General features: G+C 42.2%; 1 protein-coding gene and 1 pseudogene across 1 annotated transcript; one reads left to right on the top strand and one right to left on the bottom strand.

The window, feature by feature from the left end:
- Positions 1-15672: 15672 nt before the first annotated feature.
- Kcmf1 (potassium channel modulatory factor 1) lies at positions 15673-107057 on the bottom strand. Its single transcript, XM_042690451.1, has 7 exons — positions 106887-107057; positions 50841-51008; positions 45588-45727; positions 34822-34923; positions 29244-29418; positions 25637-25919; positions 15673-17795 (listed from the first exon to the last, which is right to left on the bottom strand). The coding sequence occupies exons 1-7, from the start codon at positions 106900-106902 to the stop codon at positions 17534-17536; spliced, it is 1146 nt and encodes a 381-aa protein (XP_042546385.1). The 5' UTR covers positions 106903-107057; the 3' UTR covers positions 15673-17533.
- Positions 85302-85853, top strand: LOC122116874 (annotated as a pseudogene).
- Positions 107058-121896: the final 14839 nt, after the last annotated feature.

Here is a 121896-nt window from a genome sequence, read left to right as displayed (position 1 = left end):
GAGACTTTCTTGCCAGGGCTGGCTTTAAACCATGATCTTCAGATCTCAGCCTCCTGAGTAGCTAGGATTACAGGCATGAGCCACTGGCACCTGGCTTGGTTGTGCTTTTTTTAAGGCAACACTAGGGTTTAAACTAAGGACTTACCATGCTTGCTTAGCTAGCTCTCTACCACTGGAGCCCAGCCTACAGTCCAGCTTTTTGCTGGTTAATTGGAAATAAGAATCTCTTGGACTTTTCTGCTGGCTTCAAATTATAATCCTCTTATGTCATATTCCTGAGAAGCTAGATGACAGAAGTAGCTAGGATTACAGGAGTGAACCCCTGGTGCCCAGCAAGAAGTCCTATTGTTTGTTTTGTTTTGTTTTTGATGCTAGGGTTGAAACTCAGAGCTTCATGTTTGTAAGATGGTGCCCTACTACTCGAGCCATGCCTCCAGTCCATCTCTTTTGTTGGCTAATTGGAAATGGAAATGAGATAGCCATGAACCATGTTCCTCCAGATCCCAGCCTCCTAGTTAGCCAGGATTAAAGTCATAAGCCACAGATATCTAATGTGGATGAATGCCTGTCCTGGGTGACATTGTGCTCTGAGGGTCTCCTCGGTGAAATTATTATAGTTATAATAACATATAATAATTATTATATATTAACTATATAACCAGGTGCCAGTGGTTCACGTCTGTAATCCTAGCTACTTAGGAGGCTGAGATCTGAGGATCGAGGTTCAAAGCCAGCCCGTGCAGGAAAAGCCAATAAACCACCAGAAAACTGGAAGTGGCGCTGTGGCTCAAGTGGTAGAGTGCTAGCCTTGAGCTGAGGATCTGAGGGACAGCGCCCAGGCCCAGAGTTCAAGCCCCATGACCAACAAAACAAAACAACAATTATATAATAACTATATAGTTAATCATTATTGCCCCCAGAAGCTTGTAAAGTAATGATACATTAAAATTATTAATTAATCAATCAATTTATTTATTTATTCTAGGGTCTTATTCTCTCACTTTGCTTTTTGCTCAAGGCTGGCCCTCCCATCACTTGAACCACACCTCCACTTCTGTGTTGTTGTTGTTTGCTGGTTAATTGGAAATAAGGGTTTCTTGGAATTATCTGCTTGGGCCAGCTTTGAACTGTGATCCTCAGATTTTAGGCTTTCTTTCTCATTCTTTCTTCCCCCTTTCTTTCTCTCTTTTTTCTTTCTCTCTTCCTTACTTCCTTTCTTCCCTCCCTCCTTCCTTTTCCTTTTCTTTTTTCTTTCCTTCCTTCCCTTTCCTCTCCCTCCCCCAACTTTTCTCTTTTTATTTTCTTCCTTCCTCTCTGCTTACCTTCCCTCCTTACCTTCCTCCCTCCTCTTTCCTTTCCTTCTTCCTTCCTTTTCCTTCCTTCCTTCCTTCATTCCTTTGTTCCTTCCTGCCTGCCTTCCTTCCTTCTTTCCTTCCTTCCTTCCTCCTTCCTTCCTTTTTCCCTACTTTCTTTCAATTACATTCAGAGCCTTGAACTTGCTAGGCAGTTGCTCAACAGCTGATCCACCTCTGTAGCTCATGCTCATGCTGTGGTGATGAATACTTTTTTTTTTTTTTTGGGGGGGTCCAGTTGTGGGGCCTGAACTCTGGGCCTGGGTGCTGTCCCTCAGCTCTTCAGCTCAAGGCTAGCGCTCTACCACTTGAGCCACAGCGCCACTTCCGGCTTTTTTCTTATGTGGTGCTGGGGAATCGAACTCAGGGCCTCATGCATTGCAAGGCAAGCGCTCTACCACTGAGCCACCTTCCCAGCCCGAATACTTTTTTTTTTTGTTGGTTGTGGGGCTTGAACTCTGGGCCTGGGCACTGTCCCTCAGCTCTTCAGCTCAAGGTGAGCACTCTACCACTTGAGCCACAGTGCCACTTCCAGTTTTCTGGTGGTTTATTGGAAATAAGAGTCTCACAGACTTTCCTTGCCTGGGCTGGCTTTGAACCTTGATCCTCAGATCTGAGCCTCCTGGGCACCCGGCTACAATGAAAATGTTTTGAAAGTTGATGTGATGGTTGTGCAACATTGTAAGTTCACTCAATGCCACAGAGTTGCTCACGTTAAATGGTTAATTTTATGTTGTATGAATTTCAACTCAGTAAAAATATAATTGTATAGTTCTTGGATGATGTAATAGAATTTCATGGTAAAATAAATTTGATTATAGGTTTCAAAATGTAAAGTATAACTGTAAAACTCTTAGAAGCATGCATAGGAAAAAATCTTTTCATGACCTGGGGTTAGACAAGAATCTTTAAACATGATGCCCCCAAAAAAGACCCACAAAAGAAAATTTGACTTCATCAGTATTAACATGTAAATTGGGTGTGGCGGTACATCTCTCTGTAATACCTGCATTCAGGAAGATGAGGCAGGAGGATTTCGAGTTTGAGGCCAGCCTGGGCTATATAATGAGAAACTATACAAGAAAATAAATAAATAAAACCTTTTTTTTTTCTACAAATGAAAGTGTTAAGAAAATGAAAAGATTATTGAAAAGAATTCCAGGAAATGGGACCAAAAAAAAAAGAAAAAGAAAACGAGAAGACATTCCAGACACCGGTGCTTACACCTGTAATCCTAGCTCAAGAGGCTGAGATCTGAGGATTGTGGTTTGAAGGCAGCCCAGGCAGGAAAGTCCTTGAGACTCTTATCTCCAACTAACCACCTAAAAACTGGAAGTGGAGCTGTGGCTCAAAGTGGTAGAGCGCTACCCTTGAGCACAAAAACTCAGGGACTGTGTCTAGGCCCTGAGTTCAAGTCTGATGACAGACCTAGAAAAAAAAGGAAAGAAAACAAAAAGACAAATTACCAGTTGGAACTAAGTTGGAACTAAGTATTAATGCATCATATATATGATAAGTACTTGTAATCAGCATCTATAAAAAATTCCACTCGGTCATAAGATAAGCACACTCAGTTAAAATAGGAGCAATAGCCAGGTGTCACTGGTTGCTTAGATATTAGGAAGCTGATATCTAAGAACTGTGGTTGGAAGCTAGCCCCGGCAGAAAAGTCCTTGAGAATCTTACCTCCAATTAACTACCAAAAAGCCTGAAGCAGAGTTGTAGTTCAAGTAGTAGAGTGATTGCCTTGAGCACAAAAGCTCAGGGACATCACCCAGGCCATGAGTTCAAGCCCCAAACTGACACCAACTAAATAATTAAAGCCAAATAAATGCAGGTGGCTTATGCCAATAATTCTAGATTCTGAGATTTTAAGATCCAAGTTCAAAGCCAGCTCAAGGCAAGTTTATCTTCAATCAATCATCAAAAACCAGAAGTGGAGCTGTGGCTCAAAGTGGTAGAGTACTAGCCTTGAGCACAAGAGTGCAGGGACAACACCAAGGCTCAGAGTTCAAGCTCCACAACCAACAAAACAAAACAACAACAACAAAAGTAAAATAGGGGCAAAATAGATATCCTACCAGAGAAAATATACCTAATAAGCATATGAAGGATATCCAACATCATTAGTCAATTTGGGGGGAAAAAAACAAACTAGGAAGAGCCAGGTGCACACTTCCATAATTCTGGCTATGCAGGAGGCTGAGATATGAAGATAAAGGTTCAAAGTAGTCTGGGTAGGATAGTTTATGAGACTCATCTCTAATCAACCAGCAAAAAGCCAGAAGTGGCACCTGGATCAAGTAGTACAGAATCAGCCTGAGCAAAAAACCTCAGGGATATCATTGAGACCCTGAGTCCTGGTCTTTGGCCAGACTTTCATTTATTAATATTTATCATTTAGCCCCATCTGCTCCTCTTGGAACAGGAGCTTGGATTACTGGTATCAACTAGGGGTCTGCATCAAACCCAAAATGTTTAAGTGTTTCATTGGTCCCGTTCTCAATCACCCATGCAAATAGCTATAGATCCCTTTGGGGAAAGGTCAGGAGGAACCTTGCCAAGTACAATTGTTATATGTGAAAGAATCCTTCCTCCTGGAGTTCCTGAACTTTTTTAAGTAGATTCTGGGAATGAAATGGACTCACGTACAAACTGAGCAGAGCAGTGTGACTTGTCTTCAACTTCCAGTATCATCCATCCTGGATTTCACTGGAGGCTTCAATTAGAGTACAACCTTGGTTCTACGGAGTTGGAGAGCTAAATTTGCACCTGGTTGTACCAAACTCAAGTATCTTTACCTATAACTCTTCTGTCATTCTAACTCTGCTTGTTCATTGTGATGCCACTTTGCAGGGAAGGAAAGAAGCTCAGGGAAGGCAAACAGGAAGACAAAATTTTGATCACACAGGCAACAAATGAGAGGTGGTCCTGAAACCAAGCAGTCTGGCCCCAGATACTATGTTTTTACCCAACTATTTTTCCAACTATTGCCTGGGAAATCTTGAATGGTAACTTAAATGGTAACACAAGACTTGCCTTTCAAGGTCTGGGCAAGGGATTGCGTTTCCATTTCATGTTGATTTACTGCCCTCTTGTGGCCATATTCAAAATGTCAGCCTCATTGAGTCCCAAACTGAGCCTTACCTGGTGGGAAACATACCCCCTTCTGGCCTTAGACAGCATTCTGTAAACTGGGAAAGAATCCTTTACTCCCTTGAGCCGTAGCTACATTATTTCCAAAATGACATGACATTAGATTAAATTAACTGATGAAATAAAAATAATCCACCTAGCTTGGGGAACTAAGGGCCTTTGAAGGATGAGGTTCTATCTTTTCTCTTCTTCTTCATGAGTAAGCAGCAGATGGTGGGAACTGATGTTCAACAAGAGCCCACATCTTTTTCAAGACCCTTGAAGGATGCATTTGCTAGATTAGGCGTTTTACTTTTTTAAAAAGGGGTGGTATTTGTTTATTTAATGTGCTTGAACTCAGGACCTGAGCACTATCCCTTAGCCTTTTTTTTGGGTCCAGTCATGGGGCCTGAACTCTGGGCCTGGGTGCTGTCCCTCAGCTCTTCAGCTCAAGGCTAGTGCTCTACCACTTAAGCCACAGCGCCACTTCCGGCTTTTTTCTTTTTGCTTATGTGGTGCTGAGGAATCGAACCCAGGGCCTCAGGCATGCAAGACAAGCGCTCTACCACTGAGCCACCTTCCCAGCCCTCCCTTAGCTTTTTTGCTGAATGCTGGCACTCTATCACTTGACCCACACCTGTATTCCACTTTTGGTGCTCTCTCTCTCTCTCTCTCTCTCTGTGATTAATTGAAGTTAAGAGTGTCACAGACTTACATGCCTGAGTTGGCTTTGAACTGGGATTCTCAGATCTCCACCTCCTAAGTAGCTAGGATTAGACATGAACCACTGGTGCCTGGCTTGATACTGGGTTTGAGCACAGAGCCTTGTGCTCTGAGATACATAGAACAGGAGAGAGGCTGAGAGATCAGAAACTTCTCTGGGCTCACACAGTGACTGGGTGCTTCTCTATGGCCCAGTGTCCTTAGAGCATTGGATGCCACTTCAGGATGGCTGCTTTCCAGTCTTCCAGCACAAAGAGGGCATCTGGGTGCAGGTGGCTCACATCTATAATCCTAGCTACTCTGGAGGCTGAGAAGAGAGGACTGAGGTTTGAAGGCAGCCTATATAGAAAAGGCTGAGAGAGTCCATGTCCAATGAACCAGAAAAATGCCATGCTGGAGGTCGATAGCTCAAGTGGTAGAGCACCAGCCTTGAGAGGGAGAGGCCCTCAGCTCAGTCCTGGTTTAGTCATAAACAAGAAAGAAAGAAAAAAGAGGCGCAACTGGATTATACTACATATAGCACATCTTAGACCATGAACCTATCCAGAAACTTCTCAAGATCTGATACCTCTCCTTCCCAGAAATTAGCCACATTAGCTTCTGAATACAGAAGCCGCAGCTGGAAGATAAGGGTGGTAGGCCTAAGTGAAGTCCACAGGCAAGGGCTTCCATCTTGGAAACTTTGCCGACAGTTTTGAACAATGTTCCAATATAGTAGAAAGATCAGCAGTTGCCTGTCTAGCCCTGTGAAAGACAGCTGGGTGTGCGTAGGCTAGTCCAGTGTTTCTAACTTATCAAGTGGCTTCTTCGATGGCCCTCCCTGGAGATTTTCCCTCATATCCCCAGAGACTTCTGAGTTCTTTCCTAAGTCTGATGTAGTAAAGAGAAGGCAGACATTCTGGAGGGGTGGGAGAGAACACCAGAACAAATCTTGCATTCTCTACAGCTTTTTGTTGTTGTTGTTGGTCATGGGGCTTGAACTCAGAGGCTGGGCATTGTCTCTGAGGTTTTTTTTTGCTTAAGGCTAGTGCTCTACCTCTTTGAGCTCCATTAGCTAATTGGAGATAAGAGTCTCATAGACTTTCCTGCCCGGGCTGGCTTTGAACCGTGATCCCCAGATCTCAGCCTTCTGAGTAGCTAGGATTACAGGTACCCAGCTTACAGTTGTCCTTTTAAAGATACTGTCATCTCAGACATTTGATAGATTTTATCTGACTTGAGTCAGACCTCTTGGGACAGGTTTCTAGCTCTGGCAGCGGCAGACATGGGGTATCTATTTCTTCCGTGCATCTGTGGGATGTGAAGCCACAGCAGCAGTGGTGATGATCAGGCCACGGGGGTGCCACGGCTGCTGTGACCTGTCCAGGTACATATCCATACTTTGGGCAGTAAGTAGACAAGTAAGCAGATCAAAACAAAACAAAGAGAGATCAGAATCTCTCTGTGCCTCTAGTCCTGCAGGGTGACACCAAATAAGGAGGGCCAGACAACAGATGGTACAGGAAGTCATAAGGATAGGAGTGGAGTTAGAATTAGGGGTACAAACCAGGCACCGGTGGCTCACACCTATAATCTTAGCTACTCAAGAGGTTGAGACCTGAGGATCGTGGTTGAAAGCTAGCCTGGGCAGAAACATCTGTGAGACTCTTATCTACAATAAACCACCTGCTCAAGTGTCAGAGAGCCAGCCTTTAGCTGAAGAGCTTAGGGATAGGGACCAGGCCCAGAGTTCAAGACCCACGACTGACAAAAAAAAAAAGAAAAAGAAAAAAAGAATTAGGGGTATATTTAGGGTTAGGGTAGGGAATAGACTTAGGGTTAGATTTAGTGATAGAGTTAATGGTGGGGTTAGAGTTAGGTGTAGGGTAAAGTTAAAGCTAGGGTTAAGGGCCCAGTTAGTGGTTGAGGTAGGGCTAGATGTAGGGTTAAGGTTAGGGGGAGGGTTAGCTTTAGGGCTATAGGGTTGGGAGTAGGGGTTGGATGAATATTAAAGGCAAGAGTTGGGACAGAGTTAGGGTTGAAATGAGGAGGTGGGGTCTAGCCGGCACCATCTTGGCTACATGGTGGATAGGGAATTGGGTGTAACTGGCACCCTTTTGTCTTCAAGGTGGAGGAAGGTGAACTTCCCATGTGATGGGCATGCTTGAATTCCACGAGGCAGGGGCAGGGATTTGGACAATAGGTTACTGTGCTTTGAACTTGGGAGACTCTTGAATTTCCTGTGACCCTGGCCCCCTGCTCCTGCCACTATTTAGGCACAGACCAGCTCAGGTGCCATACGCCATGCCTCGTGTCCTGTATCTCCTGTCACCATGCATCCCATTTCAGCTCTCCATTGGAGTTGATGTGGTTTGTTGTTGTTTTCCTGTTCTTTCTTTGCTTTACTACTCTCATGGCTCAGTTTTCTAACAGTATTAAGTGTATTTGCAGGTCTTTGTGACAAGTCTACCTGCAACCACCAGCTTTCCAATTAAGGCTCCCAGCTCAACCTCTCAAAATGTGGCTCCTCTGTGTCTCCTGATCGAGCTACTATACAATAGGGTTAGGAATAGGTTTAAGTTATGATTAGGGTTAGCTAGAAGTAGGAATTTAAGTAGGGGTAGGTTAGGGTTAGGGTTAGGTTTGGGATCTGGGTTAGGAATAGAGGTAGGGGTTCTTGTTAAGAGGTTAAAGCTTAGGGTAGTGATAAGATTAAGAGATAAAGGGTGACCTGTGGCTCCAGGGTGTCAGGTTTAGGGTTTGGGAAAAGATCAAGGTCAGGGTTATAATGATTAGGTTTGGGGTAGTCTCAGAGTTAAGATTAGACGTAGGTTGGGCATGTGGCTTAGTGATAGAATGTTTGCCTAGAATGCATGAAGCCTGGGTCCAATTCCTCAGTACCACATACACAGAAGCAGAAGGGGGTGGTGGCTCAAGTTGTACAGTGCTAGCCTTGAGCAAAAGAAGCTCAAGGACAGTGCCCAGGCCCTGAGTTCAAACCCCAGGACTGTCACACACACACACACACACACACACACACAGATGTAGAAATATAGAGTTAGGGTATAATTTAAAGTTAAGGTTATGATTAGGTTTAAAGGTAGGGGTAACTAGGAGCCACAATTCCTCTGTCATTATTCCTAGCTGGACAGGAGGCTGAAATCTGAAGATCCAAGTTCAAAGCCAGGAAAGCCCATGACAGTGTTATCTTCAATTGAGCAACAAAAAGTTGGAAGTAAGCCGGATGCTGGTGGCTCACGCCTGTAATCCTAGCTACTCAAGAGGCTGAGATCTGAGGATCTCAGTTCAAAGCCAGCCCGGGCAGGAGAGACCGTGAGACTCCTATCTCCAATAAACCACCAGAAAACCGGAAGTGGCGCTGTAGCTCAAGTGGTAGAGCGCTCGCCTTGAGCTGAAGAGCTGAGGGACAGCGTCCAGGCCCAGAGTTCAAGCCCCACGGGGCCGACAAAAAAAAAAAAAAAAAAAAAGAAAAAGAAAAAAAAAAAGTTGGAAGTAGAAGGGTGGCTCAAGTGGTAACTTGCCAGCTTTTAGTGCAAAAGCTATGCAAGAGCACAAGGCCCCAAATTTAAGCCCCAGTACTGGCATACACACTCACTAAAAGGTAGGGTAACAGTACGGTTAGCGTTTGAGGTATGTTTAGATTTAAGTTTATGGTTAGGTTTAGGTTAAGGGTAGTCTTGGTAGGATTACTATTGACTGCCTCAGTGTCTTGGGTAGCTAGGATTATAATTATGAGCCACCACAAAGGTAAATGTTGTTGTTGTTGTTTGTGAGGCCTGGGCACTCTCCTTCAGCTCTTAAGCTCAAGGCAAGCATTCTACTACTTGAACCACAGTGTCACTTCCAGTGGTTTACTGGAAAGTCTCACAGACTCTCCTGACTGGGCTGGCTTTGAACTGTGATCCTCAGATCTCAGCCTCCTGAATAGCTAAGATTACAGTGCCCAGCTAAAGGTAAGTTTTAATTCCAAGTGTGGTGAGCAAGTATGTGGGCTGCCATCTGACTGGGACTCACACTTTGTAGTGGCAGCTACAAGCTCTTCTACAATGCAACATTTTTGCTAATTTACATACATTAACATTAGTTGGAGCATGGTAGTAGCACAGGCTTAAAATTGCAGCACTCGCTCTTGGCCAACCTTACCACAAAGCAGAGATCATGTCTCATAAAAATGAAGGTTTTGGAGAATGTCTTGTCATGAGAGGCTCTGAGGCAAAATTATATGCATTTAAGACTGGAAGAACAGCTTACATGACTAAGTTTAAGAAGCCACAAAATAGCCCATGCACCCATGGCTCACACCTGCAACCTTGGAGACAGGAGTGGTCAGACATTAAAAGGAGACTGTGGACTGTCTAGCTTAGAGTTGCATGTATCTACTTTATGCCAGCACCTGTATTAAACAGTCCTGATTTCTCATATGTGAGGTCCATTTCTAAACTGTAGCATATAAATGTGGTAGACTTAAGGAGCTCATTCCAGGATCACTTCAGTCATCTGATCTTCTAAGGGTTAACAGGCTTGGTATCTTGAAAACACTGGGCTTGTAAAGAAGAAAAGGTCCCTTTAGGAAATTGTTTCTAAAGAAGTCTTTATTTTTTGTCGGTCATAGGGCTTGAAGTCTGGGCTTGGGCACTATCCCTCAGCGATTCAGCTCAAGGAGAGCACTGTACCACTTAAGCCATAGTGCCAATTCTGGTTTTCTGGTGGTTTATTGGAGATAAGAGTCTCATGGACTTTCCTGCCCTGGCTGGCTTTGAATCAAGATCCTCAGATCTCAGCCTCCTGAGTAGCTGGGATTACAGGCGTGAGCCACTGGCACCCGGCTAAGTCTTTTTTTTTTTTTTTTTTTGCCAGTCATGGGGCCTGAGCTCTGGGCCTGGGCACTGTCCCTCAGCTCTTCAGCTCAAGGCTAGCACTCTACCACTTGAGCCACAGCGCCACTTCTGGCTTTTTCTGCTTATGTGGTGCTGAGGAATTGAACCCAGGGCCTCATGCATGCAAGGCAAGCACTCTACCACTGAGCTACCTTCCCAGCCCCCCGGCTAAGTCTTTTTTTTGGGTCCGGTCATGGGGCCTGAACTCTGGGCCTGGGCGCTTCCCTCAGCTCTTCGGCTCAAGGCTAGCGCTCTACCACTTGAGTCACAGTGCCACTTCCGGCTTTTTTCTTCTTGCTTATGTGGTGCTGAAGAATCGAACCCAGGGCCTCAGGCATGCAAGGCAAGCGCTCTACCACTGAGCCACTTCCCAGCCCCTGGCTAAGTCTTTTAAAGAGGATGTCTGTAAAAATTGCAGGTTGTAGCTGGTCACTGGTGGCTCACGCCTGTAATCCTAGCTACTGAGGAGGCTGAGATCTGAGGATCATGGTTCAAAGCCAGGCCAGGCAGATAACTTTTATCTCCAATAAACTACCAGAAAACCGGAAGTGGCCTGTGGCTCAAGTGGTAGAGTGCTTGCCTTGAGCTGAAGAGCTGAGGGATATCACTCAGGCCCAGAGTTCAAACCCCATGACCGACCAAAAAAAAAAAAAAAAAATTGCAGGTTGTTTAAAACTTAAAGCAAGCTGGGCCCTGGTGACTCATGCCTGTAATCCTTGCTGAGTTACTCAGGAGACTGAGATCTGAGGATCCCAATTCAAAGCCAGCTGGGGCAGAAAGTCCCTGTGAGACTCTTATCTCCAATTAACCACTCAAAAACTCAGAAGTGGTGTTGTGGCTCAAAGTGGTAGTGATACCCTTGAGCAAAAGAGTTCAGGTACAGCACGCAGGTCCTGAGCTCAAACCCATGACTGACGGAAGGAAGGAAGGAAGGAAGGAAGGAAGGGAGGGAGGGAGGGAGGGAGGGAGGGAAGGAAGGGAGGGAGGGAAGAAGGAAGGAACGAAAGAAAGAAAACTCGAAGCAAACCTTTGGGGGACAAAAAGTAGTAATGAATGAGAAAACATGTCCACAGAAGAACATGTACACTGCCTGCTGAGGACAAAAACCAGACCTTGGTAGGTAAAGACCACCACCCAGCCTTGGAAAGCAGCCTGACAGCACACATGGCTCCCAAGACTTTTCCAAACAGGCACACCCAATACTCACCCATGTCTGTGGGTTATCTGTACAATTAACAGTTACAATTGGACAGGCCATGGGTTTTTACTAGCTGCTGTGAAGCCTGACTTTTTTCCTTTTTTGCTGGTTCTGGGGCTTTAACTCAGTAGCTCATGCTCTGGTTCTGCTGTGCTTTATATGAACCACTCTTGCAACAAGGTTATTTTTTTTCTCCAGAGAGAATTTCACAGGCTTTAAACTGTGATCCCTCAGGTCTCTCTCACACTGGAGTAGCTGAGACTGCATTTGTGAGCCTTAGGTGCCTGGCTTCAACTTTTTTTTTTTGGGTCCGGTCATGGGGCCTGAACTCTGGGCCTGGGCGCTGTCCCTCAGCTCTTCAGCTCAAGGCTAGTGCTCTACCACTTGAGCCATAGCACCACTTCTGGTTTTTTTCTTTTTGCTTATGTGGTGCTGAGGAATCGAACCCAGGGCCTCAGGCATGCAAGGCAAGTGCTCTACCACTGAGCCACCTTCCCAGCCCCTGGCTTCAACTTTCTAAAACTTGTGAACTTCCAAGCTTTGTAACTTGAGGAAATTAACCAAGGCACCTACCTTGACAACATGTGGCTTAAAGATAACTTGGATTTAAGTTTTAGGTTTCTCTGGAAGATGTGAATTGTCTTTCAAAATGGAATTTGCTAACCAATCAGAAAAAAGTAGCAAGAAATATTGTCTCCTTTTTAAGTTGGCAGTGGTGGGAATAGAACCCAGGACTTCGTGTTCAGCACCTTATCATAGCAGTCCAGCCTGAACACTACATCTTCAAGTGGTTTACTTCAGGTTCTTTAACTCCCTGAGTGCAGGCATTTATAGAAAAACTACTCAACAAGAGATAGGCTTCAGAAAGAGAAACCACAGTACCAAGAATATTAATCAGAAAGGAACACTGCTTCAACAAGGCTGAAGTTGATGGCTACATGGAATTACGCTATTCTAAAAAAATAAAATCAAGCTGGGTGCTGGTGGCTCACGCTTGTAATCCTAACTACTCAGGAGGCTGAGGTCTGAGGATAATGGTTCAAAGCCATCCTGGGCAGAAAAATCCGTGAGGCTCTTATCTCCAATAAATCACATGAAAACCAGAAGTGGTGCTGTGCCTCAAAGTGGTAGAGCATTAGCCTTGAGTATAATAGCTTAGGGACAGTGCCCAAGTCCTGAGTTCAAGCCCCAAAACCAAAAATAGTAAATAAAAATAAAATCTGCAAAGTGCTGCCCTCCTTATCTTGCATTTTGATAATAACTTCTCCCCATGCTAAATTGTCTTAAAGGCTCCAGCTGAGCTTTAAAAAGAGCAGTCATTACCTTTCACCAGCATTATCAACGTTTGCCTAATTCCAGGAAAAGTTCCTTCCTAACATTTTACTTTACCACACTTGAAGCCAGTGTAACATGGGTCCCAACTGTGCATCCAAGTAACTCACAACACACAACAGATTGGCTGGGGCCTTGAATTCCATTCTCAGTACTGACAAAAGAAGACTAAAAACATACCTCATATATAGCCGATGTGGTTGTGGGGCTTTATAAAACTGATACATGCTGGGTGCCAGTGGCTCATGCCTGTAATCCTACTCAGGAGGCTGAGATCTGAGGATGCGGTTCAAAGCCAGCCTGGCCAGGAACGTCTGTGAGACTCTAAACTCCAATTAACCACCAGAAAATCAAAGTGGTGCTGCGGTAGAACAGCCTTGTGCTGAGGAGCTCAGGGACAGTGCCCGGGCCCAGACTTCAAGGCAAAACAAAAAGCCAACAAAAACACAAAAAAACAAAAAGATATATTTGTTCAAGAATTTCTAGCACTTGCTCTCCTGTCTTACACATAGTTACCTTTCTTATACATACCTGTCACTGGACTGTAGTATCCAAAGTAGATTCCAATCACAGTGGACAATCATGTTCAGTTCCAGGAATCTTATTTAAAAAGCATTTGTTTCTACAGAATACACAAAGTGTATACAAATCCTTTCAGCATTCCGCATTCCCCCCCCCCCCCGCCCCCCCCCCTACTTTTCTTATTCATCTTCGAATAGTACTATGAGGGACTGAAGTTTGTCTAGCCTCAACTACCATAAAGTAAAATATGTGAAGGATGTGGAGCTCTCTTAGGAGGAACTAGAGCTAGGACCCATTGAGAAAACTTCTGGGGTTCCTTGTCACACCCCTAGCCCTTTCTGCTTTCACTTTTTTTTTTTTTTTTGCCAGTCCTGAGGTTTGAACTCAGGGCCTGGGCACTATCCCCGAGCCTCTTTGTGCTCAAGGCTAGCACCTTACCAATTGAGCCACAACTTCACTTCCAGCCTTTTGAAATCTCATGGACTTTCCTGCCTTCGTGGTATCCAATTGTGAACCTCAAATCTCAAGCCTTCTGAGAAGATTACAGATGTGCGCCACCTGTATCTGCTTGGCACTGATTTTTGATTGAGGCCTAGTGGACCAGAAAAGATGTTTGATGAAAATTAGTGTACTACTTAAAATACTATTATATAATACTGAGAGAAAAGTTGAAGAATCGATTTCTGTGCTACTTCTGTTATTTGTAACAAGCAGCAATCCTGAGCTACATTTGGAGACTCCAGAGGCAATATTTCTATTTTACCTCAGTCTAATAGTAAGGGTTCACGGTTCAAAGCTAGTCTGGGCAGAAAAGTCAGTAAGACTCCATCTCACCAGCAAAATGCTGAAATTAGTGGTCTGGTTCAAGTGGTAGTGTGGTCAGCCCCAAGCAAGGAAGTTGAGCTTAAGGCACAGCACCAGTACACAGAAAACAAAAAACTAATCATAAATAAGGGTCCACTATGCTGTTAGCTTCAAACCTGGATTCAAATTCTGAGGAATAAAACTAAACAAAAACCAGGTCCTGGTGTAATCCTAGCTTCTCAGTAGGATGAGCTCTGAAGATTGCCCCAGCAGGAAAAGCCCACCAAAAGTCATAAGTGAAGCTGTGACTCAAGTGGAAGAGTGCTAGCCTTGAGCAAAAAAGCTGCTGGACAGTGCCCAGGCCCTGTTGGTTCAAGCCTTAAGATTGACACAAAAATAAACAAATGAAACTAAACAAAAATAATGCAACCTAAACACAAACCATAAGATTTCACTTTTCTGATTGTGGTCATAAAAGAAAGCACAGCTATTTTTATTTTTTCAGAGTTGGAAAAATCTTAGAAAAGCAAGAATTAGCCAGGTGTTGGTGGCTCATGACTGTAATCCTAGCTACTCAGGAGGCTGAGATGTGAGGATCACACTTCAAAGCCAGCCCAGCAGGAAAGTCCGTGAGACTCCAACTAATCACCAGAAAACCAGAAGCTGTGGCTCAAGTGGTAGAGCACTAACTAGCCTTGAGCTGAAGAGCTTAGAGACAGCACCCAGGCCGAGTTCAAGCCCCATAACTGACCCCCCACCCCCAAAAAAGAAAGAGAAAGATGTGAATTATTTCAAGTTTTAAATTCCATTATTTTCTCTGATCGCCCATGAGATAGTTTTCACATAGTTTATATGGGAATACTTTGGGGTTCAATGTACTTATGTATTCCATTCTATAAACTTCACAAAAGTAGAAATGTACTGAGAAACATCCTCTGTACTTCCTACCTTTTAGTATAAGTGCTTACTTTTCTATAAGTTATGAAAATTAAACTCCTTCCAGAAAACCTTGGGCAGAAACAATTACTTCTAAACAGGAAGTAAAGACAAGCACTATGGAATTTACAAATGTATCTTATAGACACTCAGAAAAGAACACACACAAAAACCTCCGAAGACGTAAGATTTGGTCCTTAGAAATTTTAAAGTGTTGAAATAAACAGTATTTTTCAATTTTGCCTTTTCTCCATTAAAATCTTTGCAAGTTAGTTTTATCCAGTAGTACATCCAACAATATGATGTTGATTCAGAAACTAAAGAAAAAGGACACAAGAATTTGAAGGGCTTAAATATATTTTTATATTGATATTCTGTGTCTTTCTACCCTAAAATAATACATTATTATTGATTACATACAAGATGAGGTGAGGTATTTGTAAAATATTTGATAAAAATAATTAATATACAGTATTCTACATGAGATGGAACCTTATGAACTTCTAAGTCTTCTGAAGTGATAAGTTGATTATCTAGTTTAAATTGTCCTGAACAGACTTTTATAATTGTTCCCTAAAACCATGTTCACAATGGAGGCTCTTACATTTCCCCAAAATTTATGCTGAAAAGGGAAAGTACACAATTGGCAATTTCTGTTTTCCATATCCAAAATAATGCATTCACACAAAATCAAGACCTCCATACTTAGCATAAAAAGAAAAAAAATACTGTATCAGAGATATAAAATCTCTATGGTTAGGCTAATTCACCAACACCAAAGAAATTCAAGTGGTCAACAGTCTTGAAAATGCTTTATTGAAATGTATGATTTGTGTGTAGAAGATGTGTTTGAAAAAACCACAGCTTGAAAACCGGTTTTTGAAAACTTCTCAACAACCAATTAAAAAGAAAGAAAAAGAAAGAAAAAAAAAAAGAAAGAAAAAGAAAAATCTCACTGGACTTAACTTCTAGTATAACTAGAAGCCCAGTGTAAAATTTTCCTTCAAAACATTTTCCATTACAGAAACTAAAGGAAACAAAGCTATTATGTTTGGAAATTGTTGGAGTTTCAGAGAAGAAGCAACAGTTTCTTAGACATAGAGGTGACTTCTTTTTGGTACATTTGGATGAACATGAACTTCACAGTTCTTAGTAGAACACCGGAGAAGTGCTCAAGTCTGTATGCTTGTCAGGTTGAAGAAACAGAGAAACACAGACAGGAAAAGACAAAGATGGTGGGGGAGAGAGAGAGAGAGGAGAAAAGAGGAATGGAACGAGACATGATTAGGTTTGAGTCTAGTTATAAATTTATCAGAAGCTGTGCGCACCTTTTTAAAAAGTCCTAAAATTACATTCCAAAAACTGCCCCCCCAACCCCCAGACCCATTGTCCCTGCCTTGGAGCGATTGTGAACAAAATCTATGCACAAAACTTAAAACAGAAAACAAATAACTCGGCCCCTCCAAACCCCAAAACAAACCCCAAAAGGCTGTACAGTTCTTTCTTTCTTTTTTTTTTTTTACATAGAATTAATAATATAGGCATATAGGTGGCATGATTCAATTAAAAGGCTTTACTTGTTATGCCAGAAAAACCCCAATAAATAAAAGGTGCTAAGGTTAGCATTAAGAATTTGGTTGTAACATCATGACAAAATCTGGGAAGGCAAATCCTCAAAGCTCCCCTGATACTGATCTGTCTCAGCAAACTACAGAGCAAATACATAAATAACACAGAATATGATTGAAAATGTGAAAAATTTAAAAACAGACAACATAATTCATGTTAACTTTGTTGAACAGTAAAATAAATGAAATTCATCTACACCTGAATGAAACATGTTTAACAATCGGAAAAAAATTTTAAACAACCACAAAAAGTAAAAACTTGAAACAAATAGTGAGTAGGATTTGTTTTAAGGGCAGGCACACAGCGCGCCTGCAGCAGATTCCGACAGCTGTTGTGCTGGTGTCTTCTACAGATGAGTTAGGCAGGCTGGCTCCGTACAGGCAAGATGACTAACAGGGCGACAGGACAAAGGCGGAGCGCCACACCTTGCTAGGACCCCCAGATTCCACTGCAGAGCTGGCTTTGTGCACAGGAGGCACACAAAGAAAGGTGATTCAGGCAGACATTATTCAAAAGCTATTTTGTCCCATAACCATTGAATAATGTTTGGGAAAGCTTTGGGCTTTGTTTTTGTTTTTTTTTAAAGTTTTACTCCTTGTATTTAATTTTTAAATAACAAGGTCACTAAAACTCATGCACGCTGCAAAAAACCTCATGCAGTAGTTAAGGTAAACCATCCAAGCAGTTTTTATTCATTAATATTCATAAATACACACAGCAGCTTCATTAGAGATTTCAATTTTCCTCTTCAGTTTGAATGTGGAATATTAGGAGAGCCTTTTGCATGTCAAGGTACAGGAAGCAGAGATCACCCTGCACTGCTACCTACATTTACCTGCTAGAAGTAAAAATTAGTTAAGTGGAAATGATTATCATATATATTTTCTCTCTTCCTTTTGAATGTACACAATGTAACAAGAGTGACAGACCTGAAATTACAATCACCAAACAAACCCAGGATAGTTGTTGTCCACTTTCATTGGCAAATACAGCACAGAGGACATTGTCTGCGAATTGGGAGGTCATCAAAGAGGAGGTGGTGGAGGCTCATTTCCTTTATTACTCTCTTTTAAATTTAGGTTTTCTAAAGCAACATCTAAAGGCATAATATCTACACAGCCCATAGCACCAAAATCTGCCATCTCCCCCCGTTCATCCTCATCTGAGGATGAACTCTCTTCACGCACTAAAGTGGACAGAAGGAGCTCTTGGACGAACAGGCTACGGTCTGCACGCTCACTTTCCATGGACTGGCGCTCTGTTTCAGACATTTTAGGATCATTCAACCTGTGTAAGTTAAAAGAGAAAGAATTCATTGGTAAAAGTCAGTGAGACTAGGGGCACAGTATCTACTGTGCCAGCTCCAGAGGCAGCACTCAGAATGTGGGACACTTCACTGGAACACCTTGCACTCATTACTGTATTATAGTCACATGAATTCCCCACACTTGTAGCTATACCATTGCCCTGAGGTATGACTGTCTCAATTAGGCTCAGTGAGAACATAAAACAAAGCAACAAAAAAAACATTTAGACTTCTACTCCCTCTAGAAAAAAAGGGTTTTGTTTTTTTCTTTCTGTGTCTTACTGGGGCTGGACCTCAGGGCGCCTCACCCACTTTCTTGCTGACACCTATCATTTGCTCACTCCTGCCTTTTTGGTTTATTTAGAGATGGGGGGGGGGGTCTTTGCCTTGGCCTCAGCCTCTGGAGTAGCTAGGATTATAGGTGTGAGCCAGTGGTACTGGTTTAATGTTTTTCTTTTTTTTGAGAAAATATTTCTGATGATTAGGGAAGTAGTTATTTCCTTAGCCAGATTTTCACGTTGGGTTGGGAGAAAAAGTAGCAGCCCCGCTAACAAAACCAAACCTAGGGGGCTGGGAAGGTGGATCAGTGGTAGAGCGCTTGCCTTGCAAACCTGAGGCCCTGGTTCGATTCCTCAGCACCATATAAGCAAAAAGAAAAAAGCCAGAAGTGGCGCTGTGGCTCAAGTGGTAGAGCGCTAGCCTTGAGCTGAAGAGCCGAGGGACAGCGCCCAGGCCCAGAGTTCAGGCCCCACAACCGGACCCAAAAAAAAAACAAACAAAAAAAACCCCAAACCTATACATGGTCAGTAGAATATTCAAGTTTTGAGGGGGGGAGGGGAAATATCTAAAATATCTCTTGACTTTTTTCTTTTTTTTTGTCAGTCGTGGGGCTTGAACTCTGGGCCTGTGCATTGTCCCTCAGCTCTTCAGCTCAAGGCGAGCGCTCTACCACTTGAGCTACAGGGCCACTTCCAGTTTTCTGGTGGTTTATTGGAGATAGGAGTCTCACGGTCTCTCCTGCCCGGGCTGGCTTTGAACCACGATCCTCAGATCTCAGCCTCCTGAGTAGCTAGGATTACAGGCGTGAGCCACCAGCACCCGGCTTCTCTTGACTTTTTTCTATGATTTCCATTTTATTCTTTTTTTTTTTTTTTTTTTTTTGCTGGTTCTGTGCTTGAACTCAGGGCCTAGGCACTGTCCCTGAGCTTTTCTGCTCAAGTCTAATACTCTACTACTTAAGCTACAATGCTACTTCTGGCTTTTTCTGGTGCTTAATTGGATATAAATAGTCTTATGAGCTTTCGTGCCCTGGCTGACAGTGAATTGTGATTCTCAGAGCTCAGCCTTCTGGTAGCTAGGACTATAGGTGTGAGCCACTGGCTCCCAACCTTATGTTACATTGACATAAAGGTATGTCTAGAAACTTAACAGCATGGGCTGGGAATCTGGCTTAGTGGTGCATGCATGAAGTACTGTGCTTGATTCCTCTGTACCACATAAACAGATAAGGCTAGAAGTAGTGCTGAGGCTAAAGTGGTAGAGTGCTAGCCTTGAGCAAAAAGCTCAGGGACAGTGCCCCAGGACTGGCAAAAAAAGAAAACAAACAAAAACCCCCAACCCAACAGCAAAAAAACTGCCATGCTGAGTTGACCTGTGTTCTGGTGAGATATGGGCTAGGCTAGGAAACATGGCTTATCCACAGAACATGGAGAAATGAACAGAATCCTACTTATCACCTGTCACTAACTTGTTAAATTAATTTAACAATGTCAATTCTTGGCCAGGCATAGTGGTTGATGACTATAATCCTAGCTACTCAGGAAGACTGCAGTTCCAGGCCAGCTTGGGAAAAAAGTATAAACGTGAGAACCTTACTCAAAAAATAATTAAAGCATAACGGTTGAGGATATAGCTCAAGTGGGAGAGTACCTGCAAGCACTCAGAAAACACAAGATCCCAAGTTCAAGTCAGTACTGCCACCCCTACACACAAAAAGTCAAGCTCTAAATTTAAAGAAACATTAAAATCATGGAAATTTTGCTTAACTCAGGGCTTGGGCTCTCTCTCAGGACTAAGTGCTCTATCACTTGAGGCACAGCTCTACATCTGGCTTTTTGGTGATTAATTGGAGATAAGAGTCTCACAGACTGCCCTGTCTGGGCTGGCTTCCAATTGAGATCCTCAGAAATCAGCCTCCTGAGTAGCTTGGATTATAGCTATAGCCACCAGCACCTGGTTCAGTAACGGATTTTGCTTTTAGAGACAAAGAAGGAAAGCCACCTAGAGTACAGGGATAAAAAAAAAAACAAAAAACAATTAGAAGATGGGGTTGGGCTGGGCTGGGAAGGTGGTTCAGTGGTAGAGCACTTGCCTTGCATGCCTGAGGCCCTGGGTTCGATTCCTCAGCACCTCATAAGCAAAAAGAAAAAAGCCGGAAGTGGTGCTGTGGCTCAAGTGGTAGAGTGCTAGCCTTGAGCTGAATTGCTGAGGGACCAGCGCTCAGGCCCAGAGTTCAAGGCCCCACGACTGGACCCCCCAAAAAAAAAAAAAAAAAAAAAAAGATGGGGTTGGTAAGAGCCCAGCAGCACATATAGCAGGGACTTCTGAAAACCCACGAGTACTTGAGCTCATTGTTACTGAATTCTGTTGCTTGACTAATTTCAGGCTGAAAGGCCAAGTGTATCCCAAAGCCACATGGATGGCATGTACTGGGCCCTAATCACAGGACCCTAGTCTAAGTGTTTTTGGTATACATTAGCTCTTTGAACAACTGTCAGTTAGGACCTATTAACAACATTTTACAGGACTAGGAGCCTGAAGCAGAGATTGAGTTACTCAAAATCTCACAGGTGTTAAAACTCTAGAGTGAATGATTATTAGATTTGGGGTTTGGAAATGAAAAGCTCTAAATGTAGAAATTAAAGAAAATGTATAACATCCACTAACTATGCAATGAAAGGAAATGACAGATCACATTGACAAATTTAAGAGCACTGGGTGCTGGTGGCCCACGCCTGTAATCCTAGATCTGAGGATTATAGTTCTAAGCCAGCTTGGGCAGAGAAGTCCCTGTAAGACTTTTTTTTTTGGTTGGTCATGGGGCTTGAACTCTGGGCTTGGACACTGTCCCTGCGCTCTTCAGCTCAAGGTGAGTGCTCTACCGCTCACCTTGAGTGGTTATTGCTGGGGCTGGCTTTGAACTGTGATCCTCAGATCTCAGCCTCCAGAGTAGCTAGGATTATAGGTGTGAGCCACCGGTGCTGGGCCCCTGTAAGACTTTTATCTCTAATTAATCACTCAAAAACTGGAAGTGGAGCTGTGGTTCACAGTGGTAAAGCGCTAGCCTTGAGCAAAAGAGCTCAGGGACAGTGCCCAGGCCCTAAGATCAAGCCCCCTCACCAAAAAAAAAAAAATTAAGAAAGTCACTAGAGATTAGTTAATGGACTAGCATTTGGTTAGAAGGCTACACAGTCTCAATGAGAACTACAGAAGGGCAAGGCCAGGCACCAGTGGCATGCATTTGTAATTCTACTACTCAGATCTGAGTTCAAAGCCAGCAAACTCAGGGAAATCTGTGAGAGTCTAATCTCCAATTAACCTCCAAATACCCAGAAGTGGAACTGTGACTAAAGTAGTAGGGTCCCAGCCTTGAATGAAAAAGCTAAAGGGCAAGTGCTGAGGCCTAGAGTACAAGTCCAACATCGGCACAAGAAAACAACTGCTGTGAAAAGGCCAATCAAATCTATTCTATGAAGGTACAGGTTGCATAGATTACTTATATCAGGAGAGCTATAAGCTAACAGGGGGAGGCCTGTGGCTCTTTGGAGAGCATGTGTTTCTGATATTATTGTCTTGATTTTCAGGACATAACCTGGTTCTAGGGCTTCGTTTTCTTTCTTTTTTTTTAAAATAATTTTTTATTGAGGTTAAGTGATTACATAAATTTCACAAATTTCACAGTATTGTGAGATAGTGATACTTAGTTAATACAACTATTCTTCCACCCCAGGTGATAGGTACATTTCTTTCCTTTTGCTTAATGTAAGCTGTCCCTCTTTCCCTCTCATTCCCTCCCTTCTATTGCTGCCCTGGAGTTGCTTAAGTTTGTTTTCATCAATGTCCAGTGTAGCTGATGGGCCCCTCTGTTGTATATTTTCCTGTTTCCCTAATTCTGTGCAGGGCTTAGTTTTCTGATGGGCCAACTCCATGTGATACCTAAAAGGAATTGTTTAGCAAAGATCTTCAAACTGGGGTTAGCAAAACTAGCTGGCCCCACTACCAAACTCTGACTAAAGACAACTGATCACTTTCTACATCAAGTATCTAGGATCTGTCCCTCCACCAAAAAACCCCACAAAAAAACAAAAGCAAAAACAAAACAAAACAAGACAAAAAAAAAAAAAACAAAAAAAAAAACAAAGAAAACTCATAATGTTCCCATTATGAGTTCTCAGGCAAGATGAACAGGAACTGTCTATGGTCAAAGATGAGACCAAAGATAAAGCCCTAATATACTACATACTAATTGCATGATCAGAGATCTTACAAACACTGCTTTCCTTACCTTAAAAAGTATGTTAAAATGTGATATTATGAGGAGATCAACAATGAATAAATCTTATTTTTGTTACTTGGTTTTTCTACTTTCATCAGGAAAAATGAATGAACATGGAAAATTATATATTTGTCAGAATATAGTTTCAGGGTGTATACATATACACACATTATACATGTTAAAATGTATATTTATATATACATTACATATACATATATTTATATTTTTCTTTTTTTAGGGGGGAGTCCTGAGGCTTGAACACAGGGTCTGGGTACTGTTCCTGAGCTTCTCTTTTTTTTTTTTTGGGTCCGGTCATGGGGCCTGAAACTCTGGGCCTGGGCGCTGTCCCTTAGCTCTTCAGCTCAAGGCTAGCACGCTACCACTTGAGCCATAGCACCACTTCCGGCTTTTTCTTTTTGCTTATGTGGTGCTGAGGAATCGAACCCAGGGCCTCAGGCATGTAAGACAAGCGCTCTACCACTGAGCCACCTTCCCAGCCCCATCCTGAGCTTCTTTTGCTCAAGGCTAGCACTCTACCACTTGAGCCACAGCGCAACTTCTGGCCTTTTCTGTTTATGTGGTACTGAGGAATCAAGTGTAGGGCTTCATGTATGCTAAGCAAGCACTCTACCACTAAGCCACATTCCCAGCTCAGAGAACAGTTTTTTTTTTTTTTTTTTTTTTTTGGGGGGGGGGGGGGGGAGGCCTGAACTCTGGGCCTGGGTGCTGTCCCTCAGCTCTTCAGCTCAAGGCTAGCATTCCAACACTTGAGCCACAGTGCCACTTAAGGCCTTTTCTGCTTACGTAGTGCTGAAGAATCGAACCTAGGGCCTCATTCATGCAAGGCAAACACTCTATCACTAAGCCACATTCCCAGCCCAGAGAACAGTTTTTTGAGAAGTGCTGCCTTAGATAAATCAAGTGAGTCCGGATCAAATGGTATAATAAAAGATCTGGACAAATGGCAACTCCTTTGTTAGCTACCAGATAATAAAAATGTAATTAAAAAAAAAGATGTTCAAAATGTAGGACATGGTGATAGATCTTGTAATTCCAGAACTAGGAAAGTGTAGGCAGGAACATAGTGAATTTGAGGCTAGCCTAGGCTACATATCTAGTGAGACCTTATTTTAAAACAACAAGAATACCCTTAACAAAATGGTATGCAAACTGCACGCACAACTTAAGGTGACAAGAAGTCCTTCCAGAAGTTACAACTTGAATCCAAGGACAGCACTCAAGAGGTAGCCCACCTCATGCTCTGGGAGTATAAGGTAAAAAAAAAATACCAGAGCTAGGAGCTGGTGGCTAATGCCTATAATCCTAGCTACTCAGGAGGATCTAGGACTGAGGCTCAAAGCCAGCCTGGGTAAGAAAGTCAGTGAGACTCTTATCTCTAATTCACCACCAGAAAACTGAAGAGGCACTGTGGTTCAAAGTGGTAGAGCATTAGCAGCACTAGCCTTCAGCAAAAAAAAAAAAAAAAAAAAAAGCTCAGGGAAAGCACCCTGCCCCTGAGTTTAAGACCTATGACTGACCCCTACTCCCCACTCCCCCTTCCCCCCCAAATCCCAGATTAAGCCCACTGAGCAGGTCTGGGGTTAAAAAGTGAAAACAGGTCTTTTTCATGCTTCTCACTTGAAACCTTCTCCTTGGATCCAAGACAGAAACTGGCCCCAACATTTCAATAATTCTCTTTTGTGGCAAAACTGCTAGGATACTGATGAGAAATCAATCAAATCACTTGTCTATAACCCAAATCTAACTTTGCAAAATCATGGGCCCTCATATTTTTCATTTCATAGTTTCTTCTAATATCCTAATTTATCATACCCACTACAAAGGTAGATCTGTATACTAATTTTCTTCTTTTTTTTGGGGGGTCCGGTCGTGGGGCCTGAACTCTGGGCCTGGGCGCTGTCCCTCAGCTCTTCAGCTCAAGGCTAGCACTCTACCACTTGAGCCACAGCGCCACTTCCGGCCTTTTTTCTTTTTGCTTATGTGGTGCTGAGGAATCGAACCCAGGGCCTCATGCATGCAAGGCAAGCGCTCTACCACTAAGCCACCTTCCCAGCCCTCTTTATTTTTCTCTTCATATTTTTTTTGTTTTGTTGTTGTTGTTTGTTTTTGGGTCCGGTCGTGAGGCTTGAACTCTGGGCCTGGGCGCTGTCCCTCAGCTCTTCAGCTCAAGGCTAGCACTCTACCACTTGAGCCACAGCACCACTTCCGGCTTTTTTCTTTTTGCTTATATGGTGCTGAGGAATTGAACTCAGGGCCTCAGGCATGCAAGGCAAGTAAGTGCTCTACCACTGAGCCACCTTCCCAGTCCCTCTCTTCATATTCTTTATTTCATTAAAATCCCAAACTGTTCTAAAATTTCTTCCTTCCTTCATTCCTCCCCTCCCTTTTGTGTGTGCGTGAGTGTGCACAAGAACGTGTGTGTGTGTGTGTGTGTGTGTGTGTGTGTGTGTGTGTGTTGCTACTGGGGCTTAAACTCAGCACTTGGGTGTGGTCCTGGGATTTTTTGCTCAAGACTGGAGCTCTACCACTTGAGCACAGCTCAATTTCTGGCTTTTGCTGACTGATAGTAGATAAAGAGGAGAACCACAATCCTCAGATCTGTTTCCTAAGTAGCTAGAATTACAGGAGTGATCCACTGCCAACTGGCTCAAAATACCATGAAAATAGGCAAGACATAAAGGACCTGGAGGCATGGCAACAAGTGGTGGAGCGCCTGCTTACCAAGATGAGGCCCTAAGTTCAGTCTTCTGTTTGCCTATGATGTTTTGGCAGAAAACTGCAGTTTCAGAAGCAGATAAGAACTTTATCCAGTGGGTGGCTTACTGTGTACTGAAAATTATTTATGGAATGGCACATCACTTCTTAAATCCTTTTATGTGCTAATCATAAGAATTTATATATAGTGTTTTCAGAAATTTAAAGAAAATCACCACTGTATTAGAAAATCTTTTGTATCTCTTCATATTTCACAGCTGACTGAAAATCATAAACAACGCTAATTATGATAATAAATACACTCAGTATAACCCATATATATATACTTTATCTAAAATAACTATTTTTCCCACTCAGTGGAATACTGTTTGTAGTTTTAATTGGGGAGTTTTCAGTTGTCATGGTTTGATCAAAGAGCACAAATATATATATATATATAAATAAAAATATAAATATTAAGACTACATAGAGTCAAATAAAACAATATTTCTTCCCCACCCCCCCACCCCAAATCTATTAATAAATGAGTACCTTGTTAAAAGAAACTGGGAATTCTGGAGAGACTGCTGACTGCTTTCTGTATTTGCTGTGTTGGTTGTTGCTGAGGACTGTGTGATTGTAGTGGTGACACTGCTTGTGTTAGTGCGCCGGGTCGCATTGCGAGCGGTCTCCAGTTGTTGTCGTGCTGCCTGGGCATGCTGCCGTTCTAGCTGCAGCTGCATCTGCAGTTGTTGTAACTGAGAAGCGGAAGGGCCAGAAGAATTAAGCTGTCCTCCTGTAGAACGTCTCACTCCTGACAACTGAGATAAAAGCTCTGCCAATGGAAATGAAGACGATTAACACGGAGGCAAATAGAATGCTACAGATCATTCTTTCACTGGGAGAACACCAAAAGCATTGGCAATAGGTAAACAGAGCAATAAACAGTTCAGCTAAGGGCTCAATTCCTGCCTCTAACAGGCAGAAAATTCTGTTTATGAAGAAAGAAAATGCATGAATGCTACCTAATATATAATTATTTCTGCTTAAAGCAAAACTTGAGTATTTTTTTTGGTGGCACTGAGGACTGCTAGACAAGTGCTCTCTATACATGAATCATCCTACCAGTCCTGCGCTCTACTACTTGAGCTACAGCGCCACTTCCGGTTTTCTGGTGGTTTATTGGAGATAAGAGTTTCCTGCCTGGGCTGGCTTTGAACTGCAATCCTCAGATCTCAGCCTCCTGAGTAGCTAGGATTATAGGTGTGAGCCACCAGCGTCTGGCCAGCCCTGCCTTTTGTTGATTATTTTGGAGATGAAATCAGTGAATATTTTCTACCAGGACTTGAACTCAGGACCTCATATTGAGTCACATCTCCAGTTCAGTATTTTGATAGTTAAATAAATGGTGTGGAGTTTTGCAGACTTTTCTGCCCAGACTGGCTTCAAATTGAGACCCTTCAGGTCTCAGTCTCCTGAGTAGCCAGTATTATGCAAGCATGAGCCATCAGTGCCTGGCTCAGGGATTTTTAAAAATCACTTACATATTATAAAAATTTATACTACCTCTTAGCAACACATTGAAGTGGTTGGTTTATAGGTCAAAATCATAATGCAGACTCTCTCAATGTACAGTTTAGTGAAAGCAAGGATCAAGCTTACTGATTATTATAATCCTAGCTCTTAGGATTTCAATATTTATTAAATCAGAGAAAATTATGACAAATCCAAAATTCTGTCTCCTTTTATAACTGTGGCCCTTGCATATCTGCTTCTGTCATGTCTCTCTGGTACCTCTTGTTTCAGAGAACCAGAGTGCTACCAGCATTTCTCAGCAGGGATGGTCCTCAGAGCCTGAAGTATTGACCTTGCAGGCTATTAAGTGGGCTGTTATGATCCAGAGTTGTATTTCTGAGAGTTCACTCATCAAGAGCAATTGAATCTCTTTGTCCTTGTATTCTCATCTAAGAAAGATGCAATCATTGTTATCTCCTGAGTGGAGCATCTTACAGGCTAACTGATGACGTACTTATGTTCCCAGGTCAGCAACAGCTCTGATTCACTATTAAAACTCACTAACAAGCTGATGCTGGTGGCTCACACTTGAAACCCTAGTCATTCAGAAGGTAGAAATCCAGAGTATTGTGGTTTAAAGACAGTTTGGGCAGAAAAGTGTAAGACTTAAGTAAGTTTCCAGCTAACTAGCAAAAAGCTAAGCTGGAGGAATGACTCAAGTGGTAGAGTGATTGAAGGCTTAACAAGCAAGCTGGGCAAATTTAAGGCTCTGAGTTCAAACCCCCAAAAAACAAAAAACAATACATACTACAGCTTATTAATAGGGCTTGTTATTGCTTTCTTGCTCATCCCAGAGGTTTTTACAAAACTCTGTAATGGGACACACACTACGCCCCCCCCCCCAGCCCATTACTAAAATAAACAATTTTTCATTGATAGAAAAAAATGTAGTATTTCATTTATGAATTTTGCTTCTTGGGGACTGTAAAGAGCAGATAAGTCAGACATTTTGGACAAATAAATACATTTACCTTTTTGCAGGAATGGGGCTTGAACTCAGAGCCTCATGATCTAAGTCTCCTTTCTTGCTCATAGCTGACACTCTACCGTTTAAGCTACACCTGAAGCCTGACTTTCTTGCTGGCTAACAGAGTCTTTGGACTTGTCTGCCTGGAATGGCTTCAAATCTTGAACCTCAAGGTCTCAGCCTTCTGATTACAGCTGTGAGCCCACTTGTGCTTAGCAAAGAAATACTCCCTATATTCAGTTTATTCGTCTTGTTTTTATTTTTATTGTCACACTCAAATGTTCAGAGCACATTTGGGACTAAATTTTATATCATTTTTTTTCCTCGCCAATTCTGGAATTTGAACTCAGGGTCTAGGCACTGTCTCTTTTTGTGCTCAAGGGTAGGGCTCCACCACTTAAGCCACAGCACCACTTCTGGCTTTTTCTAAGAAGTTTATTGCAGGTAAGAGCCTCATGGACTTTTTTGCTTGGGCTGGCTTTGTACCATGATACTCAGATCTCAGCTTCCTGAGTAGCTAGGATTACAGGTGTGAGCCACCAGCTCCAGCTTCATATATCATGTTTTAAATAATATTTTATGAGTAAAACTATTCTGAGCATCACAGACACTATTCTCAGGTATTCAGCAAGGTGCATCATGGGTTCCAGATACAAATTCTGAATACATTTCAGAATTTACTTTAAAACTCGTGCACACTTCTAGGGATTATCACTTGTGTTATTAGAGAATCTTAAAAATTCTCAGGCTTCTGAGATGCTATATTTTGACCCAGGTTCTCAGGTTTGTCATACATTAGTCTCAGTAACATGGCTATGAAAAACAGGTCCAAATATATTTTTAAGTACTTAGGGATGGTTCAAATGATAGAGTGTCTTGTTTTTTTTGTTTTTTGTTTTGGGTCCGGTTGTGGGGCCTGAACTCTGGGCCTGGGCGCTGTCCCTCAGCTCTTCAGCTCAAGGCTAGCACTCTACCACTCAAGTCAAAGCGCCACTTCCCGCTTTTTTCTTTTTTGCTTACGTGGTGCTGAGGAATTGAACCCAGGGCCTCAGGCATGCAAGGCAAGCGCTCTACCACTGAGCCACCTTCCTAGCCCTAGAGTGTCTGTTTATCAAGTACAAGGCCCTGGGTTTAATTTCCACTACCACCAAATATTGTGTTCAGATTTTTTCAGCTAATATATGACCCTTCAGTATATGTTCTACAGCAAAACAAGACAAAGAGAGAGAAATTCCTTGTTCATTCCATGTAAAGAGCTCAAGTGTTTATGGTCTTGTCAATGAGCCTTTCTGTGTTCTGTGTTCTGGTGTTGAACCAAGAATGTATGAAGGTTTACTCTGAAGCCTTTTATGATTTTATTGTGCTTCAACAGAGGCCATAAATACAAAATAAAGCTTTCTGTTTTACTTTAATTCTCTACTTAATTAAAATGCAAAACAATATGAACTTCCTTATATGGTCTATTTAAAAATAATTTTGTAATTCTGAAATAATCTAAAATATTTTGTGAAGGAGCATAGGTATGAGAAAAGACTAAAACCACAAATCCATCAAAAACATTTTTAAAAGGCACTTTCTACCCCTGCCAATTCCTTAATGAAGTTGAAACAAACTTACCAGCGATAGGATCCATGGCTTCCCTATTGCTTGGAGAATATGAACTCTGAGAAGAAGAAAGTCCACCAGTAGAACTGCTAGTAAAGTGCATGTTTGATCTACGAGCACGAGGACCTCCTAATCCCCGGCCAGGGTGAAACATTCTACGTACATGTCGAACACCACTCGATTCATCATAATTTTAAGTTAAGAAAATGACCAACTATTTTACAAAGGGAAAAAAAATCATTTGAGCCACTGCTAGATAAGACATTTAGAACTCCTAAACTGTAAGCAGTTTAAAAAAGCCTAAGTAAATTAGAACACAAATTTCCCAACTCTAGCCATGGAGCCTATTAAACCTAAAAAAGTTTCTCCCTCTCTCTCTCTCTGTGTTTGTGTGTTCTCCATGGAATGGGAGAAGTTTCTTTCCAGGCTTCAGAGGAACAATGCCACGTAAGGTCAAAGGGGTTACTGGATACTCAAGGTGAACGTTTTCCCATTCTACCATCTCAGTATTGATTTTCAAATGTTTACAACATGTAAATAATAATAATTGTCAATTTTTATATTTGATACCATAAGAAACTTTCTTAATGTAAAAACCACAAAAATAAATAAAGGAAACCTTTTTTGCCTATAATAAAGAAGGAACAGTTGAATAATTTTAACTCAATAGGTAAGTCTTTTTCATTAGTTTTCTCCTTTATCTTCAAGTTTTACCCTCAATGCTGCTTTGTGTCAGTGGACACATAATTAAGAGGACATTTATTAAGAAATCAGATTTCTGGGATGAAGAATGAACAAATGCAGGACTAGTACACAGTACATACTATATGGAAAATGAATTATGTAACTTGTGGGCAGAGATGAGAAGGGGAAAAAAGAAGGGAGAGATGACATTGTACATAAAGAAATGTACTCATTACCTGACTTAGGAAACAGTAAGCCCTCTGCACAACATCTTGATAACAATAAAATTATATTAAAAAAATCAGATTTCTTGAGGGAAGGGAATGGAACAAAGGAGATAAAATTGGAATACAGAGTAAACATGGGTAGAAATTTAACAGTGGACCCCTCCCCCCAATTAAAAAAAGAAATGAGCTAATTGTCTTTAAAAAAAAAACAAACATATTTCTGGCAGCCTCATCCATCTTAAATAGCTGAATATAGGTCAAACTGATGAAGCTCTTGAGTGGCAAATACCTGTCAAAACTATGAGGACAACCAGAAGACTGATAAATACAGAAACAGGAGTTCTGGAAACATTCCATTTCCCTCAAATACGAAAGGTCAGAAAACGTTTTTCAGTATGTTCTTTGTCCACTGGACATATCTGAGCGGATGTGGTTGCCACCTTCTGACTGTGTCTCCCCGTGAGTCGTGCTGTCTTAGTGACTTAGTCTGCGGCGGTTTACTCTTGTCTGCCTCTCAGAACACATGAGCACTGTGCACACTACACTAGGGGCTAGGCCACAGGATCGGGTGAGGGGAGAGCAGACAAAGTGATCTTGCTTCATTTCAAAGCCCCGTATAAATGCCTTACATCTGTCCAGTGATTGTCAATAAAAGAACATTCAAAAAGAAAAAACAAAATAAAACTATGAGGACAACCTTGTATTTTCCCATAGGAGTGGGGGAAAAGACAGATACTGTTGAAAAAAACTTCTTTCAAAGTAGCAAACAGAGCAGCTCTGTAGTAATTCAGATTGTTTTGCTGGCTTTTCAGTTTGTCAACTGATGTTGAAACTGCTGGTGTCATTAAGGGGCAGGGTAAATGGCTCTACAAGCCCTTCAGGTGCCATGGCAATAAGCATGGTTTTATGGTGGTATTTAGTGTGGAGTGCACTTAAGGAGACATCCATCAAAACACGAACATATAGTTTGGTGCTCAGGTACCCACCCTCCAATAAACAAATTTACTATATGGTAACACTGGGGTACCTACAAAATGAACAGATTTTCGAGATAACTGTCATAGTAGTTTGCTTTCAGAATTTAATGGTAAGAAGTTTTTTTTTTTTGGTCGGTCATGGGGCTTGAACTCTGGGCTTGGGCGCTGTCCCTGCACTCTTCAGCTCAAGGTGAGCGCTCTACCACTTGAGCTACAGTGCCACTTCCGGTTTTCTAGTGGTTTATTGGAGATAAGAGTCTCACAAACTTACTCGCCTGGGCTGGCTTTGAACTGTGATCCTCAGAGCTCAGCCTCCTGAATAGCTGAGATTATAGGTGTGAGCCACCAGCACCTAGCAAGAATTTTTATGTCTTTTTTTCTTACACTTCTCATAATTTAATCATGATGACTAGAGATATTTGTAAAAGTTTTGTGAAAGGGGACATAGATGATAGTATCCTGAATAGGCCCTAGAATTTGCTGAAAAATTCAGGTTATCAGCCTGTTTTTCAATTATTTGCTTAGTTTCTCCATGAAGATGGAATGATGAGTGGACAAGGATAACCCTTCTGGGAATTATTTTTTGTGTGTGTATTCGCCCTAGGGATTGAGCCTGGGTACTGTGCAGGTAGGCTAGTGCTCTATCATTTGAGCCACAGCTCCACTTCTGGCTTTATCTAATATTATAGGTATGAGCCATCAGCGTCCAGCAAAGATTCTTTAATAGATAATGAACTGGTACTTAAAAGTGGTAAGCATTCCTAGGTCATTTGAATGCTTCCATTCTGTTTTCTTTGTAGTTTCTCAGTGTCCCATTCACATAGGGAGGAAGGGATCACTGGTTCCTTCTGTTCACTGACTGCCAGCCTCTGGACTGTCTTAGGTCTCTTTATTACTCAGGTTGGTTCTATTTTTCATCTTTTATCTTCAGTTTCTACTTACCCTCATCTACAAGAGCCACATTTCCAACTAGAAAATTATAAACTGTGAGGGAGGATGGGAGTTGCAGAAAGAGAAAACCGCAAGCTTGTTGGGCATGGTGGTACAGGCCTATAATTCCACCTACTTAGGAGGTGGAGGCAGGAGGATTTTGAGTTTGAGGCCAGAATGGGCAAAAGTAATGTTGAGACCCTGGACTAAAAAAAAAGGATGAGGGCATAGCTCAAGTGGTAGAGAACTTGCCTACTTATGCATAGGCTCTAGTGAACTTCCAGTGCTGGGAAAGATACACTTACACGCCTACCCACCATACACAAATACAAAACACCAACAGGTATAAAGTGGTGTTATGATGGCCAATAGGTAATTAAAGGAATCAGAAGAATGTTGAGCAAAGAGAAAAGTCTTGGTTAACTCTGAAGTGCTTCAATAAAACTGAAACTTTCACAGGAGAACAGAACCTTAAATTTCAAAAAGACAAAATAATAGCCTGTAAGTCTGCAGAAGTACCAAGTCTTCAAAATAACTACTCTAGTAGGTAAGTAATCTCAGGAAACAGAACCAGGAACTATTAAGAGATGGGGGAAAAGACCAAGAAATAAAAGCAGGAAAGAAACTCACTGATGATCTCATCTCCCAACAAGATACAGAAGTAAAACAAGTAAAGCTTCCTTCTATTTAAAAATTCAGTTTTAATTTGGATTAACCTTATTCTCTTTTTCATGAAAACATCTTCTTGAAAGCCTTATAGTTGTTCAAACTGTCTTGAAGTTTTGATTATAATGAACTAAAGATGATGTGGAGGTCACCTGTCAAACACGATTATCATGTTAACAAACCTCATTCATGAAACAGTGGAAAGTACAGTAAAAGGTCCAAGCACGATGAGTCACATCCGTTATCTCAGCTACCTGGAAAGCATAGGTAGAAGGACTGTGGTCTGAAAACAATTTGGGTAAAAAGCACGTGACTATTTGAAACATAACTAAATTAGAAAGGGCTGGAGGTGGGGCTTAAGTGAACTCAATGCCCTGAACTCAAACTCCAGTACTTCCCTCCTTGTCCTAAAACAAGTTTATAAAAAGAGAATTAAGAAATTGCCTCTCAAAACTGAGTCAGTCACTAGTCAGGCACCTGTGGCTCACGCCTATAATCCTAGCTACTCAGGAGGCTAAGATCTGAGGATCACAGTTCAAAGCCAGCCTAGGCAGGAGAGTCTGTGAGACTTACCTCTAATTAACCACCAGAAAACTGGAAATGTGTGCTTGTCTTGAGCTGAAGAGCTGTGGGACAGTAACCAGGCCCAGAGTTCAAGCCCCATGAGACACACACACACACACACACACACACACACACACACACACACACACACACACACACACACACACACACACACACACACACACACACACACACACACACACACACACACACACACACACACACACACACACACACAGTGAGTCACTGGCTGGGTGTTGGTGGCTCATGCTGTAATCCTAGCTACTAAGGTGCTGAGATCTGAAGATCGTGGTTTGAAGCAAGCCTCAGTAGGAAAGTCTATGAGACTCTTATCTCCATTAACCACCAGAAAACTGATGCTGTGGCTCAAAGTGGTAGAGCACTAGCTTTGAGCAAAAAGAGCTCAGGGACAGTGCCCAGGCCCTGAGTTCAAGCCCAACTGACCAAACCAAACCAAACCCAAACAATCAAAATGCTGGGCACGGCAGGCATGCCGGGCACCAGTGGCTCATGCCTGTAATCCTAGCTACTCAGGAGGCTGAAGTCTAAGGATTGTGGTTCAAAGCCAGCCCAGGCCACAAAAGTCCATGAGACTAATCTCCAATAAACCACCAGAAAAACCTAAAGTGACACTGTGACTAAAGCTGTAGAGCGCTCGTCTTGAGCTCAAGAGCTGAAGGACAGCACCCATGCCCAGAGTTCATGACAGACCAAAAAAAAAAAAAAAAAAGCTAGCTCAAGTGGTTCATGCCTATAATCCTAGCTACTCAAGAGCCTAAGATCTGAGGTCCAGGGTTTGAAGCCAGCCCAGGTAGGAAAGTTCATGAGATTCTTATCTCCAATTAAATACCAAAAAAAGGGTGGGAAATGTAGCTTAATGGTAGAGTGCTTGCCTAGCATGCATGAAGCCCTGCATTCCATTCCTCAGTACCACATAAGCAGAAAAAGCTGCAAGTTAGCCTGGGGCTGGTGGCTCTCAGCTATAATCCTAGCTACTCAGGAGGATGAGATCTTAGGATCACGGTTCAAAGCCAGTCCGAGCAGGTTCAAAGCCAGTCCGAGCAAGAAAGTCCGTGAGACTCTTATCTCCAAAAAACCACTAGAAAACCGGAAGTGGCGCTGTGGCTCAAGCAGTAGAGCACTCGCCTTGAGCCCAAGCCCAGAATTCAAGCCCCACGACCGACCAAAAAAAAAAAAAAAAGCTGCAAGTGGCATTGTGGCTCAAGTGGTAGAGTGTTACTCTTGAGCAAAAGCAGCTCAGGGAGAGGGCCCAGGCTCTGAGTCCAAGCCCCAGTACTGGCAAAATAAATACATACATAAATATGTACATAAATACAAATAAAAAAAAACTGGACGTGGAGCTGTTGCTCATGTGGTAATGCTAACCTTGAACACAAAAGCTCAGAGACAGTGTCCAGGTCCTGAGTTCATGTCCTAAAACCAGCACAAAACCAAAAAGCAAGAAACAAAAATGACTAATGCTACCAAGAATTCTTTCCCATGTTGCACTTATAAGGATATTAAATCTCTAGGGGCTCTGTGTTCAAGCGTAAGATGAGCTGCAAAGTCATCTGTGACATGATTAGGATCGCCTCCAGGTAACGCTGCACATATTGGACAAATCTGAAATAAAAGTAAGGAAAGCAGGTTTAATAAATGGATGAGGGTCAGACACTTTTCTGGATCAGAATTCTACTATTACCAAGTTTTAACCAGGCAAAAACATAGTAGTAGATCTTAAACTATTGAAGAGCAGTAGAAACCTAAGCAAGAACTAGTGCAAATTAATGCTCCCACACAACTAAAATACAGTTTTTCAAGGTTACATACAACAGGGAAGGAAATGTACTCATTATCTGATTTATGAAATGGTAACTCCAGTGTGCAATACCTTAATAGAAACAATAAATTAAGATTGTTTTACAAAAATGCTCTGCAATAGATATGGCTAAATCCACTAGAGTGATAAAGAAAGATATAAGCCGTCTGTTATACTTCTCTAAAGCAAGGTATCCTTGCGGGTCAATTTTCAACTAACATTGATGTAGGTGGCTCACAACTGTAATCTAGCTACTGGGAGGCTGAGATCTAGTGTCAGTCTCTGGCCATAAAAGTCTGGTAGACTCCATTTTAGGGAGGGAAGGTGGGGACAACGGTATATACCTGTCATTCTGCCAATGATGGAAGACTAAAGCATATGGATTAAAGTCTAGGTACTTGGACAGAAATTGAGACCCTGTATCAAAAATAACAAGTATAAGCGAAGTGCCAGTGGCTCAAGCCTATAATTCTAGCTACTCAGGAGGCTGAGATCTGAAAATCAAGGTTGAAGTTTGGATTCATCCAAGTCAGACAAATCTGAGTCTTATCTACAATTAACTAGGCAAAAGCCAGAAGTGGAGACATGGTATAGTCCCAGCCATGAGTGAAAAAGCTGAGTAAGAGCATAAGGCCTTGAATTTAGCCCCAGTATTCGTATAAATAGCAGTGCAAAACAGGGCTGGAAGCATGGCTCAGAGGTAGAGCAACTACCTAACAAGTCCAAGGCTCTGATTTCACACCTCAGTTTTACTCTCCACTCCTTAAAATCCTGATTAAAATGCAACTGTACAAACTTATATCCACTGACTGGTAAATTAAGTTCAGTAATGGTTACTACTGTACAAATGTGTTCTCTAAATTCACAAATTCGATTTTGGCAAACAGAATGGGAACTCATTCAAGAAGCTTTATTTCTCAGAAAGATGAGCAGTGTGGTAGGAATTTGTGGCCAGGCCAAGTTCAAGGGAAAAAAAAAACTTGGAAGTTCTTCCTACTGAGCAAGACAAAGAAAATGTAAAAAATAACACAATATGTACAAAGCAGAGTTCAGAGGAGGCCTGATTGGAAAGATCTTTTTTTTTTTTTTTTTTTAGGTCAGTCGTGGAGCTTGAACTCTGGGCTTGGGTGGGTCTCGAGCTTCAGCTCAAGGCGAGTGCTCTACCACTTGAGCTACAGCACCACTTCCAGTTTTTTGGTGGTTAATTGGAGATGAGTCTCATGGACTTTCCTGCATGAGCTAGCTTTGAACCATGATCCTCAGATCTCAGCCTCCTGAGTAGCTGGGATTACAGGTGTGAGCCACTGGTGCCCGGCGGGAAGGTCATTTTTGAAATAGTAGTTTCAACAGAATCACCGAAATGGAAAGGAAGGAGAGGAAGAATGAGAATTTTGGCTGGGCAATGGTGGCTCAGGTCTATAATCCTAGCTACTGAGGAGGCTAAGATCTGAGGGTCATGGCTCGAAACCAGCCTAGACAGGAAAAGTACAAGAGACCTTTTTTTTTTTTTTTTAAAAGGTGTATGCCAGTCCTGCTTGAACTCAGGGCTTGGATGCTGTCTCTCAGTTCCTTTTGCTCAAGGCTTTCATTCTATTATTTGAGCCACAGTGCCACTTCTTGCTTTTTCTGAGTAGTTTGTTGGAGACAGCCTTTTCTGCATGGCCTGGTTTTGAACTGTAATCCTCCGATCTCAGCATCCTAAACAACTAGGATTATAGGTGTGAGCTACCAGCACCCAGCCAAGAGACTCTTACCTCCAATTAACCACCAAAACGCTGGAAATGGAGTGGTGGCTCAAGGGGTAGAGTGCTACTAGCTTTGAGTACAAAAGCTCAAGGACAGTGCCCAGGCCCTGAGTTCAAGTTGTAGGATCAGCACAAGAAAGGGAAGAAAGGGAAGGAAGAAAAGGAAAAACAAAGAAAGGAAGAAAGAAAACCTTAATAGTCAAGATCCTTTTTCTTTTAGAAGATAGTCTAACAGTGGTGGCTAAATCTTGGAGTAGGAAGAATTTCAATTCATCAAGAAAGCCACTAAAAGAAGGCCTGATGCAAAGGGGCTATGACCAAAGGGAATCCCAGGAACATAGTTAATTAAGGATTATGCCCTACTCCATTGGTAAGACAGGGTATGTGAATATCATCTTCCATGTGTAAAATTTAGGCCACCAGCCAACTTTATTGTTTGTTTACAGCAGAGTGGGAGACGAAATACGAAAGATGAGATACGAAAGGTGAGTTACAGAAGGACAATGCTTAGGCTCTGATAAGTTAAAGCCTAAGCAAATACAACTTCTCATCTTCTATGACTAAAGAAGATCCTTGAGAGTCTGACTCATTTGAAATCAGTCTCTCTTGTGCCCAGTCAGCTATCTTTATTTTGTGACTCAGAACTTGAGAAATATCCTCAAGAAAACTGAAAGATGCTCTTGAAAGTTAACACACATGACAGTGTGCTAAAGAACTATAAAGGCCAAAATGGAATGTGCCTGAGTGGTAAATGAAAAAGACAAGACAGGTTCAAGACTTTCTTAAAAGATGTCAAAAGGTTGGTTAAACATTCTTTTCCTCCCTGGTCACAGTATATTATCAATTTTCTCTTTCCTAGAACTTAGGTTTTATAGCCTTTATCACTCCTGTGCTCTGATATTGCCTGGTCATGTTAGATATACTTATTTTACTTCTCCTGTATTTCTGTATTGTTGGCTAGATTGTAAATTTGCTTGGGGCTTGTCTGGACTACAACTCTCCTATTTACATCTCCTGCACAGCCGGGATTACAAGCATGAACCACCATGCCTAGCTTAGACTGGAAACTTTTGGGAGATGCTGGGAAGTATAAATTTCCTTTGTTTTTTAACTGAGAGAGAGAGAGAGAGAAAGAGAGAGAGAGAGAGAGAGAGAGAAAGAGAGAGAGAGAGAGAGAGAGAGAGAGAAACAAAGTTAAAAGAAACAGAAACAAGTTTCAGTTGTAGACAAAACAAGCATATTATTGAGACTCTTCACTTTACAATTGACGTGTACCAAACTATGTTCTGCTGTTTTATTACAGTATCATAAGCCATATATATACAAATATATATATACCATATATATATATATTTTTTGTTTTTGTTTTGCTAGTCCTGGGGCTTGAGCCCAGGTACTGGGCACTGTCCCTGAGCTTCTTTTGCTCAAGGATAGCACCCTACCACTTGAGCCACAGCACCACTTCTGGCTTTTTTTATGTAGTACTGAGGAATTGAACCCAGGGCTTCATGCATGCTAGGCAAGCACTCTACCGCTAAGCCACATTCCCAGACCAAGCCATTTTATCCAAAGAGAAAATAGTACCCAAAGAGATCTTTCTCTAAGATATTTCCTTTAAGCAGGCCTTTGGATAAAGCAGAGACAGAGAGAACTGGAACTGAACCAAGATAGCTGAAGAAGCTTCAGTGCTTTAAGGGCACAGTTAGATATTCTTAGATGAACCTACAATTCTAGCTGAGATCAGAGAACTGAGGCTTGAAGCTAGCCTCTGCAGAAAACTCCCTGATATTCTATCTTCAAAAAAATGCCAGGCTGGGATGTGACTCAAATGGTAGGGGACCAATTGTGAGAAGCACCTTGAACCCTGAATTCAAGCCCTAGTATCAGCCAATTAAAAATATACATACATATGTATATATAATATATCCAATATATGAGAAGCCATCTAAAAAACATATACTGTTAGAAGACAGCATATAAAGCATAAATAAGTGTATTAAAAATGCCCTAATTAGGGGCTGGGAAGGTGGCTCAGTGGTAGAGCGCCTGCCTTGCATGCCTGAGGCCCTGGGTTCGATTCCTCAGCATCACATAAGCAAAAAGAAGAAAGTCAGAAGTGGCGCTGTGGCTCAAGTGGTAGAGTGCTAGCCTTGAGCTGAAGAGCTGAGGGACAGCGCCCAGGCCCAGAGTTCAGGCCCCACGACCGGACCTCCCCCCCGCCAAAAAGTGCCCTAACTAGATATTCTACAAACTAGAGAAGCACTTTTGACATGGGGGTTATAAATTAGAAAATTAAGATTCTCACTATTGTGTATTAACTTCAGTTTGATACTCAAAGTCTTTTAAGGTACATTGCAGAAACTGTGCTAAGAGAGCAGAAATGAAGGTGTTCAGGGAGAAATAAAACAATCTGCCAGCTGGGTGCTGGTGGCTCACGCCTGTAAATCCTAGCTACTCAGGAGGCAGAGATCTGAGGATCGAGGTTCAAAGTCAGCCCTGGGAAGGAAACTCTGTGAGACTCTTATCTCCAATAAACAACTAGAAAACCAGAAGTAGCGTTGTGGCTCAAGCGGTAGAGAGCTGGCCTTGAGCTGAAGAGCTGAGGGATAGCGTCCAAGCCCAGCATTCAAGTCCCACGACCAAAAAAAAAAAAAAAAAAAAAAAAAAAAAGAATCTGCCAATCAGCATCCATAATGACTCAAGATGCTAGTTATTCCTACAGAGCATAAGGAAACTATTCAAGTAGGTGGATTAATCAGTTTGACAACTGGTGTAGAAAATTAAGAGAACCAATTTAAAACCAAGTAGATAATATTGCTACCATGTTTGGGTTACATGAAGTTAACTCAGATGAATTAGTATTTAGAAAGAAGTGGACTAAGATTTCCCTCCCCAACTCCCTCTCCCTCCCCCCTCTTTTAGGTGCCAGTACTGGAGCTTGAAGTCAGGGCCTTGAGCTCTCAGCTTTGTTGCTTCTGGCCGGTGTTTTAGAAGTCGAGCCATGCCTTCCTATTTAAATTCCTACTTTGCTGGCTAATGGAAGATGAAGCTGCATAGACTTTTCTGCATAGGCTGGCTTCAAACAACAATCCTCTAGGACTCAGCCTTCTAGTAGCTATGACATTAGGTGTGAGTCACCACAATCTCAGGGCTTTTTTCCCCCCTCTTCTAAATGTATCTTGCTTTTAAATGCTTATATCCTGATTGTAAGAGGGGGGAAATTACCTATTTGCCTGCTATCTGCTTTTTGTCCCCCTTTATTTTTGGAGGGGAGGGGTACTGAAGTTTGAACCCATAGCTCTGTGCTTGCTAGACAGGCACTCCACTACCAAAACCATGCCCCCAGTTTATGGTATATGGTTTTAGTCCTTCATCCTTTCAAAATTAAGCCTCCTTTTTTGGAGGGAGGGAGGCAACTAGGGTTGTTTTTTTTTTTTTTTTTTTTTTTTGGGGGGGGGGGGGAGGGTCCGGTCGTGGGGCCTGAACTCTGGGCCTAAGCGCTGTCCCTCAGCTCTTCAGCTCAAGGCCAGTGCTCTACCACTTGAGCCACAACGCCACTTCCGGCTTTTTTCTTTTTGCTTATGTGGTACTGAGGAATCGAACCCACCAAGGCCTCATGCATGCAAGGCAAGCGCTCTCCACTGAGCCACCTTCCCAGCCTGCAACTAGGGTTTTTGAACTCAAGATCTTGCACTTGCCAAGTTGGTGATACTGCAACATTATGTGTCCAGCCCCGCTTTCTCTCTCTCTCTCTCTCTCTCTCTCTTAAAAATTTTTTTTTTTGTTGGTTGTGAGGTTTGAACTGTCTGGGTGCTGTCCCTGAGCTTTTTCATTCAAGGCTAGCACTCTACCACTTTCAGCTATAGGTCTACTTCCAGTTTTCTGGTGGTTAATTGGAAGATATGAATCTCACAGACTTCCTACCTAGGCTGGCTTTGAACCATGATTCTCAGACCTCAACCTCCTGAGTAGCCAGGATTATAGGAGTGAGCCATCAGTACCTGGCTTCCCTGGTTATTTTTAGGATAGGGTTTTGTGTCCTGCATCCATCAACTTTAGACTTCTTGTTACTGATGGTTCACAAGTGGGTATCACTGTGTTTGGCTTCCTTCTATGGCAACAAAATCTCTTGGGCTTCATAGAATGGTGATCCTCTTAGTGTCAGCCTCCTAGACACTTAGAGTAAGTGCTTGTATGCTACTGGCACAGCTCAAAACTAAGCCTCTAAAATTAATTTAAATTAATCTTAAGGAGACAGACAAGGGCTGGAGGCATGGCTCAAGTCATAAGAGTGCTTGCCTGGCAATCAGGAGGCCCGAGTTAAAATCTCAGTACTATAAGCAAAAAAAAGCAAGTAACTTTTGTTGGCTCCATTGGGAAAGGAGGCAAAAACAAAACAAAACAAATACAAGTACACGTATATAAAAAATGTATTAGACAGAAAGACAGGTAACAAGATTGTTGGAAAAATTAGTCTTCAATAAACTTTATCAGCTCTCCAAGCACTTACTATGATATTCGTTGTGACATATCCTCTGGATCCTACGGTTCCAAAGGAAACTTGGTTAAGAGTAAGATCCTACTTCCTCTACAGTAATATACGAATTGGTGGTCTAGCAGACAAATGTAGGTAACACTGAGGTAAAGCAAGATAGTGAAGTGGAACTGTGGCTCAAAGAGGCAGAATGCTAGTCTTGAGCACAAAAGCTCAAGGACACAAAAGCCCAAGTCCTGAGTTCAAACCTCATGACCGAGGGAAAAAAAAAAAAAAACAACAATTTGCTACAAGTGGCAAAATACTGTGTGGCAATACTGACATTTTCAGGTAACTAACATATCAGAGTTGATAATATAGTATACACATGTATAGAGAGGCCTGTCTGGCATCCTTCAGCATGGCCACTACTCTGTAAGCATACTGTAGTTTGCTTGGTGAATATTAGTGCTGGATGGACCCAACCCACATAATCAATAAGAAAACTCTATACCTTTACATTAAACATTTTTAGTTGCTGTTTTTCACTTTGAAATGTCTGAGTGTGTTAAGAGTAGGTAAAGAGGCAGATGTGTTAATCATTCAAAGACTAAGGGTTAACTACTCCAGGAAATGAAAATGAGGGTTTTTTTTTTGTTTTTATTTTCATTCCTTTTTGTTCTGTTTGTTCATTTATATGTCTTTAGGAGTGTAAGGGGAGGTGCAGAAATGGAGAGACAAAGGGTAAACAAATATAGCAATAGTACTCACTAGATACTGTTGAAAATGAACTGTACAAGCCAGGTGCTGGTGGCTCATGCCTGTAATCCTAGCTACTCAGGAGGCTGAGATCTAAGGACCGTGCTTCAAAGCCAGCCCTGGCAGGAAAGTCTATGAGACTGTATCTCCAATTAACCACCAGAAAACTGGAAGTGGTGCTGTGGCTCCAAGTGGTAGAGCTCTAGCCTTGAGCGAAAGTGCTCAGGAATAGCGCAGCATCCAGGCTCTGAGTTCAAGCCCACAAAACCCCCTTACAAAAAGAAGAAAAAAAAATCCAACCACTCAATCAAACAAACAAAAAACATGAAAATGAACTATATACAACTTGAAGGTGGGGATGGGAGGAGAAAATGGGGAGAGTGAGAGAAGGGATGACATTGTCCAATAAAGAAATGTACTTTTTACCTGACTTATGTAACTGTAACCCCTTCTGTATAAATCTTTATAACAACAATTAAAAAAAGACACTAAGGTATAAAAGGAAGGAGAAATCCTTGAATTATTCCAGAAAACCAATATGGAAAACTAAAATGGTTACTGCCTTGGGCTGGGAGCCAAAAGCCTGGCAACTTAATGTAAGTAAATAACTAAATACAACTTTTGGGTGGCAGACCACAAAAACATTTGGAAATGGTATTAATTTCCAAATTATATACCAGGTATAGAGGAATGCAACCTGATATTGAATCTTTTTTTTTTTTTTTTGGTCCGGTCGTGGGGCCTGAACTCTGGGCCTGGGCGCTGTCCCTCAGCTCTTCAGCTCAAGGCTAGAGCTCTACCACTTGAGCCATAGCGTCACTTCTGGCTTTTTTCTTTTTGCTTATGTGGTGCTGAGGATTCGAACCCAGGGCCTAAAGCATGCAAGACGAGCGCTCTACCACTGAGCCACCTTCCCAGCCCTGAATCTTTTTTTTTTTTTTTTTTGGATGGTTGCAGGGCTTGGACTCAGGTCCAGGGAACTGTCCTTGAGCCTCTTTGTGCTCCAGCACTAGAGCCACAGCACCACTTCTGTTTTTGAGTTGTTAATTGCCCTGATTGTCTTCAAACTGTAATCCTAAAATCTCAGCCTCCTGAATAGCTAGGATTACAGGTATGAGCCACTGGCTCTTTACTTTCAGGAAAAAGAACAGAACACGAGCTTTTTGGTAATTAACTAGAGATAAGAATCTCATAGGGGCTGGGAAGGTGGCTCAGTGATAGAGTGCTTGCCTTGCATGCATGAGGCCCTGGGTTCGATTCCTCAGCACCACATAAGCAGAAAAAGTCAGAAGTGACACTGTGACTCAAGTGGTAGAGCGTTAGCCTTGAGGTAAAGAGCTGAGGGACAGCACCCAGAGTTCAGGCCCCATGACCGACAAAAAAAAAAAAAAAAAAATCTCATGGACTTTCCTACCTAGACTGGCTTCAAAATGCAATCTTCAGATCTCAGTCTTTTGGGTAGTTAGGATTTATAGGCATGAGTCACCAGTGCTGGATTCTTTTTTTTTAGGGGGGTCAGTAGTGGCAATTGAACTCAGGGCCTGGACACTGTCCCTGAGCTCTATTGCTAAAGGCCAGCACTCTGCTACTTTGAGTCATAGTGCCACATCCAGTTTTCTGGTGGTTAATTGGAGATGAGAGTTTCATGGATTTACCTGCCTGGGCTGCTTTTGAACAGAGATCCTCAGATCTCAGCCTCCTGAGCAGCTAGGATTACAGGCCTGTGCCACCAGCACCCAGCTTCTGATTCTTAATTTAAAAAATTAGTAACTTGATTTTCATTCACTGGAGTTAGCTTTCTAGTGTATCTCTAATTTTGGACATTTAAAACAAGGTACTTGTCTTGCCTAGTTATAGGCCTACTGGTTACATATACTAAGCTTACTGGCTAAAGACTAATCTACAATAAGGGAAACTCATCCCACTCTACTTCTTGCCTTGTTGTATCTAGGTAATAAGGACCCAAACTTAACAGAAACTAAATAAAAGTAAAATAAGTGTAAGTTTTCTACACTATTGGGATGGTGATACAATGAATCAGGCCTCTTTATGTTGTTATTGTAGACTGCACCAAATGGAAGCCAAGTTATTTTACAGAACAAAAGAACAAGAGTACAAGTATAGTGGAACAACAGGCTTCCCTAGAAGAAGGTAAGATCATTCCTGACCTGTAGACAGAAAAATTTGTCTTAAAGACTAATAAAAGTAAATTTACCAATTGTCTGAACTCTAAATCCTTTATGACATTTTAGAAAGCACAAATTGGCAGTGTCCATGGGAACAAAGGTGACATTGCACTATTACAGACAGAAGAGATGTAGCCAAATTAAGTAGAGACTCTGGATTTCACAAGGCCTCTAGTGAAATGCAAACATCTGCCTGTCCTTGAGAGTGCTAGTTTATTTTTCTGGATTTCAGTTAGTCTTCAGTATACTTAATTGTTGATATGTGTGCAACTGTGCCAAAAGTCTCCAAATTCATCACTTTATCAATTATTGCCAATAGGAAAGAGTAAGAGCTGACTCTGGATCTGGTTCTGCCTGATACAGTTACTATACAGATATCTACCTACCTATGCATCCATCTATCTAGCCATTTATATGCATTCCTCCCTACCTCCACCTGTTCTTCCCTACAGAATCACTATCTTGAGTTTCACACCACTCATTTCCTCAGATTTTTTTTTTTTTTTTGGGTTGGTAGTGGGGACTGAATTCTGGGCCTGGGCACTGTCCCTCAGCTCTTCAGCTCAAGGCTGGGTACTACCACTTGAACTATAGCACCACTTCTGGCTTTTTTTCCCTGTTTATGTGGTGCTTAGGAATCGAACCCAGGGCATCACGCATGCAAGGCAAGCACTCTACCACTGAGCCATCTTCCTAGCCCCCTCAGAGATTCTTTTGGGTATATTTATCATTTCTTCTTCTTTTTTTTTTTTTTGACAGTCATGGGGTCTGAGCTTGGGCACTGTCCTGGGCACTGTCCCTGAGCAATTTTTGTTCAAGGCTAGTGCTTTATTACTTTGAGCCACAGCTCCACTTAAGTTTTCTGGTGGTTAATTGGAGTCTCACAGACTTTCCTGCCATGGCTGGCTTTCAACTGTGATCCTCAGATCTGTCTCCTGAGTAGCTAGGATTATAGGCATGAGCCACTGGAGCCTGGCTGACAACCAAAGATTTCTAAGAATTGGTGTGAAAGTTCCTTATAGAAGAAAAACTAGGCATCAAGCAATAGCAAAAGTAGTTTAAAAAGGTCAAGACTTCATGCTGTACTACTCTCAGTAAGAGGGCAATAAAAGCTAGTGTGAACAAGTATCTTATACAATGCAGCATCCTAGAACTGAAAAATGATTTTGTAAAATAATTTTAATTATTATACAAATGACATCAGTATACTAAGCAAGATGTAGATGATAAAGTTACCTAGCTTTGTCAAGGTTAGGAAAAACATACTTTATGACAACATTTTAGATCAAGACTATTCTACATACCACTTCTGTTGATGTTTCTGCATGTTCAGAAGTAACATGTTCTTGAAGAGATGTCTCCGTATAGCCCATTTTTCCACAATAGGGACAAGTAAAAGACTGTGGCTGCTCTACAGAGAAAGCTTCCCCACCATAGTATAAATCTGAAAAATAAAGTGGTATTGTATTGAGAATCAATTTGGTTTCTAAATGTACAAAATAAAATCATAAGGTATAAAAATCTAAAGTAAAAAATGGACCTAAAAATCCGTCAATGTCTCCCTTTGTTAAGTAAGGTCTTAAGTACCTCTCACTACCCCATTCCCCCATTATTTGAAGTATCTTTCAAAGTCCCAATGTTAAAGGCTTAAGTTCAGTTTATGGCATATTGGGAGGTGGTGGAAATTTAAAAAAAGAGTAGGGTCTAGTTGGAAGAAGTTAAAATATTAGGGATGTGTTCTTGAAGAGGATATTGGGACCTTAGCCCATTCCTTCCTCTTCATTTCCCCCACCCTCCCTCTTTTTAAGTTTTGGCAAGAATTTAGTATAGCAGGGTTAAGGGAGAAACAGGAAAGGAGAAACATTTTGTGCTTCTTATGCAGTAAATGGGAGCTAAAGACTCCTCTCTTTATTTTCCAGCTACCATGAGGCAAACAACAACCTTCCTCTGTCATGGATTCCTGCTATAATGTAGTATCCCACCAGAGACTCAAAACAACAGGGTCATACAATCATGGAATGAAAATTAAAAAATTGTCATCTAAAACAATCTGTGTGTGTGTGTGTGTGTGTTTGTGTGTGTTTGTGTGTGTGTGTCTGAAAGAGGCTTGAAATCAGGCTCTGGGAGCTGTTGTTAAGCTTTTTTTTGGTTAAGGCTAGCACTCTACCACGTAAACCATAGCTCAGTTGGAGATAAGAGATACATTCGCATCAAACTGTAATCCTAAGATTTCAGCCTCCTAAGGAATGAGGAACTAAAATTATAGGTGTGAGCCACTGGCACATAGATCCTATCATTTATTTATTTATTCATTCATTTATTTATTTATGTCAGTCGTGGGGCTTGAACTCTGGGCTTGGGCACTGTTCCCTGCCAGCGCCTACCGCTAGAGCCACAGCGCCACTTCCGGTTTTCTGGGGGTATATTGGAGATAAGAGTCTGACAGACTTTCCTGCCCAGGCTGGCTTTGAACTGTGATCCTCAGATCTCAGCCTCCTGAGTAGCTAGGATTACAGGTGTGAGCCACTGGCGCCCGGCTAGTAGATCCTTTTAAATTATTTCAAGTATTTTGTCACACTGTCTGAAAGCTGACAATCTTTAATTTTGAAAATGGTCATTCTACAACTGTATCCAATTTTATTGTAACTTTTTTCCCTCTCTATATACAGTGACATTAATATCAACAGAAAGAATAAAAAAAGGCATTCTCTACACAAGGACACAGTATACAGAGGGAAAGAACGATGACCACAGTCAATATGCCAGCTCCTACATGGAATTACTTGTCTATATACCATACTATTCTTACAGCAGGAAGGATTCCTAGGTATTCAGTTCCAGTGATACAAACTTAAATATGACTATAACACATTACTCAATGGATTATGGTCTGTGTGAAGAATGTTTTTGCCTCATTAACATCTCTCCAGGAATAACCCTATTTTTCTCTATAGGTCACATCAAGAAAAGTCAAAGTACATTTACTATGTTATGCCACTTCACCTCAAAGAATTATTTATTAGCTGGGTGCTGGTGGCTCACTTTTGTAATCCTAGCTACTCAGGAAGCTGAGATCTGAGGATTGGGGTTCAAAGCCAGCCTGGGCAGGAAAGTCTGTGAGACTCTTATCTCCAATAAAGCACTAGAAAACAGGAAATGGCGTTGTGGCTCAAGCCGTAGAGCACTCCCCTTGAGCTGAAGAGCACAGGGACAACGCCCAAGTCCAGAGTTCAAGACCCATGACAAAAAAAAAAAAATCATTTCGGAAATCCATCAACGTTTCTTTCTTTCTTTTTTTTTTTTGGTCAGTTGTGGGGCTTGAACTCTGGGCCTGAGCACTGTCCCTCAGCTCTTCAGCTCAAGCCTAGTGCTCTACCACTTGAGTTACAGCCCAACTTCCGGTTTTCTGGTGGTTTATTGGCGATAAGAGTTTCATGGACTTTCTTGCCCAGGCTGGCTTTGAACCCTGATCCTCAGATCTCAGCCTCCTGAGTAGTTAGTATTACAGGCATGAGCCACCGGTGCCCGGCCCATCAATGTTTCTTTTACTCCTACAAAAAATGTCATTATGAAAGAATCTCACCTAAAAAATTAAGTATTCTTATATTTTTTCTTTTTTCTTTTGCTGATACTGGGGCTCAAACTTAAGGTCAGGGCACTCTCCCTTAGCTTTTCACTCAAGGTTGGTGCTCTACCACTTGAGCCTCTGACTTTTAGGTGGAAATTGGAGATAAGGTTTTCATGGGCTTCCAAGCACCATCTTCAGATTTCAACTTCCTGAGTAGCTAGGATTAAAGAAATGAGCCTCTAGCACTGGTATTTACTTTTTAAACATGAAACTAACCCCAAATTAGGAGTAAAAGATCACTTCTATTAGAAGAGAAAAATAAATGTTAGGTACAGTGGCTCATGTCTGTAATTTTAGCTTCTTAGGAGGCTGAGATCTGAGGAATGCAGTTCAAAACCAGCTTGGGCAGGAAAGTCCCCATGAGACTCTGATCTTCAATTAACCACTAAAAAAACAAAAGTGGAGCTGTGACTCAAAGTGGTAGAGCACTACCCTTGAGCAAAAGGAGTGCCCAGACCCTGAGCTCAAGCTCTACAATTGACAAAAAAAAATTTTTTTAAACTAAAAACAATAAAAATGTTCACTATATGTTTCTTCATATTAATTTCCAGGGATATACACACACACACACACACACACACACACACACACACACACACACACACACACACACACACACACACACACACACACACACACACACACACACACACACACACAGCATTATTATCTGCACAAGATTTGCCAGATAGATTTGGGGTAGTTGAGGATAAAGAACAGGTTTTCTCACTTGATAAAAGGCATTTACCAAAACTGAACAAACCATATACTTTTAAATGTCTTTCTCATAAGATCAGGAAGACAAGAACATTGTGTCTACTTCTGCCACTTCTACTCAGTATTTTATTGAAGGATATAACCAGAGTACATAAGAGGCATCCAGACAGAAAGGAAGAAATAAAACAATCTATGAGTTTGGAATACATAAAATCCTAAGGAATCTACTAAAATCAAATAAACAAGTACAGCATCATTGCAGGATACAAAGTCTACATATAAAAATTTTCTATATATCTGCAATGAATAACCTGAGACTTAAATTTTAAAAAAAGCACTTCACTTACAACAGTAAAGAGAATACTTAGGCATATATTCAATGAGAAGCACAAACTTATACTTTGATAATTACAGAATTCTGTCAAAAGAAACCAAAGAAAATGGAAAAACATTCTGGTTATGGATGATTAGATTTAGTATTTTGATGATTATACAAATCCCTATCAAAACCTTATTGATTCTGTTGTACAAATGGTTGGGAAATCCACACAACTTCATAACTTACCACAAAGCTATAGAAATGAAGATAGTATAGGACTGGTATAAATAAACAGTGACATGCAGATCAACAGAACAAGATTACAAAGATGCCAGGTGCCCACACCTATAATCCTAGCTACTCTGGAGGCTGAGATCTGATGGTCAGCCTGGGCAGGAAAAGTTTGTGAGACTCACTCCAATTAACCATCAAAAAGACAGAAATAGAGCTGCAGCTCAAAATGGTAGACTGCTAGCCTTGAGCTTTTGAAAAAGCTCAGGGACAGCACACAGCCAAGGCCCCAAGTTCAAGCCCCATGACCAGCACGCATGCACACATACACGTGCACGCACACGCGCACACACACACAAACGGACAGTGCACAGCCAAGGCCCCAAATTCAAGCCCCATGACTAGCGCAAACACACACATGGACAGCGCACAGCCAAGGCCCCAAGTTCAAGCCCCATGACCAGCACACACACACACACACACACACACACACACACATACACACACACGGACACACGGACAGCGCACAGCCAAGGCCCCAAGTTCAAGCCCCATGACCCCCCCCCACACACACACACACACACACACACGGACAGCGCACAGCCAAGGTCCAAATTCAAGCCCCACGACCAGCGCACGCGCGCGCGCACACACACACACACACACCCCAAAGATAATTCACTAGGATAGAGCATAGTTATTTAAACCAATGATGCTAAAGCAAATGAATACTCCTATGCAAAAGCTGACCTTCTACCATATATGTTAATTCTGAATGGATAAAAGATCTGTATGCCACATTAAGCAATATTTCTTTTTAAAGACAAGGCACCAAAAGCATGTAACAAAAAAATTGGTTATTATAAAAATGATTTAAAACCTACGAGATAACCAAAAGTAAATTTTTGTAAATTACCCATGTGATACAGAACATGTCTATATCATGAATTATTATAATTCAATAATGCATCTTATATAATTTCAAAAATAGGCAAAGGATCTGGATACTTCTTCAAGGAAAATATACAAGTGAATAAAAACCACACACAAAAAAGATGCTTATGAGAATTAACCATCAGAGAAATGCAAACCAAACCATTGACATACCACTTCACACCTACTAGAAAGGCTATAACCAACTCCCCCCCCCAAAAACAAAAAACAAGTGATGGCTAAGTAAGATGTTATAACATGAAACATTTATAGCTTTTTTTTTCTTTTTTGGTCTGTTTATATAGTATCAAGGAATTTCAATTCACCCAGGGCCTCATACATGCTAGGCAACATTCTGCCAATAAGCCATATTCCTAGCCCAGCTTTTCTAACAGATTAACAATGATGTTTTTACACTACACAATTTGCTTTTTAGTTACCAGAGCAAGAAGTAGTATTATATACTATTAGCAAGAACAGTCTGCTTGATTTGACTCCTTTCCTGAGATACGTTCAAATGTTGCATGAATTTTTATTTCATAGCTTGTAAGTTATGGATTTTTCAGAAGAGGTTTCATAAAACTGAGACAAATACAAGTTCATTCTGATTTTAATAAATTTGGATGTATGCTATACATAGCTGGTTTCAGAACATTTTGTTTGGCTTCTTACACATATATGCACAAAATTCTAAAAGATAATTCATGGAAATTCTCACTGAATACTTACCAAAATCTACCCTTGTTAAAATGCACTGCATTGGGTGGTCAGTTGTATGCCTTGTTGTTGTTGCACCACTTTCATAACAAGATGCACAAAGATCGTAATCGTAGCAAATTAAACACTTATATCTGCGACCTCGAAAATTTCCTTTTAAACATGCATCACAGCTGACACCTATGTTGAAAACATTAAAAAGGAATATATTTAATTAGCAGTTATAAAAGTACACTCTCCATTTCACTTTTATAAACACTTAGGGTTGATTTAATTCCATATATCCTTTCCAAAATCACTAGAAACAACACAATGAAGTAACTATTTCCAGCAGTATGGTGGATTTATATACCTCACAAAAATAGCTTTAAGCTGGGTACTGATGATCATTCCTGTAATTCAAGCTACTCAGAAGGCTGAAAGCTGAAGACTATGGTTCAAAGCTAGCCTGGGCAGACAAGTCCCTGAAATTTCAATTAACCAGCAAAAAGCCCAGCCCAGCCATGAAGGCATGCCTCAAGTGGTAGGGTCTTTGCCTTGAGCAAAAAAGCAAAGAGGCACCAAGACCCTGAGTTAAGGCCCCTGTACTGGCACAAAAACAATAAAAACAGCTTTAAGGCTGGCTGCTGGTCTTTTGTGCCTGTAATCCTATGCTAGGTCGAAGAGGCTGATATCTGGATTGCAGTTTGAGGCCAGTCCGGGCAGACAAATCTTTTCCTTTAAGGGATTACAAAAATGTGCTCTAGGGCTGGGAAGGTGGCTCAGTGGTAGAGCGCTTGCCTTGCATGCATGAGGCCCTGGGTTCGATTCCTCAGCACCACATAAGCAAAAAGAAAAAAGCTGGAAGTGGCGCTGTGGCTCAAGCGTTAGAGCGCTGGCCTTGAGCTGAAGAGCTGAGGGACAGCACCCAGGCCCAGAGTTCAGGCCCCATGACCAGACCCCCCCCACCCCCCCAAAAAAAAGGTGCTCTAGTGAAATTCCCAACCTGTATTTGGAGGGCAAGGGTAGGTGGGGGCAGGGGAAAAAAATCCAAAAAGCCATAACCACAGAGCAGCTTTCTTATAGGTTTGTAGTCCAAATTCTACAAAATGGTTCCAAAAGCCAGGGTGAACAATGTAGTTTAATGTGCTCTTAAATTAGTATTACCTAAGAGGACTAAACTTCTAAGGAATAAATATACTTTAAATAAAAATCATGACAGCAGAATTGAGGCTGTCAATAGTTCATACCAGAAATGTGTATCATATACAAATTTGTTATTTCTTTTTTTTTTTTTGGTCCGGTCGTGGGGCCTGAACTCTGGGCCTGGACGCTGTCCCTCAGCTTTTCAGCTCAAGGCTACCGCTCTACCACTTGAGCCACGGCGCCACTTCCGGTTTTTTCTTTTTTGCTTATGTGGTGCTGAGGAATCGAACCCAGGGACTCATGCATGCAAGGCAAGCGCTCTACCACTGAGCCACCTTCCCAGCCCACCAAATTTGTTATTTCTTCTTAGACAGGGTCTCTATGTAGATCAGGATAGCCTCTAATTCAAGATTCTCCTGCTTTAGCTACCTGATTCTGGGATTACAAGTTTAAGGCCATGCATCACACTTCATCTGACTCCCTGTAACAATTCTTGTTATGTAAAAACAAAACAAAACCCCCTAAATTTAAAACTCAACAGGCAAGCAAGCTAAATAGAAAAGGCCATGTATTTACATGTGACATGCTTATTTATGCAGAAAACTCATGTACAACTAGAATCAGAATTGTGTATTAAGTAAGGGTGCTAGATACAAAAACTAATTTAATAAAATACTTATTTCCTTGAAAATATATCAAGCCAGGAGCTGGTGGTTCATGCATATAATCCTAGCTACTTAGGAAGCTTGAGATCTGAGGATCAAAGTTTGAAGTTAGCCTGGGCAGGAATGTCCTCTTATATCTTATTAAACACCAAAAAAAGCAGAAGCAGAGCTGTGTGTGGCCCAAGTGGTACAGTGTGATCCTTGAGTACAAAAGTTCAGGGACAGTGCTTGGGCTCTGAGTTCAAGCCCCAAAAATGGTACAAAAAAAACAAAAAAACACACAACAGAACAAATTTTAAAAAATGTATCAACTGAGCATAATCTCATTTGAGCATAATCAACTGAGCATAATCTCAGAAGGCTGAGGCAGGAAGAACTTGAGTTGGAGGCTACCTTAGGCTATCTAGGGGAAAAAAAAAACAACTAGAGCAAAAATAATTTATGATTTAAGCTACATCAGTCAAACTGAGAGAAAGTAAAATACTGGTTTACCAAGGGACAAGGAAAGGTGGGAATTGGTTAATTGTGTAGGGTTTCAGTTTGTGATGATACCCATTGTAGATAGTTAGTAATGGTTAATAACAATGTAAGTGTACTTAATGCCATAGATTTGTAAATGCAAGACGTAAAAACAATGAATTTTACACCAGAAAAAATAAGCCAGTTTCATCAGGTGCTGGTGGCTCACACTTGTAATACTAAGTTCTCAGGAAGCTGAGATGTAAGGATTATGGTTCTAAACTATTCCAGACAGGAAAATCCATCATGAGACTCTCTCTAATTAACTACCAAAAAGAAGTGGAGGGGCTGGGAAGGTGGCTCAGTGGTAGAGCGCTTGCCTTGCATGTACGAGGCCCTGGGTTCGATTGCTCAGCACCACATAAACAAAAAGAAAAAAGCCGGAAGTGGCGCTGTGGCTCAAGTGGTAGAGCGGTAGCCTTGAGCTGAAGAGCTGAGGGACAGCGCACAGGCTCAGAGTTCAGGCCCCACGACCGGACCCCCCCCCCCCCCCCCCCCCCGCCAAAAAAAAAGATAGAAGTGGAGATGTGACTCAAGTAGTAGAGCACTAGCTTTCAGCAAAAAAGCTCAGGGACAGTGCCAAGCCCCTGAGTTCAAGCTGCAGGACATACCAAAAACAAAACAAAAGCCAGTTGCAACAGCATTAAAAAAATGACTATGACTAAAATGCCTATGAAATCCTTTATGAAGCAAATAAAAAGTATTTTCAAAGAAGGCATTAAAGGACTTAAAATATAGAAACATTAGGTTCATAAACAGGACAGTTCATAATAAAACTAATTTCTCTCCAAATTCATTTGTGGATTTAACATAATTTTAATCAACATCAACAAAGAATCTTTTTATGACATGGTAAGTTGAGCAAACTTTTAGGCAAGCTGCAAAAAGCCAAGATCAGTCAAGAGACTTCTAAAGAAAAGTAAGATGGAAGGATGGACTTGAGCATATCAAAAAAACTACAGAAATAAATACAGGAAAGGAGGGAGCACAGTGTAAACTGTCATAGTCTGTACAAGAAAAATAGTATTGGATCTCTTCCCTATACTCTATATACAAAAATCAATTTCACATGGTTTAAAGAAAAATGCAAAAGGAAAATAAAAAACAATTGATAACAGAATACAGTTTAGGATGGTATTTTATATGCTCAGAACAGGAAATAAAAGCTGGGCACTGGGTGGCTCATGCCTGAAATCATGGCTATTCAGGTGGCTGAAATCTGAGGATCATGGTTTGAAGCCAGCCCAGACAAGAAAGTCCGTGAAACTCTTATCTCCAATAAACTACCAGAAAACCGCTCAAGTGGTAGAGTGCTTGCCCAGGAGCAGAGTACAAGCTCCACAACTGACAAAACAAACAAACAAACAAACAAAAACCCAGGAAATAATTTCTCAAATCAATCTCTCTCTCAAACATGCATATAGCATACAATCCAAGCCATAGAGATAACTTAAAACACTCTAAAATTAAGACTTTCAGTTGAGTGATGGTGGCTAGTACCTATTAATCCCAGTTATTCAGGAGGATCCTGGTTTGAAGGCAGCCTATGCAGACAAAATCTGGAGTCTCATATTTCCAATTAACTGGCATACAGCCAGAACTTAAGGCATGGTATAAGTGGTAGAGCCAATGACCTTGAGCAAAAAAAGATAAGCTCTGAGTTCAAGCTCCAGTACTGGCAAGTGTTTGCAGAGGACTTTTTATCTTTTAACATTTGAGTGATAAAAAGACAAGACCCATAACTGGTGTTATGCATGACATACATTATAAATTTTATATTCAGAAAAAAATTTATATTCAGAACAGCTCAATATTTCTGATCTATCAATAGCAAAATGGCCTATATACAGTAGAAAAATGGACAAACTGTCAATGAGCACTACAAAGAACAAACACAATTGTATGAAAAGATGCTCAGATTACTTATCAAAGAGGTACAAATAAAAACATGAGCTATATTTTTATATCTGGCAAAAAGTTACATATCAAGTTCTAGTAAAGAAAAAAAAGGGGGGCTACTTCGATCATACTGATGGAAATGTACATCCCAGAACTATGTTGAGCAACCTCAACATGTCGAATTCCTATGATATCACAATTTCATTTTTAAGTATATTCCTTGGGTAGGTTTTTGTCCACGCATACATGTAATATGTTTCGGAAATACTTGAGCAAGAAGATGAATATTCCAAAGCAGTATTTCAAAATAGTTTGCAGCCATGCCAATACTTTTAAGCCTAAGATCAAAAATACTGAAAGGGAATAAATATCTACTTAACATGACTGAATACCATAATCTTGACAAGTGTGGTGTGAGCTCAGAGGCCAAAAAGGTAAATCTACCTCTGAACACTTAACTTCTTGTGTATGGCCTGACAGATTTTCCACTCAAAATTATATTTTTTTCTAGAACTTCTATCATATACAGCAGAGTAACAAAATTTGCTCCTTTAATGTCAACTACAGGAAATTTAAAGTTCTTATTACAGAAAACAAGTTAGCTCCTTTTTTTAGGTTTAACAGTGTTGCTCCCTGGTACCAGGAGACTCAGGAAAACTTCAAACAGAAGAGTGGCATAAGCAAAACTGTCAATACCTGGTAAGGACAGATTGCTTCTGATGAAATATTACTAAATTATGAAATATTAGTAAATTAAGATATTGAGAATTAAATTCCTGGGCTGGGAATGAGGATGAACCTGGGCTACATGGTTCTAGGTCAGCCTCTACTCTACACAATAAATTAAAACAACAAAACAAACAACTCAACCAGTAGCTTCAACAAATATCCACTAGAATATGCCATATTATAAGATGGTGGAGGCTTACTTGTGGTTTTTTTTTTTTGGTCAGTTGTGGGGCTTGAACTCTGGGCCTGGGCACTGTCCCTCAGCTCTTCAGCTCATTGCTACCACTCTACCACTTGAGCCACAGCACCACTTCCGGCTTTCTGGTGGTTAATTGGAGGTAAGAGTCTCACAGATTTTCCTGCCCAGGCTGGCTTTGACCTGCAATCCTCAGATCTCAGCCTTCTGAGTAGCTAGGATTACAGGCATGAGCCACCAACACCCAGATACTTGTGATTTTTGTATGATCAAGTTCATCTAGCCAGATAAATAAAACTTTAGCAAAGTGTTTAACACCAATTTTGACACTGGTAAAACTTGACGGAGTGTGCCTAACATCTCTACCTAAAAATTTAACTCTGAACACATTATATACTCAGCATTTACCATCTATTTAGTAGTTTTTTTTTTTTTTTTTTTTGGGTCCGGTTGTGGGGCCTGAACTCTGGGTCTGGGCGCTGTCCCTCAGCTCTTCAGCTCAAGGCTAGCACTCTACCACTTGAGCCACAGCGCCACTCCGGCTTTTTTCTTTTTGCTTATGTGGTGCTGAGGAATTGAACCCAGGGCCTTAGGCATGCAAGGCAAGCGCTCTACCACTGAGCCATCTTCCCAGCCCCCTATTTAGTAGTTTTGAAAAACAGAATACGTAAAAGCTAGAACAAAAATCAGAAGGCAAGGAAGGATCCCCTCTTGTAGGAATAAATTTTTTTTAAGCCACTGAAATAGTATGTAAGAAGTCTTTCTTTTTTTTCTTTTCTTTTGTTCTTTTATTTTTGGGTCTGGTTGTGGGGCCTGAACTCTGGGCCTGGGCACTGTCCCTCAGCTCTTCAGCTCAAGGCTAACGCTCTACCACTTGGAGCCACAGCACCACTTCCGGCTTTTTTCTTTTTGCATGCAAGGCAAGTTCTCTACCACTGAGCCACCTTCCCAGCCTTCTTTTTTTTTTAAGGAAAGAATGTGGTTTCTCAATTTTGTCTACAGTTTTCTGAAGGGGAAACTCCAAGCTAATAATATCATTATTATCTTTTCAAGAACCATGCACCTCAACAACAAATCTGACTTTCTTAAAGTGTATGCAGGCTAGGTGCCGGTACCTCAGATCTGTAATTGTAGCTACTCAAGAGGCTGAGAGATGAGAGTATTGTTTTTGAAGCCAGCTGGGGCAGGAAAGTCCATAAAACGCTTACCTCCAATTAACCATAAAAAGTGGAAGTGGAGCAATGGCTCAAGTTGTAGAGTGCTAGCCTTGAGCACAAAAGCATAGGGACAGCCCTTAGTACCTGAGTTCAAGCCCCAGGACCAGGAAAAAAAAGTTGCACTATGAACTTAATATTGAGAACTGAACAGAAAAATGATATATACAGTGCTACTAAAAATAACTACAAGTAAAGATAACTCCCCCCAAAGACACTCTTTGCATTTAGATGGTTGAATAACTGTGCAGTCCTTTAAAGAGGACTTCAGATGTACTATAACAACTTAGTAAATAGCAGAAGCAGTCAGATTTTTTGGTTTAAAGAAGATTGTCAAGGGGGCTGGGAAGGTGGCTCAGTGGTAGAGTGCCTGCTTTGCATGCATGAGGCTCTGGGTTCGATTCCTCAGCACCACATAAGCAGGAAAAGCTGGAAGTGGGCACTGTGGCTCAAAGTGGTAGAGTGCTAGCCTTGAGCTAAAGAGCTGAGGGACCGTGCCCAGACCCAGAGTTCAGGCCCCCACAACCCACAACAACAACAACAACAACAAAAAGAAGATAGTCAAGCCAGGAACTGGTGGCTCAGGCCTGTAATCCTAGCTACTCAAGACTGGATCTAGGGATTGAAGTTTGAAGCTAGCTCTGGCAGGAAATTTCTGCTCACAAGACTCTTATCTCCAGTTAAGCACCAAAAGAAGTGGAGCTGTGGTTCAAGTTGTAGAGTGCTAGCCTTAACTAATTAAACAAACAAAAAATGTTCAAGGACAGTACCAGGCCCTGAGTTGAAGCTAACTAGGGGGAACAAAAGCCAAACAATATTTCCAATTGCTGGCATAAAAAATTTAAAACATGTTTTATGATACTTCATAGCTGGGAGCCTAAATCAGGAGTAGAAAGCTCCTCTCCCCTCTTCTATGTAAAATAATTATTTAGGAAATTAAAGCAATCATGCCTTGCAACAATGAAAGGTGAGATGTTTGATTATTTTTGTAGTTGTATTGGTGTTTGAACTTAGGGCTTAGTAAGCACTCATTTATCCTCCATTTTTCTTTTTTCTCCTACTCTGCTCCTCATCCTCCTGCACAGGCACATAGTTAGAATCATGTTTTTTGTACACAGACACACATACACACACACACACACACACACACACACACACACACACACACACAAGTTCATGACTATGTTTGTCTCTTAGGTCTAGCTTCCACATACAGCTTGCTCCCAACCATTTCTGCTTTTTCTATTCATTAGACACTGGGGCCATCCTCAAACCTCTACACTCCTATTTTCCATCTATTCAGCAGCTGGATACAGACATGTACAATCACCCCAGCCCAATGTAAGCCTCTTAAAGTTAAATTAAAAGAGCACTCTGGTTATTTTTAGAATTAGTAAAACACATACATAATCTATGCTATACATTTAAGAAACTCAACTAGAGAAAATGGGGAACAGGGACCTACAGAAGTATCCTGGACTTAGGAATAAATGATGTTAAATGAGGTAAGCCACACTTAGAGACAAACAGCTCATGTTTTTTCTCATATGCAGAATCTAGATCTAAAATATATGATAAATTATGAAAGACTAGGAATTCACACACAGTAAGACCAAAGGGTACTCCTAGGGGAGAAACAACACAAAGATGCAATGCCTATGTGCCTTTGATCATATAAAACAGTATTTATTGAAATGAACTCCAGGAAATTGAAGCAAGAGGGATTTTTTTTCTTTTTTTGTCTTGTTGGTTTTTCTGTCTCTGGGGAGGGGTAAGAGGAGGCACAATAATGGAGGGACATAGGATGAACAAATGAAGCAGTTGCACTTGGTAGAAACTATGTTGAAAATGAATTATATAACTTGTGGGTGGGATGGGAGGGAAAAAGTGGGAGAGAACAAAGGAAGGGGTAACACTGTCTAAAAAAGAAATGTACTCATTACCTGACTTATGAAACAGTAACCCCCTCTGTATATCACTTTTTTTTTTTGCCTGTTGTGGGGCCTGAACTCTGGGCCGGCACTGTCCCTCAGCTCTTCACCTCAAGGCTAGTGCTCTACCACTTGAGCCAAACATAGCTCCACTTCCGGCCTTTTCTGCTTATATAGTGCTGAGGAATCGAACCCAAGGCCTCATGCATGCAAGGCAAGCACTCTACCACTGAGCCACCTTCCCAGTCCCTGTATATCACCTTTATAAAAAAAGAAAAAGACTGTAGCCAGGTCACTGACAAGTGATTCACATTGTAATTATAGCTACTCAGGAGACAGAGATCTGAGCATCTTGCCAGCCCAAACAGAAAAGTCTATGATACTCTCATCTCCAATTAACCACATTAAAAAAAAAAAAAAAAAAAAAGGCTCATGTGCAAGAGCATTACCTTGAGTTAAAAAGACAGCAACCCTTTGGGGCTGGGAAGGAGGCTCAGTGGTAGAGTGCTTGCCTTGCATATATAAGGCCCTGGGTTCGATTCCTCTATGCCACATAAGCAGAAAAAGCTGGAAGTGGCACTGTGGCTCAAGTGGTAGGGCGCTAGCCTTGAGCTGAAGAGCTGAGGGATAGCTCCCGGGCCGAGTTCAGGCCCCATGACTGACAAAAAACAAAAAAACAAAAGACAGCAACCCAGGCAGTGCAAGCCCCAATACCAACACAAACACACACACACACACACACACACACACACACACACACACACACACACACACACACACACACACACCTATAAATGTGCACAACTAACTGGTTTCATACCTATAATTCTAGCTACTTGGAAGGCCTACATTTTAAGACCAACCTGAGCAATAAAGTTCCTGAGATCCTTTCTCAATTGGAGAGCTGGATGGAGCAGCATGTACCAATCATCCTACCTAGATTGGAAGACTGACATAGGTGGATCTTACACAGGCACATGCCCAAACAGAAATTAAGGCTTTTATCTCAAACCAAACCAAACCAAGCCAAACCAAACAAGCAGCAATATCAACAGTAAGAGCATCTTTCAAGCAAAGCTGAAGACTGAGTTCAAAACTACAGTACTGACCCCAGCCCACAAGCAAGCAAACAAACCAACCTGTAGCTAAAGGAGTTCAGAAGCAGATAAATGACATCAGAACATACAGCTGGGAAGAGAAGCAAGGAACCTTTCTAAGTAGAATAGGGAAAACCTCAAACTTTCCAATATGTACTCTTCAGTTTTCCTGCTTGATACTGACACCTTCACAGAAAATCAAACCAACTATTCTCTACTAGGAATTAGCTTTCTACATCTTCTTCTCTTTTTTTTTTTTTTTTTTTTTTTTGCCAGTCCTGGGGATTGAACTTAGGGCCTAGGCACTTCCCCTGAGCTGCTTTTTTTGCTCAAGGCTAGTACTCTTCCATTTGAGCCACAGTGTCACTTCTGGCTTTTTCTATGTGGTACTGAGGAATCGAACCCAAGGCTTCATGCATGCTAGCCAAGCACTCTATCACTAAGTCACATTCCCAGCCCCCATGTTCTTTCTTTTTTACGACAGGGTTTTGAAATAGTTATGTAACCTTGAGTTTTGAAGCCCTCCTGCCTCAGCCTTCTGAGTCCTGGGATTATCACCATGCCCAATTCCACACAGGATTGATTTTTTTTTTTTGGGTCCAGTCATGGGGCCTGAACTCTGGGTCTGGGTGCTGTCCCTCAGCTCTTCAGCTCAAGGCTAGCACTCTACCACTTGAGCCACAGCGCCACTTCCGGCTTTTTTCTTTTTGTTTATATGGTGCTGAGGAATCGAACCCAGGGCCTCATGCATGCAAGGCAAGCGCTCTACCACTGAGCCATCTTCCCAGCCCCAGGATTGATTTTTTTGTGCCACAACTAGGGCTTGAACTCAGGGCCAGAGTGCTCTCCCTTAGCCCAAATCAACTTGAGAGTCCATGATACTAAGCCACAGATTTCTGCCTCCCCCCTCCTGGGGGATGGGGGTGGAGGCGGGGGTTCAGAAGGTGCTGAAATGCTCAAGCCTCCTAGTTAGTTACCTTACCAACTATGGGTTCTCCACCAAGCTCACGGTCACTCTGCAAGAACCATTAAGGCTGCTTTAGTCTGCACCCCAAATTCTTCCACTCTGAATCAGTCTATCTTTTCTTTCTTTTGTACTAGTACTGAGGATCTTGAACTCAGGACCCGGTGCTATTCCTTAGCTTTTTCTTTCAAGGATGCCACACCTCCCCCACTTCTAGCTTTTTGGTGGTTAACTAAAGATAAGTTCCACAAGCCAGGCACCGGTGGCTCACACCTGTAATCCTAGCTACTCAGGAGCCTGAGATCTGAGGATCACAATTCAAAGCCAGCCCAGGCAGGAAAGTCTGTGAGACTTTTATCTCCAATAAACCACCAGAAAACTGGAAGTGGTGCTGTGGCTCAAGTGGTAGAGCGCTTGCCTTGAGCTGTAGAGCTGAGACAGTGCCCAGGCCAGTTCAAGCCTCACAACCAACCAAAAAAAAAAAGATTAGTTATACAGACTTTTCCTGCCTTCACTGGCTGCCAGCTGCGATCCTCAGATCTCACCCTCCTAGTAGTTAGGATTACTGGTGTGAGCCAGAAGCACCAGGGTGGAATTAAGCCTTGTGATATATGACAATAAAGAGTGGAGCTGGGAAGGTGGCTCAGTGGTAGAGCTCTTGCCTTGCATGCATGAGTCCCTGGGTTCGATTCCTCAGCACCACATAAGCAAAAAGAAAAAAGCCGGATAGAGCGCTAGCCTTGGGCTGAAGAGCTGAGGGACAGCGCACCCAGGCCCAGAGTTCAGGCCCCACGACCGGACCAAAAAAAAAAAAAAGAGTACCCATGCATCCTTTCCTAATTTATTTAGTATTATATATGTTAAGATACAAAAGTGAGCAAAAACATTTGCTAGAGGAAGGTGGAGGTATAGTTGTAAAGTTTGTACTTAGCATGTATGAGACCCTGGACTTGAGAGCAGTGCATAAAAGTCTCTGCTACACAGATTACACACCAGTGGTATTACCTGTGGTGGTGAGCCCAAATACGTACACTTATTATATTCATCAAAAAAAGCCACTAGGTAGGTGGAAGGTATAAGAATATACATGATCAAACCCAGTGTCAATCTGTCCAACAAAATGGAGGAAAAGAAGGATTTTATACTATATTTAAGAAGTTTCTAAAGAACTTTGTCAAAGTTCATAGAGGGAGTCCATTTAGAAATAACTGACTGCTTGGTTTTAAACCACTCATAGACATTATTATTTGTTCATAAAAAAGGCACTCCATACTGGGCGCTGGTGGCTCATGCCTGTAATACTATCTACTCAGGAGGCTGAGATCTGAGGATCACAGTTCAAAGCCAGCCCAGGCAGGAAAGGCTGTGGGACTCTTACCTCCAATAAACCACCAGAAAACTGGAAGTGGTATTGTGGCTCAAATGGTAGAGTGCTACCCTAGAGCTGAAGAACTCAGGCATAGTGCTCAGACCCAGAGTTCAAGCCCAATGACTAATAGCCCCCACTCCCCTCCTCCCCCACAAAAAAGGGCACTCCTGGTCTGCAAACAGAAATCTATCATTTGACAACGGCCTTCATTATCAGTAAGCTTAGGAATAGTCTTTCAGAATCTCCTACCTGGTAATGGTCAAGTTTTTATATTACTTAATTAACTATTATACCCAGCAATGATCAGAACAATTTTCCAACTCATAAAGCAAAGGAAGAAATCAGGCATGGTGATATATGCTTTCGTAATCCCTATTAAACATTTGGTAGGCTGAGGCAGGAGGCTTGGGAGGGTAAGGCCAGCCTTTGCAATACAGTGAAACATTGTTTCACTGAAGTTCATAAAGAACCAACAAATCAAAGAGAAAAAGAAAAACAGGAAGGAAGAAGTATTAAAGGAGGGCCTGGGACAGGGTAAGGACTTAGCAAATACTTCCTGAATGAATAAAATGAATGAAAAGAGCTGATTTCCCAGAGTAATCATGTAAAAGAACATAACAGAGAAGAGAAAAAGGAATAAATATGTATCCAGAATAATTTTTTCTGGTCCTGAGGCTTGAACACAAGGCCGAAGTACTACCTCTGACCTTCATTTGCTGAAGGCTGGTTCTACCACTCGAGCAATAGCACTACTTCCAGCTTTTTCTGAGTAGTTTATTGGAGATAAGAAGCTCCCAGACTTTCCTGCCTGGGCTAGTCTGAACTGTGATCCTCAGATCTCAGCCTCCTGAGTAGCTAGAATTACAGGTATGAGCCATGAGTGCCTGGCATTTTCATATACATATACAATCCATTCAGTTGTTTTAAACAATGCATGTAGAGAGAAACAAACTACTGTGTTCTGAAGATGCCCCTCTCCCTTATCTGTTGGGTCAAAGCAGAGAGAGCTTGGTTTAGGCTCTAAGCCACACCAAAAGACAATTTTTATTGTAATTGATGATTACGTGAGCATTTTGCAGAGACTTCTAAAGAAGAGTACTACTGAAAAATATATTAAATTTCAAATGTTTAGAGGGAGCCTGCAAAAATCATTTAGAATATCTTTAGTGAGCAATGATACTTCAATTAGTGTTTACTGGCTTTGATGCCCTAGATAAGATTTGGTTACTGAACCTTTGTTTTTCAATGGATGAATAATCTAAGGCACACAGGGACTAAGCACTTGCTTCAAAGCATAGGATAATTAGTAGTGATTAAGATGAGTGGAATCGAAGCACTGAAGCAGGTGCTTACAAACACTGCTTTCTTATCAAAGGATGAAAACCAATTACATACAGTTATCCACACCTAACTCAGTTCTTAGACTATTTTGTCAGTGCTTAGACTATTTCTATTTCTCAACTCTGAAACTCCATGTTCTTTTACTGGTAGGTGTTTTAAACCTTGCAATCTCCTTTATCTAAAACATTATAAAAAAAAACCTAGAAATAAGTCTGGTGTTGGGCTGGGAAGGTGGCTCAGTGGTAGAGCGCTTGCCTTGCATGCATGAGGCCCTGGGTTCAATTCGTCAGCACCACATAAGCAAAAAAAAATAAGTCTGGTGTCATAATCCATAGCACTGTGGAGTAACAATCAATTTGATTCTCAAACAAACATTTTACTTTTTAGCTTTTGCCTTTTCAAACATGTAAGATACAGACGATATGATACCATGCATATAAACTATAAAACAGTAATAAATGTTATGGACATATACATATGTGGAAAATGTAGTGAAATGTGAGTAGGAAATACACAATACTAGCAGAAAAATACTGGTGGAAAATGGGGAAAAATAAGGGAAGGGGTGACACTGGTCAAGAAGCATTCTATTCATAACAACTTATGGAATTGTAATCTCTTTGTACAACTACAACATCATCACCATCATCATCAATTATGCCAGCTGGGAAATAAAAAGAGACAAAAGAAAATTAAATGAAATCAAGAAGTGGTACAAAGTACTACTAGCACTAACCAAGTGCTCAAGTGGTAGAGCCCTGCATTCCATATCCAGCACAGCATAACAAAACTAAACAAACAAACAAAAAAAGCACAATGAATCTATTTGAAACTAAAACCAGTTTCTTTCTATATGTTAAAAATGCTTGAGGCTGGGAATGTGGCTTAGTAGTGGGGTGCTTGCTAGCATGCATGAAGCCCTAGGATCAATTCCTCAGTACCACCATAAACAGAAAAAGCTGGAAGTGGGGCTGTGACTCCAGTGGTAGAGTGCTACTTAGAGCAAAAGAAGCTCAGGAAGAGTGCCCAGGCCCCTAGTTCAAGCCCAGGACTAGTGGGCGCAGGGAGGGAGAACTTAAAATGTTTTATTAAAAGTGCCACAAATTTGCCATCTCATTTCATCGTAAAGGAGGGTGTAAAATGAGTGGTTTTGCACTGCTGGGGATCACATTAAAGACCTAGTACATGCTAGGAAGCAAGATAGTTTTGAGTAACAGGATGATTAGTTTTTGTTGTTGTTGGTGTCAGCTATGGGGCTTGAACTCTGGGCCTGAGCTCTGTAGCTCAAGGCTAGAGCTTTACCACTTGAGCCACAGCACCACTTCCGGTTTTCTGGTGGTTTATTAGCATTTCAAGGCCTTTCCTGCCCTGCTGGCTTTGAAACTCGATCCTCAGATCTCAGCCTTCTGAGTAGTTAGGATTACAGGTGTGAGCCACTGGCGCCCAGCTAGTTTTATACTGAGGTATAAAAAGGTAAAATATTTAATCTAGAAATGTATGAATTAAACATACCCTCCTCTTCCTTGTCCCCAGAATTGAATTGTCTTATGCTGGTTAATTTCTGTATGAACTGATTTTTCAGCTAAGTGCTTCTTAGCTCCTCTCCCATGGTATACGATCAAGACATACTAAACAACACTTTACAAGTGATGTTAAGACTGTATGACTGGTTCTAATATGGCCTAGAGGCTTCTTGGAAAGCTTTCCATTGTATTTGCCAATAATGAACATAGAACAGATGACTTCTGGCCCAGAGAAACAGGCCACATGTATTTGGGAGAGAATGTCACTTCAAACAGCTAAATCTTCCTCCTACCTGAATTGGAACTTCTTGACTTATTAGTTAAATATTTTCAAACTGATTTTCTACAACCTTTTCTTCTGGGAGTAGGGGAAGGAGAAGACAGGCAGCAGTGGCTCACACTTATAATCCTAATCAGGAGGATGATATGGGAGGATAGAGATTTGAAGTCAGCCTGAGCAAGTAAATCTGAAAGACTGACTATATGGGAGGTATATATGATAGGATTGTAGTCCAAAGCTGGCCCATGGGCAAAATGCCCAAGACTTTACCTTAAAAACAAAACAAAAAAGCCGAAAAGAGATGATGAGCATGGCTCAAGTAGTAGAACACTTACTTGCCTAACAAGGATGAGGCATGGGGTTCAGACCCCAGTATTCAATCAAAGAGGGAGAGGGGGATAACAACAACTACATAATAATCTACATTATAGAACTATAATAAGCATATCAATATCATTTCTCTTCCTAAGGTCATTTGAAGTAAATAATGTACTTATTAGTACTGTTATTAAAATAATGTAAATACTGTACTGTATTAGTACTGTTTCTCAGCTCTAAGACCATCCTTCTATAGTCTGCTGGATTGCCTTTATCCCCCTTGGGCATTTCCTAGGGCCATTTAAGAAGATATATAAGAAGAATATAAGAAGATATTCTCAGTTGTAACCCCTGGGAATAAAAGGGACAACTGTCACTAATTTTGTAGCAACAGAGCTGCTAAAGCATCCTCTTGGCTCATTCAAATATGTCAATAATGTCATGGTTAAGAAATCATGGTTTAGCCAGGTACTGGTGGCTCATGCCTATCATCCTACTCAGGAGGGTGAGATCATGGTTCAAAGCCATGAAAGACAAGTCCATGAAACTCTTATCTCCAATTAATGAGCCAAAAGCCAGAAGGGGAGGTATGGAGGAGGCTCAAGTGGCAGAGCACCAACCTTAAGCAAAAAGCTAAGGGAAAGTGTCCTGGCCCTGAGTTCAAGCCTTAGTGTACATGTGTGTGTACACACACACACACACACACACACACACACACACACACACAGGCTAATATCTAGAAACAGTGATAGCCTAGTAGCTATGGGCACATCAGGCAAGTATCAACTCCTGTGTTTAAATGACACCTCATTAGGAGAAATGAATGATCAAAGAGGTTGTGACAGAGCAAGTACTTGAGCTTGTATGTTTGTATGTATATATGTATGTATGATACAGAGGTGATCCAGAAAGAAGGATGGGTACATGCCAAAGGGACATGAAAGAAATATTTAAGTTTCCATTGTTAAATGGGAATGATCTAAACACCACAATGTATAAGAGAAGCAGGAGATTTTTTAGCCCATTGAATAAGAATTCATGAGTACAGCATACTAATAAAAATGAAAAGGAAATCAGGGAGAATGAAACATTAAAAAAAAAAAACCCAAAACATTCCTTGTAGTAGATATAACTTTAGATTACAAGTCCTGGGTGAGAATGTGACTTTGTGGTAGAGTGCTTGCCTAGCATGCATGAAGCCCTGGGTTTGAACAGAAAAGGCCAGAAGTGGTACTGTGGTATAAGTGGTAGAGTGCTAGCCTTGAGCAAAAAGAAACTCAGGAACAGTGCCCAGGCCCTGAATTCAAGCCCAGAACTGACAAAAATAAATAAATAAATAAAAATAAAAGTAAATAATAGCAGCAAATATTTGGAAGTTGGAAAGCAGAATTAAATAACTAAACTAGGAAAATGGGAAAAGCATAATCTTAGTTATGGCAAAGGAAAACAGATAAGAAACAATTTATAGCTATCACATATCACTAGAACTATAGTAAACTGCTCAATGACAAATGATAGGTAAAAGCTTTTTGAGAGAATTAGATAAGTAAATTAGAAATCATACTCCAATTTAGAAGTATATTCATGCTAAGCACCATGGCTCATATTTGTAATCCTAGCTACTTAGGAGGCTGAGGGTTGCAGTTCAAAGCCAGTCTCCAGGCAGGAAAGTCCATGAGACTCCTTTTTTTCTTGTTAGTCCTAGGACTTGAACTCTGGGAGCACTGTCTGTGGGCTTCTTGAGACCTAGCACCACTTTGGTTTTTTCTAAGTAGTTTACTGGAGATAAGAGTCTCATGGACTTTCCTGCCTGGACTGGCTTCCAATTATCCTCAGTCCTTAGCCTCCTGAGTAGCTAGGACTATTTGTGTGAGCCGCCCCTACCCAGTTCATGAGATTCTTATCTCCAATTAATCACTAAAAAGCTAGCAGTAGAGCTATGGCTCAAGTAGTAGAGCCTTAGCCATGAGCAAAAAAGCTCAGTGCCCAGGCTCTGATTTCAAGCCCTAGGACTGGCCCACACTAAAGAGGGAAAAAGAAAAGAAAAAAAAAGAAGGAAATTCACTAAGGATCATAAAAAGTTGGTTTCTGACTGAAGTGCATATTGCAATAAAAATAGTGGGATCGGGTAACAGGAAAGGTTTACAGGGAGGAAAGGGAAGGAGAGTGAGAGGAAGAAAGGGAAGGGACGACAACAGAAAAGGAAGGAGCAGACAAAGGAAATAAAACATGAGAGAGGAAAAACTGGAATACCAGTCTAGGAACTTCAATATTCTAAAAGTGAGAAAATAATCAACAGAATAATTCAAGAAATGTTCCCAGAAGAGAGAATCTGAATTGTCAGGCTGACATTGCACACAAACACAAGGGACATTAAGGCATCTATACTAATCACACTCCAGAAAACAAACACAAAAAGAGGATAGCCTACTAGCTTTCAGGAAGAGAGGTAGGGGAAAAGAACAAAGCTCTTCCTCCCCACCACCTATCAAGAACCTTGGCCAGGTTGGGAACAGTGGCATACATATATATCTATAATCCCAGCATGGAGGAAGCTGAGGAAAAAGAATCCTAAATTCAAGGCCATAGAGCTGCATAGGGAGACACCACCACCCCTCCCCCCAAAAAAAGTCTGTTTTCAATAGGATAGTGAACTGTAGAAGGTTATACACTAATGTTATCAATGTTAAAAAAAAAAATCCAAATTAAAGTTCTATACCAAAGAGTTATTTATTACAGTAGATGTAGTTAATTACATATATAAATATAGAACTGAAATTGTTTTAAGAACAGGGAATGAGACTGGAGAGAGTGATAGAGGGATTGCGATTGGACAGCATATAGTGGATATGTGTGGAAACGTTCCAAAGAGACCAGCCTTGTACTAAAATGTGCTAATTTAAAAACAAGAAAGTTAGTATGCAAGTATGAGGGCAGTAAAATATTTTCAGATGTATAATCTGAAGAAAAATCACTTTCTTCAGAAACTACAGAACCATGTGTACAGTTTGAATATAAGATGTTCCCCACAGGTTCAAATTTTCAAATGCTCTAACTGATGGCACTATTTTGGGAGGCCCTAGAAAGGTTAAGAGCCGGGCACTGGTGGCTCACGCCTGTAATCCTAGCTACTCAGGAGGCTGAGATCTGAGGATCGCAGTTCAAAGCCAGCCCGGGCAGGAGAGACCGTGAGACTCCTATCTCCAATAAACCACCAGAAAACCGGAAGTGGCACTGTGGCTCAAGTGGCAGAGTGCTTGCCTTGAGCTGAAGAGCTGAGGGCAGCGCCCAGGCCCAGAGTTCAAGCCCCATGACTGACCAAAAAAAAAAAAAAAAGAAAGGTTAAGAGATGGGACCTAAATGGAAGAGGTTACTGGGGGCATGCTTTTGAAAGTTATACTGGGTCCCCCAGTCTGCTTCTGTTTTCTATCTATTTAGGAAGATTCTCTGCCACAGGCTATTGCCACTATAATACATGGCCACCAAGAACATGGGAGCAAAACCACAGACTAAATCTTCTGAAATTAGCTAAACAATCTTTCCTCCTTTAAGTTGAGCCTCTTTGTGCTTGATACTGAGGCTAGTACTCTACCACTTGAGCCACAGTGCCATTTCTGGTTTTTGAGTGGTTAATTGGAGATAAGAATCTCATAGGGATGTTCTGTTCTGGCTGGCTTCAAACCACCACCTTCAGATCTGAGCCTCCTGAGTAGCTAGCATTATAGCTATTGGTGCCTGGTGGCTCACTATTCCTTTTATAAAGAGATTTAAAAAATAATAATAATAAGGGGAGATGGATATTGAACCAATAAATTTATTCTGAAGGAGAAACAATCAAAACCACTAGGAAGATGGTGAAAATGCCATCCCAGGCTTGAAGCTGATAAAGGCTGGAGATGTGACACTCAAAAGTCTGACCAAGATCCTGAATTTTACTAAGGAGTAAAATTTTTTAAAAAACAAACAAACATAAAACAAAAACAAAAACAAAGCATGAATTCACAGCTTGGTTTTCACAAAGTGAACACACACTAAATAACCAATGTTCTGGACCAAGAACATTACCAGAACCCTAAAGGTCTACCCTACATTTCTTTCTACTGACTACTCCAAGTTACTATCCTTAGCATCTTACATTATTTTAGCCCGCTTTACATATAAGTGAATTTATGCATTAAAAATACCTATCAATACTTGTAGTGTTTTCACAATCATATGCACAGAACAGTATAGAAGTTGAGATGTGTTCCCAGATGAGATCCCCAGCTCAGTCTGAATAAAGTAATACTTGTCTTCTTGTTTCAGCTTTCATAATACACACTTTTCATATTACACATGTATTTTTCATGGTCTAGTTAGTGTTATGTTTTTCACTATTTCTGTTATTTTACTAGTCTTTAATGAGGCCCCTAAGAGTAATGCTGAAGTACTGTCTAGTGTCCCTAATATCTCCAAGACAAGCTTAGTTTGGGCATGAGTTATAGTGTTATTGGTCAAGAGTTAAATGTTAATAATCTGACAATGTATTAAAGAATCTTTTAACAAAACCATACATAAAACGATATAATATACTGAGTCAAACCACATAATATTGTACATTTTCTTTTTCCTTTTTTTTTGTTGGTCATGGGGCTTGAATTCTGGACCTGAATGCTGTCCCTCAGCTCTTTAGCTCAAGGCTAGCGCTCTACCACTTGAGCCACAGCGCCACTTCTGGTTTTCTGGTGGTTTATTGGAGATGAGTCTCACGGACTTTCCTGTCTGGGCTGGCTTTGAACCGTGATCCTCAGATCTCAGCCTCCTGTGTAGCTAGGATTACAGGCATGAGCCACTGGCACCTGGTTACATTTTCTTTTTAATCTGAAAACAGAAAGGAGTTCAGGGAGCAGCTTAGATCCAGCTTCTTATCCCCACTTGGCTAGTCTTGGTTATATGCTGACTCTGTCCTCTAACACAGAGTATTGGCTAAGGATTCTGTTCATGCTAAGGAAATGTCCTACTCTGACCTGAGAGCTGGGGGTGGGGCATGGTGAGGAGCCATCTCTGAATAGCTCCTTGTGGAAATCCACCCTGGCCCAAGGACAGTCCAGCCAGATCTCCCTCCTTCTCTAGTGGGCTCCCTAAGCTTCCAAGGTTCCCTTGTGAACTTGCCTAATCACTTTTCCAAAGAGACTCTTGGGAATTCCCTAGGGATGTGAAAGGTAGATCTCTCAGTTTCCTTCTCCCAAAAGGTTTAGCTAATGTTACAATTGCCCTTTTTTCCTACAGTAGAGCTCAGTTTCCCAAATGAGTAACACTTAGCTTAACTGGGAAGACATGTATTGGGTGTAAACTATAGGAGATTCAAAAGGATGAGTAAGCTGGGCGCCAGTGGCTCACACCTGTAATCCTAGCTACTTAGGAGGCTGAGATCTGAGGATTGTGGTTCAAAGCCGGCTGGGACACGAAAGTCCGTTAGACTCTTATCTCCAATAAACCACACAGAAAACTGTAAGTGGCACTGTGGATCAAGTAGTTGAGTGCTTGCCTTGACCTGAAGAGCTGAGGAACAATGCCCAAGCCCAGAGTTCAAGCCCCACGACCGACAAAAAAAAAAAAGATGAGCAAGACAAAGTCCTACTTGTGATTATAAAATAAAAGGGAAAGAGAACAGCTTACACTTAACAAAAGGAAAGAAATGCAAACATCACCTGGTATGGAATAATTGTATTGTCAAAGCTCATAGAGTTCACAAGCTTTATAGACCATGATAATGACAATTTGCCTTGTGAAGGTTAAAATGTGTTTGTGACTTTTAAGTATCACTATTTCACAATGTGAAATTTAAGTAATCACCTAATAATCTCAATTAAAAAAAAAAAAAAAAGGAAAGTGAGAGAAGGGATGGGGTTAGGAGCAATGGGTGGCAATGCTATCAGACACCTTGTATTCATACACTGTTTTGTAGAATGGGAACTTCTTTGTATAACTACTTAAAAAAAAGAGAGGGCTGGGAAGTTGGCTCAGTGGTAGAGCGCTTGCCTTGCATGCCTGAGGCCCTGGGTTCAATTCCTCAGCACCACATAAGCAAAAAGAAAAAAGCCGGAAGTGGCGCTGTGGCTCAAGTGGTAGAGCGCTAGCCTTGAGCTGAAGAGCTGAGGGACAGCGCCCAGGCCCAGAGTTCAAGCCCCACAACCGGACCCCCCCAAAAAAAAAGAGAGAAAAAAGGGTGCCTCTGCCTCTGCCTTCTCCTTCCCAGGTCATACCACCTCTTCTCACTGATAGGCCTTCACCTTGGTTCAAGCCACCTTCATCTTTTGCCCAAGGCAATTTCTCAACTTACTTATTCTAATTGTGGGGCTTTATACTTGAAGTCTCTGCTCTGATGTCACTTCCTCTGAAAGGCCTTCCTGATCTTCCTTTCGAAAATACCCACACAGACCACTTCTGTACAGTATTTGTTGCTACCCAAGCTGTTTCATCTCCCCACTCCACCAAGAAGTTCTATAATGAGAACTGTATGTTATCTTTCATTATTCTAGTCTAGCTTTAGTCACAGTAGTTACAGTATCTGTTAGGTGAATGAATTTTGTTTCTATTAGATGCCAAATCCTAGGCTATAGAGACTTCCAATTTTTGTCGTCTCACTCTTTCTCTGCACAGTCAAATCTGTGGAAGTTTCCTTAATTCTCAGGTTCATTTGGGGCCCAACTCAATACAATCTGGGCTCTACCTTCTCCTTTGAAACTGTTCAGTAACTACCATAATCTTTCCTACTCCAAGGGCTAAGGAGTATTTCTCATTTGCTATCTTCTTGATCTTTCTCAAGCATATCATCTTTCTGGAAAGCCATCTTCCTAAGTTTCAATACCAACTTCTCTTCTCTAAGCTGTTAGTCTCCTGGTTTCTTCAATGTTAAGTATGACCAATTTCCTTCCCAATCTACATGTTCTCATCAGCTCTGAGAAATCAACTAGCCCAAATCACAAGCTCCCATGTTTAACTCCTCCTGACATCTTAATATGTACCTCAATTCCAATGAGCTACATACTGAAGTCACTTCTCTTTTTCCTGTTACCCACTTATGTTCAAAGCATGCTTCTCTGTCCTATACACCGATGAATAGCACAAGCCAGAAATCAGTTTTCTGAAACTCTCCCTTCTTCCACAAACCTGATCCCTGACAAATTAATAAATATCTCCCTTAAAGCTAGCTATAGCAATTATCTTTGTGTGTGTGCCAGTTCTAGGACTTCAACTCAGGGCCTAGGTGCTGTTCTTGACCTTTTTCGTTCCGTCAAGGTCAGCACCGTACCAACTGAGCCACAGCTCCCCTTCTGGCTTTTGGGCAGTTTATTGGAGAGTAAGAGTCTCATGGAGTTTCCTGCCTGGTCTGGCTTTCAACCAGGATCCTCAGATTGCAGCCTAATGAGTAGTTAGGATTACAGATGTGAGACACTGTCACCAGCTACCAATTGTCTTATTTTATAACTAACCTGTCCCCCTCCTGTCTTCTTCCCTGCAAATCCATGCTTCAGAGCATTTTCCTTGTAAAAGATAAAAATCAGATCATTTCACTCTTTGGCTCAAAATTCCTTAAAAACTCATTCCCTACTGATTACCTTGTTTTCTTGACAAAGTCCATCTTCTGCCATCAGCTGCCTTTTCTCTCCAGGAATACTGCACTTACTTCTATATCAGAGGTTTAGTAATTCAACAGCTATCTTATTTTTGGGGGTGGGGTGGGGGAGAGTTACATTAATTTACCAAACTGAGGAGGTTTCCCTATGTGTTCTCTCCATCATACCTTGTAAGTTTATTATAATTCTTAGCACATTGTACTATCCATCTCATCTTAGAAGGCAGAAACTCTCCAATGCCACCATTTCTCCAGAGTATTCAATATATGCTTTGTAAATTAATGAAAGCAAGGGTCAGCAAATCATAACCTGTGAGTCAAATCACACATGTCATTTGTTTTTCTGCAGTCTATAGCTAAGAATATTTTTTATATTTTTAAATGACTAGGAAAGTTATTTTTAAGGGGGAAGTAGTACTGGAATTTAAGATTTCATGTTTGCTATGCAGGTGCTTTGCTACTGAGTCAATCTCTAGCTCTTTTGTACCGGGGTTATTTTTGAGATAGGGTCTCACTTCCTGCCAGAGTTATGTGTCTGGACCATGATTTGCCTGTTTTAGACTTCTTGTCATAGCTGGATGGCAAATGTGGATGACCATGCTTAGCTATCAGTTGACAAAGGGTCTTACACACTTTTCTGTCTAGATTGACCTTCAATCACATTTCTATTTTTTTTTGTTGTTGTTGTCAGTCAAGGGGTCTGAACTCTGGGCCTGGGCGCTGTCCCTCAGCTCTTCAGCTCAAGGCTAGCGCTCAACCACGTGAGCCACAGTGCCACTTCTGGCTTTTTCTGCTTATGTGGTGCTGAGGAGTCGAACCCAGGACCTTATGCATGCAAGGCAAGCACTCTACCACTGAGCCACCCTCCCAGCCCCTCAATCACATTTCTAAGCCAGCTGGGCAGAAAAGTTCCTGAGACTCTTATCTCCAATAAACTACTCAGAAAACACTGGAAGTAGTGCTATGGTTCAAAGTGGTAAAGTGCTAGCTGTGAGCCTGAGAAGCCGAGGGACAGTACCAAAGCCCTGAAGCCCCAAGACCATAAAAACAAACAAAAAAACCAAACAACCAAACCTAAGATCTGAATAAATAAGTAAAATATATGGATAGAGTGTCACTCAGTGATAGAGCATTTACCTAATATTCCCAAGGTAGCCATAACATTAGTATTTAGTGGCACTTGAAAACCGTATGAAATTTAAACTTCAGTGTTTATAAAGATTTACAAGCTCACAGCCATACCTCTCCTTGTTTATACACAGTTTTATGGCTGCTTTTACATAACAACAGAGTAGAATACTTGCGACCAAACCCTATGAACCATAAAGCCATGTTTGCTAACTGGCCCTATACATAAAAATGTTTGCTGACTTTTGGGTTAAATATACATTAACCTGGGCTTTGGTTTCTGATAGAACTTGGTTCAAAATTCTGGTTTTAATAGGGAGAGAGGATGTAAAAGAGTAATAATTTAAAAAAAAAAAAGCAGCTTGGTACTGGTAGAAAAACATGCCTGAACATCAATGGAATAGATGGGAAGATCCAGACACTGTCTACGTAAAGCCATCTGATATTTGACAAGGAAGTCCAATGTGTATGTTGGAAAAAGGCCTTTTCAATAAATAGTGTTGGGAAAACTGGACATTCATATGTAGAATACAGAAATTGGCCTGTCTGTCCGTAGTACCAACTCAAAATGGATCAAAGATCTCAATGTCAGGCCTAAAAACACTACAGGAAGGAATAAAAGAAACATTAGGATACATTGGCATGGGCAAGAACTTTCTAGACTCAGTAACTGGACAGAGAATCAATAAATGGGATTATCTCAAACTTAAAAGTCTCTCCACAGCTAAGGACATACTTACAACCTAAAAAGGCAGCCTGCAGAATGGGAGAAGATCTTCACCAACTACACATCCAACAAAGGCCTAATATCCAGAGTAACAAGTTTAAGAGTAGTTCAAGAAATGACCCCCTCCCCAATCAATAACTCAATTAATAAATGGGCTAAGGAGCTAAATAGACTTCTCAAAAGAAGCAGCAAGATTGGCCAATAGACCCATAAGGAAATGCTCAACGTCCCTGAATATAAAGGAAATGTAAATCAAAACAGTGAGATCCTATCTTACTCTAGTACAATTAGCTAGCTTCAAAAACACCAATAACAAATGCTAGTAGGGGTGGGGGGAAGGGAAGAGGAGAGTGAACTATTACACCCTTGCTGAGAATGTAAACTAGTACAACCCCTCTGGAAGGTGGTTTGGAGATTTCTCAAAAAATTAAACAGAGAACTACTCTATGATCCAGAAATACCACTCTTGGGCATCTACTCAGAATATCACAAATCAGGATATGGAAAAGGCACGTGCATGTCCATATTCACTGATGTACTATTCACAACAGCCAAGATATGGAAACAACCCAGAAACCCTACAACAGATGAGATCGAAAAAATGTAACTGGGCCCTGGTGGCTCACACCTATAATCCTAGCTACTCAGTAGGCTGAGATATGAGGATCCAAGGTCGAAGTCAGCCCAGGCAGGAAAGTCCATGAAACTCTTCTCTCCAACTAACCACCAGAAAATTGGAAGTGGCCCTGTGCTCAAAGTGGTAGAGCATTAGCCTTGAAAAAAGAGTTTAGGCTGTATTGCAAAGGTCATAGAACTCATACATGTTAGCGACGGGAAGGGGAAACAAAGGAGGAGGCTACAATGCTTGATAAGAAATGTACTCATTATCTTGCCCATGTAATTGTAACCCCTCTGTACAGTATTTTCACAATAAAAAAAAAAAAAAGAACTCATACATGTTATAGACCATGATAGACAATTTGCTCCATGAAAGTTAGAATGTGTTTGTGACTTTAACTAAGCATCACTATCCTACAATACTGTGAAATTTAGGAAATTATGTAACCACTTAATCACAATAAAAAATTTGAGAAAAAAGAAAAAAGAGTTTAGGGACAGTGCTTAGACCCTGAGTTCAAGCCCCATGATCAAAAAAAACAAAAACAAGAAAATGTGGTACATATATGCAATGGAATTTTACTCAGACAGAATATTATACCATTTGCAGGGAAAGGATGGGCCTAGAAAAATTATGTTAAGTCATGCTCAGAAAGACAAATGGCACAGGATTTCATTCACGTGGAAGTCAGATCTAAAATGTGAACATACACAACAAGATATATAGGTCATTATGCATATTTACACAAGCAAACTGTCTTAAAGGATGGTATACTTCCTCTGAGAAACTAATGAATTGTTTAACAAAATGAATGCTAGGAAGCAGAAACATCTTAGAAGGGGAAGGAAATGTGGGAGGGCACACAAATAGAGGGAGGAAAGGTGAATAAATGCATTTATTATATTCAGTATACCTTACGACAAAACTGAACTACATAATTTGAGGGTAGACATGGGAGGTGAAAAACTGAGAGAGAACAATGGAAGGGATGGCTGATAAAAATGCATTATACTGTGATGGCTCACGTTTATAATCCTAGCTACTCAGCAGGCTGAGATTGAGGACTGCAGTTTGAAGCCAGTCTGGGTAAAAGTCTGAAACTCTTATCTCCAATTAACCACCAAAAAGCTGGAAGTGAAGCCATAACTTAAGTTATAGAGCACTAGCCTTGAGCAAAAAAGCTCAAGAACAGCGCCCAGGTCCTGAGTTCAAGCCCCAGGACCAGAACAACAAAATCCATTGTACTCATACCTTGACTTATGGAATTGTAATCTCTTTGCACAACTACTTAATAATATTTTCTTTAACTTAAAAAAGAATAGTGTATCATTTGCAGAATGGATAGACCTGGAAAAAAATGTTAAATGACGTCATGTTCAGAGACAAATGGTGTATGTTTTTGCTCACATGTGGAAGTCAGATCTAAAATATAAACATACATGACAACATATACAGGATTATATGCATATACACACCAACAAACAGACTAAAGGATGGTATACTTAGGGGAGGAATGCATTGGTGTAACTCCTTTGAACAACTAACCATTTAACAAAATAAATACAAGTTTAAACATGTCAGCATTAGAAGGGGAAGGAAATAAGGAGGTTACACAAATGGAGGAAGGAAGGGTGAGCAAATGCAGTATTATATTCAATATACATTATGTAAAAATTGAACTACATAACATGAGGGTAGGGATGAGATGGAGAAAGAAGTAGAGGAACATTGGAAGGGGTGGCATTCATCAAGATGCACTGTACTTATAATCTGACTTCTGGAACTGAAACTCCTTCGTGCAACTACTTAATTAAAAAACAAAAAACAAAAAACAGTCAGGTGCTGGTGACTCATGTCTATAATCCTAGCTATTCAGAAGGCTGAGATCTGAAGGCTGGATAGGAAAGTTGATGAGACTCTCCAATTAATCTTCAAAAAACTAGAAATGAGGGGCTGGGAAGGTGGCTCAATGGTAGAGCGCTTGCCTCGCATGTCTGAGGCCCTGGGTTCAATTCCTCAGCACCACATTAGCAAAAAAGAAAAAAGCCGGAAGTGGCGCTGTGGCTCAAATGGTAGAGCGCTAGCCTTGAGCTGAAGAGCTGAGGGAGAGCACCCAGGCCCAGAGTTCAGGCCCCACGACTGGACCCCCCCCCCCAAAAAAAAACAAAAACAAAAAAAAAACAAAACCAGAAATGAAAGTGTGGCTCAAGTGGCAGAGCACTAGTCTTGAGCACAAAAGTTCAGGTACTGTGCCCAGGCCCTGAGTTCAAGTTCCATGAGCCACCCCCCTAATCCTCCCACATACAAAGATAAGCCAAGTTCAGAGAGAAAAATGGCACGTTTTCTCTTATTTGCATAAGTTAGATCTAAAATACACCAGTACATAATAAACTATTCAGAATTTTAGACAGTCACACACAGTGAGACCAAAAGAGGATACTCTTATAAACTAAGGCAAAATGCCTATGTGCCTCTTTATATTTATATAAAATTATATATATATATGTATATATATACATACATATATATATATATCAAAATGAACTCCAAAGTATGGAAAGAAGATTTTTCTTTTTTGCTGTTCTTTTTGTTTACTTTCCTTTCTGTATGGTTTATTTATGTGTCTATCTTTAGGAAGAGGGGCACAGACCTCGAGGGAAAAAGAGTGAAAAAATGCAGTAGTGGTGCTCACTGGGCACTGTATTGAAAGTGAACCATACAACTTATGGGTGGAGACCAGAAGGAGAGACTGGGAGACAGGAAAGGAAAGGAAAACACAGTACAAAAGGAAATGCACTCATTACCTGACTTGTATAACTAATCCCTCTGTACATCACCTTTATAATAATAAATTAAAAAATAAAAAAGGCAAATAAGAAAAAAAAGAAACAACAAAAAGCAAACCAACAATCAAAATGCATTTTTGGGGGGAGAGGGGAATGGGGTTGTCTGTGCAGTGGTTCTTGCCTCCTTGTTAGGAGACAGATCTGAGGATTGGGGCTCAACGTCAGCCCAGTCAAGAAATATCTTAAGATTCCTTTTTTTTGTTGTTTTTTTGTTTTTAGCCTAGGTGCTGTCCCTTAGCTCTTTTGCTTAAGGTTAGTGCCACTTAAAACTACAACTCCACTTCTGGTTTTTGGGTAGTTAATTGGAGATAAGGGTCTCTACCTAGGCTGGCTTCAAATTAAAATCTTCAGATCTCAGCCTTCTGAGTAGTTAGGATTATAGACATGAGCAACCAAGGCCTGGCCATGAGACTCTTATCTCCAGCAAAAAACTAGAAGTAGAGATGTAACTCAAGTAGTATGTAGCACCAGCATTGAGTGTAAAGCTTAAAGGACAGTGCCCAGGCCCTGAGTTCAAGTCCAGTAGCAGCACAAAAACAAAAATTCATTCTTAAAACTATCTATCTATCTATCTATCTATCTATCTATCTATCTATCTATCTATCTATCTATCTATCTAATCTTGTGTACCCAACATATATACGTATGTTGGATATACATATACAATATATACATATTATGTATGTGTATATATTAAGCTGGGCACCAGTGGCTCACACCTATAATCCTAGCTACTCAGGAGGCTGAGATCTGAGGATCACAGTTCAAAGCCAGCCCCAGCAGGAAAGTCCATGAGACTCTTATCTCCAAATAACCACCAGAGGGGCTGGGAAGGTGGCTCAGTGGTAGAGTGCTTGCCTTGCATGCATGAGGCCCTGGGTTCCATTCCTTAGCACCACATAAACAAAAAGAAAAAAGCCGGAAGTGGCACTGTGGCTCAAGTGGTAGAGCGCTAGCCTTGAGCTGAAGAGCTGAGGGACAGAGCCCAGGCCCAGAGTTCAGGCCCCATGACCGGACCCAAAAATAAATAAAAAAAAATAACCACCAGAAAGTCAGAAATGGCACTGTGGCTCAAGTGTTGGAGCGCTTGCCTTGAGCTGAAGAGCTCAGAACAGTGCCCAGGCCAAGTTCAAGCCCCAGGACGAACCAAACCCCCCCCCCAAATATCTGTCTATCTATATTATATATATATATATATATATGAATAATAGATGGGGTAAGTTTAGTCAAAGTATATTATATGCATGAATGGAAATATCACAATGAAATATCTGTATAATTAATATACAGTAACTTAAAAAAGATAAATCTTGGCATGAACATGTACTATTTGTATGATTTAGGATGAATAACCTCTCAGCTTCCTAATCTACAACACAAAAAAATGTATACTTTGCCAGGGTGATTTTATTTTTGGGGGGGATAGGTCGTGGGGCTTGAACTCTGGGCCTGGGTGCTGTCCCTCAGCTCTTCAGCTCAAGGCTAACGTTCTACCACTTGAGCCACAGAGCACTTCCGGCTTTTTCTGTTTATATGGTGCTAAGGAATCAAACCCAGGGCCTCATGCAGTCGAGGCAAGCACCCTACTACTGAGCCACTTACCCAGCCCTGTTTTGGAATTTTAATGCTGAAATCTCTGGTATAGAAACTAGTCTATAGAGTGTAGGATACAAAAGATAACTTAGTGTTTAGAGCTTGGGTTGGGACATAAATTCCAACCTTCTTCACCTTACTTATCTATTAAAACTGGGGTCATAATAGATAAGTCACAAGACTGTTGAGAATTAAATTAGCTTGTATATGTAAAATACTGAGAAGAATGGTGTTGAGCACATGAAAAAGATAAAAAATATTACCATTAATGTGACAATGTATTGGGCACTGGTGACTCATACCTATAATCCTTGCCTCTCAATAGCTTAAAATCTGGAGGACTGCGGTTTGAATCCAACCTGGGCATAGTCATCAAGAGGGCTGGGAATGTGGCTTAGGGGCAGAGTACCTTGCATGCTTGAATCAATTCCTCAGTACCAAAGAAAAAGCCAGAAGTGGTGCTGTGGCTCAAGTGGTAGAGTGTTAGTCTTGAGCAAAAGAAGCTCAAAGATGGTACTCCAGGCACTAAGTTCAAGCCCCAAGACTGGCCAAAAAAAAAAAAAAGTCATCAAGACACCACCTCCAAAATAACTAGCCAAAAGTTGGACTGAGCCAGCAAGGCCTGGACCATGTGCCACCTGAACAAGTGCAAGGCCTTAAGTTTAAACCTCCGGGTGTAGGGGTGCAAATGTTTGACTTAATTAGCTTCCCCACCTCCTGCCTCTCTATCTACTCTATCTTCCATCGCTATTCCCAAGCCTATATTTAACGGAAAAGACAAGTCAGTACCTGTAAGGCAAGAACTGCTATAGAAGATGGCTTTCAAGTTACTGCATTGGTTCCTAGCTAATTTCTCCTACTCCGACCCCTTCTCTATCTCTTGCTCCTAATACGAACTCCCCTTCTCTCTTCTCCATCTTTCTTCCTTAGAGATAGCTTATCCCCAGGCTTCTTGTAGGGGGTTAAAAATTCTTCTCTAATTTGGGTTTCTCTCCCGTAAGTCCCAATACATTATTCCCCAGCCTCCAATTTTTTTTTTTAAACTTCATTGTCAAGGTGATGTACAGAGAGGTTACAGATACATAAATAAGGTAGTCAATCTTGTTACCCCCTCCCTTGTTTTTCTCTCACTTTCCCTCCCAAACCCCCCCTCCCCAAAGTTGTACAGATAATTTCCAACATATTGTCTTGTATATATCACTGTTGCATTGGTTCTCCCCTTGTCCTTTGTCTCACCATTCTGTTCCCCTTCCCTTCCCTATATTGTATATACCCTGGCATATACAATCCCAGGGTACCAAAATAAAATACAGTGACAATAGGGGATATATCATAGGGGGAAGAACATACAACAGAAACAAAAAAAAAATCATAGTACACTAAAAACAACAACAAAGAAAAACCTCTTTTGTCCATGTCTTAGAGTTCATTTTGCTTATTAGCATCATCTTAATATGGTCATATGTACATAGCTGTTGAGCTACTCTGCTCATCTGCTAAGATTATCCTAAGTGTTTACTAGTTATTGCAAATAAGGGAAACCATGGGACCTTTGTTTCTTTGAATCTGGCTTTCTTCACTTAATATGATTTTTTTCCGTCTTTCCATTTCCTTACAAATGGGCTGGTGTCATTCTTTCTGATGGAAGCATAGAATTCCATTGTGTGTGTGTGTGTGTTGTGTATCACATTTTCTTGATCCATTCATCTACTGTGGGGCATCTGGCTTGCTTCCCTATCTTAGCGATGGTGAATAATCCAGCTTCTAGTTTCTATCTGATGGACTACCATCACTTTAAATTAAAATGTCACAAGTTTAACTCTTTTTGCTGGCCCCTCCTATGGTCCCAACTTACTAGAAGACTCTGTTTGCTATTCTCTATTCATCTTCTTGTCTGGTTGATCTGAAATTAAACATTCTCTTTGCTCTCTTACAATGAGACTTTATCCTAAGTCATCTTTTTCATTTTTTTTTGTTCCTACTGCCACTAAATCAGTTCCACAAAAAGCCTCTAGCCAGACTTCCTGCAGGAGTCTATGAGCACCAATCCATTGAAGCTTTTCTCTGCCTAACATTTTTTTATTTTTTTGAGGCAGTGTCTCACTGCCTCAAAAACTTTATTCTAAGACCTTGTAAGTTCAGCTTAAACTCATGGTTCTCCTGCCTTAGCACTAGCACTTAAGTGTGTGCAGTGCTATCACACTCTGTTGAAAACGTGGTTTACTACCTACTCCTTCAACCTGTGTGGAAAAAGCAAGACTGGCCTTGTGAGGCAATCAAAGTACTTAACCAACCTACCTACCTGGCTCCAACCTCCATTTCTCATGTTATCTCACACAATAAAAATACCAATACCAAAAAAGGAGGCTATTAATAGAAAAACATAGGCACAATGCCTATGTGCTTTGATCATATAAACTAATATTTATCAAAATAAACTCCAGAAAATGGCAACAAGAGGATTTTCCTTCACTGATTTTCTTTTCTTTTTGTATTGTTTGTTCATTTACCTGTCTTTGGAAGGGTAATGGGGGAGGGGGGAAGTAGGGAGGACACAGAAATGGAGGGACAAAAGGTGAACAAAAGCAATAGTGATACTCACTAGATGCTTTGTTGAAAATGAACTATACAACTTGTGGGTGGAGATAGGAGGGAAAAACTGGGAGAGAGCAAGGGAAGGGATGACATTGTCCAAAGAGAAATGTACTCATCTGACTTATAAGACTTATGAGACATAATCCCTCCGTGCATCACCTTCACAGTAACAATAAAAAATGAAAAACAAAATAAAGCAAAAAAAAAAAAATTAACACACAAAAAAACCCCCAGGTAGCTGGGTGCTGGTGGCTCACGCCTGTAATCCTAGCTACTCAGGAAGCTGAGATCTGAGGATCGAGGTTCAAAGCCAGGCCGGGCAGGAGAGACTGTGAGACTCCTATCTCCAATAAACCACCAGAAAACCGGAAGTGGCGCTGTAGCTCAAGTGGTAGAGCGCTCGCCTTGAGCTGAAGAGCTGAGGGACAGCGCCCAGGCCCAGAGTTCAAGCCCCATGACCGACCATAAAAAAAAAAAAAAAAAAAAAAACCCAGGTATAAGCCAGGCACCAGTGGCTCATACCTGCAATCCTAGCCAGTCAGGAGGCTGAGAGCTGAGGACTGGGGGTCAGAGCCAGCCTTAACAGGAAAATCCAGGAGATTCTTATCTCCAATTAACCTCCAGAAAACTGGAAGTGGCACTAAGGCTCAAAGTGATAGAGCACTAGCCTTGAGCAAAAGAATTCAGGGACAGCGCCCAGGCCCTGAGTTCAAGCCCCAAGATGGAACAAAAAAGAAAGAAAGAAAGAAATCCGGCCGGGCGCTGGTGGCTCACGCCTATAATCCTAGCTACTCAGGAGGCTGAGATCTGAGGATCGCGGTTCAAAGCCAGCCTGGGCAGGAGAGACCGTGAGACTCCTATCTCCAATAAACCACCAGAAAACCGGAAGTGGCGCTGTAGCTCAAGTGGTAGAGCGCTCGCCTTGAACTGAAGAGCTGAGGGAGAGTACCCAGGCCCAGAGTTCATGCCCCACGACCGACAAAAAAAAAAAAAAAAGAAAGAAAGAAATCCAATACCATTGGTTCTTACTATAGTCATTAGTTTTCCTCTTTTACAGATGAAAAAACATTTTTAGCCCTGAACCAGAAGTCCTTGTACCACTTGGAAACTTAGGCAAGTCAATTAATCTCTGTAATATACCTCCTCCTACTCAGACAGGAGTCTTCTGGTCTTACTGCTGGCCCACTCACTCTTTAACAGACCTCACATTTCCTTGCCTTTGCATTTTACCCTCTACCAGTCTCTAAAATAGATAGGTAACTATCCATTTAGGTAGGGATAATGATCCCTACCCAATTCTTTGTATGAAAGTATAGTTTTTCTGCCAGGCAACAGTGGCTCATGCCTGCAATCCTAATACTTAGGAAGCTGAGATCTGAGGACTGTGGCTTGAAGCCAGCCCAGAAAGGAAGGTCCATGAGACTCTTTATCTCCAATGAACCACACACAAAAAAGTGGAGGTGTGCTCAAGTGGTAGAGTTAGCCTTGAGCAAAGCAGCTCAGAGACAGCTCCCAGGACCTGAGTTCAAGCTCTAGGATCAGCACACTTACAAAAAAGTACAGCATTTCTTCACATCTTCAATTTAGATGGTAACTTTTAGGAAATATCTTCTTGGACAAGCAAGTCATTCCACTTGCTAACACTATGGAACTTAAGTAGTTTTGATTTGAAACACTGTTTTATTTTACATATTTGGGCCTGTCTGTTCCATCCATACTATATACCTCTTCAAAAGGAAAACAGGAAAAAAAATTCTATGTAACTCTCATTATCAATCACAATACTTTATATCTAAGGACTTAAACATTTTGAATAGTCAACAGAGGCCAGTGTTCTCCAAATGGCAGGTCACAACTCCTATGAAGAATGTAAAAATCAACCTAAAAGTTTACAGTTTTTATTTCTTCTTTTTTCCCCCCAAGTCCTGGAACTTGAGGCCCTGGGCGCTACCTGTGGGCTCTTTTTTGCTCAGGGCTAGCACTCTATCACTTGAGCCAACTCCACTTTCCAGCTTTTTCTGTGATTAATTGGAGGTGAGTCTCACAGACTTTTCCTGATGGGCTGGCTTTGAACAGTGATCCTCAGATCTCAGCCTCCTGAGTAGCTAGGATTACAGGCGTGAGCCAACCAGTGCCCAGCCACATAGTACTTTTGTTTGTAATGGAAATAACAGAAAACGGATTGTACCCTCAAATAAAAGTACTATTTTGCAGGGATGTATGACAAAAATGGTAGAATACTTGCCTAGCAAGTGTAAAGCCCCAAGTTCAAACCCCAGTATCACAAAAAAGGTGGGGCAGCTGGCTGCTGGGTGCTGTTAAAATGGGCAAGTTCACGAAACCTGGGAAAGTGGTGCTGGTCCTGGCCAGATGCTAATCTGGATGTAAAGCCATCATCGTGAAGAACACTGATGATAATGGCACCTCAGATCACCCCTACAGTCATGCTTTGGTGGCAGAAATTGATCGCTATCTCCAAAAAGTGACAGCTAACATGGGCAAGAAGCCAAGAGGTGAAAGACCAAGTCCTTTGTGAAGGCTTATAACTGCCATCACCTTATGCCCAAAAGGTACTCTGTGGGTATCCCCTTGAACAAAACTGTGGTCAACAGGATGTCTTCAGAGACCCAGCTCTTAAACACAAGGCCCAACGGGAGGCCAAGGTCAAGTCTGAGGAGACATACAAGACCGGCAAGAACAAGTGGTTCTTCGAGAAGCTTCAGTTTTAGTTTTTGTTTCCATCATTAAAAATAGGGGGGAAGTAGGAGAAGGGGAGAAGTACAACTTTAAATTTCTTGTTTTAAGCCAGACACTGGTGGCTCACACATGTAATCCTAGCTACTCTGGAGGCTGAGGTCGGAGACACTGTTCCAAGCCAACTTGGGCAGGGAAGTCCATTGAAACTCTTATCTTCTCCAATTAATCACCAACAAAGCCAGAAGTAGAGTGGTAGTTCAAATGGTAAAGTATCCTTGAGAGAAAAAAGCTCAGGGACAGAGCCTAGGCCCTAAGTTCAAGCCCCAAGATCAATGCACTCACGTGGGCACATGCACACATGCACACACTCACACCCACACCCTCACTTGTTTTAGTACAGATTTACATGATTATATGACTACTGGCTTATAATGTTATGTCTTACTATATATTCTTTAAAAAAAAATTAAAAGCTGCTAACATAGACAATCTTTCTTTTTTTTGTTGATCATGGGGCCTGAACTCTGGGCCTGGGCGCTGTCCTTCAGCCCTTCAGCTCAAGGCTAGTGGTCTACCACTTGCGGCACAGTGCCACTTCCGACTTTTCTGCTTATGTGGTGCTGAGGAATCAAACCCAGGACTTCATGCATGCAAGGCAAGCACTCTCCAACTGAGCCACCTTCCCAGCCCCAACAATCTACTTCAAATAAAGGAAATTTGCTTTCTGCCAATGCTTCACTCTCCAAGAATAACCAGTTAAGTAGACACATAATACATGGGGGCTGAGACAGATATAACTTAAGAGTGATGAACACAGTAGAAAGTTCAGAGAAAAAAAAAGTATTTCTTAGAGATGTTTGGAAGATAGCACTAGACATTTACTTTCCAGTTTGCCATCTGTTGAGACAAAAAAAAAAAAACCTTTTATTGCCACAAGGCTTGTGATATGTTTCTAAAGCATTCACAATTAAACAATCCTTATTGCAAGAGACAGTCAAGGGTGTGTAGGATATGGTACACTGACTTTCCTCACTCTGTCTACTACAACCACTGTCTTCCAGCCACACATTCTTTTCAGTTTCAAGAACATCCCAAGTTTTAGGACTTTCACACTTCCTGTATCTTTTCTCTTTTAAATATGCTTTTCCTTTAGATTTCCAGTCTCCTTGAGTACCTTTCATTTATAATTATCTTTAAAGTCCCATCCTCAGATAGGCCTTCCCTGATAACTCTATCTAAAGAATTCCCTCTCTATTCCCTTAACCTGCTTTAGGGTTTTCCAAACATTTTTATCACCTCCTACTTCTCTATTACATATTAATCTTTCAAAGTCTACTGCAGGTATCTACACACTTTCTGTAAAGAGCCAGGTGTGTGTATTTGCAGCTTTTTCTCTCACAACTCAGTTCTGCCACTGAAGCACAAAAGTTGTGTTAAACCTTACATAAATGAATAGATATGGCTGTGTTTCAATAAACCTTTCTTTTTGCCTGTCCTGGGGCTTGAACTCAGGGCCTGGACACTGTCCCTCAACTTCTTTTGCTCAAGGCTAGTATTCCACCACTTGGGCTGCGGTGCCACTTCTGGGTTTTTCTGTTTATGTGGTACTGAGGAATCAAACTGAGGGCTTTATGCATGTTAGGCAAGCGCTCTACTACTAAGCCACATTACCAGCCCTAATAAACCTTTATTTATAGAAATAGCAGTTGATTTGTGTGGAACATGAACTATGTAACTTGTGAGCAGGGATGGGAGGGGAAAACTGGAGAAAGTGAAGGAAGGGGTGACGTCCGAAAAAAGAAATGTACTTATGGAGAGTCTGGGAAGGGATGTGAAGAGTAAACAAAGGAGGAGGCTACAATGCTTGATAAGAAATGTATTCATTATCGTGCCCATGTAATTGTAACCCATCTGTACAGTATGTTCACAATAAAAAATTTAAAAAAAATAAAAAGAAATGTACTTATTACCTGACTTAGGAAACAGTACCCCTCTGTATAATAGCTTAATAATAATAAAATTATATTTTAAAAATAGCAATTGTTATAGGAGATGAAAATCAAAACAACTTTAAGATTCCATCTCACCCCAATTAAATTGGCCAACATTAAGAATTTGAACAAAAACAAATGCTAGTGAGGATGTGGGGAAAAAGAAATCCTATTGCACTGCTTGTGGGAATGTAAACTAGTACAACCAGTCTGAAAGGTAGTTTGGAGGTTTCTCAAAAATCTAAACAGAAATTCCCTATGACACAGTCATACCACTCTTGGGCATCTCCACAGCATCACAAGTCACGATATGGTAGACACTTGCATATCCACATTCATTGCTGCACTCCTCACAATAGGTAAGTTATGAAAACAGCCCAGATCCTCTACAATACATGAGTGGATCCAAAAAATTTGATACATATACACAATGGAATTTTACTCATCCATTGCAAAGATTATGTCATTTATAGGGAAATGGATGGACCTAGATCAAATCATGTTAAATGAGGTAAGCCAAGTTCAGAAAGACCAACAGTGCATGTTTTCTTTCATATGTGGAAGCTAGATTTAAAATTTAACTGGACAGGACAACTTATATAGGACTATAAGATTCAGAAGCAGACTAAAGAAGGATATTCTTAGGGGGAGAAACCCAAAGGCATAACTCCTCTGAACATTTCAAGTATTTATAGAAAAGAATTGCGTTGGCATTTGTTTTTACTCTGGGTTTTTTTTTCTTTTTTCTTTTTAGGGTGGGCTATGAGAGTTCAAAAAGGGAGGGAGAATGGGCAAACAATGAAGTCATGGTATTTAGTATACAGTATGTGGAAAACGAACTATGGGACTTGTGAGCAGGGATGGGAGAGAGAAACTGAGGAAAAGCAAAAGAAGGGGTAACATTGTCTAAAAAAGAAATGTACTCATCAGCTAGCTTATGAAACGGTAATTCCTCTTGTAACACCTTAATAATAACAATAAAATTACCTTTAAAAAAATAGCAGTTGTTGGGTGCTGGTGGTTCATATCTATAATCCTAGCTACTCAGGAGGCTGAAGTCAGAGAAACCATGGTTCAAAGCCAACCTGGGCAGTCAAACCTCAGAGACTCTTATCTCCAATTAACCAGCAAAAAGAAAGATATAGAGACATGGCTCAGTGGTTAAGCATCAGCCTTAACCAAGAAAAACTGAGCAAGAACATGAGGCCCTGAATTCAAGCTCCAGTATCAGCACACAATACAATAAAAGTAGTACTTGGCCTATGAACCATAGTTTGCTTCCCCTTCTAAGATAATCTGAGTATCACAGAAATAGGAACTTACTGCTTTGTGGTATTACTTGCTGTTTTGTGGTATCCCTATTACTAGAACAGTGCCTAACTCAAATATGTATTCAATAATTGTGTATAATCAGTGATAGACTGAAATGGAGGAGCTATACTCCTCCTTCCATCTCTTCAAGAGACAGTTCAAAAATGAAGCAGCCAGCAGCAACATTTCTATTTGGTAAATGGTCCCTTGATCATTATGTGTCCATTACCAGCAATTTCATATATAAATGCCTGGGTCCAGGGAAGAGCTTGTTAAAAATAGAGATGGCCAGCCAGATGCCTATGGTTCACCCCTTTAATCCTAGCTACTCAGAAGGTTGAGATCTGAGGATCAAGGTTCAAAGCCAGCCAGGGCAGGAAAGGCCATGAAACTCATCTCCAGTAAACCACCAGAAAACCAGAAGTGGTGCTGTGGCTCAAGTGGTAGAGCAGTAGCCTTGAGGTGAAGAGCTGAGGGACAGTACTCAGGCCCAGAGTTCAAGCCCCATGACCGACCCCCCCCAAAAAAAAATAATAAAAAAAAAAAAAGATTGCCAGGCCCACTTCAGAAATTCTGATTCAATAGATCTAGAGTGAGATCAGAGGACACGCATTTCTAACAAGTTCCTGGTAATGATGAAACTACAGATCTTTTTCCATCTTACTTAAAAGAGTCACTGGATAAGAGCACTCAAATACAGTTCTAGCATTTTTATCTATTGAGGAAAAAAGTAAATTCCTGATGTTTCAGTAATTTGGTTGTACTGGACACACACACACACACACACACACACACACACACACACACACACACACACACACACACACACACACACACACACACACACACACACTTGACTGCTGAAAGTCCAGCACCAGTGGCTCACGCCTGTAATCCTAGCTACTCAGGAGGCTGAGATCTGAGAGTCACAGGTTTAAAGCTAGCCCAGGCTGGAAAGCCCATGAAACTCTTATCTCCAATTAACTACCAAAGAAGCCAGAAGTGGTGATGTGACTCAAGTGGTAGAATATTAGCCTTGAACAAAAAAGTTCAGGGACTGTGCTCAGGCTCTGAGTTCAAGCCCAAGGACAAGTATTAAAATGAAAACAAACAAAAACCCTGCTTAGTGGAACTGCTGCTTCAGTAAAATCAAGGCAAAACATACTAAACCTTTCATTTCTTACAGACTGTCTTCCAAATCTAGTTTTTGTTTGTTTCACAATATTAGGGATGGAATCTAGGGCCTTATATGTGTAGGCAAGTCGCTACTTTGCCACTAGCCCTAGCCTTTGGTTTTTGAAATAGGTTCTCATATGTACCGTAAGTTGGCTGGGAACTATTTATGGTTCCCAGGCTGTCCTTAAAATCAGCCTTAGCCAGGCATCCATGGCTCCTGCCTGTAATACTTGCTACTTGGGAGGCTGAGATCTGTTTGTTTGAAGCCAGCCCAGGCAGAAAAGTCTGAGACTCTTATCTCCAATTAACCACAAAAAGCCAGAAGCGGAGCAATGGCTCAACTGATAGAACACTAGCCTTGAGCACAAAAGCTCAGAGACAGTGCTAAGACCCCAAAGTTCAAGCTCCAGGACTGGCAAAAATAAAAGTTTGCAGATTGAGGGTAGGGATGGGAGGGGAAAACGGGAGAATAGAGGTGACATTGACCAAGAAGCATTGTACTCATAAGCTGACTTATATACAACTACTTAATAATAACAATAAAAATAATGCAACTCAGTAGATACTATGTTGAAAATGAACTATACAACCTATGGGTGGGCGAAGGAGGAAAAAAGAGACAGTGAAGGAAGGAGTAACATTGTCCAAAAAGAAATGTACACATTACCTGACATAAAATAGCAACCCTTCTGTACATCACCTTTATACCAATTTTAAAATATTACCAGAAATAATGAAAAAAAAAAGTTTGTAGAAAATGACCCAGAACAATAAAAGAACATGAAGAGATATAGTATATTTCACCTAGATAGTGTAAAAATTCTGATCCTGGCCTAATATCTGAAGACCGTTTTTCCATGGATAGGGAAAATTAGTTCCACCTTTGTCACCAGTAGCATATCTTGACCTATTAGCCCCACAAACACTGCAGTTTACATTCATTCTTAACTATAATTAATTGTATCAGAATCCTCAAAAGTCAATACTGCTAAGCACAATATATCTGAATATGAGAACTACTTGTTTCCCATCCATCATCTAATCAACCCCAGCTTGTCCTGTGATTTTATTCCTCCTGAAAAGGAACACATCTGTAGCCATTCCTTTATAGAACCTCGCCTGCTTCCCTCCCTTCAGTGTCCTTAACTCCTAATTAATTTAGAATCTTCCCATTATATTGTCAAACTTCCACAACCACAAAAGGCACCAAAGGTAAATAGTGGTAGACCAAGAATAACAGAAGTAGGGTAGGGTCTAGCTGCACCCTAATATGTGTTAACTGTAAACCTATGAGGAATATATTTGAGCATATTTTAACATACAGATGAATATGAGATTTCAGAATGATACTATAGTTTAAGGATAACATTGTAAAGGAAAGAAATAAACTGCTGGGCAGAAGAAATAGAATTGTGAAATGTAAGTGAAAACAAGCAGATGGGTGCTGGTGGCTCATGGCTGCAATCCTTGTTATTCAGAAGCTTGAAATCCAAGGTATAAAGTTCAAAGCCAGCCTGGGCAGAAAAGCCTACAAGATTCATCTTGAATTTACCAAGGGGGGAAAAAGCTGGGCTAGAGGCCTGGTTCAAGTAATAGAGTGCTAACAACAGTGTGGGGGGAGGGAAGAAGCAAGCAAAAGCACAAGGCACTGAGCTCAAGCCCCAGTATCCACACAAAAAGAAAAAAAAAAGTGTAAGAGGAGGGAGTATGTGCAAATATTGCCAAAATAGCAAAATACTTACATGGTTTAACTACCCTGTCATAAAATATAAACTTAAAGGTGTATTTCCAGCACACTGGAAAGTATTTGATTTCCAAATCTGTTTCAAACCTACTGAATATTATTTATCATCCCTAGCACTGGATCAACAACACTGGAAACAACTGTGAGTGGTACTAGAATAGGCAGCCCATAAATAGCCACGAACCAACGGCTGAAATGAATCAGAAAAAAAACTGAAACACTCACTGCAACTGATATGTAAAACCCATGTCCAATTAATTTGAAGCCAGAGGCAGACCAAAACATGCCATTGTCACAGGAGTCAACTCCCTTAAGTAGTTTCTGCTGTATATAGTTTGTTCATCCTCTCCTTCGAGTTTCCAACAATCTCCTCCTTGTTAATCAGCTTACCAGATAAAGGAGAACATTTCCAGTCTCACAGAACGCATTTGTGTGCTTATGCCGGTGTGTGTATGCCAGTCCTAGAGCTTGGAGTCAGGTCCTGGGTGCTGTTCTTGAGAGGTTTTTTTTTTTTTTTTTTTTTTTTTTTGCTCAAGCACTCTACCACTTGAGTCATAGCTAAAAACAAACAACAACAAACAAAAACAAAAAACACAAAACAAAACACCAATTCCAGATTTTTTGGTGGTTAACTGGTGGTAAGAGTCTAATGGACTTTGCCTCCCTGGCTGGCTTTGATCCTTGATCCTCCAATCTCAGCTTCCTGAGTGGCTACGATGACAGGTGTAAGACATGGTGCCTGACCTCATAGTATTTTTACACAATTATTAACATATCTAACAATCACAAATGTTGCAGGGGCTAGATTAAGCTACCATTAAGGCAGGTAATACAGTAAAAAAAGTAAATTTAACATTATTCCTGTTCTTCAGAGAGCTGGTGGGGGAGACTGACAAGTAAGCAATTACAGCTTTAAAATGCCAGGAATGTAAGGAAGAGTTGCCATTGGAGGGATGCTTAACTTTGCCAAGAGGGGCATGAGGACAGTGTTAAAAGAAAAAGAGAAGAAATTCATAGCCAAAATGATTTGTGGTAGAATACACCTGACTGTTCTTTTTGTGTGTGTGTGCCTGTACTGGGGCTCATGCTATCTCTCAGATTGAATATCTCACACAATTTGACAGAAATAATGTGCCCCTCCCCCCAAAAGTCATGTCAAAAGTTTTGTCTGGATCATTACTGCCCCCCACTAGCTGTAGATGACAAAATTGATATCACAGGTTCCCCCACCCATTCTCTAGCAGCAGTGATGGATTTACAGGGATCTATCCATACTTTCTCCCTGAATCGCCTGTGGCCACTGACAAAGTTTGCTGCACTGTATGCTGGAAGGCTGTCACCACAGAAGAGATTAAACTAACTGACCATGTGCATCAATTAATGGAGCCACAACTCTACTCTGCTACAGTTCAGAAAGATAACAATTAGAAACTATTATTATTATTATTTGCCTGTCCCTGACTCAGGGCCTGGGCACTGTCCCTGAGCTTATTCTGCTAAAGGCTAGCACTCTTCCACTGGAGCTACAGAGCCACTTCCAGCTTTTTCTGTTTATGTGGTACTGAGGAATTGAACCCAGGGCTTTATGCATGTTAGTCAAGCACTCTACCACTAAGCCACTTCCCAGCCCTCTCCTAGGGATTTTTAATTGAAGTTACTGACTATGAAATTTGTTTCTGGGCTAGGAATGTGGCTTAGTGGTAGAGTCCTTGCCTGGCATGTATGAAGCCCTGGGTTTGATTCCTCAGTACCACATTAACAGAAAAAATTGGAAGTGGTGCTGTGGCTCAACTGGTAGACTAATATAAGCCTTGAGCAACAGAAGCTCAGGGACAGTGCCTAGACCCTGAGTTCAAACCCTAGGACAGGCAAAATTTAAAAAAAAATCACTAGGAGGAGCTGGGTGTCAGTGACTCATGCCTGGAATCCTTGCTCCTCAGGAGGCTGAGATGTGAGGATTGCAGTTCGAAGCCAGCCCAGGCAGAAAAGTCTCCTTGAGACTCTTTTCTTCAATTAACCTCTCAAACACGGGAGGTGGTGCTGTGGCTCAAGTGGTGGAGCCCTAGACTTGAGCACAAAGAGGTGCAGGGATAATGCCCAGTCCTTGAGTTCAAGTTCTACAACTGACCAAAACAAAACAAAACAAAAACAAAATCACTTAAGAGGGCCTGGCTGGTTGCTGGTGGCTCATGCCTTAATCCCAGCTACTCAGGAGCTACTCACAGTTCAGTCAGCCTGGGCAGGAAAGCCTCTGAGACTTTTAAAGCTGGAAAAGCTCAAGGCCATTGTTCAGGCCCTGAGTTGATGCTCCAGTACCCCTGCCCCCTATCCTCTCCACACATACAACAGGAGAGCCACAGGCCCTGAGCTGATGCCCCCAACACCCCTGGGCATGCACACATATGGAGAGCCACAATGGAGGCAGGAGAAATACTTTAGAAGATACCTAACAAGAGGCTGGGAACGTGGCATAGTGGTAGTGCTTGCCTAGCATGCATGAAACCCTGGGTTTGATTCCCCAGTACCACATAAACAGAAAAAGCCAGAAGTGGTGCTGTGGCTCAAGTGGTAGAGTGCTAACCTTGAACAAAAGCAGCTCAGTGACAGTGCCTAAGCTCTGAGTTCAAGCCTCAGGACTGACCAAAAAAGAAAAAAAAAAAAAAAAAAAGGTACCTAACAAAGCAATTCTTTCTTGTTTTTTACCTACTGGTAAAAAGCTCATTTTGCTTTTACCTTCTGGTACCTCATTCTAAGGTCAATTCACAAAGCAGGAGTGCTGACTTTGTTGGAGAAAGTGTCTTATAGCCATAGGTGGAAAGCAATGAGGGCTTCTCCTGTTCTTCCCTCCAAAGTGCTAGAATATGCCTGCATACTTACTTAGTGTAAGGGCTGACTTTGTTTCTGCTATCTCTAGCTACATGTCATTTCAAGCTTCATAACCACCTTGTCTTTATCTTTCCTCTGCCAACACTCATCAGGCCTCTTGTCCTTACTATCCCAAGAACATCATATCTTTTCTTAAGTTCTCCTAGCTTTCCCATGTAATTTAGGTAATATGTTCCCCTAGGAAACTACCTTATTATCCTAGATCTCCAACATCAATCAGGACGTGGCTAATATATACAAATTACTACAATAATAAAATGTTGTGCTCTACAAGTATACTTTTTAAAGCCTTTTTCCTTTTTTTTTTTTTTTTTGTGGGGGGGAGGTTGATCATGGGCCTGGGCGCTGTCCCTCAGCTCTTCAGCTCAAGGCTAGCATTCTACCACTTGAGCCACAGCGCCAGTTCTGGCTTTTTCTGCTTATGTGGTGCTGAGGAATCGAACCCAGGGCCTCATGCATGCCAGGCAAGCACTCTACTACTGAGCCACCTTCCCAGTCCCTTTTCCCTGAATTTTAATGAGTAACTTCTGAAGCAGGAAAAAAAAAAAATACACCTGTTATTTTATAAGGAAATGGAAAAAAAAAAAAAACCCACCAAAACATGGTCCATAAAGTGCTTGCCTAGCATGCACCAAGCCCTAGGTTTGATTCCTCAATACCACATAAACAGAAAAAGTCAGAAGTGGAACTGTGGCTCAAGTGATACAGTGCTAGCTTTGAGCAAAGGAAAATCAGGGTCAATGCCCAGGGCCTGAGTTCATGCTCCAGGAACTGCCAAAACAAAACAACAAAAGAAACAACGTAATCATTTGTAAATATTTTTTATAAACAATTTTTAAATTTTTATTTTGGTCAGTCGTGGAACTTGAACTCAGGGCCTTGGTGCTATCCCTGAGTTCTTTTCAGTCAAGGCTAGTACTCTACCACTTTGAGCCATCATACCACTTCCAGTTTTCTGGTAGTTAATTGGAAATAGTCTCATGGACTTTCCTGCCCAAGCTGGCTTTGTACCTTGATCCTCATATTTCAGCCTCCTAAGTAGCTAGTATTACAGGCATAAGATACCAGCATTTGGCCAGCATTCTACTTTTATAAAGTATAAGAGAATGTTTCACCTGAATCCATATTCCTCAATAATTATAATGTAATAGTTTTCCAGAACAACTCAATGATACCTTAATTTCCACTAAAAACAGCTTTTAGAGCCTCCAATTAAAAAACCCAAAATCTGGGTAATTGTATAAACTAAGTTATGACTCATAGATTTCTTTGTTTTTTTTGATCCTAATACTGGGGGTTTTAACTCCAGGACTTGTGTTCTAACAAAGGCCTATGTCTTTTCTACTACTACTTCCAGTTCTAGTTTTTACTGGTTAGTTGGAGATAGGAGCCTCAAGTATTTGCCTGCTTTGAACTGTAATTGTCAGATGTCAGTTCCTTGAGCACTTATATATGTAAACCACTAGGGCCCCACATACATTTCTTTTAAAAAGTTATATATACATCATGGAGGGAAAAACTGGGAGAAAGTGAGGGAAGGGATGACTTTGTTTAAAAAGAAATGTACTCATGGGGCTGGGAAGCAGCTCAGTGGTAGAGCGCTTGCCTTGTATGCATGAGGCCCTGGGTTCGATTCCTCAGCACCACATAAGCAAAAAGAAAAAAGCCGGAAGTGGCACTGTGGCTGAAGTGGTAGAGCGCGTCTTGAGCTAAAGAGCTGAGGGACAGCGCCCAGGCCCAGAGTTCAGGCCCCACAACCGGACCCCCCCCCCAAAAAAAAGAAATGTACTCATTACTTGACTTACATAACTGTAACCCCTCTGTATATTACCTTTATAATAACAAAATATAAATTAAGGGCTAGGAATGTGGCTTAGCAGTAGAGTGCTTGCCTATGCCTAGGGAGCATGAAGTTCTGAGTTCAATTCCTCAGTACCACATAAATAGAAAAAGCCAGAAGTGATGCTGTGGCTCAAGTGGCTAGCACCTTGAGCAAAAGTATCTCAGGGACAGTGCCCAGGTCCTGAGTTCAAGCCCGGGGACTGGAAAAAAATAAATGAATAAAAGTTATAAGCCAAATATGAAAGAATTTGATCAAAGGTTTTGAAATAAGCTGAGTGCTGGTGGTGGCTCATACCTGTAATCTATTTAAGAGGTTAAGATCTAAGGCTCATGGTTTGAAGACAGCCTGAGCAAGAAAGTCTATAAGACTCTTATCTGGGGGCCGGGAAGGTGGCTCGGTGGTAGAGCACTTGCCTTGCATGCTCGAGGCCCTGGGTTCGATTCCTCAGCACCACATAAGCAAAAAGAAAAAAAGCCGAAAGTGCTGCTGTGGCTCAAGTGGTAGAGTGCTAGCCTTGAGCTGAAGAGCTGAGGGACAGTGCCCAGGCCCAGAGTTCAGGGCCCACGACCGGACCCCCCCCCAAAAAAAAGACTCTTATCTGAACTAAACTACCAAAAAAGCCAGGACTGAAGCTTTGGCTCAAGTGGTAGAATGCTAGTCTTGAGTAAAAGCAGCTCAGGATAGCACCCAGGCCTGGAGTACAAGTCCCAGGAATAGCACCAAAAAAAAAAAAAAAAAAAAAAAGGAAAAAGAAAAGAAAGAAAGGAAGGAAGGAAAGGAAGAAAGGTAGGTGGTTAGTTATAAAATAGCTGGGTGCTGGTGTCTCACACCTGTAATCCTAGCTACTCATAAGGCTGAGATCTGAAGATACAGTTCAGAGCCAGTCTGGACAGCAAAGTCCAATTAAAACTGTAAGCAGAACTATGGTTCAATCAGGAATAGAACCTAGGCCCTGAATTCAAGTCACATGACCCATTAAGAAAAAGTTCTGAAATAAGTTTCTACTATGAAAGGGTTTACTGTATTGCTTGGCAAAAAAGTGAAAGTATCTATCCAGCTAATGAGAGAAAAGCATAAGGCTTGAGGTTCAAGTCTCAGTACTGGCATTAAAAAAAAAAAAAAAAGTTTACTATCTTTAAACAAAATTGGTGCTAAAACATCTTAAAATATTAAGATTTAAAAAAAGGAAACTCCTCCCAATGAAATTTCTATGTTAAAATAAGAAAGTTATATATTATTACATTTTGAACGCAATGTGCCAAAATATGGGCAAACACACTTCAGATAGAACTTTATATGAAATCACAGACACTAGAAATTAAAATATGATATATTTCCCCATAAAATTATATTCTTATCTGTCATTTACTGGAAGCATAGTAAACGTAAATCATGACCTTTTTTTTAAACGAGACAATCCACATAGCACCAGTAACAATGGAGATATAGGTCCAAGTTGCTGGTAAATCATGATTTATTGAAACTAAAAGTCTTCAGAATATTATATTCTTTTAATGAGTTGTACGAAGGCAAAAAGACCACATAAAAAATCACCAGCGTAACTATGTTCATTGCAGCACTATAAACCACAGCCAAGGTATATAATCAGCTGAGAATGGAATCAATGACAAATGGATCAAGAAAATGTGGTTATGTTGCTCATCCAACAGAATGATACTGCATCATTTGCAAAGAAATCGAAGAACCTGGACAAAATTATATTAAAAATAAAGTCAGGCCTAAAGAGACAAAAGTTACATGTTTTCTCTTATGTGGAAGCTAGGATTAGTTTATAAATATATAAGTAAACTGTACATAAATGTACTAACTGAAATACGGAGCCTCAGGGAGATCTCAAATGGGTTAATTCCTTAAAAAGTCTAAGTCAAAGGTCCACAAAATAAACATCAGGAAACTGGTACTTCAAAGGGGTAGGATGGGGTGGAAACGTGGGAGGGTGGGGGGAAGAAGAAATGAAGAGAAGGAGAGAACAAAGTAAAAACAAATCATCAATGAAGTCAGGCGCAGATGGTTCATGCTTATTATAATCCTAGCTACCCAGAGACTGAGATCTGAGGATTATGATTCAAAGCCAGCCCTGGTAGGAAAGTCCATGAGAATTTACTCCAATTAAGCACCAAAAGTTCTGAAAGTGGAGCTGTGGCTCAACGGGTAGAGTGCTAGCCTTGAGGAAGAAAAGAAAAAAAGCTCAGGGATAGCACCCAGGATCTGAGTTCAAGCCCCAGAAGCAGCACCAAAATAATTCAATGCATATCCTAAAAAACTAAGAAAAATAAGGGAAAGGGTGAGTTGGGAGGGTTGGGTAAGAATGTTGAAAGTGGTATCTTTGATTAAGACGCATTGTATTCATAAACTGCTCTGTTGAAGGGCAACTCTTTTGTATAACTAAAGAAAATAAAAATATTAATTTTAAGAATCACGCAATTACCAGGTCTGGCTTTGAGAGCAAAATTATTACAACCTACTCTGAGATTGTCCCATGTGTTTTCAATGGATTTTTTTAAAGAGAAAAATGTAACCTAAGAGTAGCATAACTTTCAGAAAGTTAGGACTGCACTCTATCATGTGTATGTGTGTATACATATATTCAAAAGCACTAGTTACACGAGATACAATTGTATTATATATATATATAGTGTGTGTGTGTGTGTGTGAGAGAGAGAGAGATAAAGAGAGAGAGAGAGAGAGACAAAGAGAGAGAGACAGAGACAGAGGGACAGGGACAGGGACAGACAAGACAGAGAATGCTAGGGATTGAACTCAGAGCATGAATCTAGTACTTAGGAGGGTGAGATTTGATGATTGTGATTTGAAGTCAGCCCAGGCAGTAAAGTCCCTGAGACTTTTTCTAAGTACCAAAAAGCCAGTAGTGGAGCAAGTAGTTGAGCAAAAAAGCTCAGGGAAGCCAGGCAATGGTGGCTTGCTCCTGTAATCCTAGCTACTCAGGAGGCTGATATCTGAGGTTCACACTTCAAATCCAGCCCAGGCAGGAAAGTCCATGACCCTTATCTCCAATTAACCACCAAAAAAGTCTAAAGTAGAACTGTGCCTTGAGCACAAAAGCTCAGGGACAGTGTCCAAGCCCTGAGTTCAAGCCCCCCAAAATAAAATAAAGTAAAATAAATAAATCTAGAGTAGCATAGAAAGCTATTAGAGTATTATATAAAGTATCAGAGAGGCAAGATGTGGTGGATTAAGCCTGTAATCACAGATACTCCAGAGACAAAAATCAGAAGATCATAGTTTATTTAAGATCAGCCTGAACAAAAGTTAGCAGGACTGCAATGTTTGTTTGTTTGTTTTTTATTTTTGGTGCTGGTGCTTGAACTCAATGTGTTTCACTCAAAGTGTGTACTCTATTTGAGCCACACTTCTACTTTCAAAGGTCAGTGCTCTGTCACTTGAACCACACCTCCACTGTGACTTTCTGTTGGTTAACTGGAGATAAAAGTCTCTCAGGCAGAACTGTGATCCTTAAATATCAGATAACTATTTTTGACAGGCTTGAGCCACCAGCAAACTCATGTGAGACTATAAACCGTGTGTGTGTGTGTGTGTGTGTGTGTGTGTGTGTGTGTGTGTGTGTGTGTGTGTGTGTGTGTGTGTGTGTGTGTGTGTGTGTGTGTGTGTGTGTGTGTCTGTACACTAGGGCTTAAACTCAAGATTTGGGTGCTGTCTCTTAGCTTTTTCACTCAAGGCTAGCCCCACCACTAGAGCCATAACTCCACTTCCAGCTTTTTGGGGGTATTGGAGGTAATTGTCTTGTGGATTTTCCTGGATTGGCTTTAAATTGTGATCCTTAGTTCTCAAGTCTCTTGAGTAGCTAAGGATTACAGGAATAAGCCATGGATACCCCACTTACAATCTTAATAAAAAAGATCATATAGTGGCACACGACACCCTTGTAATCTAAGCTATGAAAGAGACATAAGTAGGCTGGGAAGTTGGCTCAGTGGTAGAATGTTTGCTTCGCATGCATGAGGCCCTGGATTCAATTCCTCAGTACCACATAAGCAGAAAAAAGCCAGAAGTGGCTCTGTGGCTCAAGTGGTAGAGCACTTGCCTTGAGCTGAAGAGCCGAGGGACAGCACTCAAGCCCAGAGTTCAGCCCCCAAGACCAACAAAAAAAAAAAAAAGAAAAGAAAGAGACATAAGTAGGAGAATTATGGTTCTGTGCAAGCAGAGGGCCTAAGGTCATTTCTTAAACACAAAAAAGTCAGGTGAGGTATCATGTGTAAGAAGCTTCTTCAGAGGCTGGGACTGTGGCTTAGTGGTAGAGTGCTTGCCTGGCATGCATGAAGCCCTGGGTTTGATTCCTTAGTACCACATAAAGAGAAAAAGCCAGAAGCTCAGGGATAGTGCTCAGGCCCTGAGTTCAAGCCCCAGGACAGGCAAAAAAAGGAGGGGGGGGGGAAGGGAGGTAGAGGAAAGAAAGAGAAAGAGTGGGAAAGAGGAGGAAAAGGAACAGTAGCAGTGCAGTAGTAGAAGCAAGAAGAGGAGCAGCAGCAACAGCATCTTTAGAGACAGAGACAGGAGGATTGCTTGAGTCCAAGCATTAGCTTTGAGGGTATCCCAGCAACATAGCTAGACTCTTTCAAAAACATAGATTCAGCCAGATGCTAGTGGCTCATGCTCATAGTCCTAGCTACTCAGGAGGCTGAGATCTAAGATCTGAGGATCATGGTTAGAAGTCACCCTGATCAGGAAAATCCATGAGACTTTCATCTCCAATACACCACCAAAAAAGCCAGAAGTAGAGATGTAGCTCAAAGTGGTAGAGTGCTAGCCTTGAGCTCAAAAACAGTGCCCAGGCCCTGAGTTCAAGCCCCAGGACTGGCAAAAACAAACACATACACACAACCAACATGTTTAAAGTATTAAGTATGTTTACTCAGAGTTTGAAATAACATTATTCAGTGCTTATTAGATAAGTTATGAATATTCTTACTTGATTTGGGGCCTAGTTGATTAATTGGAGTAAAAACATATTTGACTTTAAATTGTTGGATTTTTTTTTTTTTAAACCAAGAAATGTGTGAAATAATGGATTAGACACAACCTAAGTCTGGTGGGGAAGAAACATTTATAGATTGTTTCTGTAGTATGAGGAATAAACCAGTTGATCACAATTATGAACTTTTATCTAACGTGTGTGTGTGTGTGTGTGTGTGTGTGTGTGTGTGTGTGTGTGTGTGTGTGTGTGTGTGTGTGTGTGTGTGTGTGTGTGTGTGTGTGTGTGTGTGAACCCAGGCTCTTTGCTAAGCATGCATTCACTCTACATTCCTAGCTAGAGGAGATTTTTTGGTGTCAGTCCTGGGGCTTGAACTCGGGGCCTGGGCACTGTCTCTGAACTTTTATGCTCGACTAGTTAGTTCTCCACCACTACAGCCATTGCTCCATGTCCAGTCCAGTTTTTTGGTGGTTAATTGGAGATAGAGACTCATGGATTTCCTCATGGCTTTGAATCATGATCCTCAGATCTCAACCTTTTGAGTAGCTAGGATTACAGGCATGAGCCACTGGTGTCCAGCTCTGAGTTTTGTTTTTTAAATACACAAACTAGAAAAATTATTATTTTGCCTATAACACAGAATTAGATAACATGATATATAGAACATAAAGTGACCATAAGTGTTATAATATGACAAGAACCTTATCAGATGAATTTAAGAGAAGCCTTAGAATTCTGGAACACTTCTGGAAAAGTCATAATGAGCAGAGTTGGTCAATACAGAGACTCTTTCTCATTATCTGTAGGAATGGCTGAATAGCTAGCAGAGAGACCCTTTCAGAACTGCAGTTCCAGTTCCTTCAACTCTCTAAAGGTCTCTTAAGTCAGGCACTGGTGGCTCCTGCTTGTAATTCTAGCACAGGAGACAGGCTCTGAGGACTTTGGTTCAAAGTTAGCCCAGGCAATAAAGTCTATGAGGTGCTTATCTCCAATAAACTATCCAAAAAGCCAGAAGTAGAGCTGTGGTTCAAGTAGTAAAGCGCTAAATTTGAACAAAAGAAGCTCAGGGACAGCATCCAGGCCCCGAGTTTGAACCCCAAGACTGATACAAAAAAATAAAATAAAGGTGGGCGTCGATGGCTCACGCCTATAATCCTGAGCTACTGAGGAGGCTGAGATCTAAGGATCACAGTTCAAAGCAAGCCGGGGCAGAGAAGGGGCAGAGAAGTCCGTGAGACTCTTATCTCCGATTAACCACTAGAAAATCGGAAGTGGTGCTGTGGCTCAAGCCGTAGAGTGGTCACCTTAAGTTGAAGAGCACAGGGGTAGCGCCCAAGCCCAGAGTTCAAGCCCTACGACCAACCCAATAAATAAATAAATAAATAAAATAAAGTCTACTCTAGGACATAGTAGGTAAACCAGCTCATGAACCAAATTTGGCCACTGTTAGTTTTTGTGCTGCCTATTAGCTAAGAATGGCTTTTATATTTTTAAATGGTGGTGGTGTTTCAAATGAAGAGTCATATTTCATGACACATAAAAATTACATAAAATTCAAATGTCAGTGTCCATAAATAAGGTCAGTGTCCATAAATTGGAACATATCCATGCTCATTGGATTACATGTTGTCTATAGCTGTTTTCAAAAGGACAACTGCAGAGCTTACCAATCTTATAGCTCTCCAAGCCTACACTGTTTACTACCTGGCCCTTCACAGAGAAAAGAATGCTGACCCTGGTCTAGGGCATTTCTCTCTGCTCCTGGTTTTATCTCTTTTCACAGAGGCAGTCAGTTCACTGCTTCATCAGTTGAGCCTCTAAGCTTCACAGGAATCCATCTTGGGGCTGTGTGGTCCAAAGTTACATAATTAATACAGTCATATAATATAGTACAACTCATTAGAGTGTGCAGAAAGACAAAGTAACAAGTTACTTGGGTACAGAAACCCATCAGAAACAAGGCAGCACAGTTCTGGCCTGGCCTTTTACTAGACTATTATATCCAGTTCTAGGTCACACAACTGAGAAGAAAAGTAGTAACTACAAATTGGAAGTAGACAGATGATTAAAAGAGCTCAAAAATCAGCCAGGTACCAGTGGCTTATTCCTGTAACCTTAGGACAGGAGGCTGAGAGCTAAGGATAGTGGTTCAAAGCTAGCCTGGGCAGAAAAGTGTGAGATTACCTCCAACCACTAAAAAGCAAGAAGTGGAACTATGGCTCAAATGGTAGAGTACCAGTCCTGAGCAAAAGTGTTCAGAGACAATGCCCAGGCCCTGAGTTCAGGCCCCATGTCTGCCATACATACACACAAATATGTGCATGTGTGCAGATATGCACACTAAAAACAAAGAACTTTGGGCTGGGAAGGTGCCTCCGTGGTAAAATGCTTGCCTTGCACACATGAGGCCCTGAGTTCCATTCCTCAGCAACACATAAGCAGAAAAAGCTGGAAGTGGCGCCATGGCTCAAGTGGTAGAGCGCTAATCTTGAGCTGAGGAGCTCAGGGACAGCGCCCAGGCCCAGAGTTCAGGCCTCACAACTAACTAAAAAAAAAAAAAAAAAAGAAAGAAACAACCCCCCCCCCCCCCCCCCCCGAAGAACTAAAAAATCATACCACTAAAGAAATGCTAAGAGGCCTGCATATGAAGCATGAAGCCCTGAACACCAATCTAAGCAGCACTACAAACACATCACAAAAAAAAAAAAAGGTGAAGATTAGTTGAAGAGAAAGGAAGTGCATTTGCAGATAGGTAAGATTCCTACTGATGAAAATAACAGCAGTCTGAATTAATATTTTACAAGACACATACATCTCATGAATTAAATGTGATTCACGAGACTGCTATTCCTGCTTTAGGCCTTAACCAGACCCTTAAAAGGGTCTGGTCAAGCATTGTACTGTTGTAAGTCTTCAAAGGGATATAGGTCTCCTTTTCAGAAACATCCAGCATTAATAAGTTACCAGGAAAGGTGTCCATTAGTGTGTCTCAGTTCAGTTAATAGTCAAGTGATAGTAACTGAAAGTTTTATAAAAATACACCTTCCCACAGGGGCAAATAGGTAAGGATGGACTTCAGTTACGTGTATATTAGACTAAGAATATTCCCAACTATGATATTTTAATTATTCCACTGAGTTTATATATAAAGGAACTTCCTTCCCAGGCCACTCACAGTTCAATTAGAATACTCAGTCTGGAATTATCAGGATGCTTCCTTATGGCAAAAAAAGCATGTGTCTCCCAACACCTTACTCCCAAGGCTACTCTGCAATTTTAACTCTCCCAGTTCCTACCATTAAGGAAGCCTGCAGCCAGTGCTCACTCTCATTGTGTCTTGAAAGTGATCGATGTACACAGCAGTACAAATCTAAGATAAACTTTAATATCCCCAAGTTAAATTTCGTTTTTTTTTTCTTTTTAGTCAGAGACTGAACTCGAACTCAGTATCTGACTCACTCATTGGCTGGCACTCTTATCAACTAAGTCACGCCTCCAAAGCCCCCCGGTGAAATTTGATGTAACTTCAATCACAACTTTTAAAAATTACATAAATGGGGATACGTCTCCATTAAGCAGATAAAGTGAGAATATAGGGCACAGTTTCCAAATATTTCTGTTCTTTTCAATGAGATCAAACTAAGTAACCTACTATTTCAAAATGTCCCATTCTTGGAACAGTAAGCACTCCATAAATGCTCCCTGAAGAAAACAGTCTTATTACCTACTAGTTTCGTTAACTTCTAAAACACAGAATACTTGAACACACACAAAAGGCTCTTGGAGTCAATCCCCACCCCCCAACCCCCCACCCCCGTTTGCAATCAGTAATGCAAATTCTGAAAGTTTGCTCTACATAAAACGTTGATAAATCTGAGGTTTTTTTTCAGCCTTGAAATCCTAAGACCTGTATTTCCTTAAGAACGCCCTTCCCACAATGTGAATCTCACATTAATCCTACTAAACTCACTCCACTCCCAGTTTACCTATAGAGGATGTTAAAATCTAAAGTACACAATACTTCCAAGTCACTTCTAATATCTAGCAATAACCTGACCAGCACAAACTTTTTTCTCAAGTCTGTCAATACTTATTTTAAAAACCTATAGTAGGGAAACAAAGAAAGTACAGCCCTCCTCCCCCTTTCCTAAACCATATGGTAGTAAAATTGAAGTTCGCTATTTATTTAGGTGTTTAATTTTACCTGTTCAAAGCCAATCTATCCATCGGCCCGTACCATTTGTGTCTTTGTGCCCTGGGACTGGAGTTATCGGCTTATTTGCAACTGTACCCCAAGCGTGTTTTCAAATCATACAACCGAGTCCAAAGACACCCTTCCCCCGACCATTAACAGGATTTCACCACGGCCATCTACCTAAACCTGGTTTTGGGGGGTGCAGCGCACGCGGGTGACGGCCCCGGGACGGCTGGGAGCAGGTCCCGCTCCGACGAGGTGACCGAGCAGGGAGTTTGCTCGCCGCGACCGGCCCCGATCCACCCCGGGAACTTGGTTACCCGAGCCCAGGGACGCGCTGAGGCCTAGCCGCGAGGCCGGGCGGGCTCGAGTCTGTGAGGAGTTCCGTGCCCGGTCACAGAACCTTCCCGCCCGCCCCGCGGTCGCCTGCAGGCGGGGACACTCGCCGTCGTCTCCCGGCGACCGGACGCGCCCGCCGGGTCCCGGGCCGCCTCCCTTATCCTCCGGCCGCCTCCCTCGACCCGGCTCTGCGATCGCACCGGGCCCTTCCGGGGCGGCAGGAGCTAGGCCGCGCTGAGGCCCGCGGCCCCTAGCTAGCCGGCCGGGCCTCGGCGTCCGGTATCAGTCCCGAGGGCCCGGCTCCCGCCGGTAACGGGCCCCGTCGCCTCCCCTCCCCCCTCTCCCGCCCCATGACAGTGCAAACCCTCCGGCCGGGGCGACCGCCCCGCCTCCGGCACCAGGCCCAGCTCTGGGCCGCGGCCGCAACCGTGGCGGCAGCCGCACCGCGACCGCCCGCCCTCGCTCGCTTGCTCGCCTCCGGGCCCGGCGCCTCGGGCCCGGCTCGGGCTCTGCCGAAGTCTCCGCCGCTCCCCGGCCGCCCTCCGCGGGGCCCGGGCGGGGTAGGCCGAGGCCCGGGCGGTGGGGGTGGGGGCGGAGGCTCCTCTCACCTTCATGTCGGGACATCCTAGTTCAGACGGTGGCGGCGCGGCCCCTCCCGGGCTCCGGCTGCAGTGTCCCCCGCGGGGTCCCAGAGCTACCCGCGGCGGCCGGCCGACTCCCACTCGACTCCCGGGCTCGGCCGCGGGGGCGGGGTGGGCAGGGGAGCGCTCCCGCGGCGGCGGCGGCGGTGGCGGCGGCGGCGGGGAGGCGGCGCGGGGCGGGAATGGGGCCGGGCCTGGCCGGGGCTGAGCTCCTCCAGGAGGCGGGTCCGTCGCCGCGGCTCCGCCGGCGCCCGCCGTGACTCGGTCACTCTCGGGCCCGCCGGCTCCCGGCAGCGGCGCCGCGCTCCGCAAATCCCGCTCCTCCCCTCCCCCGGCCCGCCCCCCGCCCCTCTCCCCCGGCTCCCGGCCGCCGCCTCCTCCTCTTCCTCCTCCTCCACCTCCTTCCGCCCGCACGCCGGCCCCGCCTCTCGCTGCCCGCGCCGGGCCCAGCCGCCCGGAGGCCCCGCGGCCCGCGGGCGCGGCGGAGGCGGCACGGCACGGCGCGGCACGGAGGCTCGGGGCGCGGCGGCTCGGGGCGCGGTGTGGTTCGCGCTCGCTGGTAGGCCGCGGTCAGGCCTCGGGACCCAGCCTCGGCGGGCCGCCGCCACGCCGCGTGTGGGCAGGAAGAGGAAATGCCGCGCGGCCGGCTTGGAGGTGTCGCCCCGTCCCGCCCCGGCTGACCGCGGGCGGCGAGGCTGCGATGCGGAGGGCCCGGTTTCCCGGAGGCCACATGGCTGCCGGGCCGGCGCGGGCCTCCTGAGGACCGGGGTTGGTGTTTGTTTCCAAGGCCGCCGCCGCCGCCCAGAAGGGAAAGTTAGCCGACCTCCGGTGTTGGCCGAGTGACTCGCGGCCCAGAGGGCAGGGGAGGCCGCGGCCTCCTCGGGAGCCCTGTCGGTTGAGTCCGGCCCGAGCTCGCCCGGGCGTGCAGTAGGACCCGCGCAAGCCGAGCTCAGCCGCGGCGGCCCGCCGGCGGGACGCTGTCCCGGGGGCGCAGGGGACTGGCTTAGCTTCCTGCGGGTCTGCTTCTTGTCGGCTGTGAGGTGTATTGGACTCGTCCCCACCTCCCTGCTTCCCCCTCGTCCACTTTGTTTTCAGGCTTCTTCTCGGCCCGGACTCGTCTCCCCCTCGCCACGTGTCGCCGGCTGCGTGGCGTTCGGGGAGCGCAGGTCGCTCCTCGGCCGGGGGATTCTGGTTCAGGTGTCTCCTATAACCCTTAGAGAAGTTACTGAACTCTGCCGAGCCTCCCTTCGGCTTGGTGTATTTTGTTTTCCTTTTGGGTGTGTGTGTGTGTGTGTGATTATTTTGTCATTTATACGCTTGAAATTCTGCCATTTTTCTTAAGGAAGGCAGGACCCCGTTCCCGAGCGAAGTCTGCTAAAACCAGGTTATAAGGCACTGCTTGCTTTGAGGTTGGTTTTCTTTTTTTGGGGGGGGGTCCGGTCGTGGGGCCTGAACTCTGGGCCTGGGCGCTGTCCCTCAGCTCTTCAGCTCAAGGCTAGCGCTCTACCACTTGAGCCACAGCACCACTTCCGGCTTTTTTCTTTTTGCTTACGTGGTGCTGAGGAATCGAACCCAGGGCCTTGAGCATGCAAGTCAAGCGCTCTACCACTGAGCCACCTTCCCAGCCCTGAGGTTGGTTTTCTGTGTCGGTTTTTTTTTTTTTTTTTTTGAGACAGGGTCTCATGTAGTCAGGTGACCCAGTCTTCCTGACTCAACCTCCCCCAGGTGTTGGGATTGGGATTATTGGTGAGGGCCTCTAACCACACCCTTCCCCATTTTGCTGGCGGTTTGATTTAGGTCAGATTACTTAACCTCTCTGTGCCTTAACTCTTCCCCCCTCCCCCTCATTTAAAAACGGGCTTAGTATAAGACTGAAGGTACGTATTGCTCATGTGGTGTAGGGGTAGGATCGTAGCCTTGAGCAAAAAAGCTGTGGGACAGTGGTGGTTATTTCCTGAGTTCAAGGTCCAGGGCCCACACCAAGAAAAAAAAAAGGGAGGGGGGAATAGACTTTTGGTTATTTCTGTCTACCCACAGACTATTTGGTGATACGCTATAGAGTTTAAATGAGGATGTTGTCACTAGAAATATTTACATTTTATATATGTAGATTTTAAACAAAACCTTGGTGCCAGTCCTAGGTCTTGAACTCAGGGCCTAAGCACTATCCTTGAGCTTTTTTTCCCCTCCCCCCCCATCCTGGGGCTTGAACTCAGGATATGGGTACTGTCTCTGAGCCTCTCTGTGCTCAAGGCTAGCACTTTACCACTGAGCCACAGTGCCACTTCAGGCTTTTTCTGTTTAGGTGTTACTGAGGAATGGAACCTAGGGTTTCATGCATACTAGGCAAGCACTCTACCCCTAAGCCACATACCCAGCCTTCCTTGAGCTTTTTTGCACAAGGCTAGCAGTCTACTACTTGTGCGATATCATCATTTCCAGCTTTTTGGTAGTTAATTGGAAATAAGATCTCACAAGCTTTCCTGCCTGGGCTGGCTTCCAAGCACAATCCTCAGATCTCAGCCACTTGGGTAGTTAGGATTAGTAAGCCACTAATGACAAATGTATTCTTGTGATACTGTTTCTATTACTGGACAAGTTTGTTAAGCCTTGAAGATCTCTACACCTGAAAAGAATACAAGTTACTTTAAAAAGCAAGAGCTTGCAGGTTGCTGGTGTTTCATGCCTGTAATCCTAGCTTCTCAGGAGGCTGAGATCTAAGCTCAGGCAAGAAAATCTGTGAGGCTTTCTCCACTAAAAGTGGAACTGGCTCAAGTGGTAGAGCACTAATCTTGAAAAAGAAGCCTAGGGAGAGCATCTAGGCCGGGTTCAAGCCCTAGGACCGGCACATATACACACAAAAAGCAAGTGCTTGAGCTGGGAATGTGGCTTAGTGGTAGAATGCTTGGCTAGCATTCATGAAACCCTGGATTAGATTACTCTGTACCACATAAACAGAAAAGGCCAGAAGTAGCGCTGTGGCTCAAGTGGTAGAGTGCTAGCAAAAGATGCTCAGGAGGGCTGGGAAGGTGGCTCAGTGGTAGAGCGCTTGCCTTGCAAGCCTGAGGCCCTGGGTTCGATTCCTCAGCACCATATAAGCAAAAAGAAAAAAGCCGGAAGTGGCGCTGTGGCTCAAGTGGTAGAGCACTAGCCTTGAGCTGAAGAGCTGAGGGACAGCGCCCAGGCCCAGAGTTCAGGCCCCACAACCGGACCCAAAAAAAAAAAAAAAAAAAAGATGCTCAGGAGCAGTGCCCAAGCTCTTGAGTTCAAGACCTAGGACTGGCAAAAAAAAAAAAAAAAGACAATTGGCATGGTGGCAGGTAGACCCATCCTGAGGCAGGAGGATTTTAAGATCGAGACCAGCCTCGGTTACATAACAAAACCCTATCTCCAGGAAAAAAGTTTTTTGCCTATATCTCAATATGTCTTTCCTGACTCCTTAGGTTCTCTGGTAACTTATTACCTCCCCCTCTATAGCTCCTATATTAATGTTCATAATTTTAAATGTGTTTTCATCTTTTCAGGTAGGTTCTTTGAAATGCAGTGGGCCATGGGATTCACTCATTGTTTAGAAATCCCAGAGTGTTAGATAAATGAATAAATGAGTGTTTTTAGAGCTAGAGGAAAGCTTAAAGTAATGATTCTCAAAAGTGGTTCAACGTCCCCAAAGCCCTTTTAGGGTGCTTCCTAGTTTTCATACCTTAAGCAATCAGCATCTCCACTGATGAGTAAGATTCATAAGTCTTCAAGTAAAACAGACTTTAAAAAGACTTGCAAAATGTCAAAAAATAGGGCTAGGAAGGTGGCTCAGTAGTAGGGTGCTTGCCTTGCATGCATGAAGCCCTGGGTTCCATTCCTCAGCACCACATAAGCAGAAAAAGCCGGAAGTGGTGCTGTGGCTCAAGTGGTAGAGCCTTAGCCTTGAGCTGAGTCACTGAGGGACAGTGCCCAGACCCAGAGTTCAGCCTCCATGACCGACAAAAGACGTATTAAAAAAAAATATATATATATATCAATATCCTTCCACAAAGTTTTTTTTTGTGTTTTTTTTTTTTTTTTTGGCAGGGGACTATATTATAATGGGTTGATAGAATTGTATTTTAGTATGTGCTTAGTATGCACTGTTTAGTAACACTAAAATGATTCATGTATACTAATCCTTACAGATTTATTAATAATTAATATCTAGGTAATTTGTTAGTGGTTTTAGGTATATAAGAATTTTTGACCAGGTACCGATTGCTCCCACCTATAATCCTAACTACTCAGGAGGCTGAGATCTGAGGATCGTGGTTCAAAGCCAGCCCAGGTAGGAAAGTCCATTAGACTCTTTATCTCCCATTAACCACCGGAAAACCAGAAGTGTCTCAAGTGATAGAGCACTAGCCTTGAGCTGAAGAGCTCAGGGACAGCTCCCAGGCCCAGAGTTCAAGCCCAAGAACCAACAAAAATGGGGGGGACTGGGAAGGTGGCTCAGTGGTAGAACGCTTGCCTTGAATGCATGAGGCCCTGGGTTCGATTCCTTAGCACCACATAAGCAAAAAGAAAAAAGTCAGAAGTGGCGCTGTGGCCTAAGTGGTAGAGCACTAGCCTTGAGCTGAAGAGCTGAGGGACAGCGCCCAGGCCCAGAGTTCAGGCCCCATGACTGGACCAAAAAGAATTTTTGATACTCAGGATTGAATGCTAGGCAAGCACTCTACCACCTGAACCACATCCCTAGCCCCTCAAGTTTTTGTTTTTGTTTTTATCTGTTGTGGGGCTCAAACTCTGGGCCTGGACGCTGTCCCTCAGCTCTTCAGCTCAAGGGGAGTACTCTACCATTTGAGCCACAGTACCACTTCCTGTTTTCAGGAGGTTAATAGGAGATGAGAGTGTCAAGGACTTCCCTGCCCCGGCTGGCTTTGAGCTGCTGTCTTCAGGTCTCAGCCACCTGAGTAGCTAAGATTTCAAGCCTGAGCCACCAGTGCCAAGTTTCTCAGTTTTTTTTTTTGGGGGGGGGGGTCCGGTTGTGGGGCCTGAACTCTGGGCCTGAGCGCTGTCCTTCAGCTCTTCAGCTCAAGGCTAGCGCTCTACCACTTGAGCCACAGCGCCACTTCTGGCTTTTTTTTTCTGCTTATGTGGTGCTGAGGAATCGAACTCAGGGCCTCATGCGTGCAAGGCAAGCAAGCGCTCTACCACTGAGCCACCTTCCCAGCCCCAAAGTTTTATTTTTAAAGGTAGTGATTTTGAGTCAAAAAGTTGAGAATCTGAGCCTAGTCTTTAGCCCTACACACTACAATAGTTTGAGAGTCTCTGCCTTAGAGCCATTATAGACCCTTATTCAATGAGAGGAGAGGGTGATGGACATCTCTGGTGCCTGGGGCTGGCGTTACACAAATGCTTTTATATGTAAGTGTTGTCTTCATTTTACTGTTAAGTTAGTGCAGCCTGGGAGTTAAATGGGCTTGCCCAAGGCCACAGAGACAGTCATTGGTGGGAATTAGAATTTGAGCCCCAGGACAGAGCGCTAGTCTTGCATGCATGAGGCCCTGGGTTCGATTCCTCAGCACTACATAAGCAAAAAGAAAAAGCTGGAAGTGGCGCTGTGGCTCAAGTGGTAGAATGCTAGCCTTGAGCTGAAGAGCTGAGGGACAGTGCTCAGGCCCAGATTCAGAGTTCAGGCCCCACAACCGGACCCCCCCCTCCCCCCTGCCAAAAAAAAAAAGAATTTGAGCCCCAGTGGACTTCAGAGTCCATGATGCTAAACCGCAGATTTCTGCCACCTGCCTAGACCTCAGAAGGATTTGAAACATTCATGCTACTTGGTTACCTCACCAACACTGTTTTCCGTGAGGCTCATTAAAGCTGCTTTAATGTTTATCCCAAATTCTTCTACCTTGAGTTTGTGTGTGTGTGTGTGTGTGTGTGTGTGTGTGTGTGTGTGTGTGTGTGTGTGTGCGCGCACGTGTGTGCTCATGCATGCACATGCATACATACCATTACTGGGGTTTGAATTTAGACCCTGAGTGCTGTTCCGTTGCTTGAAGCTGGTGCTTTACCACTTCAGCCAAATCTCATGGACTTTCCTTCTTTGGCAGGCTTTGAAACTCAGTCCTCAGATTTCAGCCTCATGAATAGCTAGTGATACACTTGTGAGCCACCAGCTGCAGCATTTGAGCAGTAGTTGTGATTAGCCCTCCCTCTCCCTCCTTTACAACTTAGCTTTAACTGTACTTTCAGCTGGGAATGTGGCTTAATGGTAGAATGCTTGCCTAGCATGCACAAAGCCCTGAGTTCAATTCCTCAGTACCACATTAACAGAAAAAGCTAGAAGTGGCTCAAGTTGTAGAGTACTAGCTTTCAGCAAAAGAAGCTTAGGGAAAGTGACCAGGCCCTGAGTTCAAGCCCCAGGTCTGGCAAAACAAAACTGTACTTTCATAACCCAGTAGATAATTTCCCTCTGTGAGCCACTAAAATAATTTGTCCTTGCTGTCACACACTGTTACACCTCCCGCAAAATAATGGTGGTGGTGTTTTTCCTGTTAGGTCTACCTCTTTGTGATCTCACATCATTCTGTTGTTTGAGCAACTCCCTTAACATCTGAACTTTTTAGTACTGAGGGTCTACTAGTTCATTTTCCCCAACCAAACTACATTCTCTGGTTTTCACCCTACTGTTTACCTGTCTCCCTAGACAAGCTGCTTGGAAGAATTGCCACTTGCGCAGCTGTCACCTGACATCTGACTGCTGGGCTTTTGTACTGTTGCCTGTACTCTTTTGGGATCCACTCACCATCTTCCATGCCTGTACTCTGCATTATATATGTTTAGAGTCAACAGAGTCAGTGACCCAAGACACAACTGCAAGGAAAGAAAAAATATCAGCCAGGCGCCGGTGGCTCACGCCTGTAATCCTAGCTACTCAGGAGGCTGACATCTGAGGATCGCGGTTCTGCCAGCTCAGGCAGAAAAGTCAGAGAGACTCTCATCTCCAATAAACCACTAGCAAACCGGAAGTGGCTTAGGCGGTAGAGTACTCGCCTTGAGCTGAAGAGCGCAGGGATAGCGCCCAAGCCCCATGACGGAAAAGAAAAAAAAAAAGAAAATTCCATTTTCCAACTCTATTAAGCCTTAACTGGGAAGAGTCTTGTTAATGAAATGCAGCAAAGAAAGAAATTAGGGAAGTAAGTAGCTCTCTACTCTGGCTTCAGAGGAAGCCGGGACAGAGGGAATACCTTCAGAAGCATCTGCTGCTCTCCTGGTCTGATCAGTGCTCTCTTTGGTAAGGGACTATTCAGGTTCATATTGGGTTTTAGCCAGCAAAAGGTGAAGGATAGAAAAGCCTGTTTGTTTATTTACTGAGACAGAGTCTCACTATGTAACCCAGACTGGCCTATAACTCAGCATCCTGCCAGTGTTATCTAAGAGCTGGGATTACAAGTGCATGCCACCATGCCTAGCTAAAAAGACTTTTTGTCTATGAATATTTATTCTGCCATTAGGCAAACAGGAAAAGGTAGAGAGACTTCATACTTAGGAACTGTCTTCAGCTTCAATATTTTAAAGGAAAATACTCTGCACAGGCAGAAAGGATCCTGGGAAATCTAGAATCTGACAGTGGTAGAGAAGATGCCCTCCAAAAGAAAGAATAAGAGAAAAGTACTTCACCACTAGGAATTATCAGTATAAACTACAAGGAGATACTATATCACCTCTTAAGATGGGAGGACAATATTTTTATACTTGATGATAATGAGGAGTGACAAAATGAATATGAATAATTTTAATTTCCAAACAAGGTATCATGGTGCATTTCAAAAGCCAAAGGTTTTTGCCCTTTTTTTTTTTTTTGACATTGTAATTTTCCCTTGTCTCATTTAGCTTATTTGATAATACGTAGAAAAGTTTTATTGCAATGTCTTTTTAATGTGTAATCTTATTTATTCTTTTTTTTTTGGGTCCAGTTGTGGGGCCTGACCTCTGGGCCTGGGCGCTGTCCCACAGCGCCACTTCCGGCTTTTTTTCTTTTTACTTATGTGGTGCTGAGGAATCGAACCCAGGGCCTCATGCATGCAAGGCAAGCGCTCTACCACTGAGCCATCTTCCCAGCCCCTTAGTGTGTAATCTTGAAGATACCTTAAGGTTATGATTTATCCAAAGCTAAAAAAGTTATAGTTGAATAGGAATGAACTAAAAATATGCTTGTAGCCAGAAGTGGTTCTGTGGCTCAAGTGGTAGAGTGTTTGCCTAGCGTGCATGAAGCCCCGGGTTCCATTCCTCAGTACCATGTAAACAGAAAAAGCCGGAAATGGGACGGTGGCTCAAGTGGTAGAGTGCTATCCTTGAGCAAATGAAGCTCAGGGACAGTGCCCAGGCCCTGAGTTCAAGCCCCACGTCTGGCAATATATATATATATATATATATATATATATATATATATATATATATATATATATAAAAGTATGCTTATGTTTTTAGTTAAAGGCTTCAAAACATGTACTTAGCGTCTTCTAAGTGATGTACATTCAACATTATGTGCTTTGTGTGTGTGTGTGTGTGTGTGGTGGTCTTGGAATTTGAACTCAAGGCCTGAGCTTTTTTGTTCAAGGCTAATGTTCTACCATTTGAGCCAAAGCTCCCTTCTGACTTGGTGCTTATTGGAGATGAGCGTCATGGACTTTACTGCCTGGGTTGGCTTTAAACCACAATCCTTAGATCTCAGCTTCCTGAGTAGCTAGGATTACAGGTGTGAGCCACCCACTAGTGCTCAGTCTTTTTTTTTAAGTCAAATACAGGAAAACTGAATGGATATCAGAATCAACCTGGTTATGATGACAGTTTGCTACTTTTATTTTTTTGCCAGTCCTGGGGCTTGAACTCAAGGTCTGGGCTCTGTCCCTGAGCTTTTTTTGCTCAAGGCTAACACTCTACCACTTGAACCATGCACCATTCCTGGAGTTTTCTGTTTATGTGGTTCTGAGGAATTGAACCACATGCATGCTAGGCAAGCACTCTACCACTAAGCCACATTCCCAATCCTCAAGATGTTTTCATTCTGGTGACAAAATTAATTGAGAAAAAGTGTTTTGAAAGCTATTGTTTTTATTATTTTGTTTTGAGAGTTTTTAAAGGAGATATGAAGGGCTTTTTTCCTCTTGGTCTTGAAATTTCCTATATTGATCCTATACTGGTTTCAGGAGTTTTTTGTGTGTGTATAAACAAGCTTGGCAGTGACATAAGTGGCAACTAGGTGGTAAGTGGAAGGGCCTAGAGTTAAAAAAAAGAACAATTCTGGCTTTGGAAAGGGAAAAACACCATCATGTTTAGAGATTTAGAGAATGGATCTGGAAGAGAAAGCCAGAAAGCTGATGAGGTGAAGTGGGTTGGTGTGTGTGTGTGTGTGTGTGTGTGTGTGTGTGTGTGTGTGTGTGTGTGTGTGTGTGTGTGTGTGTGTGTGTGTGTGTGTGTGTGTGTGTGTGTGTGTGTGTGTGTGTGTGTGTGTGTGTGTGTGTGTGTGTGTGTGTGTGTGTTAGAAAGCAGGGAGGAGTGAGAGAGCCGAGATGCAGTCAACGTTCGGTGTGTGGGTGGTGTGGGTGGGTGGTGTGGGTGGTGTGTGTGTGTGTGTGTGGTGTGTGTGTGTGTGTGTGGTGTGTGTGTGTGTGTGTGTGTGTCTGTGTGGTAGAAAGCAGGGAGGAGTGAGAGAGCTGAGATGCAGTCAACGTTCACCAAGAGGCAGGATACCTCGTTTTCTGCTGTAGAGATAAGTAACTTTGGCTGGGCAATGGTGGTGGCTCATGCCTGTAATACTAGCTACTCAGGAGGCTGAGATCTAAGGATCATGGTTCAAAGCCAGCTAAGGCAGGAATGTCTGTGATACTCTTCAGTAAACCACCAGAAACCAGAAGTGGTGCTGTGCCTCAAGTGGTAGAGTGCTAACCTTGAAGAGCTGAGGGATAGCACCCAGGCCCAGAGTTCAAGCACCACAGCTGACCCCCCCCCCAAAAAAAAAAAAAAATCATGTGGCTTAGTGGTAGACTGCTTGCCTAGCATACATGAAGCCCTGAGTTCAATTCCTCTGTAACACATAAACAGAAAAAGCCAGAAGTGGCACTGTGGCTCAAGTGGTAGAGCACTAGCCATGAGCAAAAGAAGCTCAGGGACAGAGCTCAGTCCCTGAGTTCAAGCCTCAAGACTGACAAAAATAAAAATCACATGTAGGCTTTGTTAAAGGGAGAAAATGGAAGAGAACAAAGGAAGGGATGACATTATCCAAAAAGCATTGTATTCATAACCTGGTTTGTGGAATTGTGGCCCCTTTGAACAATTATTAACAGTTTATTTATATTTTTGGATCTGGTCGTGTGGGCTGAACTCTGGGCCTGGGTGCTGTCCCTAGCGCTTTACCACTTGAGCCACAGCGCCACTTCCGGCTTTTTTCTGTTTATGTGGTGCTGAGGAATCAAACCCAGGGCCTCATGCATGCGATGCAAGCACTCTACCACTGAGCCACCTTCCCAGCCCTATTAACAGTTTAAAGACTGTTGTTCAAAGTGCTTAAAACATTCCTAGCTCAATCAGATCAGAATCTCACAAGGTATAGTTGAGAGTGGAGAACAACACAAAGGATCAATGGAAGTGGCTTTGGGAAAAGATAAATTTGACTACTGTTAGGCACAGTAACCTAAAGAAAGAAAAGTCCTGAATTAAGAAAATGGGAATATTTTGTAATTTTATATTTGTGTAAATTAGAAGATTTAGGAACGATGGATAAATTTCTAGATACATAACCTACCAGAAGGATATAAAAGAAAAAAACACTAAGCAGATCTATAATCATCAATGAGATAAGAGTCTCGTAGGGACTTTCCTGCCCAGGCTGGCTTTGAACTGCCGTCCTCAAATCTCAGCCTCCTCAGTAGCTAGGATTACTGGTATGAGCCACCAGTACCTGGAAATTCTGAGATTTTTTTTTTTTTTGTTGGTTATGGAGCTTGAACTTTGGCCCTATGTGCTGTCCCTCAATGATTCAACTCAAGGCTAGCACTCTACCACTTGAGCAACAGTGCCACTTTCAGTTTTCTGGTAGTTAATTGGAGACAAGAGTCTCACAGACTTTCCTGATTGGGCTGGCTTTGAACTGAAATTCTCAGATCTCAGACTCCTGAATAGCTACGATTATAGGTGGGAGCCATTGGCACCTGGCTCTGAGATTCTTATCTCCTGTCAACCACCTAAAAAGCCAGTAGAGCTGTGGCCCAAATGGTAGAGCTCTAGTCTTGAATTAAAAAAAAAACCTCAGGAACAGCACCTAGGCCCTGAGTTCAAGCACTAGGACAGGTACACAACCAACCCCCCTCCCAAGATCAAAGATATTAATGTAAGACCTGAAACTTTGAAACTGCTAGAGCAAAACAGAGAAAACACTTGAAGATACATGTATAGGCAATGACTTTCTGAATAAGATTCCAATATATCAGGAAATAATAGCAAAACCTAACAAATGAAAGTTACATAATTCAAAAGCTTCTGCTCAGCAAAGGAAATAATTACTAGAGGGAACAAACTTACAGAATTGTAGAAAGCCATTGTAAGCTATACATCAGACTAAGGTTTAATATCCAGAGTATATTAAAAACTCAAAAACTATGGGCTGGGAATGTGGCTTAGTGGTAGAGTGCTTGCCTAGTATGCATGAAGCCGGGGGTTCGATTCCTAGTACCACATAAACAGAAAAAGCTGAAAATGATGGTAGAGTGCTAGCCTTGAGCAAAAAGAAGCTCAGGGACAGTGCCCAAGCCCTGAGTTCAAGCCCAGGAATGGCCAAAAAAAAACCCTCAAAAACTGAAATACCAAAAAAAAAAAATAGTCCAATTAATAAATAGCCAAAATAAAAGCAGGAGTACAAATGATTTGTACAAAGTACAATAGGAAGAAATGTTCAACATCCTTAGCCAAAAGAAAATGAAACTTGACACTGGAGGCTTATCCTTAAAATCCTGGCTACTCAGGAGGCTGAGATCCAAGGGTCACAGTTCAAAGCCAGCCCTGGCAGGAAACTCTGTGAGGCTTGTGTCTTCAACAAACTACTCAAAAAAGCCAGAAGTGGGCTGGGAATATTGGCTTAGTGGTAGAGTGCTTGCCTAGTATGCATGAAGCCCTGGGTTTGATTTTTCACATAAACAGAAAAGGCCAGATATGGTATTATGTCTCAACTGGTAGAATGCTAGTCTTGAGCAAAAGAAGCTCAGGGACAGTGCCCAAGCCCTGTGTTCAAGCCCCAGGACTAGCAAAAAGAGAAAAAAAAGCCAGACTTAGCGCTGTGGCTCAAGTGGTAGTGCACTAACCTTTCCCTCCCTTCTAAGTAAAAATAATGTAATTAGAGATAGGGTCTTGCTTTTATGTCTTAGTGGGCCTGGACCACAATCCTATTTATATTTACTGCCCTATCTAGAATGGCAGGAACACATCACAGTGCCTAACTTTTGGTTGAAATGAGGTCTTGCAAAAATTTTTTTTCCAGGCTTGGCATTAAATCTCCGTCTTCTGGGGCTGGGAAGGTGGCTCAGTGGTAAAGTGCTGGCCCTGCATGCATGAGGCCCTGAGGCCCTGTTGAATTCCTCAGCACCACATAAACAAAAGACTGGAACTGGCACTGTGGCTCAAGTGGTAGAGCACTAGCCTTGAGTTGAAGAGCTCAAGGACAGCTCCCAGGCCTAGAGTTCAAGCCCCACCACCACCACCAACAACAAAAATCTCCATCTTCCTAATCTCTGCCTCCTACTAGCAAGAATTACAGGTGTGACAAACTGGGTGCTGGTGACTCACACCTATAATCCTAGCTACTCAGGAGGCTGAGATCTGAGGATAGTTATTCAGAACCAGTCTGGGCAGGAAAGTCCATGAAACTATCTCCAATTAACTACAGAAAACCAGAAGTAGCACTGTGTCTCAAAGCACTATCCTTGAACATAAGAATTCAGGGCTAGTGAATTCAAGCTCATGACGGACAAAAAACAGGTGTGAGCTACCAGTGCCAGGCTGGACTGCCGAACTAGAGAACTAGTTAAAAGAAATGCAGACTCATTTTAGGAGAAAGATTTAATTTCCACTTAGAACAGTTCGTTCCTTTCTTTTTTTTTTTGCTGGTCCTGCAGCTTTAAGTTGGGGCCTAGGTGCTATCCCTGAGCCTCTTTGTGCTTAAGACTAGCACTCTACTGAGCCACAGTGCCACTTCTGGCTTTTCCTGAGTAGTTTATAGGAGATAAGAGTCACAGACTTTCCTGCCCTGGCTAGCTTCTAACTGTGATCCTCAGATCTCAGCCTCTTGAGTAGTTAGGATTATAGGCATGAGACACTGACAACTGGCTTCCTGTTCTTTTTATCAGTCAGCCTTTATAGAGCACCATCCTTGGGGGGGCAGGTATACTGCAGTTTGAGTTGTGACAATGAACCAGACAGGTCCTGTATCTGTATCTTAAGTTGTCACAATTTTTCTTACTCATCAGATTTTCAACCTGTAATTCAGTATGCTTTGTAGTTTTGCTAGGTTGGGTATAGTTCCCTTGAGTAAAAGGACCATAGCTAATTATTCTGCCAGTTAGCCTTCCTGTACTTGCATTAATAACGTTCTAATTTGAATCACATACAGCTCAGACAGAAATCTTCCCTAGATACAGAATACAAAGCTGGGGGGGCTGGGAAGGTGGCTCAGTGGTAGAGCACTTGCCTTGCATGCATGAGGCCCTGGGTTCAATCCCTCAGCACCACATAAGCAAAAAGAAAAAAGCCGGAAGTGGCGCTATGGCTCAGGTGGTAGAGCGCTAGCCTTGAGCTGAAGAGCTGAGGGACAGTGTCTAGGCCCAGAGTGCAGGCCCCACGACCGGACCCAAAAACAACAACAGAATACAAAGCTGATAAGTCCCAAAAAGACATCTCGGCTCTGGGACAAAATGCCAAAGCCAGTAGCCTGTCTTCAGTATCTCCCAGTCAAACCTCTGACCTCATTAGGGTTACATGTATCTTGTTTCTTGTTGTTGTTGTTGTTGTTTTAAGAAGCTAGAAGCTCCCCTTTTAGCTTTTGGGTGACTAATTGGAGATTAGCCTGGGCTGGCTTCAAATTTTGATCCTCAGATTTCAGCCTCCTGAGTAGCTTAGGATTACAGGCATAAGACACGTGGCTGGTACCTTTTCCTACCTGTGATATCTTTTCCTACCTGAATGGTCTACTGGGAGGTGGTAGAAGGATTCTTGGAGCCTTGGATTTCTGAACAACTGGAATTTCAAAGAGTTTATGTTAGCTGATAGCACAGAGCCTGGGGCTGTTAGGTTAAAGGAGAAGGACAGGTAACTAACTGGTGATTATAAGTGGAAGAGAGAAGACTCAATAGGAACAGACGTAGTATTGGCTGTTCCTATGACGATGACTATGGGACTTCGAAGTTAGTTGCGTGTCCTTAGTTTTCCTGAGGGAAATCCTGCAGTGGTAATTTCTTTTGTTGTGTTTTTGTTTGTTTTGTGCTGGCTCTGGGGCTAGAACTCAAGATCTGGGCTCTTTCCCTTTTGCTGTTTAGCTCTAGTGTTCTACCACCTGAACCACTGGTCCACTTCTGGCTTTTGGTGGTAAATTAGAGAAAATAGTTTCATGGACTTGCCTGCCCATGCTGGCTTAAACTTTGATCCTTCTGAGTGGCTAGGATTACAGGCATGAGCCACCCAGGCTCGGTAATTCCTTTAAAAGTGCTACTATCAAATTGGAACCTGAGAAACATTTATTCCAGGCTTATGCATTTGGAAATGAGACTCTTAAGGAAGAAAGGCAAGTTTTGAACAATGGGCCTTGAAAGCCCTGGTTTAGGAGTCAAAGGAGCCTGAAATGTGGGCTTAAATTGTTTCACAGTCATTCGCTTATGCCTAAGACTGCATGGGTAAAAATATCAGGTGTCTGATCCCTAAGGATCAGAGAGTGCTCTCTGGATGTTGAGAGGAAGGAGTGAAGCAG

This window comes from Dipodomys spectabilis, unplaced genomic scaffold (genome assembly GCF_019054845.1).
Source record: "Dipodomys spectabilis isolate Male_0828 unplaced genomic scaffold, ASM1905484v1 ptg000137l, whole genome shotgun sequence".
NCBI lineage: Eukaryota > Metazoa > Chordata > Mammalia > Rodentia > Heteromyidae > Dipodomys > Dipodomys spectabilis.
Note: the sequence above shows the minus strand (reverse complement) of the source record. Positions and strands in the feature narration are given on the sequence as shown.

What these genes read in the sequence shown, in the direction of transcription:
- Kcmf1 (XM_042690451.1), bottom strand. An exon ending in CAGAAACATCAACAGAAGTG is followed by an intron (nt 34,924 to 45,587) that starts GTATGTAGAATA and finishes CTTTTATTTCAG; the next exon opens with ATTTGTCCAATATGTGCAGC. An exon ending in ACAGAGCCCCTAGAGATTTA is followed by an intron (nt 29,419 to 34,821) that starts ATATCCTTATAA and finishes ACTTAAAATTAT; the next exon opens with GATGAATCGAGTGGTGTTCG.